This window comes from Notamacropus eugenii, chromosome 1 (genome assembly GCF_028372415.1).
Source record: "Notamacropus eugenii isolate mMacEug1 chromosome 1, mMacEug1.pri_v2, whole genome shotgun sequence".
Lineage (NCBI taxonomy): Eukaryota > Metazoa > Chordata > Mammalia > Diprotodontia > Macropodidae > Notamacropus > Notamacropus eugenii.
Window position 1 is genome coordinate 48839254 of NC_092872.1, and position 120370 is coordinate 48959623.

The following is a 120370-nucleotide window of genomic DNA, read 5'->3' on the forward strand; positions in this document are numbered from 1 at the left end:
AAGAGAAGAGGAGTTCATCTTTAGTTAAGGTTTTTTTTTGAAGATGGGAAAGATGTGAGCACGTTTGTAGGAGACAGGAGAGACTGAACATTAGAGAGAAAGCTTCTGGCAGCAATCTGCTGGAGAAAACAGGAAGGAATGAAATGAATGTTAAATGAAGAGGGGATGGCCTTGGTGTGGGAAAGGTCATATTATCAGAGACTGGAATAATGTAAGTTAGAATGGTTACATCTGCACAAAAAGATTACTTTGCCACAGACTGGAGTGGTGAGAGATTTGAGGCTAGAAAAGCAATTAAGAAGCTCAACAATATAGGTTAGAGGTGATGAGGGCTTGAACTAAACTGGTCACTGTGAATGGAGAGAAGGGATTAGATGCAGGAGATGTAATGAAAGTTGAGATGTTAAGCTGTGACAACTGATTGGATATGTGGGGTGAGGGTGAAGAGTCCAGGATAATGAACCAGGAAAACTGAATGGATGGTGGTAGTTTTGACTGAAATAGAGACGTTTGGAAGAGGGAGATAATGAAAGATAATGAATTCTATTTTGATTGTGATGATTTAAAGATATCTTCAGGGTATCTAGTTTGAAATATCAAATGGGCAATTACTGTTGTTTTAGGACTGACGTACAGAAGGAATGACTGGAAGTGAAGATATAGAAATGAAAATATATATTATGTGTATAACATATATATACATATATACATTTTCTTGCTCCTCTCTGTACAGAGATGATAGTTAAATCCAAGAAAGCTGATGAGGTTACCAAGAGAGTGAGGGAGAAAAAAAAAAGGGCCTTGGATAGAACCTTGGGAATAGAGGATATCATGTACATGTGTATAATGAGCCAGTTGAAGAACCATAAGAAACTGGTGTTATGAAAATCCAGAGAGGACCAAAAATCTAGGAGGAAAGGGTAGTTAACAGTGTCAAATGCTGCTAGCAGATAGGTCAAGAAGGATAAGAATTGGGGTGGGGAGGGGTGTCCTTTCCCCTCCCCCTCCAGACCATTAGATTAGACAATTAAGAGATTGCTGGACAAATTAAGAGATCCTTTGGAGAGAGACATTTCAGTTGAGTGAGATGAAGTCAGAAGCCAGAGTGTAAAGAGTTGAATGAGTGAGAAGGCAGTGGGTGTAGACAGCTTTTTCAATGATTTTGACTGGGAAAGGGAGGAGATATTCCTTGAAGAGATGATGGGATATAGTAAAAGGTGGATTTTGGGGGAGATACCTGGAGATGTTTGAAAGAAGAAAGGAAAAACAGGAAGATGATAAACGCTGAAGATGTGGAAGAGTTGGAACACTAATTCATTGTTGGTGGAGCTATGAGCTGATCCAACCCTTCTGGAGAATAATTTGGAACTATGCCCTTTGATCCAGCAATATTGCTTCTGGAACTCGATCCCAAAGAGATCATAGAAATGGGAAAGGGTCCCACATGTACAAAAATATTTATAGCAGCTCCCTTTGTGGTGGCCAAAAACTGGAAATCAAGGGAATGTCCACCAATTGGGGAATGGCTGTGGTATATGAATGTAATGGAATACTATTGTGGTATGATAAATCATGAACAGGAAGACTTCAGAGAAGCCTGGATAGATTTATATGAACTGATGCTGAGTGGAAGGAGCAGAACCAGAAGAACTTTGTACACAACAACAACCAATGTGTGCAAGGAATTTTTCTGGTAGACTTAGTACTTCATTGAAATGCATGGACTTAAAAAATTTCCAGTGGACTCGAGGCAAAACGTCTTCCACATCCGGAGAAAGAACTATGGAATTGAATTGCAGATAGAAACGGACCATTTTCTTTTGTATTATGTTCTGTGTTATGGTTTCTCCCATTCATTTTAATTCTTCTATGCAACATGCATTTAATAGGAATGTACATATAAGATTGTATGCTGTGAAGGGGTAAAGAGGGAGGTGGTAATGAAGAGAGGAGGAAGTGGAAAAAAAATCTAAGATATATGGAAGTTATTGTCAAACACTAAAAACAAATAAAATAATTCAATTTTTAAAAAAGTAAAAAAAAAAAGGAACTATTTGATAGGGTGAGGTTGAATTTGAGAGAGGATGATTTCAGATGCAGTCTTCTGGAGAAGAGCGATCAAATGCAAAAGAAGAGGGTTTGTCCTTGTAATGTCCTCAGCTGAGCCTGGGGGAATAGGAAGGGAAGCTGTAGAAGGCTTAAAGACAGAAAGTTTGGAATAGCTGTTGTGGGACAGAAAGTCAACTAGGGAGAATTAAGTATGGCCATAGTAAAGGCCCAGTTGAGAATAGATAACAAATTTGTATTGGTTCCAGTTAGCTTGATTTTGTGACTTCTTCAGTTCTATTCACCAGAATGTAAGAGTGGAAAAGAGAGATGGTGAGTATTTAGGGTTGGTGGCTGGCAAGGCAGGAGAGGCAGGCAGTAGGTGTAATGGTAATTTAAATGGGAAGATCTTTCCCATTCATTAATAGGCCCATGTGACCTGCCTGGGACACAAGGAAGCCTGAGTCACATGGAGCTTGTGGTGGGAGGAGTTTGCTGAAGGAGTGGAACAGGAAGAGGTGGAGCTAGAGCAAAACTGAGAGGAAATTTGATCATGAGGCTAAGCCAGAGTTAGGAAGGAGGCAGGCAAGCAGACAGCTGGCCAGCATTAATGAAAGAGCTTGTTTGTGATTTTGTTTAAGGGGACCTGCTTGTGATTTGTTTAATGGAGCTGGTTTGTGGGAAGCCTAGCAGAGGGAAGCCTTGGGGATGGTGTTGTTCCCTGCATTGTTATTGTGTACAGATTTTGGTTACTATGATGGATTTGACTTCCTGGTGTCTGAATAAATGTTTTGTGTCAGGCCTAGAGGCCGAAGGGCTACCCGAGTCTTTCCTTACCTGTCGCAGGTCTCCGGCTGGCCAAACCGGATAAACGTATGAGAGAAGAGACTTTCCAGAGTCGAACAAGGGTTAGGCTTTATTCAGGGTCTTGGTCACTTGTGCAGGGTGAATTCTTCTTCAGGAGAGAGGAATCCTCCTCCCAAGGAGGCAAGGATCTTACAGCAAGAGAGTGGGAGTGGGAAGGGACCCTCTGCCCTCTAAAGGCCCTTCAGGCTTTCCTGACCTTACTTAAGCTCTCCCGCCCCATAGTTTGCACGTGAATACCGGGCGTGCTCTCAGCCTTTAGTTAGTCAACAACAGGTGTGCTCAGACCCCGGGCCAATCCCACGGAGAAGAGGCGGAGATGCACGAGATAGCCCGTGTCTCATGCCTCAATTCCCAGCTATTCCCTGGGGGGCCTCATGAGAACTCTGAAGTTTAGAAGTCCTCACCTTTACCTGCCCGAGACTGTCCAGGTGAAACTGAGCTTACACCCCCAACAGTTTTGGTTCTTCCCTGTTACATTTTGTGACTCAGAATTGCTCTGGGATATTCATGGTTGCTGTAGGTGCTTGAATATTGCATTGGCACTTCAGCAGAACAAGAAAGCAAGGATTTTTAGATACAGTTGAGATGGAAAAAGGAAAGTTAAATCAGAGCAAGGATGATGGCCTGAGAATATATTGAGGAAAATGGGGATCAGATGATATTTACTACGTACCAGGTCTTTTAAAATTATCTCATTTGATCCTCTTGACAATCCTTGGAAGTAGTTGCTTTTTTATCCCCATTTTACAGCCAGCTAGGAGCTGAGGCTGCATTTAAACTCAGGTCTTCCCGACTCCAGCCCCTGTGCTCTGTCTACCCCATCGATTAGCTGCCTCAGTATCCTAATGAAGGATCAAGAATAGTTTTAGGCTACAAAGTATGATCCACTACAAGAATTTCAGAACTTTTGAACATGGAAGTATCATACGTGAGTTATGGGGAGATCAGATGTGTAGTCTTCTCATGACTGAGGTGTTCTGGAGGAACACATCATACATGGCATTTGAGGCTGAGGAACTGGGAAGTTATGGAATTTGAAGGAACATCACTACGTATTTTAAGATCCTCGAAAAGTACGAAGGCTTGAGTTGAAGGTGGAGAAGAGGAATATAAGCCAGCTTCTGAACTGCTTGGGAAAGCAGAATGATCTGGTGGGTGGGTGTTAGGATTCCAAAGGATCTGAATTCAGCGAGAAGCTTGGATCGATGAACCTCAAAGTAGGAGAGGCTGCTGAGTGATGGCAGCAGAGAGAGAGGGCAAAAACTACTCTGGGGGGGTAACAAAGTGTGGAGGCTTGCCAGGGAAGCTAGGTCTGTGAGGGAGGCGGAAGAAGTCCACAATGAAGGGAGGTTTTGATACTGCAGCGGTAGGGGTGAACAGAACCGCAGTGAGACACGGACAGGGTAGGACTGAGGATTAGGGTGAGGAATGGGGTAAAAGAGAATGGGGCCTTGAAAAGAGCCTTGGGAAACGGGCACACTTGGGGGATACGAGGCACGTGGTACGCTGGCAAAGAAGACGGGCAGCCAGGTGGCTAGGAGGGTAGAGTCAGAAGGGCTCGTCCTCCTGAGCTCCAGCCTGGGCACTTGGGACACTCGCCAGCTGTGTGACCCTGGACAAGTCACCCAACCCTGGCCGTTTCCTCATCTGTAAGTAAGCTGGAGAAGGGAACGGCAAAGCCCTCCAGGATCTTTGCCAAGAAGACCCCAAGTGGGGCCGCGGAGGAGGCGGAGGAGCGGGCAGGAAACCAGAGGAGGAGTCCGAAGCCGGGACGTCTTTGAGAGGAGGGCGAACCCGCTCAAGTTCTGGGGGCAGCGGCCCCTTCCCCACCACCAACTCCCAGGGGAGGGGGAGGGGCATTTATCAATGGACTCAGAGCCGTCTGGAACCACAGAAACAATCTTGTCCAAATCCCTGGTTCAGGGGGAGAAAAGTCCCCCGGGGCCGGAGCTCGGCCGACCCGGCACTGGGCCCTGGCCTCGGGAGAGGCTCGTGGAGGAACCTGGCCCATGAAAGTGATTCACCCGGTCGACAGGCATTTATTAATCGCCTACCGCATGCCAGGCACCGTGCGGGGAAGGAGACAAGACGAGGGGCGCAGTTAGGGATAGGAGGGCTGTCGGGCAGGGGACCCCCAGAGGGCCCGGCGGGCGGCTCGGGCCTGGAAGGGCTGTTCTCGGGTGCGGACGCCGGGCAGGAGGCGAGTCCGACGCCCCCACGAAGACAGGGGGCGCCCTAGTGCTCTCCGCACCGAGCCGAGCCGCAGCCAGAAGCCGCGGGCGCCACGTGACGCAGGGCGCGGTCTCTTTCAGGGGGGCCCCTCCCCCCGCGTGCTCGCGCCCGCGCCCGCGGCTCCCGCCACCGCAGCCGGTGCCGCCGCCGCCACCGCCGCCACCATGATCTGCCTGGTGCTGACCATCTTCGCCAACATCTTCCCCTCAGGCAAGCGGCGGCAGGGCGGGGCGGAGGGCGCGGGCGGGGCGGAGGGCGCGGCGGGGCGGCCGCGGGGTCCCTGACGCCGCTTCTCCCGTCTCCCCCCTCCTCTCCGCAGCCTGGACCGGCCTGAACGAGCGGACCTTCCTGGCCATCAAGCCCGACGGCTTCCAGCGGCGCCTGGTGGGCGAGATCATCCGGCGCTTCGAGAAGAAGGGCTTCAAGCTGGTGGGGCTGAAGCTGGTGCAGGTGAGGCGGGCGGGGCCTCGGAGGGCGGGGGGGGGGGGGGGGTGCGGGGGGCGGGCCGGGCCTCGGACGGGAGGGGGGGGTGCGGGGTGCGGGCCGGGCCTCGGACGGGAGGGGGGGGTGCGGGGTGCGGGCCGGGCCTCGGAGGGCGGGGGGGAGGGGGGGGTGCGGGGTGCGGGCCGGGCCTCGGAGGGCGGGGGGGAGGGGGGGGTGCGGGGTGCGGGCCGGGCCTCGGAGGGCGGGGGGGGAGGGGGGCGGGGGGCGGGCCGGGCCTCGGAGGGCGGGGGGGGAGGGGGGGGCGGGGGGGGGCGGGCGGGGCCTCGGAGGGCGGGGGCCGGGCCGGGCCTCGGACGGGCTGAGCCGCCTGGGTCCGCAGGCCTCCGAGGACCTCCTGAGGGAGCACTACTCCGCGCTTCGGGACCGGCCCTTCTACAGCCGCCTGGTCAAGTACATGAGCTCGGGCCCCGTGGTCGCCATGGTGAGGACGGCCGGGCGGGGGGCGGGGGGCGAGCACACGGCGGCCGCGGTCCAGTCGGCGCGCTTCTGGACGGCGGCCCCGGGGCTCCCTGTAACCTCCCCTCCCCCCGCCGTTGTGTCCGGAAGGTGTGGCAGGGCCTGGACGTGGTGCGCTCCTCCCGAGCCCTCATCGGAGCCACCGACCCCGCGGACTCTTCCCCCGGCACCATCCGCGGAGATTTCTGTATCGAAGTCGGCAAGTAAGAGCCTGCTGCGGCTGCGCGCGTGGCGGCGCCCCTCCCGGCCGCAGCGCGCCTGCGCGGATCTCTCAGCCCCTTCTCCTGCTTTGACAGGAACGTCATTCACGGCAGCGACTCGGTGGAGAGCGCGCGGCGCGAGATCGCCCTGTGGTTCCGAGCGGACGAGCTGCTGTGCTGGGAGGACGGCGCCGAGCGCTGGCTGTACGAGTAGGCGGCCCTGCCCGGGCTTCCTCGGGCCCTGGGCCTAGGCCGGCCCCTGCCTCGCCCCTCACAAGGGATGCCCTCTGGGAGCTGGGCATGGGGAGATGCCCACGTGGGAGCGGAGGCCCGACGAGGGCTGGTGGGGTTTCTGGCAGCGCCCAGCGGGTCTGCCCGTCTGCAGGCCGGGCCGGTTGTTCTGGTCTGAGTCTTTCCGCCACCCCGCATCGCCATGCCCTAAGGCCGGCCTGCCCGCTGCCTTTGGGCCGCGGCTCCTTTTCTCCCTTCCCTTGGGCAGGATGTTTACAGCACAAAAGAAGTGCAACAGCTTTTTAAATAAAAAAATCGTGTAAAATCTCTTTTCTCTTATTTTGGGGCCCAGCTGCGATGAGGGGGCCGCACAAGTAACCAGTCAGGTGGCCATGGTTAGAGAAGGCTTCAGGGATGATTTAACACGTTTATTACATACAGAACAGGTACATGGTTCAGTTGCAGGGCCAAAGCCTGGGGAGAGTATTCCTACTGCCCTCTCTTGACAAGGACACCAGTCTCAGTGCTAACTGTGCAGCCTTCGGGCCTTCAAAGACACGTGGAAACCCTTTTGTAACACAGAATGAACTTTACATACATCACAGTGGAAAGACGGCAGGGAAAAGTGGAGAAGCCAGTTAGCTTTCACCTTTTGCCACGTAACTGAGGGAGAGGGGATGGGCTCTAGACCTTGGACTGCCCTCCCAAGTGTGCTTCTTTTAGAGGATGGTGGAGCCAGATGGGGGATGTGTAGGCTGCCCTGTGCAGCTTTAGGAAGGATGAGATCGGCAGCGGGGAGTCTTGTCAAAACTCGATCCTTTATCCCCAGGGGCCTAAACAGCAACTCGGACCTGGGGTGGGGGCGGGGGAGACATAGGTAAGGCCAATACAACTCTGATCATCCCCCAGGGCTGGTGGCCATGGAAGCACAGTCTGTGGAACTACTCTTTAATTCCGCAGGCCCTAGGGCTATGGGCCAATGGCACCAATTTCTTTCTGAAGAAGCCATTGGGAGCCAAACCTCATCCCAGCTGAGCTGCTTCCTTGTAACCATCTTCCTTCCCTCACCACTGGGGCCTGGCCCAAGATGGCTCCTTTTCCTAGCTCCCAGCAGCAGTTATCTGCTCCAGGACAGCAAACCTCCCAGGCCAACCCTAGGCACTTAATAATGTGGCCAGGGAGCTTGGACTCTCTAGGCATTCCTACTCTGGGAGGACATCTTTACGCAGCACCTGGGCACACTAGCTTTTATTGCCTTCAGAGATTCAAGGCAAGAGGCTGACCCCTGAGAGAGACCGTCCAGGACTGGCATCTACATCTTCTGAAACCCTAGGAGTGAGGAACCTGAAAGGAGGAGGGTGGCAGGGACAGTTTAAGCACTAAGCCTGGGCTAGAGTGCAGTAAAGCTGAAGTGTAGCCGGTCAGGGCAGGAGGGGGAAGGGGCTTGTACAACTTGTGGCCCCAGTGCAGGTCACCTCATGCTCAGTGGCCTGTGGGAGGGCAGGAGAGACCTGGGCTCACTGTCAGCTTCCCAACTGAGCATGTGTGGTGGGTCAAAGTCCAGAGAAGACATCTCCTCTTTATGTTGAGGAGGATGGCTCCTAAGCCCCAGGATTTATAGGTCAGTATGACCACTAATGCCCCTTAAGGCAGTGCTGACCCTCTCCTAGGTTATTTTTCTTAGCAGGGGCCAGAACCCTAACATGCACAAAAATTATAAATGGAATAGGGGTGGGGCAGGAGAGGAGGAGAGGAAGGCTCAAAGTGGAGGCGCTCACTGGCATAACCTCCCCCACCGCCTGCAAGTGTGACCTGGTAGACAAAAGCCCAGATAAAAATGTGCTCCAGTTAAATCCCCTGGGTTGTCTGCTTTTCAGCCAAGAACCCGGTGCCCCATTCATGCAACACAGTCAGCCACAGACTTCTAGCTCCTTCTCTGGCTCAGGTTGGCCCCTAGGATCCTACTGCCCCTGTAAATTGTCTACACTCCCCCACCTTGCTCGGGCATTTTCCATTCCCCTTTCTTTTTGCCAAGTCTGCCACATCCTCCCCACCTGCTTGAGAAGCCTCCAGTCCTATGGTGAAAGCTGCAAATTGAGAGGTTAGAAAAAGGGCAGGCAGGTGCTTCGGCCACTTGGAGGGGCTGGCTGCATCCCTGGCAGTGGGAGGAGGGCAGGAGTTCTGTATGTACATCTTGGCGTTCAGGCAGGAGGGATGGGGTGGCCAGCAAGCAACAGGTTCTCACTCAGGAATGTAGGAGACCTGCCACACAATGATGTGGCTCCTCTCAGCCTTGGACAACATAGGTTTCACCTGATTCACATCCCCTGCATTCTCTTCTGATTCATCATCTTCTCCATCACCTGCAGAAAGGGCAGGAAGGCCTTTAAAAAGTGCACGTGGTGCCCAGAACAGACTGGTTCTGTCCCTGAGGAAGGGGCCCTAGCTGGGGCAAAGGCAGAGAAGGAAACCAGCTTAATTAAGGAGAGCACCCTGTGCAGCAGGGCCACCTACTCACCGATCCGGAAATCAATGTAGCCTTCACCACCACTTAACACGAGCACATTCTTCAACTTCTGGCCCTCAGGGTCCGAGGCTGCAGGGCCAGGGTTCTCTGAGGGGCTATCCAGCACACTACCATTGAGGGTTGCTAGTACGTTCCCTGTGAAAGCAGTGGGCATCAGTGAAACATTCAGAGTTCTATTTCTAAGTCTAGGTGGCAGAGGTAGTAAAGTGATTCAGGTAAGAAGGCTCTTAGAATAGGTAAAGGGAGAGAAATCTGGGTTGTGGCTGCACACCCATAAGAGAGGGATGTGGCATTCTTACCTGGCACAGAGACAAAAAACTTGACCGCATCCCGGTGGCCATGAAAGCAGAGTTGGGCCTGTGCCATGGAACAATAAGGGATGAAGCTGCTGGCTGACCTGTCACTACTGTCATCTCCATACACATGGATGATGCCACCAGGTCGAGGTCCCTCTCCTGATGTGGGAGATGTCTTGTTGGCTGGAGAAAGAGACAGAAGATGGGATAAGTCTCCTTCCTCCAGTGGACACAAGGCTCCCCGGGGGTTTAAGAGGAGAGGTTCGGTGTGACCCAGTGACCCAGGGTAGAAGAGTCCACAGCAGCCGCAAGCATGGACACTTGGTGCCATGCCCCACACCATGATCAGGCCCATGGCCCAGGTTGAGCCATTCCCAGCACCAGACAACTAAAAAAGAAAAGGTTACTTGGGAAAGGCTACTCTGTGCACATCCATCCCATTCCATGATGAAAACTGCTCTTCACCCTGCTTTCTGGACAGAAGCCTTTGACTCTCAGGACCCTCTTTGGGGCCAGACTTACCACGGAGCCCGAGGAGCTGACCACGATGCAGGACGACCGCTGCATAAACAGGAGAAAGAGAGAAGCTGTTATAGGAAGCAAGAGAGGATCAATCCACCCAGGCAGAGACTATGGGCTGTTACTCTGCACTGTGGGAAGGTGAGATCAGGAATGGGGACCTGGGGGACCATTTCTGCCTTCCCATTAGAGCACCAGAAAGACCACAGGTTTAGCACGACTTTGATGGCCAGACAGTAAGGAAAGTCCCAGGGCCACTGGACAGTGGCAGCTGTGCATATAGTACAGCATAGGAACATGGGAGTTATCAACTTTCTGCAGAGAAAGCTGTGTCCATCCCTGACCCCTGGAATCAACCATGCCTCAGGCCCAGGTCCCAAGACCACTTACTCTCAGTCAGTGGGATGGAGATGACCACACCATTGCCAGTGCCCACCCAGAGACGGTTGCCTGCGATAAGCAGAGCCGTGATGCGCACAAAGGAGAAGCCTAATTTGCCGGTGCCTGAGGGTCAGGGAGAAGGACAAAGTCAGGGAGATGAGGCACCAGGTTTGAAATTACAGCAGCCCATCCCTCAGCCCAGCCTGGGATTCTCACCCAGCATCTTGCTGACGTAAGGTTCAATGTCAACATCCTGCAGGTGTTGATGGGTGTGGGCATGGTAGAGCCGCAATGTAGAATCCAAGCGGATGGACACCCACACACCATCACCAATCCATGCCAACTGCCGCACCTGACTCTCCCGTCTCGGATGGGCATCAAATGACTTCTGTAGTAAAAATACAGCCATAGGTTGGTCTCCTGGGACACAGCACTGAAGCTATCAGGGCTAGGCTTAGCACACCTTATGGCAGGCTAAGGCTGAGGGGAGAGGTCCTCTAAGAACTAAGCATCCCCAACCCTTCTCCTTCTACTTCTTCACTGTTTCTATCTGGTAAGTAGGTCTCTTTGAGCAATCCACCTCTACTGTGTTCAATCTGATTTTCAACAGTGTGAATCAAGGAGAATAAGGAGTCCTTAAGAATTCCCAATTTGACTCCCCTAAAGTTCAGTTACAGAGAAAGCTGCTACCAGATTTCCTGCCAGCCCAGTGCTGGCTGCTCACCTCTATCTGCATTGTTTTTGGCTGGATGACATGGACCTTGTTCTTATAGCCACACCAGACCCGATCATAGACGACAGCCATGCAGCGGATGGAATGGTGTGGGTGGCCCAGGTCCATTAGATGGTAGTTGCTGAGGTCCCACTGGCCATCTAGAGAGAAATCCCAGAGCTCAGAGCCTGGTAAGGCCAAAAGCCTGGCATCTGCTCCAATTACATATGGTCTGAGAGGAGGGATGGATCAGCTCATAATGCATTGGACAAAGTTTCCACCAACCTCCAAAGACCACCATACTTAAAACAAGCACTAATTGAAGGTGGGGAAGACATTTCATGGTAGTCATTTTGTGACTTCCCCAGGGCCTTGGACTCATGGCCTCCCAGGGAGGCAGGGAGAGGGCCTGGGCACCTTTGTCCCTGTTAAGTCCAGGACCAATAACCCTATTCCCACCCCTGAACTCACCTTCGCCACGGTGAAAGATGGCCAACGTTCCATCTGCTAACGCTACCAGCACCCGGCCTTTTACATGCCTGGAAGAGAAATCCTAATTAATCAAGAACCAGGACCCAACCAAATCTCAGGGATAGTGGTGTCAATTTTGACCCAGTGTAGGATGTGGAGTGAAGCCTTGCTTCTCCCTGCTTTCCACTGTTCCTTAAGCAGGGTACAGTCAGGCTCAGGCCAGAGTGAAGAGTGGTTTTGGATACGCTGGCTCCAACAAGAGTTCTCTGCCACCCCCAGCCAACTTGTTTACTCTGCTTCCCTGGAATGTACTTACACCAGGCTCAGAACAGAGTCCTTCAGCTTGATAGAATGCAGACACTTTTTCCAGTTGGCTACTGCTGAGTGTACATAGAGCCTGGGAAGGGGAAAAGGTGGACAGGAGAATGAATGACTTCGGTCTCCAAGACTGCCCCTAGCTCCAATCTACCTCCATGGCAGCTTTTGCTCCTGGCATGTCACTGGCTGTGTTCCACGTCATCCCCAACAATAGGACATACCAACCGTTCTGTGCTCCCAGCCACATGGTGGGAGCAGCACTGGTGCCTGCTACACTGGAGTCCCCAGCTGCTTCCTGTTCTTGCTGTGTGGTATTGGGGTCTACCTTCGGCCCATTCTCACTGAAAAGACAATGGAGAGTTTGAAGAGGAGACTTGTAATTCTGAGAAAAACATAAGAGTTCCTCTAGAAAAAGGGGCCAGGCCCTTGAAGCTGAGCTGGGTTAGTAATGTACCAGGTAGAACTTCATCATGACATGCTGATCCTCCACTGATGCTACATCACAGAGCCCCTCACTTTAACTTGGTTCCCCTCAAGTAAGTCCCCCACTCCCTGTTATTACCCTGGACAGTCAGAGCCCTACTCAATGTGCCATTCCCTAGGAGATAAGCCTACTGCTGCTTCACCAGGGCAGAGCTCAACTTTCCAATCTCTCAGCAGAGAAGGGAACCCAGAGCTGCTGCCCGTCTTTGGCAAACCTGCAAAACCCCCACCTGCTTGGCTGGCTATTGACAGTCGGAGTTGGGGCTGGATCAGTGAAGACATGCTCAGTGAGGGTTCCAGGCCGAACTGAGGCAACCTCTACTTCGCTGGGTCCTGGTTCCGGCACCTCAGTGGCTTCTGTTGCCTCCTCTGTGGACTGAGACTGATTGATCTTACCATTGCTGACAGTGGCTACTTCACCTGAAGCAGACAATCAGAAGTGCTAGTGTCAGGGAAGATGGAGGAACAGTCACTAGAGGGAAACAACTAAATAAAGACTGTAGGTCAGGGTGCTGCAGGGAAGAGAAGCGGGAAAGGACCACAACACAGACATCATAGTTTTAGCCTGTGAAGTCTAGAGAATCCCAGTCGATCCCTTAGAGCTACAAGAGAAGCTGAAGAGGAGACTGCTGCTTTGGTGGGTCTCCACCCCTGGGACCCAAAAGCTCCAACATGCAAAACTGAGAGTTTGCTCATGCACAATATATCCAGACCCTGTGACTCACCCTGCCCTTTGTCCAGCACAGGGGTATCTCCACGAGAGGAGCAGTTGCTTCGTGGCACGTTACATCGGGTGGCACAACCCACCAATGTGATCCCAGCCAGGACCCCATCGGCTCCTGAATCCTCGGGGTTCATATCACCCTCCAGGAAGATCTCACCAGGGGGATAATCAGTGTCACTGGCCGCTGAAGGGGGGAAATTGCCAACAGCAACTTAGCCACCTGTCCAATTCTGTGGGCAAATCTTATAGCCTACCACATATGCACTCCCCACCTTCAACCCCCACCCCCACTGACTCCTGTTGCCCAAGCAGACACCCCTCCCGCTCTGCTAGAGATTCAGCTTCCTATGTTAATGAGCTGACAAATCCTTTGAATCATATTTCCAAGGCCCCAGGCTGAAAGGCACATGTTCTTTCAGAACATTAAGTTGAAGCCTGGCCCTTTGCCAACTTGAACTACCTTCGTCCTCCTAGATACTTAAGGTATGACCAATGAAACTGCCCCCATTCAGCTCATAAGGAAGTTATGAGATCTACTAAGTTTCTCAATAGGAGGGAGAATTGTTGGGAGGCCTAAGGCTTCTTCAAGGGGCTGACTTGGCTTGTGGACTTTAACTCAAGGTCTTACTAAGTCTCTGGTTTCTTATTCTCAGGAACAGAGGATAAAGGTTAAATGGTCTGAGGAAAGGAAGGAAAGTGCTGATTGGCTGAGCTTGGAAATGTGAGGGAATAATTCCCCAGCCAGGTTTTATTCAGAGGAACTTCTATACCTACCAGGAATACTGGAAATGCAGAGAACATGGGCATTGCAAACAGTAAACTGGTCCACCACTGTGCCTGGCTGGTTGGCATCAATGATTACCACTTTACTTGTGGTCAGGGTGCTGGTGAGAATCCAGACTCGACTTGAGGTGGCATCCATCTCATGCAGCTCCTTCCCCTGGAGAGCACCAAATGACATTCCAGGCAAAACAGGAAGTAGCAGAAGCAAGATGAAGTTATTAGACAAAAGCTAGACATGGATGACCCAAGGAAGACGACTCAGAGCTCAAAGACTCTGGGAAATTCATCAGCTATCACAAGATCCACCTGAACCATATACTTGACCACAGGCCTTCAGGCTCCATCTTCCTATTGCCACCTATCCCACCCCTTCACACATGAGACATTTCCCGAGAAGCAGGATGAACGAACTAGCTTTGATGGCAGGAAACGTGGAGGTCCCCCAAATCAAGAATTAAAAGCCCTTCCAAAGCAGACTTTTAGCTCTGTGACACCCAGAAATCAGAGATCAACTGACTACATCACAGGTGGTTAATCTGAGGCATGTGGACTAATTCTGGTTCATATATGTCCAGAAGGGGGAAGGGAACCAGTTCTGTTGTCCTGACCTTTTTCTTTTCTGGAGAAGTGTGATTACTCTTGTTCTCTCCTTCCACCTCACGGTCACAGGTCAGAGGGTCACGACCCAAAGATGGCTTGGCTCCATTCCCAGAATCTTCTTCATTTGGCTTCCAACCACTCAGGTTGACTCCAGCTGCACACCATAGCTGAAGGGAAAGTAGATAGAAAGGGTGAAAATGCTAAGGCTTGGCCACTGAAAAGGAGAAGATATATAAAACATGTTGATTCAATCCTTGCTTCCAGACCTCTAGTAAAAGGAAACGCATCAGCTCCCAAGGCAGTGGAGAGTTCTAGTCATTAGAAAGCTCTTTCTGACATCAAGCCCTAATGTTCCCCTTTGCCCTTTAGATATGCTGCTCCTGGCCCTGTCCCCCGGGGCCTTCCACAAGAAATCTAATCCCTCTTCCACATGACAGTTCTTCAGATACTTGATGAGGGTTATCATGTCCCCGCTGTGTCCTTTTCCAAGCTCTCTTCCGTCCTCTCTTCTTAAACTCAAAGTCCTTGACCAGTTTCACTGTCCTCTGCTGGACACTTCTTCCTAAAATGTGTCACTCAAAACGAACACGATGTTCCAGATGTAGTTTTGCAGGGAAGGAGGTAATGGTACTATCATGCCCCCATTCAAGGGCATGACACCAGTTTTAATGGCCTAGAATGAATCTGTCATGTTACACCGTTACCTCCTTCAGAGTTTGACATTCATCCTTTCCCATCTTGCACTTAGAGAGCTGATTCTTTTGAACCTAACTTTATATAAATCTGCTAAATTTCATCTTCCTAGCTGAAAGTTCTAGCCTGTCAAGATATTTTCTATTCATCAACTATTTCCTTAACATGTTCTAGAATTCTGGGGTAGAGACAAGATGGCAGACTAGTGGGGAGTACAGCAATATCCTCATCTCTCCTGAACTCCTCCAAACAGATGTAGAAAATGCATCGGAACAAGTTCTGATTGGGATATCCAAGAAATAAAAGGGATTTTTCCAGCCCAGGTCAGAATAGGGAGACACACAAAGAAAAGTCTCAGAAGTGTGCCAAAGAAGCCTAGGACGACCTGGCCAAGGTGATGAAGAGAAAAGCGAGCAGGACCTGGAGAACCACATCCACAAGACGACGAAGACAAACAATTTATGACTATACATGTCTGTAACAGGTGTTGTGTTTTTCTTTCACAATTGGGGGAGGGGGTGGAAGGGAGAAGGTGAATTTTTGCTGATTGAAAAAAAAAAACCTTCAAAAAATTTTCTAGAATTTTGCCAGCCAAGTCCAGCCATCTGACCTATACTTTTTATACTGTATTTATTCTCTTCCCTTTTTGGGGGGAAAATTATTGGCCTCCATTTCCTCATCAATAAAATTAGGATAACAATAGGATAATAATTGAATGATATTTCCCAGGGTTGTTGTGGGAATCAAATGAGATCACTGCCAAGTGCTGAGCACAGCGCCTGGAAACATGAGTGTTTCATAAATTCTTGTTTCCTCCCCCTTCCCTCTAGTTCAGACTGTGACTTCCACCAATCATGATTTTTGACAAATAACCACCAGTAGCTCAGCAGTCACACCTTTAGTCCCTGCCCCTAAGAAGTTTTCATCTTCCTAGATTATGTACATAGTTAAGGTGACATAAGATAACTTAAGGTGGGAGACAGCACTAATACTTCAGGGACAAGAAAAGTTTCAGATAGGAAGTGGGAGCTATGTTGGACACCAAGGGAGTTCACAGAGAGACAGGACACAGGGCCCAGGACACAGCTCTGGGGGGACACTTAAGGGATGGATAACAGATGATGGTCCAGGCAAAGGAAATTTAGAAGTGGCCATTGAGGGATGAAAAACACAATCATGAAATAGGAAAAGGGAAGTAAAAGGGAGAAAAAGAATATCTAGAAGGAAGACTGACAGTGTCAAAAGCTGCAGAAACAAGTGGGATCAAGCTGAGAAAATGTTATTAGATTTCACAGTTAAAAGACAGTGGGTAACCTTGGAAAGTACAGTACCAGTGCTAGGGTCACAGACCTAGCTGCAAGGGATTGTAGGTGAGAGACGAGGAAACGGAGATGATGAGAATAAACAGTTAACTCTTCCTGATATAATACAGATATGAGGTGGAGGGGTGGGGACAGGAAGGAAGGAAGGGAAATGGTTAAGGGGGGAGCTCCTGGAAGAGATGGTAGGGATGGGGTCAATGACATAAGCTGATGGGTTGTTCTTGGCAAGGAGAAGGAACTGTATATTCTCCTTAAAAATCAGAATAAAAGTGAGGACAAAGGACCACACAGAGGGGTTATGGGTTAGGTGGGGGAGAGCTCATGTTATTTGGACTCTATTTTTCTCAGGAAAGTAAGAGGTGAGGTCTTCTGATAAGGGGGGGTTGGGGAAGGTGATAAAGCTTCTTTAGAATCACTGCCTTGGAGAGTTAGTCAAATCTAGGAAGAGTAAAAGCAGTGAGAGCCCAACAGAGATGACAGAACATGAATCTGTCTGTCACTATGGTATGAGAACAGCCACCAGAGAAGGTATTTGGTGGGGATGGCAAGGTTAGATTGTGGCAAAGTGTGAACAACAAAGGGAGGAGGAGGAAAGGCAGAGTAAAGGCCAGGGTGTAGCTGAAGGGCTGACTTATGAAGAAAGGAAAGCGAGGCCAGAACAGGGCTGTCAGACTGGGAACACAGGGACTGGACATCCTAGTGAAGCATAAAAGGATAATATTATAAGTAATGATGAAATCGGAGATAAAGGACAAAGGACTGAGGATCTTGCTTCAAAAAAGTGTGAAGAACAGGGAGGACTTTTTGTAGCCATCTGCAGGGAGCACGTGATGTTTGCCTTTCTACCCAGATGAAGTAACAGACATTTTCAAAGTGCAGTAATACCCATGGTCTCAGCTGTCTATACACAACTATATAAAGTATAGGCAACAAGCAGGGTAAATTGGAGAGTCTAAGGTAAGGGGGCAAAATCTGATACCACATGGATCTCCAAGACTTGGTGGAATAGGTCTGTAAGTAGAATATGGTTCTGGAAGAGTATGTCTTATTAAAAAAAAAATAATAGGATAGGTAAAAAAAAATAGGTAAAAAGTGGTGATTATGAATAAATGAATGAAAAGGCATGTGTCAAGCACTCTGCTAAACGCTGGGATACAAATGGATTGGAAGTGTGGCTATCTGAAGAGGTCCTTGGAGGTTTTGTGACTTTCTTATTTTTTTATTTTTTTACCCCCAGTATCTACAAAATGGCATAGTAACATAGCAGGCACTTAATAACTGAAGTGACCAGTCTCTACATGTTTGGGTTAATAGTGATGACAGCTAAACTATATGTCATACTTGAAGATGTATAAAGTGCTTCATGTGTACTATCTAATTTGATTCTTACAATTACTATAAGAATTAAATGTTATTATTATTCCCATTTTATAGATGAGGGAACTGAGGCTGAAGAAGGATTAAGTGGCTTGCCCAGACTCCCAAAGCTTCTAAAGAGCATGAGGCAGGATGTGATCTCAGGTTTTACTGACTCCAAAAACCAGGTTTCCTTAACTAGGATCACAGTCTGATGTGGCAGAGAGCTCATAACTTCTCTTGCAGCAGTATTTGACTACTTCACCAGACTAAATTAGGCCCATCCTCCGCCTCTGAATGTTCCATTAATATCAGATTTTTCACCTAAAATCAGATCTCCAAAGATTCCAATATGGATTTCCATTCACAGAAACTGACTTGGAAAAATAAAATGGGGTAAGGTATTTCACAGCAAAGACAACTGACCCACAAAACAGAACAGAGAGGAAAAAACTTAAGAATCATTGAACAATCTTCACGAACACCATGACCAAAAAAAGAACCCAGACATGCTGATTCAAAAAAATCTTGAAAGAAAACCGCCTGGATCTTTTAGAAGCAGAGGGCAAGGTGGAAATACGAAAATCACCTCCTAAAAGAAATCCCCAAATGAAAATTCCCAGGAACATTACATCCACAATTCAGAGGTTCTAGGGAAGAAAACAATTCTGCAAGCAGCCAGAGAGAAAGAAAAGTACTGAGGAGTCATGGTTAGGATCCCAGATGATTTAGCAGCTACCACTATGAAGGCACCAAGGGCTTGGGATACAACTCCAGAAAGCAAAGGATATGGGCTTACAGCCAAAAATAACTTATCCAGAAAAACTGAGCATAATATGACAGGATTTAAAAAACGGCCATTTAGGGAAATAGAGGACTTCCAAGCATTTATGATGAAAAGACTAGTGGTTCATAGAAGTTCAAACACAAGAGTGATGAGAAACATAAAATTAGGTAAACATGAATGAGCAATGACAAAGGACTAAACATCCCCCCATTCAAATATGGGGGGATGGTATGGATTCCTTCTGAACTTTATCATCAGAGTCTACTGAGAAAGTCCAAGAAGACAAAGCCTGGGAGTGGTTTTGTTACGTCTCAATGGCCTCAAGCAAAGAATGGAAAGGCAGGGAAGAGGAATACCCTGGTAGGGGTAGGAAGGAAAGAAAGCTTAAGGAAAATTATCTTCCATGATGAGGGCACATAAGTAGACATCTATGTAAACAAAGAGAGGGTGGAGGAAGTGACTAACACTTAGTTGGGTCCAGAAATACACTTTACACAAGGAAACAGGAAGGAAAGGGTAAAAGATGGGGAGATGGGAGAAAAAGCAGGTAGATTAAGAAAGGATTACTCATAAGTAAAACAAATTCTACAGATGTGCAAAGATATCTACGGGTCTTTTAGAAGTGGCAAAGAATGGGAATCTGAGGGAATGTCCATAAACTGGGGCATGAATAAACAAGTTATTGTATATGAATGCGACGGAATACCGTGCTGAACTCTTCTTATCAGTATAATGACCGACTGCAGAGGACTAATGAGGAAACATACCACCCACCTTCTGAGACAAATATTTTTAAAGAAATAACCAATATTGGGAATGTGTTATGATTATACGTTTGCCATGGCTTTTTGTTTTTTTGCGTTCTCAACGAGAAGGAGTTCTAGTGAGAAGATGAGAAGGCAGATTTTGGCTGATTAAAACAAATACATACATGCACATATAAATAATATCTATATATTTATACTTAAAAAAGACCACTTGGGAACTATGATCAACACAATGGCCAACCACAATCCCTGAGGATTCATGATGAAACACGATGCCCATCTTCTGACAGAGAGGTGAATGGTCTTAAAGTGCGGACTGGGACATTTTTTTTAAGACATGACCAAGAAGAAATTTTGTTTTACTTTACTATACACACATGTAACAAGAATTTTGTTTTTAACATTTTCTCAGTGGAGGCTGGGGGAAAAGAAGTGAGAGGGAAAGAAGGTTGATCTTTAAAAATAAAATTTAATTTAAAAAATGGAAAAAGAAAATAGAGATCTATCTTAAAGGGTTGTTGTGAGGATCAAATGTGATAACATATGTGGAGTACTTCGAATGGGCACATTTTGGTTTGAATAAAGAAATCCCCCAAATAACACTTCATACAATACAGTATATTCTTTCCCTCAAATTACAAAAAACTGCCAGGTGAGTACAAGTGATGTTATATTTCATTTTCCAGTTCTGCCACTTATTATTTGTTAACAGGAAGGATGTATGCTTTAATGGAACCATGATTCATTTTATTTACCTGAATTTTACTGCCTTTTACTATAGTCATTGTGTATATTGTTCTTTTAGTTCTATTTTCTTTACTCAGCATTACTGCACTTAGACCTCCTCCATGGAGCTCTCAATTTTTTATAACTGTTATTCTTTGTATATACCACTATCTGTCTACTCATTTCCATATCACTGAACATGTATTTTGTTTTTAGCTTTTAACTAATACAGAGAGTAATGCTATACATTTTTTGCATGTATTTTTTTTTTTTTTTGAGGCAATTGGGGTTAAGTGACTTGCCCAGGGGTCCCACAGCTAGTGAATATCTGAGGCCAGATATGAACTCAGGTCCTCCTAACTGCAGGGTTGGTACTCTATCCATGGTACTACCTAACTTCCCCTTTTGCATGTATTTTTGACAGTGTTCAAAAGATGAAGGAATTAATTAAGGGGAATTACTTTTCTGGACCAGATATCTGGCCAACCAAAAGAATCAGAAACTCACAGAGAACTGGCCATTCTATTCTAGAATTTGTGCCAGGGTAGGAAAATCCAGAAACACCCTGAGGTTAACTCAATTTCTAGAATATTGATTTTAGAGACTTCCATACAAGATGGCTACCTGAACACAGAAGGCAGGTCAGCCCCCTCTTTAGCAAAAGCCTAAAAATCTGCACCATTAAGATCAAGAAATCATTAAAAAAAAATCCAATGAGTAACCACAGTGATTCCTCATACCAGAGAACTCCACACAAGGTCAGCCTGAAGCCCATAGGCAATAAGAAAGAAGGTTGCCAGCAAAGCCAGCGGCAATTAAAGCAGACCAGCAGACTCCCAGAACACCTAGAGATGATCAGGGACACCTGGAGTCTTTATGGAAGTAGCAAAAACAGAGGGATTCATGAGAAAACCCCAGGATTGATGGAATCCTATGGGAAGGACCTAGGAAGTGAGTGAGGACTAGTGCAGGCTTGATAACTCTCAAACCATGACATCTCATGACAAGCACTTGGTTTTGGGATGTTTGAGAGAACTCTGAAGATTCAGGGCAGCCTAATCCCAGTAGGTATAGGTCAATGCAGGTTGACTCAGATCTGACCATGCAAGAATTACCTTAAATATATAGCAGGAGATAAGGCATGGCTCTGGCACAAAGACCCCAACTCACGAATTAAAGCTGGAGAAGATGGAAAAACCCAATAAAGCTCAATAAAAGAATTTTAGTAAACCCAAATATGCCCCCAAAACCCAACTTAGGAGAGAATAACTGCAAACACAGACTTATAGGAAAAATGGATTTTCCACAAGTACTACATGGATATTCAAAAGAAATGAAGCAACACATAACAAATGAAATAGAAACATTGGAGGAAAGAATTGGAAAGAGAATAAACGGCTTAGATTACAAGCTGGTAAGCCTGGTCAAAGTAATGGAATCCTCGAAAATTAGAAAAGGCCTAACAGAAATCAATATCTCAATAAGACAAGAACTATTAGAACAAAATAAGAACACTAAGAAACCACAGGATATGTTATCAAAAACAATTAAGCTGAAACATAGGGCAAGGATGAACAACTGAAGAATCAACCCTGAAAATCATGACTAAATTACAAGGAGTCATAAATCAAATTGTTCAGACTGATTAGAACCAGAGGGAAAAGTGAAGAAAGAAAGACTTCCCCATCAGAAGACTCTCCCCTTCTGGACCTTGACCTGAATATTCTCAAGGTAGCTAGGTCTGCTCTTACTATCTCCCTACTTATCTTGGATTATCAATTCCTTATTACTCATTTTCTTTGCCCTTTTCAATATAAAGATCATTCTTTTAGAGGAAAATACAAGCAAAATAAGAACTGAGCACCGGTCATCCTTTATCATACCACATCTCCCCAAACACAGGTCCTATCCCTCTCCTTTGATCCTCTCTTTTTCCTCAGCATGCCAATCTGCCACCTCCCTAAACCCTCTGAGCTGTTCTTAGCTTTCCTCACCAGTCTCAGTTCATCTTGAGCTCTAGCTTTCTTGACAGTATTCCTAAAAGACTGTGTCACGTATCTGCATTTAGTCTCTATTACTTAAGTGGTGTAGTGGAGACAATGTCAAGTCTGGAGTCAGGAAGTTCAACTGTGGCCTCAGACCCTTGACCCTAGGAAAGTCACTTAACCTCAGTCTGCCTCAGTTTTCTCATCTGTAAAATGCAGGTAATAGCAGCATCTACCTCCAGGATGGTTGTGAGGATTGTGTAAAATCTGATAACTGAGGAAGGAATAATTGTAAGCAAAACAAATTTTCTTGATCATGAAGTGTGGACTAAAAGAAAATGAAAAGAAATGTAATAGAAGGGGGTGCCCATCAATTGGCAGGCTGAACAAATTGTATCACATAAATCTAATAGATTATTTTGTTATAAGAATGATTTAAGAGACTCCTATAATGTTAATGGAATATAAGATCTTGCCCAGTAATAGGCTTCATGTGGACCCCATTAAGGGAAGGTTGCTTAGGGAAGGTTTGCTTGTAGGAAGGCTTGCACACCTTTTGGTCCTAAGTTGATTAGGCACTGAGTCACGAGGTTTGTGATGCCTTCTATACTCTGCGTTGGTATTTTGCTTTGGGGGCTTGCTCATGAGAAGGACCTTGTAATTCTCTGGTGGAGACTCTGAGTAGCTATATGTTCAGACCCCCTGACTGCTCAGATGTAAAGGCTCTCTTGATCCAGTGACATATGTAAAGTGTACAGCAATACTGCTTTAATGTCAGGCAGTCAGAGACCTGTCTTTGGTCTTTATGCTAATTTTCTGTTTGTACTTTCTTCAAGTTCAGGGTGCTGATCCTTCCCCTGAACTGGTGAACTTTTGACCCCTTTAAAAGTTGTCTTTCCTTTAAGAAAAACTGATCAAAGAACCAGTGCTAGCAGTCATCCTGGGTGTGCTAGGATGCTTGCTTTTACAACTCCTGAAAAATTGGAACCAATGAAGAGTCAAATAAGCAGGACCAGAACAATTTATACAAGGACAACCACAATATGAAGAAAAACAACTTTGAAAAACTAAGAACTCTGATCAAAGCAATGACCAGTCATGTCTCCATGTTACCTGTCGCCTGACATATAGGTGACATACTCAAGGTGCAGAAAGAGATAAAAGTTTCTGGACATGGACAATATGAGATTTTGTTTTGGTTAAGTATGCTTATTTGTTACAAGGATTTTTTACCTTCTCTGTTTTTAATTGGGGGGGCACCAAGAGGGAGAGATTAAGTAACAGTGAGACAAAAACAAACAAACAAAAAAGAGGGCCACTGAAACATTTTTTAAAATGCATAGTGGAAAAGGAAGGAAGCACAAACAGGAGTTTGGAAGTAATGGCTGGAATTTATTATATTTTTTTAAAAAAGCAAGTGGCATGAAATGGCCACTAACACTTTCATATGTAATTTTGTGTTCTTTTGTGTATGTTATGTATGTACGATGTACATATATATGTATGTGTGTGTATACACACACACGAATGAATGAAAAAGCAAAAAAATCCAGATCGTAAGGCTTCTCAATTCCAAAGTAATATGCCAATAAAGTCCAAAATGGCCAGCTATAGAAAGACTTTGTACCTCCAGATTGGTGGTATATGTTTACCTTCAGAATTAAAAAAATGAAATAAAGGAGATATTAGAGGATTCAGAGAAAGGATGGCAGGATCCCAAGGACTAAAATGCTACAGCAAGTCATCTGAAGAGTGACAGGAAGCTCTGATGAAGTTCTGAATACACAAAGAGAAAAAAATTACAATAAGGAGGAAAAGAGAAATACATCTGAGGAGATGACTGGCTATACAACCAAGTTAAAGATACAATGACAAAAAGGGGAATGAGAAAAAGGCAGCTATGGAAACAGATTACTGACATTTTCTAATTAATGAATGTGTATCAACTGTTAGAAGATTAAAAGAACCTAAAAACTGCCTCAGCCAATGAATCCTGACCTACTTGCCAAGTGGAAAGCTTCGCCAGGGGCAATACTGGTTTAAAACATAAATTCATTCATAAAATCTTCCAGAAGAGAATGGTGGAAGGTTGTCCAAAACTGTCAAAAAGAACCCTAACAACCAGTAGGGGGGAAAACAGGATTACAAAAAACATGATAAGAGACTCATCTAAACAAAATCATTCCAAAACCATGTAAGGATGAAAATGGGTGGACAAAAACACACTGGAAAATGAAAAAGATCTGTAAAGGATTTAATGGCAATTTTCTTTCCATTAATGACTCTTCGTGGAGAAGCAAAAATGGCACCAAAGAAAACCAGGATGGGAAAAGAGCAGCTAGACTAGACTAAAGACGTGATCTAGGACAGAGGTTAAAAAATTTGGGGGATGCTGAGCAATTAATTCTCAAGGAAGGATGCCTGTCAACACCTCAGAAGAAATGTCAGTCTTTGCCTATTTTCTTATCTCTACAAAATTTTAGTGAGGAAAAATCTGTGTTTGTGCTTTGTTCTTGATGAGGACCATGGCATCAAGATGAAGACATGACTTGCAGTTGACTTTGATCAGAGTGAGGGAGGGCTGTGCAAGATCTCCAACCTCACTCTCTTCTCCTGAGCCACCTGGGTCCAGTGACCAGATACTCATTAGGATGACTGGAGATGGCCCAGGATGCAATGGGAGACCCTTGCCCTTTTAGGCTAAGGTCTCATCACATTCTCACTTTGAGTGAGATACAGCCATTCAATGAATAGGTTTCTTTAAGTTACTCATGGGATGGCCCTTTTAATAAAAAAAAAAAATATCAAGCTAGGAGGGGAAGACCCTCAAAGAGAGTAAAAGAGAAACAGTTAGTATTTAGTGTTTACTAAATTTAGTAAACACTAAATAGTGAGAATAATCTACACATGCATTGAGGGCATACTTCATAAAGGTATAAGAAGGGAACAAGTAGATTTTTGCAAATGATATTCCACAGAAGACCACATACTTACAATCACCTAGTTGACCAAAAGGTGTGATGATGCAATATTCCATTGTGTTCATTGTTTGATTATAAAAGAGCACTTAATTTGGTAGGGCAAAATATCACATTAAAGGCTCTCCTTCAACAAAGTACAAAATAATTCCTTTAAAGATGTCACAACTGAGATAATTTTCTTTGATGATCTAATGATAAGGTGTGGCAAAGCATAAAACAGAAAACATTTCCTGACGGTATTCGTTACTGCCAAGGAGGATGTCCAGTGCAGAATCCAAATGTAAAAGGGAATCCTTATAAATGGAGAAGTAACTGAAATGCTCCTGTTTTTGAATGGTAATCTGCTTACTGCATTAAGTCTAGGAATATCTGAATAATAAAGCTGTAGGTTACCCACAGGGCAATGGAAAGGTGCACAGTGTGAGTAAGTAGCACACACTGCTAACAAAGAATTGGACCCAAGCATGTGTAGCCTTTTTCAGATTGCATGCAATGTTGGAGAGGGGAGAAGGGAGGGAGGAGGGAAAACTTGGAACTCAAAGATCTTATGAAAGTAAATGTTGAAAACAAAAAATACAAAAATTAGTAAGTAAATAATTTGAAAATTTATGCCCAAGAAGCAGAGTTGATAAGATATCAAAGAGATATGTGACTAGAAGAGTAAGCAGCCCAATCCTGACACTTCAAGGTCCACCTACTGCCATGGCAGGTATCTACATAGTGGAAGAGCCCTACAGGGAAGTTCTCAGGCACACTGGGTGGACCAATCGTGAAGAAATTTAAAGGGACTGTGGAGAAGAGTCACAAAGACCAAAAGGGAGCCAAGAGACTGAGGCTGGCATCAATAGATAGAGCACCCACATTTGTGTAGTCAAAGATCCAGTGAATGGCTGAAGATGACTGGTGACTGAGGGTACTATCTGTATTGTTTATTTTGATTTGTACAAAGCATTTGTCAAAGTATCTCATGCCACTTCTCTGGAATATATGGAGCTGTGGGCTGGCTGGAATAGTCTCAGGTGAATTTAGAGCTGATTTGATAACTAGTGGGCTACCAGGTTTCTGTATCTGGTCCTGTGACATTTAATGATTGTATCTATGACATGGCCAGAGGCACAGGTGGGATTCTCATCAAATTTGCAGATAACATAGCACTGGGAAGGAGAACTTATACTTTGGGTGAAAGGGTAAGGATCCCCAAAGATCTAAATAGGTTATAATGCTAGGACTAATCTATTACAATGAAATTTAATAGGGAGAAACATCATCTTCCAAAAGGCACCCTCTCATGAGTACAAGATGAGGAGGCAGGGTCTGCCACATTTCAGGAATGATAAGCTGGGGAACATCCAGAGAGGGGCACTCTGAATGGCAAATGCGTTCATGATCATATCCTGTTATGATGACTGGTAGAACAATTTAGGGATGTTAATTGTGTAGAGAAGAATCAGGGTTCAAAATAATAACTTATTATCAAGTATTTGATAAGCTTTAATACTGAAGGAGAGTTAAACTTATTCTACTAGACCCCAGAGTGCACAGCTAGGACCAAAGAGAAGAAAATTAAAGCTGGAAGAAGGCTGGACTTCCTCACAGAGCTATCTAGCCAGGAAATGCACTACCTTTTAAGAAGACAGTGTATTCCTTATTATAGAAAGTCTTTAAGCAAAGGCTAGATGACTATTTTTCAGGTATGTTGCAAAACAGATTCTTGTACAGGTCCAATGTAGACTAGATAGCCTCTGAAGTACTGATGCTTTCCAACTGTCAGATTTTGCTAATTTGATTTTGGTGCTAAGGACCTTAGGGAAGAGAAAAAGTGGTTCCAAGTTGAACTGGGCTACTTACTTTCATGGTAGGGTCTTTTTCTACTAGTGGGCGACAGTACACAGGCACAGGAACGTTCTTCATTCTGGTGTCTTCTTGGCCTCCATTGGGACTCAACTGTTAAAAAAAATAAAAGACGGAGAGAATTAAGAAAGTGTGAATCCCTTTACCCTGGGGTTGGGCTAAACTTTGAGTCCTAACTTTGAGTTAGGACATTGTCTTAGGACAATGTAGCTGTTCTTTTTCTCTAAGATGTTCAAAAATATCCAAGCAACTGAGAAGGTGAAAGCGACTCAATTTGGGAGCAGACACAAATGGACATGGTCAACAGGCCTGCTGAGGGAGCTTCCCCATTGGTTCCCCTTCATTGTTCTCTTCCACTTTGTATTCCCTCTACTTTTTTGATTTTCAGCCCCAGGCAACTCCCTTCTCTCTAGCTTTATCTATTTCCTGGGAGCCTCAGACTCTAAGCTGATGTAAGCATTTAGGATAATCTAACTGTAAAGTAAATACAAACTATCATTATCATGACCATCCAAGAGAAGGTGTAGGGTGAAATGATCACATTCCAAGAGATGATAGGAAATGGGAGTTACACAGGGCTGAAGGTCTAAACAGTGGAAAGAAAGGGAGGAAGGAGTGCTGAGCATCCAGATCAGGACAGAGGCCAGGGTCAATTCAGGCTTCTTTTGTATATTTCAGGCTAAAGCCAGCCAAATAAGGAAGTATCTGCGGACCTGAAGAGAGCTCTGCCCCTGACATTCTCTCTCCTAAGCCAGGGTTGCTGGTTTCTAGAGAGGGTTGTGGCTAGGTAGGTGTCATTCTCCGTGGTGAATATAGTCTGGTATTTGTGCAAAGGTACGTGAAATGTGTGAAGAGGGGTAAGCAGGATTACCTGCTTATACTTGGCAGGAAGGCTCCAGCCACAGGCCTGCAGCCGCCCATCATCATTGCGTACATGTTCTCGAACTTGGCGATACTGTTCACGCTTCTGTTCCCTCCGGGCTGAAGATGTGCAGTCACTGAGAAGAGAAGTGACAGTTGTACTTCTCAATCTATAGTTAGAAATGCAGGCAAAGGGTTGAGAAGTAGGTCTGAAGGAAAGGGATGAATTGGTTAGATACCAGTAACCAGAGTGGAAACAAAATACTCAGATTACTGAATTGGGAGTAATCTGAGGGTGGAGAATAGGAGAAGCTTGATGCTTTGGTCCTAAACATGGCACAGTCTTGTATAAAGGTCTGGCCTAAAAACCCTCACTACTGCTCTGGAAGAATAAATTGAAAGGGCTCACTCTTCTGAAAGGGGGAGGATGGACTATGAGGTTTACTGAGGTAAGAGTTTGCAGAAGCTTCATGTCAAATATGGGTTTGAAACCTTGTCCCGAAATTCAGTCGTGGACAAAATCCAACAGCCCAGAACGGGGAACTGGCTTCTAATCAAATACTGAGATTCAAGCGCTCTGCTTTCTAACAGCCTTCTGATGCCTGGCTCTATGCAACATATAAAAGGTCATTCAAGCCACAAGGTAGGTACTTACATGCTTGTCAAAGAAAATGAATAAATGAATGAAAGAGTACCATAGAATCCTAACCTTCGATAGCTCACCCTGTATTTCACTCAGTTGTTAAGATTACTAAATTTGAAACGGTACCTCCTAAGGGTTGGGCCCTATGTGAGGGTGTGGTGGTAAATGTTTAACAACTGGCTCTCTAGGAGGAAAATGTATGCTTAATATACTTTTCAGCATAATCTGCATTATTAACATTTTCTCCATCACTTTCTTAAGTCTAGACAATCAATAAAACAATAAATCTGTTCTGCTTTAGCTGCTAACAACTTCTCTTACTCAATTACCTTGTACTTTTGTAGAGACTTTATAAATACTCATATATGTACTTGTCTTCCCCAAGGGCAGGGACTAATTCACTTCTGTCTTTGTATTTCTTGGCTCCTAACAGTGCCTGGCATACAGTAGGTACTTAATGCTGACTGGTCCATTGTTAGCATATCCAAGACTAGAACTCAGGTCTCCAGACTTCAGGTTAGTGTTCCTAGGCAGCTCCATAAAGAGGTAGACAAATAATTAAGACATCAATGCTCAACATTCTTGGCATCAGAGAAAGAAAGGGCTATGGGAACACTCCTGCCTCTTTTCTTAACTGTCTAAAACAGAATATTGGAGGTGAAGTTGTCAAGAAATAAACTCACTCATCAGGGAAAAATTCCAAGGTGCGGCTGCCAGCTGAGATCTGGCACATGGTATGGCTGCGGCGCTGGCTGAATCCAGCTGTGGTAGGTGACTTGTAGTGGATGTTTACTGATGGATAGGACCTCTTTGCAGGAGGTGGGCTGGAGGAAGAGCTGAAGAGGCGGCTGAAGCTATAAACAGATATATGGGGCAAGTAAGACAGGCATGGAGGAAAATGTTAGTATCAGAATCCATCAGATTACCTATTCCCCATTCTGTAGCCCTTTTTCCATAGTCACAGAATTTCAGAGCCAGAAGAACCTTAAAAGGTGAACCCCCTTTTACAAATAAAACTAAAGTCTGGTGAAGGGAAGCAACTTGCCCAAAGTGGTAATGCAGGATTAGAACCTGGCTTTCCTGACTGCCATGAAGACTCATTCCATTTACACTGCCCTGCTTTGTGCCCCAAGGACTCACAATTGCCAGATGGTTGATTTCTTCTTCTCCTGGACAGATGGGTGTTCCCGGGATGCCCTGTAGAGAGAAGCCAGAGAACCAGTCACCTTGGGCACTCACCAAAACTAAAAGAAGATAATTCTACTCTTTCTATTAGCTTCACCTTTGGCTACAAAAAAGTCAATGCAAGATGAGGCATAAGTAGACTTCAGGGAAGACTACAAACTTCTGGAGCATAGCAGCTATTCCTTTACCCTTTATTTTCTACCCCCGCTGGCTCCTAGGAAAAAGGCAGTGCAGACAGAAGAGCTTCTGTGGACTGTGAGGCAGGCTGCTTTCCAATCAATGGCACAATGGCTCTAGGCATTGAAAAGAAAACTTTGGAAAAGTCAGAGCAGCTACAGGAAACTAAGTAATCGTTAAGGCATGAGTGTTTATTGATTGATGACAGCAGATCAAAGACCACATCTCAGGTTTCCTGACTTCAGACTAGTGTTCTTCTCATTACTCGCACTGCTCTTGCTGAGGCAGCTCTGCGGAGCAGTAGTCAAATAAGTGGGACATCAATGCTCAACATTCTTAGCATCGAAGAGAACCCCAGGAAGATTTATAGGAACTGATGCAAAGCAAAGGGAGCAAAGTGATGAGAAGACCGTACACAGTAACAGTAATACTGTCCAATAATCAAACATGAAAGACTTAGCTACTTTGATCAATACAATTATCCACAACACCAAAGGGACCATGATGAAAAATACTATCCACCTCTAGAGACAGAGGACAATAGCCAGGTGGCACAGTGGATAGAGTGTCATCTTCCTCAGTTCAAATCTGGCCTCAGATGCTTACTAGCTATGTGACCCTGGGTAAGCGACATAACCTTGACTTCCTCAGTCTTCTCATCTGTAAAATGAGCTGGAGAAGGAAATGGCAAATACCTCCATATCTTTGCCAAGAAAATCCCCAATGGGATCATGGAGAATTGGACAATACTGAAATGACTGAATGCCACCAGTAACAACAACTAGAGAGAGAACTGATAGACTCTGAGTGCAGACTGAAGCACTTTTTTCTTTTTCCCACATTATGGCTAATGTGGAAATATGTTTTGTATGATTTCATTTATATTATGGGTATTGTTATTTCTTGCCTTCTCAATGGCTGAAGGAGGGGGTGGAGGGAAGGAGAGATTTTGGAACAGAAAATACAAATTTAAAAATTTTTTTAAAAGAGAGAGAGAAGCCACGTAAGAAAGGACTCTGGGAATGTACCTTTTTTTCTGGGAACCCTTTTTCCTTAGTTGTCTAGAAGGAAATAATTGCGATGAAGCTGCTGAGAAGCAAATTCACTCATAAGGGAAAAATTCCACCTGGTTTCCAGGTGAGATCTGGGATCTTCCTCTGCCTGTGTAAATGAGGTCTTGACACTAAATTTATTTCATGCAAAGATAACGCCTTCCCTAAACTGCCTCTGGGACAAGCACTGACTCAGTCAGTGTTTTACTTCTTTTGTCTACTGCTACAGTGATTTAGCCCTTGAGCCAAGTAAGGAAACTACATTAAAGGTCTTGTGTTAGCACATTAGAGCTTATGGATCAACCAGTCTCAAGGAAAGGAACTTCCCCTTTTTCTGGAGGACTAAAGCTAAGGAAGATTCCTCATTCAGATCCAGTCCAAGCTCAAAATTAAGAGAGAAATAAAGACACAGAAGTCAATTTCCATTGGCCCTAGGTACAGCACCAAGACACATTCAAAATCTTTCTAGGTTCCCAATCAGTTTAATTTATCTTCAACTACAGGATGCAAGGGGAGGAAAGACAGAAGGCAAGAATCAAGTTTACTTTATGATCCAATTCTCTTACTAATTAGTAAGGGCTTCCTGAGGCCAAAGCATTTCACTAGATATTAAGTGACAGTAGTAATAAAACATGATGCAATCTCTCTCTTCCCAGTGCTGAAGAATCCATATGATATGAAGATAATAAACCAACTCGGACTACTCAAGATCCATAATTATAGGTACCTTAAGATAAAACTGAACAAAGAAACATGGATGGGAAGGAGGGAGGAATATGGGGAGCTACAGAAGGATAGATGGAGATCCAATAGTTTTTGTGCATTTCTGGATAGCACATCCTACTCTTAGCACTCTGTCAGGTTCATTAGTGTTACCTGATCATCTCTGTCCACCTCACAGCTTCCTGGAGCTCCATCAGCCTCTCCTTATACTGGTTACGTTCCATAAGGACACGGGCCATCTCTACACGGGTGAAACGGCGACGCTGGGCAATGGGAATGTTGTCCTGCAGAGGGGAGGAGCACTGCTGTTCAGCCAATGAGAGAGTGAAGGGGTTGAAGTTAGTACAGAAATAAGTAGGAGTTTATAAACACATTGTTAGTTTCTTCCTGATTTGTGCTATCCCTTTGTTAGCTCTAAAGCTACTCGAGCCACTCTACTGTTAACCATGGTGCAGAGGGCAAGGAGTTAGATTGTCAGGGAATAGCTTGGACCCAATGCAGATCTCCCATGGATCTTCAGCAAGTGCAATTCATGGGAGGGAGGAGGGAATTAAAAATGAGAGTACCTGGAAATGCAAAGGGATAGGAATTCTGACACTAGGCTATAGGAATTCCAAGAGCCAAGTTTATCTTTTCATTATCAAATTCTGGACCTTCCCCTTGGGAAGTGGCAGAGGGAGACAAATGTAGTCTTTGAACAGAGGTTAGATGATGACTACTTATCGGAGATACCATTGGAAATATTCAATTATGAGTCAGACTAGATGGCCTTCGAGGGCTCTTCCAATTTAAATTCTACGACAAAATGGGTATCTTTTCCTCCAAACCACTGCCTCACATTGGGTCCAAAAAGTTCCAAGCAAGAAATCAGTAGCTAAACAGGGATTAGAAAATAAGAAGGCATTTTAGGGAAAGTTATATTTAGGTCCTGTGGGGTTCACATAAGGTCTAAAGAGGGGTTCATGCAGGATCCAGATAAGATCAAGGCAGAATGGGACTATATATCTTGCAATATAACCCAGGCTTCTAAAATTCTAAGGGACTGGTGAGGAAGGAAATAGATAGGCAACAGACCCAGCGGGGATCCTAGCCATGCTTCCCACTGCACAAGGGGTATGCTGGCACTCAACAATATTTTATTTTGTTGCTGCATAGAGTTTCTTCAGTAACTGTGCTGCCAAATGAGTGAAGGGGACCTAAAATGCCTCCGTCTACCTAGGACGACTGCTGCAACTAGAGGAGTTACAACTACTGGTTTGATTTCTCTGGGAGGAAACCTTTACCCAATATGTAACCAGGATTGTTCCTTCTCATATACATCTTTTCACAGAATTAGGAAAGGAAAATGAAGCACACATGAAGATCAATAAAGCCCCCAAATTCCTAGGCCAATAAGATTCCCCTTAATCCAAAAAAAAAAAAAAATTGTCCAAATTGGAATGAGCTTTAGTGAACCTCAATCTCCCACCCTCATTTTTAACTATTAGACTGTGGCAAAAATAAGTGATGCAGGTAACAAGAAGAGAGGCTAGTCCCTCTTCCTATCCCTAAGTCCATCTAGGCTGTACTTACCTCCGAGCTTTGTTCTAGATGGTTACTATTTTAGCCAGTTTACCATTTTCACTTTGTAGAAGGGAAGGTCTCTGGTGAGGTCAATTAATGAGGCTAAAATGAGGCTACTGCTTTTTAGGGCATAGCTCTTAAAGCCTAAACCATCTACTGATACATCTGCTTGATTGTCAGAAAATGAAGACCTCAAGACCTAGTGAAATAAAGTTGCTCTAATATCAAGAACAAATTCCTTCGCTAGGAATGAAAGAAACATGGCGCTTCTAGGGTAGAGGAGGAGAACATTGCTGGAATTTCAGCAAACACACTACTGGGTAAAGGGCCCTCACATAATTAGGTCCAAAGCCTGTGAAGTTACTAAAAGTGTGTCCACATCAACATTCTTGCTTACTTAATAGTGCTATATAAAATTACATTGAAAACTATAACACCTGTCAGTCTGAATACCATTTGGCACAGCAGCTAAATGGGGAAAGCCATAGTTCCTTGAATTTGCCTAGCTGTTGCAGGGCAGGAAAAAAATATTTTGAGATATAACCAAAAACTAAGTTTTGGCTCTCGTCAGAAAGTCGCTGCAGCATTTGGCAGGAGACACTATAGACTGAAGGGTTGATGCAGACATTACAAGAGGAAGCAGGTGAGGAGATGGGAGGGAACTAATGGAAAGATGAATGTATGGAGAAAACAAACATGCCCATTACCACCCATTCCCAGGCATTTTAATAATGAAATATACCAATTCTGTACAGAGATAGCTGCTTACATCCTCCACCTCTTCTTTGGGTTCACGTCGTGCAGTGATGGCCTCAGACTTCACTCTACAGGGAGAAGAAGTCAAACGTAGGTGGGAGAGAAGTTTGGAACACTGACTTTGAAGGTCTGGCAGAGAAAGGGGATCCATGAAATACATTTGGTCCCATTTCTCACCATTCATTGTATAAGGTCTTCCATGGGAAATGTTCAGGGAAGTGAAAGAGAATGGAACTCAATTTAGAAAAGAGAGGCACAAAGAGATGCCGCTTCTGTGGAAACGCATGGGAGCGCGTCACAACCAAGACCTAGCACATCCCCCAAAATGCCACGTGGGGTTCTTAAATCCTAGCAGAGAGAAGAAGGCGTAGCAGTTCAAGGCCATAGTGTGTTCCTGGGATCCCTTTTTATCCTCTCTTAACTAAAAAAGGGGAGCACAGAGAAGAACTGAAAAATAGGTTTATTTATATATCTATATTTATTTATATTTTAAAAAAGAAAAAAACACCCAGGAGCTAGGAATCACGAGCCTAGAAAGAGAACGCTTCAGCAAGCTCTGACTCAACCCATGCCAATGTCTCCAGGTGGGATTCAGCTTTAGGAATGTAGGCCTTTCCTTAGACTTGACGAAAAGTGATCTCAGCAGAATGTAGATGAATGAATACAAGTTACAAGGAAGTTTATGAGGAAATACAAGAGTAGTAGCAGAGGTAACTAACTCATTATCTGAGGAAATAAAATAAAAGTTGGAAGGGTCTTACTTTCACATGATGAAATTAAGAGATACTAAGGTATACTGGAGGAGGCATGAAAGAAGACTGTCCAAGTCAACAACAAGAACTCACTGAGCACCTGCTGCATGTTCAGCACTGGGTTCAATGCTGCTTAAGAGGGGACAATGAAACAGTAAGGACTTTCGGTATGAGGAAGAATGAGAGCAGTAAAAGGCCCTGTGAAGCTGAGAGAAAGGAAGACCAAGTGGCAAGTATTCATTTTCTCTTCAAACTAAAGAGGATCATCTGATTTCCAGTCCAGCTGGGACTTCCTGTATCTTGGTAACATTGCCTCCCTCACCGTTTGAGCTCCTCTTCCAGCTCCTTGACTCTGGTCTCCATTTTGGCTTTGGCCTGCTTTGTGGCTTCCAATTCTCCCTTTAGCACCTCCTGTTCCCCAGACAACTGGTCCACCTTGGCAATCAGATCATTCTTCACCACATTCAAAGCATTTCTTTAAAAAAGCAACAATATAAGAAAATTATGTGCGATTACTTCTAGAGTACATAAAAAGCTTCAAAGAGAGGCCAATCAGTTTTGCAGCTAAGTACCTCAGCAGCCTCAGACATCAAGAATATGAGTTACAGTCAGTGGCCAAACTAAAGAAACAACTTATGAAGCTTATATCTAAGTTCCTTCTTAAACAAAAACAACAAGGAACATTAGTGAATCCAGGAGCCGTAGGGATCTGGAAGGTTGGTTGAGTCTCAAAGTTTAAAATGGGCAACTATCTAGCTAGGAACAGAACACATTAATTACATTAATACATTAATTAATACTCTCAACCATTCCCAGGTGTTGGCAGCTGGCTGCTGCTTGTGAGATGGGACAGGATTGGGAAGATATCCCTCAAACCAGGGATCCAAGGTCCTGGTGAGAGAATTACTGAAACAGTCTAGAACACCACAGTGAGATTTAAAAAGGTGCACTGGTCTCTTACTTGGTCTCCAGGAGCTGTGAGTTCTCTAGCAATAGATTTCCCACTTCTTTGCCCATTCCTGAAACAAAAAGTAAGGAAATTTCAATCAAGCCTAATCATGACTATCTCAGCAGAAAAAGAGTATTTACTTGTTAGTCCCATTCCTAGTGGTCAGCCACTCCTTGGCTGTATTTAGAATGTCCTTCGAGGAAAGATTCAAAGTCATCACCCACTGGTGAGGAAGGATACTTAGAGCAAACTTCAGTCAAAACAGAAAATAGGATTCCCTCCTCCTGGGTGTCCTTCTGAAGCCTCCCCCAGTTCATTACTTTAGGGAACAGACACATGGCTCTGCAGAGCTAGCCACCCGCTTTTTGGATGCCACTTCCAGGGATTTTCCTAGGGACTCATAGTTTGAATCTCTGCTAAGGGCTACAGAACTCCTGAGGAATGAGTAATCCCTCTTGGCCATCGTCAGCTTTAGCTGTTCCACAGGTCCTCTGATCAGATAGCTCAAACTGTTGACAAGGGGTTCCAACTTCAAAGGATGTGACAACACTTTTGGAATGAGAACTGAGAGAATCCAAATAAAATACTGGGGACTGAGGAAAGAGACCCTGAAGGGGAGGAAGCCAAAGGGCACTGGGAAGTAGGGAAAAATTCCTCTGGAGATAGAATCCTAGCAAAAGCAGGGTAGGATCCATCAGTCTGGATTTAAAGAAATTATTTTATATTGTAACACAGACTATTGGATGGGATCAGGCACCAAACTTGAATTTAAACCTATGCCTCTGCCCCAATCCCATGCTTCATAGGCATTATCCCTCACAGGAGCTTTTTAAAAATTTAAATTTTTAATAAACAAGCACAATTTAAAAGTCCCCAGTTCCCCAAGAGAATGGAAGTTGGTGCTATGGTGACAAGAAGATAGAGAGGACAACACAGCACTTAACAAAGAACCCTTCCCCAGGAGATGGGATGGACACGGGATGGCAAATGCAGCTCTCCAGACTGGTTAGAAGCAGACCAAGCTATGTGGGAAAAAATTAAGAAAAAGTGCCACTGAATTTCAACAGACTGCTTTGACACTGTAGAGTGTGTGTTCACCCCCAGACAAAAGGAGAAGGGGAAGACACAATCTTCCAACAGTGCAGGGACCACAGCCTTTAAGATAGTCTAATAAAAGTAGATGGCAGGAAGGGAGAAGGGAGAGATCTCTTCCTCTGCACAGTCCCCAGAAAAATGAGGGGACTAGGGGTGGGGCTGCTTGTGATCTTCTCCACCAGGTGGTATAAAAGACTCTTGAGCTCTTTAGGATCAGAGACTAAAACAAGACTGCTCCTAATCCTGGAGGTATTTGACAACAGCACAAAATAAATGTACTAAAACCAATTCTCTAGGAAAGGACAATGGAATAACCAAATCCAGACTAAATAGGGGAAAAAAACACAACACCTTGTTTCAGCCTCAGTCCTTCTAGTCACTTCCCCCCACTTCTCCAACCCCATTCAAAAAGAAAAAAGAAAAAAATACGAATTAAAAAAGTAATGCTTTGTATTTGAGAGTCCCTGGTATCTCCATTCTGACCTCCTCTGCCATGGAAGTAATGGCATTGCCTCTGTCTGGGGCCACAGCATTCAACAGGATTTAGAGAGTGCTTACAAGAACAGGGCATTTTCCTGAGTTGTTGAAGGAACAGAGGTCTTCAGAGGTGGTCTCCTCTTAGCAAGAGACTTGAAATGCCCTGTCCCATCTAGCCTCAGGCAAAGATGAAAGGACAGTAGAGTACAGAGTCCCCAGGAGATGTGAAGGAGAGTCAGGGTGGGGAGCCTACAGAGACTGCCTCAGCCATTATGAAAATAAGGCAAAGGGGAGAGATAGTCTGGAGAAGAGGCTCCTCTGAAGTGCCCACTACAAGTCTGGCAGGAGAAAAACAGGGCACTCCAAGCAGCAGAGGAGACACGCACATGGGGAAAGAACCCCAGACCAAAGATGTGGAGCCCAGGCTGCAGACTATCTCCCCAAAGGCCCCCCCACCACCACCACTTCTACACCATTACCATGCAAAACCCAAACCACAAAACCCCATGGAGCATGACAAGATGTTGGGTGAAGAGGAAAAGCCAGAAACTGGAAAAAACATACACTTAAATATGGCCTTTGCCTTACCAAAAAAATCATCCCGCACTATGAGAGCCGTCCCAATCCCATAGGAAGGAGTTGGGGAAACGGGGAGGAAGAAAGGGAAAGAAAGGAAGGAAGAAAAAACAAGCAGCCATTAAACATCCATCATAAATAGAAAACCAAGCAGTGAGTCACAGTGCTCATGGGTTACTTCATTTTGGAAAAGAATCGGAGGAGGGGACAGGAAGGAGAGGATGAAAACCAGGCTGGGGTGGGGTGGGGTTTTGGAGCCTCAGCCCTGATGTGTTGAGGTGCTGATTTTTGAGATTTAGGAAGAATTCAATTGATTTGTTCCCTTCTTCACGACAACAACAACTACCAGTCACATGTGAAGCAGGAAAAAAGTCGGAGGGAGAGTTAGAAGTGGAATTAGTGGGTTACAGTATATGAAAATTTCTGAGCTGCTTACGCCATTTTTAGACAGACAGAGAAACAATTCTGAACCAGGGAGAGATGTACATGCTAGCTGTTAGTATTCTTTGGCTACAGAGTTTGGAAGCCCAGGATTTTGTTTATAGGAAGGCAAGGCAATGGCATCTTCCTGCCAACAAAGCAGAGAATGATCTGGACTACAGCAACAAAAGTAGACAATTAGAGCACCTTCTGTTTTATTTGGGAAGAAGGCCTCCTAACAAAGTCCAGGTAGTAAACATGTCACAGGATACCACAGGCTGGGCCCATGACAGCTTTTATCACAGGGTGCTTGCGTTCTGAGGGAAATGCTGAATCTAAGCTAAGAGAGGAATCCAGGAAATTAGGTGATCTTTGAAAAATCTTTTGGTAAGTTTAATGCACCTAAAGAAAGGCATATCCTATTATTCCATTACCTCAACACATTAGTTGTCTAAATGGGGAACTTCTACCTTAATAGGAAAAGGATAATTAGCACAGCAGATCTGGTTAAACTGAAGGAATAACATCAATGGAACTGGGAGAGCAAACCAAGGAAGCTTACTAAGCTATAGGAGGGTGAGCAAAAAGCCAGGAGGTGGGACCACGGCCCCAAAGTCAATGGGAACTTGGAGACAGCAGGGGAGGATCACATGTGTATACCATATCATTCTATCTGAATTCAACAAGTAGGGAAAAGGAACCCAAAATAAACAAGGACACTGAACAGGAGAGATACACACCTGAGAACTCCCCTATGGGCCATGTCCAGCGAAGCACAGAGAGACAAGGGGAAAAGGAAGTGACAAAAAGGTCAATCGGTGACTGAAACCAACAAAATAAAAAGTTTTCGTTAAAGAAAAATTAACAATGATTCAGCCATTTCAATGCTAAAGGGTATGAAGAGTAAGGAAAAAGACTGTCTAGTCTATCTTGGTGTCATAAAGCTAACCAGGGGCAGAGATACAAAGGTAAAGGTCTCACAGGGAAATCGAGAGCTAAATGGTTTCAATAATTCAGAGGCTAGGTTTTCAAATACCACCAGAAGAACTGAGTTGTTCAATTTCCTATTCTATTTTATTCTGCCTTTGAAGGCCTGCTCCTACTTCCCTCTGATTTCTTTTGACCATGGTCCAAAGGGGCCTACAAACTGGTTTTGTGGGACAATAAACCTGTCCTCCCAATGACCTGTGAAAAGCTTCAGGAGGCAGTTGTGTTTTTTTTTTTTTCACACAGTCCTGCCAAGGTTTAGGGCCTTCTGAAAGGTTAAGAAGCAGCATAATGCAGTGGAAAGAGCACTGTTCCTACAGTCAGCACACCTGAGGGCCCAAACGTTGCCTCTGTCACCTGTCTGACCTTGATCAAGTCACTGCACCTCTCTGGACCTCAGTTTCCTTATTTGTAAAACGAGGTTCGATTGGGTGGTTGCTAATGTTCCTTTAAACCCTAGATTTCTTATCTTTATTAGGATGAGAAATCAGTAACTTACCAATATTTGTTAATCCACTTCTTCATTTTGAAGTACAAAGAATCCAAAAAATACAGGAATTTGAAGTAATGGAAGAGAGATGCCTATCTCACTCTTGCTAACTCTAAGCAAAGAAACATAGGTAAGGCAATAGTTGAGGGATATTTATGTGGGAGTATTTATGTGGGAGGGAGAACAAGAAGAATACTAGAATTTTAGGACTAGAAGGAACCTTAGAGATCATCTGTCCCGATCTTCAGAGAAGTGCTGAAAAAAGGCTATAGGAAATGAAGGGTTTGGAGTTACTGCTTATACTTTTTCTCTGCAGAATTAGGCTCAAAAAAAAAAAAAGGAAAAATGTAGTTAAAGATCTCTTTGTATGGTCCCACATCGGAAAGAACAAGGTTGTTTGTAGGAGGGCTTGATTAATACAGGCCCTCCTGCAAAACTGTTACTCTCCTTCCTAGGAGGCATGGATTTGACAAATGTCTTTGCTTGTTGTCTCATAACTGCATGGACATCTAAAAGACAAACAAAAAAGAGGTGGAAGAGCTACCTGACTTTAAAGCTCAAAGTAGGTGCAAACTAAGCAACTTTCCTTATTTCCTGTATGAAGGATGCAGCAGAGAAGGGAAAATAATGAAGGAAACTCAAGCCTGGAGAACCATCATGTCAGTTATTGACTAATTAGCAAATATGTACTGAGCACCTACAGAACTTAGCAGTAGGCATTATAAAGGAAGACAAGAAACAGAGAAGCCAAGGCCCTTAACCTCAAGAAGTTTATTAGATTAATAACATGAAGTAACAGGATAGCACATATTTAACTGGTAAATTGTACCGTGTGGTTTGTCCTTCTTGGTTTGTCTTGAAGAGGACCATGCATGACATCAGGAAGATAACATTATGACTTGCAAATGAATTGGATTATAGTGAGGAAGTGCTGTGCAAAGTCACCAGCCTCACTTTCTATTCCAGAGCCATCTGGGTCCAGTGGCTAGATATAGAACAGGACAATTGGAGACGGCATATAGTAAGTGTCTGAGGCCACATTTGAACTCAGGTCCTCCTGAATCCATTGCCAGCACTCTATCCACTATGCCATCTAGTTGCTCAGGAGAAGAAAGTGAGGTTGGTGACCTTGCACAGCCCTCTCTCACTCAAATCAAAGTCAACTGCAAGTCATGTCATCATCTTGATGTCATGGTCCTCTTCTAGAATGAAGGACAAACTCAACCTGTACTATGTGGACAATAATTGGCAAAGTATTTGGGAGATGGAAGAAATCAATTTCAGCTATAGAAGTCCATAAAGATTTAATGGAGAGGACTTAAAATGAGAGTCCATTTCTCCTTTCGACGTGGGTTTTCCCCATGAAGGCAACAAGACTGTCTCTGGGACCTGGAGGAGGCACAGGAGTCACCATACCCTGCCCTACTGACTAGACTTGTTTCCATAAGGAGGCAAGAGAGTACTGAATCAACCAGAGCTAAGTGCTACTTGCTCTTTGTGGATCCTCTAAGTTATAGCTACATAAACTTTTCTTTGTTAACTGTTAATGACCTGTCAGTGTGTCTTTGTTTCATTTCATCAATGAACCTAAACTGTACTCTTCATTGTAATTTTACAGAAACCCTCTCCTGTCCCTTCCCCTCTTTCTTCCTCTACTCACACAGGGTATAATATCCTTACCCGTGGGGGCTCTGCCCAAAGGAATGTAAATATTGATTGCTGAAAACTCAAAATGATATCTTGGGATTTATTTATTTCTTAAGGACAATGCCTTAAACACAAATCACTCTCCCTCTCACAGACTGGCCAAAAATAGGTCCCAGACCAAGCTCCACTAGGTCATTGTTTGAGCCCAGATGGCTCAGAATGAATGTAAATAGCAAACTGTTTCAATTTTGGTCAGAAACCCTGAGGATCTTTCCCTCCCAGATTGATTTTTTTTTTTTGACTAGGTAAAAGAGGCCATTCTCTACCTTGTTTCTTACCTAGCCTTAATCACTAAGTGGGTGTTGCCTCAGGCAAACTGACACCAGAAAGACCTTAGCTTAGTCAATGTTTCCCATGCATCTCCAGTACTCTGGATCCATATCTTGCCACTGGGCCCAGATGACTCCAGAGGAGAAAGTGAAGCTGGTGACTTTGCACAGATCTCTCTCACTTAAATCCAATTCCCTTGCAAGTCATGACATCACCTTCCTGATGTCAAGGTCCTTTTCAAGAATGAAAGACAAACAACAACCATTACCTTCTACCTCAGAGTGCCTCTTTTACCTTTAAGATGTAGTTCAGGTACCATCTTCTATATATAGCCTTTCTTACTCCTCCCAGCAACTAACTAGTGTCCTCTCTCATACTACTCTACATTCAACCTTTATACACACACACACACACACACACACACACAAATATATATATATCTATATATATCGTATATATATGTATATATGTTTGTATTTTGTTTTCTATTTAAGCTGCATTTGTTTATTTTTATGTGTACTTGCTGTCTTCCCCATTAGAATGTAAGCTCATTGTAGGAAAGGATTGTTTCATTCTTTGTACTTGACTATAGTAGGTACTTAGTAATTACTTGTTGATTGACTGATTACACGTGTTAAAAAATCTATAGGGTTACTCATTCAAAGACTGATGGCCTAAAGTCCCATGTTAAAGGATTAGTTCAATCTAGAGAGGTGTACTTCGATTATTAAGAACCTATTTTGTGCCAGGCACTGTGCTAAGCAATGGAAATACAAAGAAAAGCAAAAAACTAACCAAACTAACACACACCACCACCACCAAAAAAAAAAAAAATCCCTGCTCTCAAGGAGTTCCATTTTATAAAAATGAAAGCATGGTTCAAAAAGGTGAGATAAACTATGCAATTTCAAATGACATGAGCAGGAAGATCATGGATCTAGAATATTTCCAAGAAAAAGAGATTCCAAGGTCATGTAGTGACAGACACAAAGAAGGAGACCAAGGCAGCCAGGTCCATCCACCCACTTGCCAACAGATGTTCCCTGATCCTTAGCTGAAACAATCTGGTTACCAAGTCCCAGGATGGACAATGAAGAGGGAAGAAGGAACTCCATTCAGGAGTAATATTCTACAACTATTCCACTGTGCTACCAGCCTAAGACAAAACCAAGTTGAAAGCTGCAGTAGCTAGAGAACAGGGTCTACTCAACTTATCACTAGCTTAGGTTTTTTAGCCAGTTGGAGAGGTTTCAGTTTCTGATGATCAGAGAGCACAATGATGGGATGCCATGTTAAGGTGTTAAGTCTTGAATACAGATTTTTATTGTCAACAATCCTGTTGCAGATGGTGTAAATCAGTGTGGTTGAGCTTTGCTCCATAGAGTATACAGAAAAAGGTGGAAAAGGGATAAAATCTTTGATGCTGTCATAATCATAATGTGTAAGCAAGTCAAACTCCCGAAGGCAAACTATTTTGATAAAGTTTTGGTACAGGCTTGGTAGCTCTAGGCTGGTACTGGGCAAGGGAGTTTCCAAGGACAGTCACAGGGCAGTGTGCCAGCAGGGCTAGAAGTGTTAACCTGAGCTAAAGGTCATTTGCTTGAAATATCAGGTAATGTAGAATATAGCATAATATAAGCTCTTTGAGGGCAGGAACCGTTTCATTGTTATCTTTGTATTCAACCATATAGATAGAAGATGCTTAATAAATGTCTGTTGAACATGTAGCTCATGCAGTCCTAACCAACGGATTTTATGTACCACCAGGAACAGGAAAGACACTAGCAAAGTTCAGAGATTAAAGTTTCTTAATATCCCATTCAAACCTGTAGCAAGTGGAACTTTTGAGCTACTAAGCCAAAATGAAGCACACATGTCTGTGGATCAGTGGAGTGGCTGCCTCACCCTGGAATAGTATAAGGTCTATGAAGTTGCTTAAGGTTGCATTAATGTGGGGTCAATATCTGGTAAATGGTTGGGGACTAGTTGGATCAGATAGCTCATGGAGTTGTGTCTGGGGGATGGGGTCCAATGGGTCGATCAGAGTCACACTTCATCTAACCTGTATTGGCTTTCCTAGATCTTGTGAAGTAGGCAGCTTGTAGCTTAGGTACCCAACATACTTGTCCTTGGGCAGAACCAGAGAGAGATTAGTCTCATTGTCAAAGCTCTGTTAGATACCCTGGAAGGCCAGGACCACTGAAACCCTGAATAGAGTTCATAAATTCTTCCCTCCATTGGTTCATGAGGACATCCTGAAGGAGCTAACATATTCTACTGATGAGCCATTCATCTCCTGCATTTGACCAATTTGCTGGTGGAAGTCCTATGCTATAGTGGGGCTTCAAAATCTGCTAAAGCTCTGACATTTACTAGCACGAACTGTGTGTAGAAACAAATATTACCTTCCAGATAACCTTTGGTATCAAGAACCTCACCTCTTTTTCTCAATGGTAGAACTTCATTTATAATAGTATTTTGGGATAGAAGTTGGTCAAGACTGCTGATGAGCACTGACAATTCCTTAGAGGAGCTCATTCATGTGGGGTAAGGGAAGGTGCCAACTCATCTGTTGTTGTAGGCAGTTGTTGAGGACGCTTCTTCCCTGGCACAACCTGCCTCCACAAGTCAGCCTTTTCTAGTTATGATTCACTTCTGCTATAAACAAGTTCTTGGGACCTGAGAGATCAGGGACTGGGAAGTTTACTGGAATGGAGCAAACCAGGTGTCACAGTTAGGGGCAAAATAAGCTTGTTAAAGTCTTTATAGTTCAGAACCTTAACACAGAAGTGTACCGAGATTAATCTTGAGGCCTTCTGAGGATAGACTAGGGGCAGGAACAGAGAAAGAGTCAAAGGTAAGCCATGCAAAGCTCAAGAGAGATGCAGAAAAGAGTTTTTGGAAACTATTTTTAAATATATCTGCCTACAAACTACTAGTGACAAACCACTATTGGCCCCTGCTCTTGGTACATCCACTATTTAGACATAGCCCAATATTTCCAAGTGCCTTGGGCTACCTTCCCAGATTCTGGGCCAACCAAGTTTCAATGCCAAGTTTAAGTTTACCTGTGAAATTAGTCACTGAGAGGTCACAGGTTTTCCCAGGACCCCATCAGCAGGGCATTTCATTAATCTAAAAAGCTAATGTTACCTGCTGATTTGAAAGTTTCCTGAGCACTTTCCCTTCCAGTACATTTATGAAAATTAAAAGTTCTAAGTAAGACTGACACCAGTACTGATCCCTTGGGTAATCTCACATTATTTCAGGTATACACCTGCTTTCCCCTCCTTTTACTTCCTGTCTCTGTAATAAAGGCAGCATGATTTGGCAGAGAGAGCTAGCCTCACAGCCAGGAACGTCTGGACTCAGATCTCATCTCTGATACATCCTAGTGTGTGTATCTGATATATGCTGCCCATGTGGCCCTGTACAAGTCACATAACTGCTCAGTACTCTTGATAACTAAGACTACACAGAGAAAGTATTAACCTGCATTGGTAGAGTGAATTTCCTCACTGGGTAACTCCTCATCCCTCTTATCTTTCCCTATCTGTAAGAAAATTCCCTACAATCCTAGGGTGACTCAATTATTTTAAGAGTCTGAATTAACCTTATGAAAGGTCATTTGAAAAGCAATGGAAATCATATCCACAAGTTATCCTCATCTATGTCTTTCCTTCAGTAGTGAATAATCAGACATGATTTTCCCTCATAGAAACAGGACTGCTTTTCTCACAAAAGTTGTTTGCTGAAGTATTCAGTAACACCATTCCTTGTTTTAGATTTTGACAGGTAACTTCAAAGAAAATGCCACTCACTGTGTATGGTTCCCAAGGTTTCTTTGTCTTCATTATTGTCCTTTATGATTTATAGATACGGAAGTTAAGATAAATAAAAGTAGATTGTAATCTCATTTCAGAGAATTTGCCAAAAGAAATCCTTTTCCTGCACCAAAGTACTAATCAGGTCATAGTTTTAGGGGAAAGAAGGTTTGGGATAAAACAAAGTAATGCAACAACCAGTACCTTAGAGAAAATACTCTCTACACTGTGGATGACTCTGGTAACGAGAGGAAAGAGGACACAGAGAAGAACAGAAGGGCTGAAGAATAGTACAGTACTGTACAGTACTACAGGATCATGGCCCCAAACCATGAGTCAAAACAAGTCAGAGAGATACACTGCAGTTAGGTTTAGTGGTTCTGTTAACCTAGTCATTGAAAAGAGCAGGAGGACAAAAGTTAAGGTAAGGTGTTTAATAATAAAATCCAAGAAATTAACTTAGTTGTAACTCAATACTCCAAGAATTTGTCATTTTGTCAGTATGAGTACTCCCTCCACTGACAAGGTCATTATTATGCTTTAGTGGAAGTCTTTGTGAGTTGTTGCAGCCAAATAATCACCTGAAAACAAACATGATGATAAATCTTCTCCCACCTTGACCAGGTAGATCCTCTTACAATAGACAGTCTGTTATTGTGCCTAAACTCAAAGCCTTTCTGGCAGTGTACACAGCTAGAGGTCACAGCCTGCTAAGATACCTGTGTCACCATAATGATGCACTGAAGGAATAGCTCAATGCAAGTCCAGGGAATACCTTAATAAAATATCTTTACTGAAATAAGTTTAAAATATCATTATTATATTGTCTAGAGTTGCTAAATCTCTTTCTCTGTCTACTTTGAGAGGTAATTTTTCATAAAGTCTCATGACCACTCTCTCAGATGACAAACTTTCCTCACAAAAAAAAGTTCAGTAATTTGCTATGTTTGATCAATGAAACCAAACGGATGAACAGTGATTAAAAAAGTACTGGAAGGGAAATTTGAAATGACACATACACAGCTTAATATTAAGTAGGTTCTTTCCACAACAAATTTTTTTAATAAAAAAATTTTTTTAAAGAATAAATGTTCAAACATTTGAAGTAAAAAGAAGTTCCACTTTTCCTTGGTGTCAATTAATGGAAAAAATGATCATTTCAGGCCTAAATAGTTCCTTCAGGTAGGCTAGAGTTCTGGTAATGAACAATACAGAAATCTATCTATATACATTCCCCACCAGTCACCAAGTACAGATATATTCACTTTTAAGCAGGCTGTGAGGTAGACACATAGGCTAAAAAAAACTGGAACAAATTGAGGAGGTCAACTGACCTTCAGTTTATGGCAATATCTATGAAGACCAGTAACACACTACAGTCAACTATACGATCAGCCTCTCTGAATTCCGATCAGAAAATATGCACTTCACTGTACAACTACAAACGTCTAAGAACAAACCAACGATAGCAAAAAGGGGTTAAATATGAAGACATGACAAAGTTGAGGGCCACCCTCAACAACCACAAGGAAGGATGGCATCAAGTACACCAGATGAGAACTGCCCAGAGGGAGACTCTGCCTTGAAACCATAAGAAGTCAGGGCAACTTGCTTCATGCCTTAGGAAGAAAAATAGGCTAATGATGAGCTGATGAGGCAGAACAAAGATATCACAGCTAGCAGACAGCAAACTAAAAACTACATTTACAAATTAATTAGCTGATCTCATCACAGAATGGTTGCTTCAGGTACATGTACATGGGAAACCAGCAGCTACAGCTTTCTTGAGCCATAAACCACATGAATTAGATAATGTATAAGGAAAAAGGCAATCTCTTTAATCCTCCTGGCCAGCAGAAAGAGACCAAACTACATTATTACTTAAGAGAATATCAACATGTATACCTGAAGGTCAACAAAACAGGATTTGCTAAGGGAAGACAGGAAGACATTCTGGATCTCACCCATCTTATTGACCAGAAGAATCAGAGAGAGAAGTCAATTCAAAGACAATATGGACTGAAAACACACAAGCCTATATGGACTAAATTCAATGATTCATTGAAATGAGACACTCATAATTATGATCAGAGAATATAAACCTTCTGCTCTAGTGGTTCTCAATAACATTTATGGTCAATGCTGGTGTATCTGCCTCAAATAGTAGATGACTCCAGAAAGTATGTCAGTAAAATTCTATACTTATTTTGAAGATATGTTTTTTAGCACAGAAGGAAGGAAAGATAAGTACTGAACAAGAAACTTTAAAAAAGAAACTTTCTAAAGAGATGCTCTCAGTCCATTTTAGAAACTATAGTGACACGGAAATTCTAATAAAAGTCTTACAATATTTAGGGGATATCTTTTTCTAAAACCTTTCTTCTGAGAAGCATAACATGCTGAGTATACCCAAGGTTTCTTATCCAGGCATTTCACTGGTATAAAGGGGAACTGTGGAGTGGACAAAAGGGGATCTGTTTTAGGTTGCTGGGCAAAACCTTTACTCCAAGTCTGCTCCTCCAAAAATGTCCTTACCATAGGGCTGCTGAAAGATCTATTTTACATGAAAAGCTGCATCATATAATCACGAAGGACAACTTTTACCTAGTAGGTCTGCACCTTCATCCACATCCCCAATGACTTCAGAACCTGCAGTAGATAGCTCATGATATAGGGAATCAGTGTTGATGCCAAAGGCCTTGTTGACAATTCCTTGAGTTGGACTGCAAGGAGAAAAAAATGCACGTGCACGCACACACACACACACACACACACACACACACACACACACACACACACACACACACACACACACACACACACACACACCACAGCATAGTTAGTTTGCAATATTGGTATGGAACACTATTATAGGTTTACTAAGTGCTCGTATAACTCTCAGTAAGTGACCAACATTGCTCTTTTAGGTTATAAATATAAAATGGGAGATGAAATGGGAGATGTCTCCCACTCAGAGACAGTGAGATACACTGGTCTGAAAACTAATTATCTCATTAAGGCAAAGAAAAGCTAAGACATAGGAGGGAACAGTTTTGACTGAGTTCGCCAAGGCAGTTAGGAGTATATAATTCCCAGTCTATTTATCTAATTCATTAGGACATGTAGTTTTTTATGAAAGTACAAGTAAAAAGTCATCCCACTTAAGATTAGAAAAAGGGGGAATTCTAGGAGGGAGTTATTGTACCTATTTCCAGTACGTTCCAGTCGAGGTTCCTGGCACATGTCTAGCTCTGGTGTGGAATCTATGATGTCTTGAACATCAGACCATTCATCACTACTGCCCATGCCTATAAGAGACAAGAGGGAAATTTGTGATTCATATTTAATTACTGAGATAAAGGACCCTTACCACAAGATTACTCTGAAATTTCAAGAGACAAGGTCCTAGATCACTTGCTGGGGCAGGGGATTATCAGGAAAGAATTTTTCCAAGTTAGCCCATAGCACAGAAAGACCTAACAAATATATATGTATATGGAAGAGACAGGAATGAGAGACATGTTATTTGCCTTTCTGGAAGTCAGAGAGTAGGAGAAAATGTGCACTACTTGCCCTGTTTGCACTTATGATGCATGCAAAGATATTCAAAGGTATATTGTTAGGTATTGCTGGATAACCAATAAAGATTTGATCAAGTGACTCGAGTAAGTTGTGTCATTATTTTTATAGTTAAATTTTAGTGGAAAATGCCCCATTTTCCTTTTGGCTTATTAATTAGATTACAGACTTGTATGAGATTAAAACATGCCTTCTAAATAAGAATAGTCCACACAAGCCAAAACATACAAAGACTCTAGTTATCCTTCAGTGTTGGATTTCTAAAGAAAACAGACTAGAAGGTGCCTGTTACTTGTGTGCTTCCCCAGGATGCACATGGCTGAGGCAGGAGACTACAGTACCTATGCTGACATTCCTCATTTCCTGGGTGACCTGGACTTCCATGTTGCGACTGTTGCGTTTCTCTCTTGCACGTTTGCTGTTCTTTGCTCCAAGACCATAGTCCCCTAAGGGCTGGAGACTGTCATTCAGGGGGGTGACAGCAGCAGAGGGCACGGAGGATGTCGGTGTATTGGACTTGGTGCCAGTGGTGCTGGGTGTGGCAGCAGCAGAAGACTGGCCTGACTCAGACATCTCATCCTGTGGACACTAGGACAGAGAACAGAGGAGGGAGAAAGGAAGTCCTTCTATGTGTTTCTACTACTCTCCAGCTCCATGATCTGGTCACTGCCTTTGGGTACCACAGTCAGCATCAGACCGCTCAGTCACCAATCAAAATAACAGGAGCTGCAGTGGCCATAGGACCTGAAATTTGGTTGAACTATCAACTTCTATTCATGTGGAGGCCCAATCCCCCATGTTTCTCTTCGACTATCAGGAGAATGGTTAAAGATTTTGAGTTCTAAAATGATATAAAAAAAGCTTTATTTGATCTAGGAAGAGACATTCCTTGGGAAGAAACACAAGGATATCTTCAGTCCTACATCACCATGGACCGTAAGAGAAGAAGACACTTTTATATAAACTATTTTATGTCTTATTTAAGATATTACATATCTTTATTTCTCTGGGTTAACCATACTTAGGTAGTTCAAAAGGAGTAGTGCCTGCTTTCGCTTGGCTAATGCCTCTCAGAAATGAGAAGATGCAAATATTAGAAAAGAGCTTTTCTCAGTTATGTATGCTATCTGCATTTCAGTGGTTTGGGACTTGGCTTTCAATGTCACTGTTACACAATACAATCAAACAATTCAGAATGTGATGAAGATGAACACTGGATGAAAAATGGCAATGCAACCCTTTGCAGCCAGGTATCCGAATCAAACTGTAGTCCAGTATGGGAGAAGAGTAACCAAACCGAAGGGTTAGGGGAGAAGGTTGACCTGAGTGGATACATGGGTTTTTCTGGAAACCAAATTACCCCAGCACTGTGACCACTGAAGCAGGAAGAATATTACTAGGTCGTTACATAAATATTAGCTACGTTTCACCTCCTTAACTAGAGTAACTATGAACACTTGAGAGACATCGGCAATTTCCCGATAGGAAAAGAATCTTTCTTCATTTTCAGTCAGAATCTTGGGATATGACATAACTTCACAACCTCAAAATGTGCACCTCAGTCTTCTGGACATGATTTGCTATATCCTACAGACAAAAACAGTATTCCATAAAGTCAAAGAGCTAATAAATATCTAAGTCCTAACATCCTACTCCTATTTAAACACCAGACCTCAGAATCACTGCTGATTTAAATACAGTACACAATTCTACTTTTATGGAATGAGACATGACTAAAATGGTTATGAAAAAACTGATTTTCAAAAAACCCAAATGTTCTTAGCAGTTTATCCTAAGAATTTTATTTTTTAAATGTCATTTTATTTGAATACTTATGAGATATAAAACATGTCAATTTCTCTTCTTAATGAATTTAAGATAGAGGACAACTTCAATACTATATACAGGCTCATAAGCCAAATTTTTGCTCATCATTGTAATTTTTAAAATCACACATCTGTTAACTAGTATTATATACAATCTCTTTATTCTTACAGTAAATAACTTCGTTCTCTCAATAGAAACTTCTCAGGACCCTGCACACCTTTGTTCTTCCTTGTCAGTATCTATAAAGTATCCTCCAATTTAAGTTTACAAAGAAAGCAGATGCTTGCCTTGTGGGCAGGATAATAAAATATGTAACCGACCTAAGCACATGGACTCAGGTTACTGGCATTTCTAGGGGACAGGGGAGATGTTATTTATGAGATAAAACATTAAGGAGAATTTCCTAAAAGTGAAAGTTTTTGTAAACTGGGAGAAGTAAAAAGATGGTAGTCTCCTTTAGAGGTTTTAAAAAACAGTAAATGCTCTTGTCTAGGAATTTCTTGGATAAAAATTCTGAATAGACTAGAAATCAGTTTAGAGATAAGTGGTAGAGTTGTTTCTTTAAAAGTGAACAACCCAGCATTTTTCTCCAGCTTTCTGAAAGCTATCAGAGATTAAGTAGGTAGCAAATAAAAGGCAGGCCAAATGTTCCTCCTAAGATCTCACTTGGTGGCTTTGTCTAACAGGTATCTCTGATCTGCATTTAGGAGACCTCAAGTAAATTTTGAACTTTGCCCACTCCCTTTGAAGTAATTCTGTGTTAATATCTCACATTTGCTTTCTGTGGTTTTAGCACCATATGAAAAAAATGCTCTTTCTGCAAAATAGAAAGAAAAATAAATCACCAGTACCAAAACAATTACTGGATGACTAAATTTTCACATCAACCTCATCTACTCCCATACTTCGTGGCCAGCCCATGTTTTGTGGCTATGATGGGATAGGAACATCTCTCCTCCCACTCCTTCTGCCATTCTTGCTGCAGTTGCTGACATACGGGGGAGCTAAGAATGTAGGAGGAACTCCACTGAACAGGGTGAGAGGAGTGATGCACATGATGGAAAATACACATATTCAGTCAAGTTCCTCTTTGCTGATCCTTATCATCTTTGGCTCCAAAGGCGACATTTTCACAGACTCTTCATAACCCACCAATTTACACCGTAGACAATCAAGGGACTCCTGGCAAACATGGCTTACTTTTTAGTAAAATTTGGGGACTCTTGTTTAAAAAGAAACCTCCCAGATGCCATTAAAACTCACTATTATCCTAAAGCCACCACTTACCCAAAGGACACTCTCCTTGGCCACCACTTACCTAAAGTCAAACCTCTCAACCTCCTAAACATCAATGTGTGTAGCAGTGGCCTCCAAAATGCATTGCAAAGGACCAAAATTCTTAGCAGTCATTTCTCACCATGAGTAGTCACAACTGTTTGGTTAAAACACTGAAAATACAGTACATAAAGAACAACAAAACACATTAAGGAGTTAAAAAAACAAAAAAAAACATTAAAACCTAATGCATGAAATAAAAAGAACAAATAAAACTTAAACATAATAACGCTGAAAAAAATCAAAATTAAATAAAACAAATCTGTGGAGCCAAACTTCAACACTACTTAAATAATGGACTATTTCAGTGAAAATTCAGGACAAAGAAAGGATGCCAGAGGACAAAAAAGCAATGAGAAGTGTCTAAGAGACATGATGTGGATCCTTGTTGCCACTGCAGGGGAAAGCATGCAGACCACAAAGCTTTCTAGCTACTTTGCTGACCACTATGCCAGTGTACTTTCAATTCAATTCACTTCACCACATATCTATCTATTAGGTGAGTCACCTCCATGAAGCCCATTCTAACAATGAGGTACACAAAGAAAAAAACAATAAGCCTGAAATGACTAATCAAGTCCACGACACAACCAACATTGAACCTAGTATACTAAAATTCTGTTTCCTTCCCTTATTTTGCTGCTCTCTCTGCCTGAATGCCAGTGTCACATTAGTGTTATGTATATATACTGTGTGTGTGTATATATATATGTACCCTAAGTGTGTGTGTTATCAAACCCACGATAATCTCAGAGCCATGCTCACTAGCTAACACGAAGCAGAAACAGAAGAAGATAATGTAATAGCTTTTCTAAAGAATTTGCAGGGTACACAAACACTTAACAGCCAAACTGGAAACCAAGAGGATAAAAGGTCGGAAAGGAGATTGGCATAAGCTCCTCTCACCTCAAGCTCATCAGCTATAAGCCTTGCCCTAACTCATTCAAAGGCAGGATGCCCCAGACATAACTTCTAAGAACTGTGCTTCACCAGGGTTTCTATAACCTTGTCTCAGTGCTATCTACTACAAGTCAGCATCTGCTACAAAATAACACTGTTCCCTACCTGATGAAGATGGCATAAAGCATGCTTTGCAACTGAACTCTCAAAGGTGAAATCACCTTATAGATCAAAGCTAGCAATTACTGAATGACTAGTGTTATTCAGTGATACCACTTAGTCATTTCTGAAGTAAAAAGTTAAAAGGTTTGGTTTTATTGGGGTATGGATTGTTATCTACATTCAGAAATAGGTTCAATAGGTACCTGTCTAGGGGGATTCTAGTCTCCCAATTCCAGGTTATAGCATGGGAAGCTAGCATAGGGAGGACAGACTAAGAAAGAAAAGATACCATCTTTCCAATTCCCTAATTTGAGCTCAACTGCCAGCCCCAGATGCAAGCAGCATATCTGATTAGAAAATGAACTCCTGAAATCTGCTAGGAAGAAGGTAAAATGCTTTTCAAACTGTAGCTCCAAGTAGAATACACAGTGGCCTACTCAGTAAGAGCCAATAGCCTGACATGGAACATTAGTATGGGGTGTGGGAAGTGGAGGCAGTTGAACTTACTGTTAGACTAGTCCTATTCTAAACATCAAACACATGCTGGGTGCCAAAAATTCATACTACAATACCAGCTGCAATAAGGCCAACCTCAGGAAAGAAGCTCCAAATACAAGCCACTCAAAGGAAAGAATCAGAGGAAAGCAGGGAATGAGGCAACAATATCCTCCCTCCTTTTTTTATCTTCGCACTCTGGTCCTTCCCCTCCCCTGTTTGCTATGGTTCAGTTCAGGAGTGTAATCCAAACTGAAAAAGGGAGAAGCTGCAAAGGGTTATGGACACAAGTTGGTCTCCGTCTTTATGAACATGTGGATGCCACTGACAGTGGGAAAGAGGAGACCCTTATTCCACGACATGTGTATAAAACCTTGTAGCTGGAGTTGGACTGCAGCTGGCCGAGGTCACTCAGGTGCCAGTGGTCCACTGTGGGGATGATCTTGCCCCCTATCTGTCCACGTACCATTCCATCTGCAAGGGGGAAGACATTCAGAGAGGTGGGGCGCTCCTTCCTGCTGAAACAGGGAAAAAGACAAAAAAACAAATGGGCTGGTGGTTAGACTGCAGTTTATAAAGTACATAATAATAATTAAAAATGTAAATTTTCTTTTCCAGAGATGTATACAGTGTTGCCACAAAAAATGAATGGTAATAGTGGCTGACATTTTTACAAAGTTGTAGATTTCATAAAATATCATATAAATTAACAAAGCGTTTCTCCTATTCCCAGCAATAAGAAGCACCTCTGCTAACTCAGGAAGTAGAAATCGGCTACAAAGACTTGCAAAATCTTTTATGTCTACCCTCTTCTAACTTCACCCAATTTTAAGAATTACTCATTGCTGCTGAACTCATCTTCTGAGAAAGTTACTTCTTACTATTTACAAACTCTTTTAAGCAGAGTGAATTCATTTAAAAATGATGAATGAAGAACTGCTAATATATTAATAGCTATCATTTATTTCATACTTCAAGGGTGACAAAATATTTTATATACTTCATCCAATTTAAACCTCACTTACAATAAAGCTCTGAAGTAGGTACTACAGATATTGCTATCCTCATTTTGCAGATGAAGACACAGAGGCAGGAAGAGACTGAGCAACTTGCCACAGTCACACAGGTAGTATGGAAAGTGGTATGTGAACCCAGGTCTTCTTGACTCTAAATCCAGCTATACCACGTTAGCCCTCCCTGGCATATCAATGCCACTGCTCATTCTTTTTACTGTCACATTCCTACCTTTCAAATTCCATCACAGGCATTGTTTCCTTGCTCATACATCTACTCACTGCTTCCTCTATTATCACAAAGTATTAACACTGAAAACTGGCTAACTTTATTCTAACTATACCTTCAGGGGGATAGGAAGGTTCAGAAGTACAGTTTGCAGAAACTGTTATAGGAAAAAAAAAAATCTGTTCTGTGGGGTATGATGCCGAGTATACACAAAACTCCTCAATCCTTTTCATCCCTATCCACCAAGTCTTCCTGTGAATTACAGCAGAGCCGACAGGGGCAGCAGCTAGAGGTATGGATGAGGTCACCTCAGTTTGAACCCTAGCTCTAGCACCATCTTAGGATGAACATAAGCCGTTTCATCTCTCCAGCTTGCTTTTCCTCCCTGGAAAATGGAGCTTCCCAAAAAATAATGATAGTTCTTAAATATGTTCAAGACAATAACACTTTAGATGTTACTTAGGTAATGAATTAAAAACAACCTTGTATGCTAGACTCAACAACACTGAAGTCAAGTCTACTCCTTCAGAAACACAGTGTGTGCGATCTAAAGGAGCTTCCTTCTAAGCCTCTGATGTTTACTGAAAGGTTCCGACTAGAGGTCAAAAGCATAAAAGAAAAAGCACTTTCTACATGTGCTAAATAAATGTTTTTAAATTTAATTGGAAAGAGACTTGTGAATGAAGGCATGGATGGTCAAGTTCCATTCTGGTAATATAATAAAGGAAAGAGTTTGGGAGTCCTAAGGAATAGGGTGGGTCAACTAGATCCTGGAAGGAGATGGAGGAAAAGATTGTCATAGAAGCTAGGAGAAGGGTGAACTAAGGGAGGGAAAGTAAACTTAGTGGGTTTGCTGTAAGGAGTTCATGATTCAGGGGCCTGATAGATTGGAATAGGCAGAATGTGTACATGTGAATGTAAGAAAGAGTGAGATGTTAGGCTAATATAACTATTGAAAGTTGGTAGAAAGAAAACATGATAATTCAGGACCATAAGATTAAAATGTAAAACTTTATTCATAATACATCTAATCTGGTGGGGCTATACTAGCCTTCCTTCACAAGGAAGAAGTGTTCCCTTGAAACAGTTTGTCCTGTGATGGCTGGGATCATCCCAATTGTCACTGCATGGCAAGAATGGAACTCTAAATATAGTCCGTTCGAATTTTTCTATGCCATCACAATTCTTTGTCCTTCTGCCTTTCCCCATGTATCACTCCTAAAGACCCTATGGTCCCTTAATCCCTTTCTGTTCTCCAAGTACATCACAACTCTTATAGCTTCACCTCCCCTTCACCCTCCCCTTAACAACTGTGACATGATGATGAACAATTTCAATGACTGTCTCTTCACATATGATTAGCTCATTCCTTTGACCTTCCCACTCTTAACATTCTATGCTTTCTGTAGATATTTCAAAGGTATCAAGTGTTGCTGGATGGAGTTATGAAATCATAGTAGGTCTACTACAAATGTGTGTAACCTAATCTCAAGTAGAACCCAATAGGTACATAGCAATCCTTTTACTCATTCCCTACTAATAATTCCCTCAGAGGCTGTTCCAAACTTTCCCCTCCTCTTTCCTTTCTCCCTTCTGTTTTCCAACTCTAGACCCATCTCCAGAAGGTGACCTCTTCTCCTGTCCTCCACATATCAAAGTCCCACTGTATTAACCCATTTTCTCCTTCTGTTTGATCTCAGAGGATGAGGTGGCTTTTCTCTTTGACAAGACTATTTCTTCCAACAGTGTCCTTAATCCTATCTCTCCTAATGTCCTTTGGGATTGCCCCATCAATCCTCATTCTCTTTCATCTTCTTTGGATCTAGTGGCTGTTTTCCTATAGCTTACAAACATGTCTGTCATGTTTTGCATGACTGCATATGTATAACCTCTATCAAACTGCTTACTGTTTCAGGGAGGGTGGAAGAGGGAGTGGGAGGGAGAGAATTTGGAACTCAAACTTTTAAAAACTGAATGCTAAAAATAGGATAATAAATTTAGAGCTACAAAAGATCTCAGAGGCCACCATGTCCAACCCTCTTGTTCTCTAGATGAGGTCCTGAGAAGTTGAGTTCTCAGTCCAGGGGCACAAAGAAAGTGTCAGAAGCAGATCTTCCGGCCTCCAAGTCCAATGTGCTATATGAGTCTAAGTCCTCATTACTTCTTAGTACTTTCTTAGTTCACTGTAATAGACTCTCATTGGCCTCTCTGCTTTTGGTTTTCCTCCTTTCCAATTCACCTTTCATTGTGCTTTTAAAACAATTTGAATGAAATTGAAATGAAAGCTAAACTTTTCAGTAGCTTGCTTATTTTAGTAGCAGCACTTCCATAGGATTAAATACAGATCCACTGCACTATCACTCTTGCTAGCCCTATTTCAGACTACTTTTCTCTACATCAGGAGCCAGTCCTCAAACCAGTTCTAGGCTACTGTCTACTTACCTTTGCTTGTGCTTCCCTCATTTCTGAAAAGGACTCACTCACTGAAGACATTCCTTTACTTTCTGGTCTAATTCAGGTTCTCCTTTTCCCCTAAGGTCTTCCCTGATAAGCTCGTTAAAAGATAACCTTCCCTTCTGGATCTCTCATGCTTTTGTTAAACCTTTCTTCTTTTAAAAATCTTATCAGCTATTAAACTTCTATTATTTTTAAATTGTATTCTAGCTATTTGGGTTGATTTTTAATTCTCTGAATTGGACTGTAAATTCCTCATAGGTAGGATGTAAGTCATTTTTTCACTTTTGTATCTTGAGCTCCGAACACAGTACCTTGCAACTGGTAAGAATCTAATAAATGTCGAAAGAATGGACGTTTTCTTAGCAAGAAGACTTTGCAAGTGTATTCTTCTATTCAGGTTGTAACATTTTCTGTGGACAATTTCATGGGGTTTCTTAGTAAAGAATGTACTGGATTTGGGATCAGGAAGAAGTGGGTTCACATGTCACCTCAGATGTTGACTGAGTGACACGTGGGAGATCATTTAAACTTTCTATGCCTCAGTTTCCTTTTATGTAACAAGGAAAAAGAATAGGACCTACTAATATGGGTAATGTGAGAATCAGATGAGACAATGTATGTAAAGCACTTAACAACCTTAAAGAATAATATGTATATATATATATATATATATATATATGTATAACGTTAAAGAACAACATATAGAAGTAATTAATACTCTATTCTACATACTTGTTCATTCTCAAATCTCTCCCTTGTCAAGATTAAGGAAATAGACAAGATGGGGAAAGTTCCAAAGCAGTGTAACTGCAGAATCATAGAAAGGTCAGGAGGGTCTGAGCTTCTCACTTTACAAATAAACGATTCTTGACAAAAGTCAGGCACACCTACTCAACTATCACTGAGGCAGCTGGACCTCACTGCAAATCAGCAAAATTTTGAGACACTTGGTAGAGACAGTACAAAAATACAAATAGCAGCAACTTATTTTGGAAGATAAATAAAAACAACCATCAGCATGTTAGGAGCATTACCCAAGAAGCAGAAGAGATGGGTCTGACTTTTCCTGTCTGTTCCTTCTGGGATTCCCTTACACAACTCTCCATTTACATACAATCCTTCCTCCAGTAAGCTCCAAGTAAAATGCATAAAACCCAGTTCCTGTACATGGAATACCTCTCCAGGGACTCTTATCAGAGACATTACAAATATTTCCTTCAGTAATCTTGTGTAAAATTAATATAATGGAACCTCAAGTCTTAGGGATAAAAGCAAATGTAACCCAGGGGCTGTTAGAGGTGGTGATGGAAAGCCAGGGACTAGTGGTAGAAGTTCATTTCCACAAATAGCAGAAAGAACCAAATCATTTTCATTTGAGTGCAATCAATTTGAGAGTAGGGATTGTCTTTTTCTTTCTTTGGATTTCTCTATACAACCGCAGCCAGGGCTCCAAGGTGTGTATTTCATAAATATCACTTGTTGACAGGATCACTAAGAGTCAGGCAACAAACACTAGGAGAAATCAATCAAGACTGGAGTACAATCAGCAGTGAGTGGATAATTCTATAACCTGTTTAGGGTCTAGTACCACAGTTGGCAAAATGTTTTATGACCAACAATAACCATCAATGGTTTCTTCCTCTAAGAAAAGGACAAACTCTTGGCTTATTTCTTAGGTAAATGAAGAATCAGAATTTCATGTCCTGTCTCTACTTTGCAAACAGTGCACCTGGTGAAAAAGCAGGAATTCTGTCTTTGTGTAAAGCAACAAAGAGTTCAATATAATTTGGGGCTGCTTAATCACCCTGCTACTTCACATACTTTTCAGAAGGTGCAAATTACTGTGTTCCAGCTCCACAAAGATCAAGAAACTGCTATCATGATCTGGTCCATTCAAAGAGTAATGGTCCATCTGTATTCAAGAAGGATTATCCAGAAGAACTTCATGCCATAGTTAATATGAAAGACAATCCCTCATCTCCATTCCCCAGAACTATAGTAAATAAACACTGTTATGGGCTTTACCTTTTCCTCCATGACTGGCGAGGACTGCAGCGAAGTGACAAAAACAACAGCCAACATATAGCAGCAAGGCACAGAAAGCAAGACAAGAAAACAATCATTAGAGAGCTAAAGGCACATGTGCTCACACTGACAAACAATTGTTCAGCAATGTTTCTAAGACCAGGTAGCCTACTCTGCGCAGCCACCCTTCTACACAATGGACACATGCTAAGACAAGACATATTCAGGAAGACAAATGTAGACACTGTACACACTCTCTTAATATATGCAGTAAGCTTTCAAATATGTTTCTGTCATGCACTCAAAGCAGGTGAAAATACATAAAAGTGCTCATGTTAGCGAATACTTAGACAAAACACACATTCACACTAATATGTAGTAATAGTTGTATGTATAGATCATACACATACACACACACACACACACACACACACACACACACACACACCCACCCAGGAAAAGGAAGCCCATATTCTTCAAATACAAATATTCTGACAAAACACAGTTACAGTTCACATGAACTTTTATTTCGTAGCTCCATCAAGTCAGACAGCAAATTATGGAGTAAAAAAAAATCCAAACCATTGTCCTATTAAACATCCAATTTCAGCAGTGGAGCACTACAAAGGATGAGGGCTCCCACTGTGGTTATAGAAGAGTCAAAAGCAAGAATACAGTAGAGGACCATACATTTAATTTCCAATGTATGAATTGTCAGCGAAGAAAATAATAATAAATACTAATGTAGGAAAGATCACTGAGGATTTTCAGGGGAAAAGTCTCTTCTTTGTTAGCCACAATCTCAATTCCCAGCAGTAAACTAACCCCAACACATGTTTACCTTCCATGAATTTTAAAAACTAATCTGCCAACAAAGTGATAAAAGTTGATGTTTTCTGATTCTCAATCCCTGTATTCCAGGGAGCTCATATGCAGGTCTGTTCTTGTTGTTCAGTCATTTCAGTTATGTCCAACTCTTTGTAACCCACTGGGGGTTTTCTTGGCAAATATACTAGAATGGTCTGCCATTGTTTTCTCCAGATGATTTTACAGATGAGGAAACTGAGCCAAACAGGGTTAAGTGACTTGGCCAGAGTCATACAGCTAGGTAGTGTCTGAGGCCAGATTTGAACTCAGAAGATGAGTACTCATAATTCCAGGCCCAGCATTCTATCCACTCCGTCACCTAACTGCCCATCAGGTCTGTTCTTACACTGGTTGTAATTCTAGCTCCTTTGTCCTATACAATATCATATTCCAAGCCCTCCACTCCTTTAATGTGGAAGCTGCTAAATCTTGTGTGATCCAGACTGTGGGTCCGTGGCATCTGAATTATCCTTTTCTGGTTGCATGCAATATTTTCACCTTGATCTGGGAGCCCTGGAATTTGCCTATAATATTTCTGGGAGTTTTCATTTTGGGATCTCTTTCAGGAAATGATTGTGGATTCTTTAAATTTCTATTTTACCCTGTGGATCTAAGGTGTCAGGGTAGTTTCCCGCGATCATTTCCTGAAATATGATGTCTAGGCTCCTTTTTTGCTCGTGGCTTTCAGGTAGTCCAATAATTCTTAAATGATATTTTCAAAGTCAATTGCTTTTACAACGAGTATTTCAATTTTCTTCTATTTTTTCATTCTTTTGACTTTGTTTCTTGGAGTCTTGTGGAGACTTCCACTTGCCCAATTCTAATTTTTAAGGTGAGTCTTCTTTTTGTAAACCTCTTTTTCCACTTGGTAAATTCTGCTTTTTAAGGAGTTTTCTTCAGCAAACATACCTCCTTTTCCAATTAGCCAATTCTGCTTTTTAAGGAGTTTTTTTCTCCAGTGGATTTTTGTGGCTTTTTTGCCATTAGGTCAACTTTGTTTTTTAAGGTGATATTTTCTTCAGCAATTTTTTGTGCCTCTTTTACCAAGCCATTAATTCTTCTTGCATCACTCTCATTTTTTCCCTCATCTCCCTCTCTCTCTCTTTTTTTTTTATCACTCATCTCTTTCCTTAACTCTTCTAGGAATTCTTACTGGTCCAATTAGCATTTTTCTTTGAGGTTTTGCTTGTAGCTGATTTCACATTGTTTTCTCCTTAGTTTATGTCTTGGTCTTTCCTGCCACTGTAATAGCTTTTTATGATTAAGTTTTTTTTTGTTGTTTGTTCATTTTCTCAGTCTATTTCTTGACTTTGAATTTAATGTTAAAATTGGGATCTGCTCACCTGGGGTTGAGGAGGAACTGTACCAAGCTTCAGGCTTTTTCATGCTGCCATTTTCAAAGATAGTTCTGGGGATCTGCAAGTTTTTGGTGCTTCCAAGGCAGTGTGATGCTGGGAGAAGTATGGCCACTGTCATGGTCTGTGCTCTGGTTTTTACCCAAGAATGGCCCTTGAAGCCTGCAGCCACAAGTACTAGAGCTCTTTTCTGCCTTGGAACTGTCACCAGGGCCCCTGCTCCCTTGTAACTGACCTTCTTCTGCATACTGGAACTGTGACCCAGAACTGGGTACAGACAATAAGAGTTGCCAATCAGTGGTGGCTGTGCTCAGTGCCAGCAAAAGGTCCCTTGTAATCTCTTTCTAACTGGTTGTCAGGCCCCCTTACTGTCTCTGGGCTGTGGAAGCCACTTCTGTTTAGCTTTTAAAGCACCACACCATCTGGTCCTATCCTCTCTGCAGCTTCCTTTGACATTACTTCCCCTCATGATTCAGCCAAACTATATACGTCACTCATATACAATATCCATCTTCTATCTTTCATCTCTGTGATTTTGCACTGGATGTCCATCATCTCTGAAGCCATCTTTTCTCACCTCCGCTTCAGAGAATCTCACTTTTCCTTCAATGACAGCCCCAGCACTGCCTTTTTCAAGAAGCCTTTCTTGGTCCCCACCCCACCCCCCCCCCTGCCAGTACTCTTTAGGCACATTCTTTAGCCTCCTGAAACTCCATAGCAGTTGCTTTGCTTCCACCTGTGCAGGAAGGAAAAGAGCTTTCCAGCCTCCCTAAGCATCCATTCCATCATGCCACAGGCACCTGCTTGGGACTCCTACAACTCCACAACAGCTGCCTTACCCCACTCAGCTTGCTTTCCAGCTACACTCAACTGTTTGATATCCTAGCACAACTTCATCTCAGGCTGAATCCCTATGGACAATGATAACCTACCTCATTCCCCAATGATTAACATACTCTTATCCTGTCATACCCTTCTCATAGCAGTAAATCTAAACCCCTAGGTGCCAATGTTTAAACACCATTCTCCTCCCACTGATGGACCCCTAATTTCAATCACCCTGAATTCAACCTCCCCAGTATCTCACTCAGTAGCTAACCATTCCTTCCACTGTGTCCTGTGAATTGCCCGTTTCATAGATAACATACTAGCATTTGTCTAAAATCAAGGGAACAGAAAGAGTGCAGTTTAGATTAAGAGAACTGACGCTGCTTAGGTTTCTAATAGCTTGACTTTATACTAGTCTATATTAAATGTATCATGCAGTGGGCCCCTAGACTAGAACCTGATTTCAAATTCTATATACTCCTATAGCAGTGAGGCTCAAGAACAACCTCTCAACAAGGGAAGTCTTATCCTGCAGTAAATAATACCATTTTGGACCACAAAGGAATGACATGAGAGACTGAAGCTTCCCAGAAATTGATGAATGACATTTCAAAGACTAGGCCTTGGTCCAAGACAATTCTGATAGAGAGGCAGCATGGCAAATTGGAAAAATCAATGGATTTAGAATCACAGTACCAGCATCTAAACCCACTTTTGCTACTTGTCATCTATGTGACTTTTATCTACGTGACCTTGGGCAAGCCATTTCACCTCTGGAAGGCTCAGTTTCCTCAAATGTAAAAAGAGGAGTTTGAATTTCATGCCATGGGTGGCCCTTTCTAGCTCTAAATCTATGATCTTATGATTTGGATGTTTCTCATTATAAACAGTTGTCTGATATTTTGAGGGGAGCAGTGACTAACTCAGAACACCTCAATACCATACAGCCGTGCCTGCAGTACCTAAGACTGTAGATCAACCCTGCCTGACTACTGAGCTATATTAGGAAAAATCTGCTTCAGGCAACACTTGGCTCTCTTTTTTAAGTCTCCAAGGTCTTTTTACCTCCTGGGAACACTGGCAGGGAAAGAACATGTTTGATGGAGATGGAATGTCACAGCTCCCAGGAAACTGGCCAAAAGCCCAGCACACGCTCAGAAGATGTCATTTTGGACTGTCCCTATTCAGCTTTTCTACACAAAATTTACATGAAGACCTCTGCTTCTGTTTAGAACTGAAATGCGGTTAACTGGATATTAGTTGTGTAATTTATTAAAAACAAAACCCAATCAATGGGCTAACAAGAAGCACCTATCTTCTCTCATTCTCTCTGTTTAGATAGACCTAATATAACCAGGTAACCAAAAGTCCTCTGCTCTATTATACTAATTAAAAGCATCAATAATAGCTGCAGTTCTCCATTCTCTGCAATAAAGAGTAAACTTACTCTAAACATAAATATCAATCCTGAATTTTTCTACAGATATTTTTTAAACAATGGTTATTCATTTATACCAGCTCTGCTACATGTTGTTATCTGTGTGACCTTGGGCAAATCATTTACCTTTTCTGAGCCTCATTTTCCTCCTTTGTAAAATTAGAGTGGGACTAGATGACCTCTTTTCCCTTTTAACTCTTATTCCTATGATCTGGACAGATTTTTCTTACTTGTACTTATTCTTTGTTATCAGAGTTTTATTGGGTTGAAGGGGAGTTACTGGGAAGTGACAATGATGTAAAAAAAATGTTAATAAAACATCTAAATAGAAAAATAATATTAAGTAAAAAAATAAATCAGAGGATCCTAATTTCACTTATACAAAATGAAGCACAGGCATCTAAGCACTCGTTTCCAACTTTTCAGGGTGACGCAAAGATTACATCTGTAAAAAATATAGAACTACAATTTAAATTGATTTTAAGGGGCCTGTGTATAAAGTTTAGGATAGGTCTTCCATGTGTAGTCAAACCAAGGAAATTTGTGGAGGAGGGAACTCTTAAAAGTCCTTTGGTTGTCCAAAGGGCCACTCCCTAGCTTTGGCAATTACTTAGATGAAGCCTATGAACTATATTTTATTTTGGGGGTCAATTTTCTAGTTTCACAAAGACTGGTAAAGCAAATAAGACGAAGCCAAATCTCAGACTGGTTTCTACTTCCCAAGTAACATCAACATCTATAGGCTAAGGCAGGAGTGGGGAACCTGCAGCCTTGAGGCCACATGTGGTCCTCCAGGTCCTCAAGTGTGCCCCTTTGACTGAATTCAATCTTTAGTAAGGAGTATTAAACTGATCAAAACGCAGGATTCAGAAGTATGAAACTACTGAAATCAGTGTCATAGTTGACCATTTCTGGCCTTACAAACATTTCAACTTAATATTCATAATGGTAGCGTAAGTCTTTTTCCTTCATGTTGACTTTTCCCTGGTCTTTCACACCCAAATGGAAAACCTTTCTAACATGTAAAAGCAAAGAAAAATAATCAGATCTGAACACAATATTTCTTAGAATCTCAGGAAAACTTTGCATCCACGTCTATTTTCCATCCATGACCACATCATCCAAGGAGATTCTATTCTCCTTGATTTGGAAGAACATAAAACTTTTAAAATAGGTTTCTTGTTTTTATAATTCTCTATATGGTACCTACTGTGATAAAAAATGAGATTATACCAATATTCAATCTTCTCATCATACCTTCTCCCAGGTAGACTGCCCTCTGTTTGGCTATTTCCCCCAACCTGTTGCATCTTGGATCGTTCAATATGTTCTACATAGGTCTGGATCATCTGTGGAAAAGTAAATACTCATAAGTACAAATATTAGCTCAGTAAATTAATCAGTTTCTCTATCTTTCCTACCTCTAACTAACTGAATTTCTGGACTCTGGGTGGTCTGTGGTGCTTCCAGTAAGAATGCGGTGAGAATGGAATACAAGTGTAATTCAAAAGTGGTGTGAACAAACTTTTAAGGATAATAATATAATGCCCATTGTAAACCCTGGTAAGGACACTGAAAAAATTCAATTACATGAAGATCACAGCAGATTGGAAGGGACAGGAGGAGTTCATTCTACTTAGAAATTTTACCCTCTTTTGCCTTTTATTCATCACTAATTTTAAAATATCTATGTCATAGGTTGGGAGCTATTAGAACAGAGCAAAACAGGGCACATACCTCTGTGTGTCTCTGGTGCAGGGCATTATATTCCTTCTTCATCTCTGACTCACGCTCCTCCAGTCGAGAAACTAGACAACATAACCATTGTTGGTCAGTTACATAATCTATTTATTACTTGCTCCATTCTCCCCTTTTAATAAACCCCCAAAGCTGAGACCTAAAGCCAGGGGTTACTGATGCCAGGCATAAGTGTTCAAGGTTAGCAGGAAGTAGAAAAGTCTATGTAAGGCCCTTTCAGTGACTGGTAGTATCATAAGCAATTCCTAAGCATATAAGTGGTCTCATAAGAAATTCTCGAGAAAGTCCTCTTTACTTAGCAGGGGGTTCTGATAAAAAATAATCTGAAGAAGGCAGTTAACTTTCTCCAAGAGGATGATCCTACTGAAAGGACTTTGGCTACAGGCACCTCAGTCTTAGTTTTAATTCAATAACTAGCAGAGAGTTGTTACACCAATCTAAGCTACTTAACAGACCCCTTCCCATAAACAAGAAAAAGAGATGGACAGGGAATGTACAGGAACAATCCAGGACAGTGATATGAAACTTAACAGGATACACATTGACCTAAAAAAACCACAAATTAACATTATTCTATGTTGTATTGTATATATATATATATATATATATATTTTTAGATATTTCCCAATTACATTTTAATCTGGTTTGGCAGTGTGAGTTTGACAGCTCTGATTCAGGGAAGAGAGACTTTTATTGCATCTGAGTTTAGTTACTTAAAAAACAAAAACAAAAAACTATGAATACAGTAATAATTTGGCCTTTTCCTTAAGCAATTCAAAATGGTTACTATAATGACAACTGCTCATCTTGATGTATTCTTTACAATTTACAAAGTGTTTCCCTCAAATGAAATAATGCTTCATGATTTAGGAAGCTCTTTCTCATAATAACCCTGTAAGACAAGTAGTACTAACATTATTTTCATAGTCTGAAATAGCTACTAGAACAACTATAAAAATCTGTGGTCACTTCCATTTCGTACTACAATTCCAGAATCCAAAGGCTTAGGACTTTGGTGAAGGAGTATTAACTCTATGTAAAGGAAGAGCTAAAAAAGTGAAATGATCTGCACTAGGTCACAAAGCTGGCAAGTGGCAGAACCAGGTCTTCTGATTCCAAGTCCTGGTCTAAGTCCATTATATCATGTTGCAATCAATGATCTTTTTATCCCCAAGTGGCACTAGCTCTGAGAAATGCCCATGAATGATCATAACCAACTGGCAGAAGAGGAAGAAAAAGGAATACAGATGAGAAAGAGAAAGAGTAGGGCGATGGTCAAGAAGAAGGTTCAGCAGAACAGGGAGTGGGGCAAACTCTTCTCTCAACCTACCTGAAAATGTCCCCTTCCCCATCCTGGCTAAACCAGGACTCTTCCTTCTTAACCTTGACCTTTGGGTCTACTCTCAATTCCCCCCTCCCACTCACCATTCCCAACAGTTATAGGTTGGGCTTCTATTGTAAGGAAGACATGACCACACACACCACCTGAATGAGTGAGAACAGTCATTTCTGGTAAGACAGAAGATCCTGGAACTTTACCACTTGTACTACAACCATGCCTCTGCCCTACAGATCACCACTCTGTCCCCCCCATGGACAGGGAGCTTTGCCATCCATCCTGCCCCTTGTGCCCTAAAGACAGATGGGTCTTTTTGTCTACACTGAGGCTGTGCCCCACCTACCCCCCTTATGTGTTGTTTTTTGTAATAGAAAGAAATAACGACACTACACAAGGGCAAGAGTTATGTTGTCTTAGAATATCACTGCCTGTTTATGAATATGTCTATTTCTCAACAGCATTCTGAGTGAGATACATAGGAGGAATGGTGAATAAAGCATTAAAAAAATTCTAGAGATCAGGGACCATATAATATAGAGACAAAATAAGCAAGCCTTTACAGATATAGAAACAGGTACCCCCCCCCACCCCAAAAAAAAAAGAATAGAAGGATACTCCTGTAGATGAAAAGAACATCTAAATAGTGAATCAGTACGACATGGACTTAAGATTCTATATAATTGTGGAAAAGGGTGGTATGTACATAGGTAAAATGGGTCTTATTTTAAATGCTGTGTACTTAGGCTTTAGAAATAGTCATTCTTTCTGTGGGAATACCCAGGTTGTCCCTACATTATGATTTCATTTCCACTAGCACCACCAATCTCTATTACCCTATTAATCAAGACCCCATTTAGTTGTCTGAGCTACTAGAATTTGCAAACTAGCTCATAACCTTGTTGTGGGGAACCATGAGGGAGCTGTCAAGACCAAAAAATTCTCCAAATGACTGTACCACCAATCTGATTTCAACTTTTCAAAGAAATAAATCTCTATTGCTGTTTTCCAAAATTATGACAAAGTTACAAAAAATGTCCCGATTACAGCAATATTTATCTACCTCCCCCTGTTCTTTAAAATATTTAGTTTTATACACAGTAAGAATAATTAGATAAGAAAGAATAACTTTTAACATTAGTCACTTTTAACAGAAATTTTTAAAACAAAGGAAAATCATTTTTCTTACTATACTGCTGAAACATCTTTTCTAACTTCCTTTACTAAGTGAGTTGTATTCTCTTTGACAAGGGATTAACTTTTTTTATGTCATAGATTCTTTTGGCAGTCTGGGGATGCTTATAACATACTCTCAGAATAACATATATTTTTAAAAATTTATAATTGAATGAAATAAAATACTAAATAGCAGTTAGAAGCTACAGAAAATAAAGATGAAATTTTTTTCCCATCTAAATTCACAAACCTCCTGAAATCCATCAAATCTATCTTCAGGTACTACCCTTAATCAGGTAGGACTGCCTTCTCTGATAGCAGTAAAATCTAATAGCCAGTTACAATGTTTGAAACAAGAAAGAGTAAACATTATTTAATCTCATTACTGGAGAGGCGAGTTAATCTACTGAAAAGAACATAAAACAAGATGTTGTTCAGTTGTTTTTCAATCATATCTGACTCTTCATGACCTCATTTGGAATTTTCTTGGCAAAGCTACTTGGAGTGGTTTGCCTCGTCCTTCTCCAGCTCATTTTAAAGAGGCGGCAAACTTTACTGAGGCAAACAGTATTAAGTGACTTTCCCAGGGTCACACAGCTAATAAGTGTCTGAGGCCTTTGATTTGAACTCAGGAAGAAGAATCTTCCTGATGCCAAGCCTAGCACTCTATCCACTAAGCCACCTAGCTGTTCTCATTAAACAAGGTATCAAGGGCTTAAGTAGGTCAGACAGTTTGTAAGCAAAGAAACTAATCTAAACCAGACAACTATAATAGTATCTAAATTAAAAGATGCTATCTAAATTAAGAACATAATTTATTCTTCTCTAATTTTTCCCCCAAAGATCTCAACACATTATCTACTTCAAGCAATTTTAGCGCAAAGATCAAACAGCAACCCAACTGGGCTACACACACTGGGTTACTCACTTTGATCTGCATAGTTTTTGGCTTTTAGCTCTAGCTGTCGAGTCTGGAACTCGTAGTGTTCAACCTGGATTTGTAGATCTTTCTTTTCCTGTTCCAAGGCATCTTCAAACTCAATGAACTTCTACAAGTAAAAGGAACAGAAAACCATGTAAGCAGGCATAGGTAACATAATACACAGATAACAGAATCATGGACACTCACAACCAGAAGGGATCTAGGTTCCATAGGATTTAGAACTATAAGGGATATTACAAATAATGTGATCCAACCTCTTCATGCTAGTTAGGTAAAATGTTTCATAGAGAATAAATAAACAGGTTGGCTTCTACACTGAAGCAGAGGAAGGATTAGAATATGCTGTTTGCTCTTCATTCTTGATGAGGACCATGGCATCAAGATGAGGACATGACTTGCAGTTGACTCTGATCTGAGTGGGGGAGGGTTGTGCAGGTCACCAGTCTCACTTCTCCTCCTAAGCTATCTGGGTCCAGTGGCCTGATATTCATCAGGATAACTGGAGATGGCCCAGGAGACAATGTGAGACTGTGGCCTTTTCAGGCTAAGGTCTTATCACGTTCTCACTTCGAGCGAGATATTCTGGAGGGCAATGGAGCTAGGATTACAACCAAGAATAACCTACACAGCAAAACTTCAGGGGGAAAAATTGTTATTTAATGAAATAGAGGACTTTCAAGCATGAAAATGCCAGAACTACATAGGAATTCTGACTTTTAAACACAAGACTCAAGAGAAGTATAAAACAGTAAACAGGAAAGAGTAATTGTAAAGGTCTCAATAAAATTAACCAGTTTACGTTCCTATACTGGAAAATGACAAACTCTGAAGAACTTTATTATGAATAGGCCAATTAAAAGGACTTACATAGACAGAGGGCATGGATATAAACTGATGGTACAATAATCTCTTTTAAAAAATGAAGGAATAAGAAAGAGGGATGCACTGGGAGAAGGGAGAAGAAATAGAACAGGGAAAATTTTGTCATTTAGAAGAGTCACACAATGAAGAGCTTTTATAATGGAGGGGAAAATGACAGTAGTGATGGTGAGCAATGCTTGAACCTCACTTACCAGAACTGGTTCCAAGAGTGAAGACTACATATACATACTTAGTTGTGTACAGAAATATAACTTACCCAAAAAAGGAAAGAGGAGGGGAATTGAATAAGAGGAAAAGGGTAATGGGGAGGGAAGATGATAAAAGAGAAGGCAGATTAAGGGAGGCAGTGGTTATGAGTAAAACAGACCTGAGGAGGGACAGGATCAAAAGAGAGAAAAGAAACAGAAGAAAATGAGATAGGGGGAATTACACAGTAACGATAACTGTGAATGGGAAACGAGATGAGCTCATCCACAAACTAGGAACATAGAGCAGAATGCATTAGAAACCAGAATCCAACAATATGTTGTTTACAAGAAATGCAGAGAGACACACACAGAGTTAAAATAAAGGGCTGGAGTAGAATCTAATATTTCAGCTGAACTAAAAAAAAGAGGGGTAGCAATCATGATCTCAAAGGAAAAACAAAAATAGACCTAATTAAAACAGATAATCAAGGAAACTACAGTTTGCTGAAAGGTATTACAGAAAATGAAGCAACATAAAAAAAATCCTCAGCAAGTTTCCCTGATAAAAGACTCATTTCTCAATTATATACTAAGTAAAGACCTGAGTCAAATTTATAAAAATATGAGCCATTCCCCAATTGATCAATGGTCAAAAGGAGATGAACAGGCAGTTTTCAGAAGAATAGTTATATGAAAAAATGCTCTAAATCACTATCGATTAGGGAAATGTAAATTAAAACAACTCTGAGTTACTACCTCACACCTATCAGTAATGACAAATGCTAGAGAGGATGAAGGAAAACAGGTACACTAATAGAATGCTGATGGAGCAGTGAACTGGTTCAACCATTCTGGAGAACAATTTGGAACTTGGATCAAAGGGCTATAAAACTATACATACCCTTGACCAAGCAATCCCACTACTAGGCCTGTATCCCAAAGAGATCAGAAAAAAAGTTAAAGGATCTATATGTACAAAAATATTTACAGCTCCTCTTTCTGTGGTGGCAAAGAATTGAAAATTGGGGAATGGCTGAACATGCTGTGGCATATGCTTGTGATGGAGTACTCTTGAGCTGGGAAATGAGGAGGGGGATAATTTAAAAAAAAAAAACATGGCAAGATCTTCAAGAACTGAGAAGAAGTGGGAGATCATTGTGCACAGTAATAGCAATGTTGTAATAATGATTGATTATGAAAAACTTGGCTACTATGACCAATACAGTGATCCAAAACAGTTCCAAAGTACTCAGTATGGAAAAATGCTATCCATCTCTAGAGAGAAGACTGATGAACTCTGAGTGCAAACTGAAGTATAATCTTCTCACTTTATTTTTTTCTTGCCTTTTTTTCTGCAACATGGCTAACATAGAAATGTTTTACATGATTTTAAATGTATAATTGATATATTGCTTGTCATCTCAGTGGATGAAGGAGGAGGGGACAGAATTTGGAATTCAAAATTTAAAAAGAAAAGAATATTAAAATAAATAATAAATTTAAATAAATAAGCAGGTTGCAAAACTTCAGATTCTGGGCTTTATTACAACAACTTGAACAACTTAAGAAATCATATATTACAACATAAACATTTTACAGATCAGGAAATTAAGCTAGGAAAGCCTGACTGGCTTAATGTCACAGTGAGGAAGTTAATATCAGAGCTGGGACTAGAACTTAAGCATTACAATCTAGGAATTATTAACAGCTGAATACTTTTCTCACTCTACTGTGCTATCTCACTCTCAATAATAAAATTTTCATGTGAATAATATGAGTACGTGACAACTATCCACAAAAGGAGAAAAATGATTTTACACACAGCACATTAGGATGGAATACACTTAATATTTTTTAATCAGGCAATACAATGTCTTAAGAGACTTTGAGAACGTATTGCGTTCTGCCTATCCAGTGAAATGAGGAGTCTCTAATTTTCACAAAATACTGATGTTATGTCACTGTACTGAGCATCTGAATTAGGAACTACCTATTTTCCTCCTTATCAAAATTTCAAGTAATACCCAATTCAGAATTAATGGAAAAAGCAAAAATACAAAGAACACAACTTCTATAGTACTATGAAATGTATCACTTCCATTCTTTAGACACCAAAGTAAGAGGGATATTGTTGTTGCTTTGGAGTTTAAATTTATAAAATGCATTTCTGAATAAAAACAAAGCAACATAAAACTGGGATGAAAATAAAATACTTTCAGAATTGAAAATGTACTAATGAATAGTCCTAAATTAAAACTTAAAGAAAACAACGATACAGTCAAAAAGAAAGTTAGAGTCTTTAGAAAAGAGGCAGAAGGATTTTCTGGGACAATGAAGGGTCAAATAAATGGTTCCCTTTTTCATATAGCAGATTTCCTGACTACTTAGTTACATAAATGCTTGCCATGACTTCATATTATTTATAAAAACCTCAATCACTCGCTCTTATGCATACACACATACATATATACATGTAATATGTATTGTCATATATTACATGTAATATGAATTAGGATAAAAGTGTGTGTACTTGTGAGTCTGTCTCTCTCTCCCCCTCACCCCCTCCCTAAAGATATTTCCTGAAATAGCCTCTAAAATATCCTTGTGATGAAAAGATTTCTGAAGCTCTCACCTAATGAATCATTCAGGGTAAGATATGGGAGGCAAAAAAATCCCAAAGGGGGCAAGAGGAGAAATAAAAAGGGCTGGGGAATAGACAAGGAAACAAAGGGATATTCAGAAAGAAAATAATAAATCCTATACTCATTACACCAGATACAACTGAAGTCAGGAAGACTGATGGGGAAATCTCTCCATAACCAAGGAAGATCACACAAACAGAAATGACATAAAGAAGAAGTTTTGGGGGCGGAGCCAAGATGGCGGAGTAGAAAGACACATAGCTCCGAACCCACAACCCACAGAACAGCTAGAGGGGACCAACTCATGGTGAATTCTGCACCCAGAGGCCACGGAATATTGGAGCGAGGGAGATTTCTGTTCCGGAGAGACCTGCAAACCTCTCGCAAAAGGTCCTTCACGCTGCGGACTGGGCGCTGGGACTGGGAGCTGAGTGCAGCCCTGCAGCGGCCGCAACACCGTGAGGAAAAGATCCGAGCGGGCTACGGAGACGGGCTCTCCAGCGGCGGCACAAGCCCCCCCACCCACAGGTGACGAGGGTCAGTGAGAGAGTCTCTTTGGCGGGTCGAGGGGGGAGTGGGGTGCCCCCATGGCTCGGGCCCCCCCGGGAGATAGAAGCTGAGAGGCGGCTGCAGACAGGGGCTCCCCAAGCTGGCAGGAGCCTGGATCCATTGTGGAAGGTCTGTACATAAACCCCCTGAGGGAACAGTGCCTGAGACGCGGCCCTGCCCCGACCTGACCATCTGAACTTAATTCTCACACTGAATAGCAGCCCTGCCCCCGCCAAAAGCCCTAAGGCGGGAAGCAGCATTTGAATCTCAGTCCCCAAACGCTGGCTGGGAGGACCAGGAGGTGAGGTGGGTGTGAGGAGAATATTCTGAGGTCAAGTCACTGGCTGGGGAGAATGCCCAGAAAAGGGAAAAGAAATAAAACTATTGAAGGCTACTTTCTTGGAGAACAGACATTTCCTCCCTTCCTTTCTGATGAGGAAGAACAATGCTTACCATCAGGCAAAGGCACAGAAATCAAGGATTCTGTGTCCCAGCCCACCCAATGGGCTCAGGCCATGGAAGAGCTCAAAAAGAATTTTGAAAATCAAGTTAGAGAGGTGGAGGAAAAACTGGGAAGAGAAATGAGAGGGATGAAAGAGAAGCATGAAAAGCAGATCAGCTCCCTGCTAAAGGAGAACCAAAAAAATGTTGAAGAAATTAACACCTTGAAAACTAGCCTAACTCAATTGGCAAAAGAGGTTCAAAAGGCCAATGAGGAGAAGAATGCTTTCAAAAGCAGAATTAGCCAAATGGAAAAGGAGATTCAAAAGCTCACTGAAGAAAATAGTTCTTTCAAAACTAGAATGGCACAGATGGACGCTAAGAACTTTGTGAGAAAGACAGATATCACAGAACATAGCGAGAAGATTGGAAAAATGGAAGACAATGTGAAATATCTTATTGGAAAAACAACTGACCTGGAAAATAGATTCAGGAGAGACAATGTAAAAATTCTGGGACTACCTGAAAACCATGATCAAAAGAAGAGCCTAGACATCATCTTCCATGAAATTATCAAGGAAAACTGCCCTGAGATTCTAGAACCAGAGGGCAAAATAAATATTCAAGGAATCCACAGAACACCGCATGAAAGAGATCCAAAAAGAGAAACTCCTAGGAACATTGTGGCCAAATTCCAGAATTCCCAGGTGAAAGAGAAAATATTGCAAGCAGCTAGAAAGAAACAATTCAAATATTGTGGAAATACAATCAGGATAACACAAGATCTAGCACCCTCTACATTAAGGGATTGAAGGGAATGGAATAGGATATTCCAGAAGTCAAAGGAACTAGGACTAAAACCAAGAATCACCTACCCAGCAAAACTGAGTATAATACTTCAGGAGAAAAAATGGTCTTTCAATGAAATAGAGGATTTTCAAATTTTCTTGATGAAAAGACCAGAGCTGAAAAGAAAATCTGACTTTCAAACACAAGAATGAAGAGAACCATGAAAAGGTGAACAGCAAAGAGAAGTCATAAGGGACTTACTAAAGTTGAACTGTTTACATTCCTACATGGAAAGACAATATTTGTAACTCTTGAAACATTTCAGTATCTGGGTACTGGGTGGGAGTACACACACACACATGCACACACACACATGCACACACGCACACATACATAGAGACAGAGTGCACAGAGTGAATTGAAGAGGATGGGATCATATCTTAAAAAAAAAAAATGAAATCAAGCAGTGAGAGAGAAATACTGGGAGGAGAAAGGGAGAAATTGAATGGGGCAAATTATCTCTCATAAAAGAGGCAAGCAAAAGACTTATTAGTGGAGGGATAAAGAGGGGAGGCGAGAGAAAAACATGAGGTCTACTCTCATCACATTCCACTAAAGGAAAGAATAAAATGCACACTCATTTTGATAGGAAAACCTATCTCACAATACAGGAGAGTAGGGGACAGGGGCACAAGCAGGGTGGGGGGGAGGATAGAGGGGAGGGCATGGGGAGGAGAATGCAATCCGAGGTCGACACTCATGGGGAGGGAAAGGATCATAAGAGAATAGAAGTAATGGGGGACAGGATAGGATGGAGGGAAATATAGTTAGTCCTATACAACACAACTAGTATGGAAATCATTTGCAAAACTACACAAATTTGGCCTATATTGAATTGCTTGTCTTCCAAAGGGAAGGGGTGGAGAGGGAGGGAGCTAAAGAAGTTGGAACTCAAAGTGTTAGGATCAACTGTAATGTTCTTACCACTAGGAAATAAGAAATACAGGTTAAGGGGTAAAGAAAGCTATCTGGCCCTACAGGACAAAAGAGAAGATGGAGACAAGGGCAGAGAGGGAGGATAGAAGAGAGAGCAGATTGGTCACAGGGGCAATTAGAATGCTTGGGTTTGGGGGGGGTGGGGAGGATAAAAGGGGAGAAAATTTGTAACCCAAAATTTTGTGAAAATAAATGTTAAAAGAAAAAAAAAAAAAGAAGAAGTTTTAAGAAACAAAGCTTCCTTCAAGAGTCAGCCTTCTGCAGGAGGCCTCTCGGGCACTCGCCAGCGGTCAGCGCCCTCCCAATAAAGTAACCTGGCGTCTTTTGTCTATGCCATGTTGTCTACCTAGTTGAAAGCCAGCATTCCCTGAGGGCAGGATCTGTTTCATTTTTTTGTCTTTGTATCCTGGGTACTCAGCACAAAAAATGCTTACTAATGCAAGTTGAATGGGGACATTAAGATGAACATATGTAATCTGCTCCAAATCCTCCGTCTGAGCTCTGCCCTAATCATGTGCTATCTTAGACCTAGGTTCATACTCCATCACCAGAAATTTTATTTTCCCTTTTCCTTTTGCAAGTATATTTGATATCAAAATATGACATTTGATACTAGGAATCAATTGAGAGTCTAAAAGTCCAAGAAGTCAAAAACAACATATGACAATGCTGGAAAACTCGAATCCAAGTGTGCAGAGAATCGGAGAATCCCAGGATCTGTTAGAAAGAATGTCAAAAGTCATCATAGTTTGTTCCATACCTGAACAAGAATTCCCTCTACAACATACTTGATAAGTGGTCACCAAAACTACTTGAAAAGCTCTAGAAAAGCCTGTATTTGCCAAGGTTGCCCGTTTCAACTTGAGATAACTCTAATGGTTAGAAATTTTCCCTTACACCTAGAACTCAGCATTGTGCCTGGTACATAGCTTAAATTTACTCTGCTGCAACTCCACACATCATTTCTAATCCAGTCTTCTGGGATCAAGGAGAACAAGTCCAATGCCTGTTTGGTATAACAGTGCTTCAAAGACCTGAAGACAGCTATTAAATTTCCCTGTAGTCTTCTCCAGGCTAACATCTCCATTTTCATCAACCAAACCTCATATGGGATAACGATGAGAACCTTCACCAATCTGGTCACTGCCTCTAGTCATTTTCCAGATTTTCCACTGCCTTCCTAAAATGGGTCCTGGAACAGACAAATACAGAACAAAAGGCTCTGTTGTTGTTTGTCCTTTAATCTCAAAGAGGACCATGAATGATATCAGGGAGGTGATGCCATGACATGCAAGTGAATTGGATTTAAATGAGGGAGGGCTGTGTAGTCACCAGCTTCATTTTCTCCTCCAGAGTCATCTGGGTGCAGTGGCCAGAACCTTTTCAAGCAAAGTTCCTTAATAGGTCTCAGTTTGACTGAGGCAATGTCCATTCAGTGATTAAGGCTCAATAAGAACTGAGGCAGAAAATGGCCTCTTTACCTAGTGGAAAATTTAAAACAAACGATACAGGAATAAATATATAAATAAATAGGTGATAGATTGGGGGGGGGGGGCAAGAGGAGACCCTCAGGGTTTCTGGACAAAGCAGAAACAATGGCTTTTTACATTCATTCTAAACTAATCAGGGCCCAAACAAAGACCAAGTAGGGTCTGGTATGGGAGAAGGAGAAGATCACTTCACCAACTGAGACAGGGATGGAGGAGAAGATAGTGGCAGAAGGCATTTAAGTAATAGAAGATGAGAAAGAGGGGAGGAGAGGGAGCTCTTAGAGAATGGTCTCAATTTTTTCTATGAAATATGAATCAAGTTTTGCAGCTAAGAGGGTGGGGGGAGGAGAAACCATGAGAGGTTCAAGAAGGAAGGAAAAGGTTTAGAAAAGCTGCTGTGGAGAGAGGGATAATGAATACATAAAGGATCCATATTAGGATTGCCTAGCAGCAGGGAAGGCCCAGTTAAGTTTGTGTAACATAAATCTGCAGTGTACCCAATCAGAATAGGTACATGATTTTCTCCACCTTTGTTCAGTAGCACATATGTAGGAGTAAAGACAGAGATGATGATGGGAATTATCCAAGGCTGAACTTGGCAGGCAGCAACTGACAAAATTGTAAGAGGGCTAGAAATTCAAGAGAGGAGGCCATTGTAGAACTGAATTGGTTCAACAAGAGGTTGAGTTGGGGAAAAGAGAAGATAGTATCCAGAGCAAGCGAGACAGCTGACTAAAGAATTGAGGGGTTAAGAGATTAGAAGCTGCCAATGATCACCAAAAAAGAGGATTAAAAATTGAAAAATAAAGGGCCCAACTTAGAAAATTCCAACCTGACATATATAAAGTTGTTGGTGCTAAAAAATGGGGAATGAGTTAAGCATCAACAAAGACTATTACCACTTCTTAAGAAGTTTAATTTGAAATTCAATTGCCACTACAAGATTGAAAAAGCTTAGAAAAAGCCTTGACCAGGAAACACTTCATCTATCTAATGGATGGAAGTGGCAGCCAACACCAACAACTGATTTAGTATACAAACTCTAAGCTCTCTGTAAACTCTCATAGAAGAGTTTGGTGAAAAATTATAAATCTCATAAAACTCCAAGAAGCAAGAGGGAAACATAAATTTATTTAAAGGTTGGGGAGAGACCGTATACTACATCATCTTGAGGGATTTAAGTACAAAATGGAAGGACAAACCAAAAAACCCCCACTAATATATGTCAACATTTCTTTTCTTAAAAAATCCTAAGACTTCATTATTTATTTTTTTGCATTCTTCTCTTTTTAAATTCTAAGTTCCAAATTCTCTCCCTCCCTTCTACCCCTTCCACCACTCAGCTAGGAGGCAGGCAATAAGATCAATTATACATGTGAAATCATGCAAAATATATTTCCATATAAGTCATATTACAAAAAAAAGTGAGAAAATTATACTTCAATTTGCGCTCAGAGTTCATTAGTTCTCTCTCTAAAGGCAGATAACATTTCTTTTCATTGGGATTGTCTTGGATCACTGTATTGGTCTGAGCAGTTAAGTCTTTCACAGTCGATCATTACCATATCATTGCTGTTACTGTGCAGAATGACTCCCATTTCTCACTTCACTTTGCATCACTTCATACAATTCTTACCATGTTTTTCTGATACCATCCCTCTCCTATTTTCCATAGCTCAGTAGTAGTCCATGACAATCATATGCCAGAACAAGTTAAGCCATTCCCCAATTGATGGGCATCTTCTCAAGTTCCAATTCTTTGCCACCACAAAAAAGAGCTACTAAAATGTTTTTGTAAATATAGGTCCTTTTCCTTTTTCTCTGAACTCTCTGGGATACAAACCTAGTAATGATATTGCCAGGTCAAAGGATGATTACTCTCATGGAATCATTAGCTTCCACTTGCCCAATTCTAATTCCTAAGGAATTATTTTCTATAGTGAGATTTTGTACCTCATTTTCCAGTGAGCCAATTTTATTTTTTAATGAGTTTGTTTCTTTAGTGAATTTTTGTATCTCTTTTACCAACCTGCTAATTCTTTTTTCATAATTTTCTTCTATCACTCTTACTTCTTTTCCCAATTTTCTGTCTACCACTCTTAGCACTTTCTTTAATTCTTCCAGGAATTCTTGTTGGGCTTGGGTTCAATTATCATTTTTCTTTGAGAGTTTGTCTGTAACTGTTTTCACATTGTTGTTGTCTTCTGAATTTACATCTTGGTCTTCCCTGCCACTGCCACTTCCCTGCCACAGCTTTTTACAGTCAAATATTTTTGTTGTTGTTTGCTTATTTTTCTAGCCTATTTCTTGACACAACTCTATATTAAAGTTGGCCTCTGCTCACTTGGGAGTGGAGAGAAACTGTGCCAAACTTTAGGCTTTTTCATGCTGCTGTTTTCAAAGCTAGTTCTGGAGGTCTGTAAACTTTTGTTACTTCCAAGGTGGTGTGATCCTGGGATCAGTATGGTCACTCTTCTCCTAGTCTGTACTCTGATCTTCATTCAGGAAAGGCCCCTCCCTACTTCCCTGCAGCTACAAGTGCTAGAGATTTCTTTGCCTTGGAACTGTGAACCAAACTCCTGCTCCCTTGTGACTGACTACAAGCACACCTCCCTTCCTCGGAACTGCAACCCAAAACTTTATATGGCCAATATTGTCAATCAATGCCAATTGTACTCAGTGCCAACCAAGGGTGCCCTGTAATCTCTTTCTGACCCCCTACCATCTCTAGGCTAAGAGCTCCTGCTACTGCCACCATGTATGGTATGCAACAGGCTTCCACCTGGGTATGACTCACTTTTGTTGACCTTCTAAGTTTTCTTGGGCAGAAAAGTGTCTCACCCTGATGTTTTGTTGGCTCTGCTGCTTCAAAATCTGACTTGAAATGTTGAGAGTTTAGTTAAGCTTCCTCTAATTTGCCACCTTCCTGTCAACATTTCTGTAACAAAATTCTCTTATGTTGCTGTTTTCTGTGGAAAAAAAAATTCTTCTGTCCATTAATGACAGTAGTGAACTCCAACAACATCCACAATGTGCCACATGAGGAGATTAAAATGACTAAAGAAAAGAAAAATGAGCAGAACAACTAGATAAGAAAAAGTATATACAGAAGAGGTCTACGCTGAAAGTGATACACTTTTGAGGCATAAGGAGAAATCTTATCTCAAGGTATCTGAGAGAGGAAAGGATAGGAAACACTAGGGGAAAGTTATTTACAAAAACTATAATCAACCAACAGAAACATATTAATTGCCTAAGTCCAAAGTGTTAGGGATAGAAAAACAAAAATCCAATAGTTTCTTCACTTGAGGAGTTCACATACTATTAGGTGAGACAGGAAGTATAAAAAAGTTATATACAAAATGAACACATGGTAATTTCTGGACAGAGAGCAATAGTATCTAAGGGTATCAAGAAACATCTCAAGTAGTCACCAGCACTTGAGCACAACTTTGAAGGAAACTAAGAATTCTGAGAGGCAAAGGTGAGGAGAGAGAGTTTTCCTAAAATAAAAAGCGGGAGTGTCATATGTGGGGAACAACAAGCAGGCCAGTTTGGCTAGACCACTGTGTTTGTGAATAATGAGTCTAAAAATGTAGAATCTTGAGTCTAGAAAGGCTATGAAAGGCTTTAAATGGCAAAGAGAGAAGTTTGCATTTTATCCTACATGTAAAAGGGAGCCATTGGAGTAAGTCAAGTACGTAATGTCAAGTAAGAACATGACATCATCAGATCTATATTTTAGGAATGTCACTTTGGAAGCTATATGAGCAATGAATATGAGAGGGTAGAGATTTGAAACAGGAAATCCAATGGAGGACTGCAACAGTCAAGGTGAGAGGTGATAAGAGTTTAAACTAGGGTCATAGCTGTCTAAATGGAGAAAAGGGGATTATAGCAAGATGTCATGGAAGCAAAACCAGCAAGGCTTGGCAAGTAAATGGTTATGTGGGGTGACAGACAATGAGGATTTAAAGATGACTCTATGCTTGAAAATCCAGGTGACTGGGAGGATGGCAGTGCCCTTGACAGAAACAGAAATGACAGGATAAGAGGTGGGGTTTAGGGAGAAAGATAGTGAATACTGTTTTGGAGATAAATGAAATGACTACAGATTGGTTAGAGCTCAGGAGAGAGACAATGGCTAGATATATAGATCGAGGAGTAACTTTTGAGATGATAATTAAGCCCAGGGGAAGTGATGTGGTAACTGAGAGAGTACAGAGAGAGAAGAGAAAAAGGTCCAGGACAGAATCTTTAGGTACAGCCACAGTCATGGAGATTGCAACAGTGAACCAAGATAAAGCAGAGTGACAAAAATCCAGAAGAGACTCACTAAAAACAGTAACTATAAAAATATCCATAAATGCCAGTGCATATGCTACTTTGTCATCTCTACAAAATCTTTTATTTATCATGTATCTAAACCATAGATGCAACAAAGGCATCCTTGGTGAAGGTATGAAAAGGAAGCAGGCAGGTTTTTGCAAATGATATTCTGTAGCTGAATACATCTTCACAGTCGTACAAACTGACTGAAAGGTGCTAAGAACACAACTGTGCTTACTATTGTTTTATTATTAAAAATCTGAATTACCAAAGCAAATTGCTACCTTAAAGATTCTCCTCCAATAAGGTGTCTCTCATGCATATGTCAAAATCACACAAGATTCTATGAAAGATAAAACAACAGAGCACCCACGATGGCTGTGGCTCCTCCTCCCTCTTCTGCCCCTCACCATTGTTGCCATGCCTGGAGGTCTGCTGCTCAGAGAGGAGGCCTCCAATTTCAAGGTGGACACCACAATCAGCCGCATCCATTTCCACAACTTCCTCGGAGACTCATGGGGCATTCTCTTCTTCCACCCTTGGGATTTTACTCGTGTGTACAACAGAGCTGAGCCGTGCTGCAAAGCTGGCCTCAGAATTTGAGAAGCAGAATGTTAAGATGACTGACCTTTCTATTGACTCTGTCCAAGACCATCTTTCCTGGAGTGAGGATATCAATGCATACAATGGAGACAAGCCCACAGAGAAGCTGCCTTTCCCCATCATTGATGATCACAAATGGGACCTTGCCATCAAGTTGGGCATGTTAGACCCATGCCTCTGACAGCTCGTGTGGTATTTATCTTTGGCCCCAGTAAGAAGTTGAAGTTGTCTGTCCTCTACCCAGCAACTACCAGCAGGAACTTTGATGAGATCCTCCGAGTGGTCAATTCCCTTCAATTGACAGCATACAAGAAAGTTTCTACTCCTGTTGACTGGAAATGTGGGGATAGTGTTATGGTTGTTCTAGCTATCCCTGAAGAGGAGGCTAAAAACTGTTTCCTAAAGGCATCTTCACCAAAGAGCTTCCTTCAGGCAAGAAATACCTATGGTACACCTCTCAGCCATAGGTTACTCCAGCAAGACAATGTTGGAATCTGGCTGGGTCTCCCTTGAAAAACTCTACCAGAAAGGATACCAGCCTGCCAATTATGTCTTCCTATAGCAATGGATTTAAACGTCTTGGGGGTGATGAAAGTCAGGAGTCTTTGGGCTACTCTACTAATGGCTTGTTAAATGAAAGTGGCACAAAAAGTCACCCATGATTTCTCTCCTTGTGCCTTTACCAGCATTTCATTTGGGTCATTGAACTCCTTTGTTGCTCTGCTGGCTATCTTTGGGATGGCACTGTTTGGGACTTTAAATCCTTATGAGATCTGTTGCAATCTCTGTCATCAGCCAACTAGTAGGAAAGGGAACACTGCAGGATTAGGATTTCTTTAACTGACCTAATAAGACAAATCATCTCTTTTTCTAATTATCCATTTGAGGTAGGAGTCAATTTAACATGCCTAGTTTTGAACTTCACCTCCCTAAGTTTATGATCAACAACTTGTAATAATTTGGGGGTTTCAGATAGTGTTGGGGTTTTTTTTCCTCAAAGGCTGAGTGTTCTAACTATAGTTATGAAAGATTTGGAGATTCTTCTCTTTCTAGCAGAGAAAGGGAAGCAGAAGACAACCTTAAAATATTTTGTTAGATTGAGCAGAAGAGCTTTCTAGTTATGTTACAAGTATGTGGCTGAGACTACAGAGAAGCTGCACAACGCCTGCTAGAGATGTACAGAATGGTGGAGGGCTATAATTACGAGTGCCTTTTTAAACAAGTCATGTATCTAGACATGGAGAACTGCTCTTAAATGTTCATAATAAGATGAAAGCTTGTATACTTGAGGGAAACGAAGGGATAAAGATACTATTTCTTTACCATAAAACTAGCTCTGCAGTGGATTGTTTTCTGATATTTTGCCTATAGGGGAGCTATAAATAATAGCTTTTTGAAACTAAAAAAACAAACAAACAATAGAGGTGACTTTGTATAACTACCCTCTGATGAGTGATCACAATATTTGTCAGAAGTGTTTGCCATTGTTGTAGAGTTCACAAGGAAGAAGTATTCCTCATAGATAGTGAAGCCCTCTAGATTTTCTGTTTGAGATGATTCATAAAGCCCTGAAACACTGCTGTGCTTCCTAAGTGAGATCCATTATCATTTAAGAGTTCAGCCAAACTATCCACAGAGGAGAGACCAAGTGGATGAAGAATGCCTATTGTAGACTTTGATAAGCAGTTGAATGGACAATCCATAAAGCTGATTCAATAGCATATATATATCTTGAAAAAGCACTGCAAAAGGACAATAAATTGGGCCTAGACCTGAAGAGAATAGACTGAATTATCCTTGGGAAATTATCCAATGGTTTAATGATTAAAAGTACTTTGTAAATCTTAAAGTATTCTTCAAATTGCATTTATTATTAACAATACCTAGCTTTTCCTTGAAACAAGACACAAGTGGTCTTCAGTAATCAGTTATAGTAGCATGTCATGGAAGAAAGTTTCTGAAGCCTTAATACACTGGCGAAGAACTGGCCAGGAGAAGCAGTGCAAAGGATAGCATCACTGAACTAACAGAGTCATACACTGAAACTATCAGTGGTTTGTCCCATTGATATTTATGGGATTTCAAGAGATCTAGAGCAAAGACTCCCTTGATGAGGATTTATGGGAGGACATAGATAAGCACTGAGGATAAGTTTAAATCAGTAGGGTTTGTTTTTTTTGACTAGGTGAAAAAGGTCATTCTCTGCATTTCTTACTTAGCCTTAATCACTGAATTCGCCTGCTTCAGTCAAACTGAGACCTGTTAAAGACCTTCCTTAAAAAGGCCAAGGTCTCCCAGTGCATCCAGGGCCATCTCCAGTCACCCTGATCTATATCTTGCCACTGGACCCCGATGGTTCTGGAGGAGAAAGTGAGGCTGGTAACTTTGCACAGCCCTGCCTCACTTAAATTCAACTCACTTGCATGTCATGGCATCACCTCCCTAATGTCGTGGTCCTCTTTGAGAATGAAGGACAGACAACAACAACAAATCTGTAAGTTTAAACCAGTAAAAGGAGTATCCACAGTAATAAAATCACATATATATTTGAGTAGAAGTCAGAAGTAGAAAACGATTAACTTGAATAGATTGGTTTTTTTCCCAGTATAGATTCAGGTTGAAATGCGCCAAGAAACAGAACTTACATTGATTTTCATGAAAAATTATTCTCAAAATAAATGAAATAAACTAAACAATCTATATTGGCCTATCTCAGTATTCCTTAACTGAATGATACTATAGTATGGTCTATATAGAAAGAAATGTAAGAAATATGGTCTTGGCCCTATAGAATTCATGTTCTTAAAATAGAAAGCCAGGCTGATGTAAATAGACACATAGAAAAGCAAGCTTTATGAGCCCACCCACAGGAGCACAGATGGAATCTCATCTTTAGGGAAGCACAGTCAGGAAGAAAAAGAAAGCTGCTTGTTGCTAGAAATAGGATAATAAGGGATTCTATATCTTCCATTCAGTAAGGGAAGACATCACTGAATAAGACTGAAGTAGAACAAGGTAGTCTACCTCTGAAAGTAAAAGAAAATGTGGGAGAAGGCTTAGAATTTTCAGAGGTTTGTTTAGCTCAAGTATAATGGCCAAAAAACTAAAGTGATCTGCATCCTAAAAGTAAGTTTTGGTGTAATTAATGAAGTCTCATCTTGTGACACAACTGCTAATGTAGGTCTTCAACTATTATTTAGGTATTAAAATGTCATGTTCATCCCCAGAAGGTTGGCCACTAGATGGTATATCTTTTCCTTTACACAAAAAGATGGTCTAATAGAGAAGTGGGTATAATCTTTGATTGTGAAAGTACCTGCCTCAATTAAATCAGAGATGCTTCAGTAGAAATAATTGTTCGTAAAATCTTCTCTATCAGACTATAAGCTGCTTGAGAAAGTGGAGCATGTCTTGTTCATCTTTATATTCCCCCAGTGTCCATGAGGGGCCCATGTTCGTATCACTTGACTCAAGAAATATGTATTTGTTGATTAGAAGTTACACAATATTCAACAGTTTGCTACTTCCATTCTAATTTCTAATGGATAGGGACCTAAGGACTTCTCTCAACTTAGTAACAGTAGCAATGGCCAATAACACTTTTAAACCTTTCTGGACTCAAGAGTAATCTTGTCTGATAACCTTATTGGAAAAAAAATACTAATAAGAGAAATGCAAATCAAAACAACTCTTGAGATTTCATTTCATACCTAGGAAACTGGCGAAGATGATAAAAGACAGAAATCAATGATACAGGAACTGTAGAATTATGTAAGAAAAATCACCAAAATTCTCAGGTTGACCCAAAGATTCCACACCTAAGCATCTACCCCAAAGAAAGTCAATAGTTGAAAGAAAGGTCTCATAAATACCCAAATATTCACAGTAATAATTTTTGTAATAGCAAAAAACAATAATCAAAGTAGGGGTCTATCAATGGTGGAATGGTTAAACAAACTGTTATATGAATATAATGAATAATATTGAACTACAAGAAATGACTACACAGAATTCAGAGAAACATGAGAGGACTTTTATGACCTGATGTAGGGCAAAGAAAGAACCATATTCTAGAATGACAATCAAAGTGCATATGTATGTGTGTATACCACACACACACACACACAAACACACACAGAGTTTAGGTTTTTCAAAGGATACAACCAATACAACTTTTAACAGCAAAATTAATATGTATATATCTATGCATGTATGTATGTATGCTGTATGAATGAAAACATAATTCTGAAAAAATACAATGACCAAAGCAGGTTTCAAATGACTGATTCTAAAATATACAGGTTTCAGACATCTTAGGTCTTCGCCTCTTGTTAGAGATGGAGCAGATTATGTATATCAATATTATATACACTGATAATAGTGGCTGCTGCACGAAAAAATGTTCAAATAATCTGCAATATGTATAATCTAAGCTTTGAAAGGGCGGTATAGGCTCTATGAAAATGTTATCATTGTTTGTATCATTTTTTTAGTGTGTATAAATTGAATCGTTCATATGGAGACTCTAATCATCAACTACTCAGTGAACTGAAATTTAACCAGGAAGGATTCCATATGATAGGCAAGCTTCCTTAGTATAAGAGTAGTAAAATACTTGAATGAGTGAGTACAAGAATTCATGTGACTACCTTAATAAAAAAAGGCTATATTTTCAGAAAAAAAAGGTCTTGTCTATGCGCTAATGATTTAGGGCCTTTTCTGTTTTAGTTTTCTAAAGAAATTCACTTTTCTGTACCCTTGATGATTGTGGCAAAACTACAGTGTGCTAATTTGAAGAGACAAATGGCAAAAACTCTAGTCCCTTCATCCCAATGTTTTCATCCCAAAACAGCCAATTTTAAAATGCTTAATTTAAGGATGTGCTCAAAAAGTTGTGAAATTATTGTTTTTACCATAGAAGCACTGAATGTCTTTCAAAGCTCATACAAAGTCAATTTAAACTTGTAAGCCTTTGTTCAGTTATCATTTCTCAGTTTAGAGGAATAAAAACAAACAATACAAACGATTCCACCTAAATGCCACATATTTCCTACTGACCTGTCCCTTAGATGGCAGATCTCCGAATTCCTTTGGCTATACTTACTAAAGGTGGAAGGTAGAAAATAGCGCTATTTGCTTGTATTGTCCAAGGCTTAGCTCTGAAAAACTGAAAGATCTTCCCAGCTCAGGAACACCCAGGCAGCTCAAGTTACCCACCTCTGACTAAGCCTTCTTGAGTACTGTAGCTGGGGGAAGGTACCTACAGCACTGGTTTAGAGATTCTATGAGTTGGAAGAGGTAGCAATAAAATTCCCCCTTCAAATCTTTCTCCACAAGAAGCTGGTTGATAATCTTTAGCCAAGAAGATAGTCGGTCCCTACTAGAATTTTCCCAGAGACCACATTTACACATGTACAACAATCTGGGAATGATCATAAGAACAAAGAATTGAGTTTGTTTGCATGTAACTTGCAAGAAAAGTAACTAGGTATAGTGGTTTCAAGGCTGGGCTCTGATTTATAAATCTGCACTCTGACACATCATCATCATTTTTCAGTACACACACACGCATATATATATGCATATATATATACACATGCATATATATACACACACACACACATACATACACATATGTGCGCATGCGCGCACACCCCCCATATATTACTTTAAGGTTTGTAAAATTTTTTATAAATATGGCCACAACTACCCTTGGGGACTAGGTGCTATTATTATCCTCCTTTTTTTTTTTTTTTTACAAATGAAGAAATAGAGAAGGAAAGAGACTAAATGACACTTACTTAACTGTGTGTCTGAGGCTACATTTGAACTCAGATCTCTCTGACTCCAAGCCAAGATGTTCTATTAAGTGGCTCTTCAACCTCAGGCAAGTCACTTGACCTTTTAGGGTCCCAACCCTCCTTAGGTTGTAAAAGAGTTAAAGATTTAGAGAAAAGAGTTTTTAAGTTCTTGACTCCACCCCTTACTCCCCCCAAAATTACATATATTGTGGAAGATTGCCCAGTCTATTTATTGGAAAGTTTGACAATAAAATGTTAATTCATGAGGTAGGTCCATGGTAATTAAGCACTGGGCCTGGAGTCAGGAAGACCTAAATTCAAATCCAGCCTCATATACTTGTGATCTGTGTGACCCTGGGCAAATGACTTAACCTATATCTGCCTCAGTTTTCTCAATTATAAAATGAAGATATTAGCTCTTACTTCACAGAATTATTGTGAGGATCAAATGAGATAAAATATAAAGTACTGAGCATAGTATGCTATATAACATAGCATAGTAAGATTACTTATTCTCCTCTTAAGTCAGGAAATTTCTTGAATTTTATCTTAAAGGAATAATTTCTTCTCTTCTCTAAGATGGGGTGGGGGTGAAATACTGAGGGTACCAGATTTAAAAATCATGGAGGTAAGAGAAACAAACATAAGATTTTGGTACAACAGTGAGTTACTCTAACACAGGACCAGAAGTTTGTTGTGTTCAAAGACAACTCTTATTTTGACTAGAGGTAGTGTGATATAAGAGAAGCAGCCTGGATCTGGAGTCAGAAGGCTATGGTTCTAGTTCTGGCTTAGCCACTATCTAGTGACAACCTTGGGTGGGTTATATAAACTTTTCAGGTCTTCCATTCCCCCTCTGTAAAATGAAGGCAATGGATCAAACGATCTGAGGTCCCTTTCAGTTCTAACATTTTATGATGTATGTATAATCTTTAGTATTCTACCTGTAAAGAATGAGTTTGATGCTTTATCAGATATTGTCATTAGGTCTGAGTATTAGTATCAATTTTAGAGAAATATGGTGGATATCACCATCAACTAAAGAACACTTGCTTGACAGAAGGATGAAAAAACCTATCACTATCACTATGGTAAACATTAAGTTCATTCAGAGGGTTGTTTTATGGTTTTAGTGTGTCAAAACATTCCTTGAATCTCACTAAGAATACATCCTAGCTATGGTTTAAAAAATTTGTAAGTTCTTTCTCTTATTTCTGCTTTAAATCAGGATCACCATGTGGACAAATAAGAACATGGATAACAAAATTTATCATAAAGGAGTTTAGAAGCTTCCTATTTTGATAAAGAACCTTACTTTTGTCTGTAACACCTATGTATTTATGTACATACAAGCTGGGTTATGTGTATATATATATATACACTATGTATCTATGCAGGGCAAGAGTAGTGGCATTCTAATAATACATCGCTTTCTTCCAAATGCCTAGATGTCTGTTTAAATTGGTTCACATGCAGTTTTCCAGGTTATAGAGCAAAAATATTTCCTGATCAGAAAAATCCTATTTCTGCCCCCTCCAAAACCACACAGGAATTTTCCAGGATTTTCTATAAATGCACCCAATCTGACCAATGTAGTGACTTAAAGGGCAAAAGAGTTACCAACAAGGCATGATGAACTCAGCAGTAACCTCAATCACACAGAAACCAAGAGCAGTTTTACCTAACAGATGAGACAGAAGCTTTGGAGCTTTTGGCTCTCATTACGTGTTAGAAGCAATTTAACTGATTCTTCTGCCCAAAACCATAAAAGTCTTGGACAGGAGGGCACAAGGGAAAAAGCCCTTCCCAACGACGGCTTCCTACTGCAAAGAGGGTCTGTTTAGGCTGACTGCAGCGGGTAGAGGCTGGTCTAGGGAAGTAATCAGGCTTGGGCAACACAGTCTCAACAAACAAAACCCGATGTGAAGTCAGGATTGACGGCTGAGAAAAGACGCCGGGCCTTCAAGGATGGGGGCTCTATTTAGGGATCGCGGCCCAACCGGCAGCTGCCACCAAGACGTGTGTGACCTTGGGCATTCCTCGTGGGGCTGGGCTAAGTGCTGGGGACAGCAGGGTGACCTCGGGCTTCTCACAGGGAGCTTTCGGCCAGGGACACCCAAAGAAGGGATGCCTCTCCCTTTCCCTCCGTGGGTGTGGCCGCAGGGGAGAAGGGAAAGGCTGCAGAAGCTCCCTGAGGCCGAGTTTGGGGGCTCGGGGGGGAGGAGGCGGGGGTGAGCCGAGTTCCTGGAAATGAAATAGGGTGGAGGGAAGGAGGGGGAGCAGGCCCCTCCCGCTCCGCTCGGCCCCGGGCTCGCCCGCGGCTCGCTGCCTACCTCCTCGGCCTGCTTGCGCAGCGCCTTCTCCCGCTCGTACTGGGTGAGCAGCTGCTCGTTGTCCTCGCGCAGCAGCTCGAGCTCCACCTCGTGCTCCTGGTTCTCGCTGAGCACCGAGTCCAGGTTCTCCAGCACGTTCACCACCAGCGGCATCAGCTCCTTCACCACCTCCTCGTCGTAGCAGCTGATGAGCCGCTCGAACTCGCGGTAGATGGAGCCCGCCAGGCCCGACACCCGCTCCGACATCACCGAGCCCGAGCAGTAGTCGTCCTGGTACACCACCACCCCGCCGCCCTCGTCCATCTGGATCTCCATCATCGTGGCTACCGCTGCCGCCGCCAGCGCGGCCTGCTGCCTTCCCGGCCGGGCCTGGCTCCGCTGCTTCTCGGCTAGGTGCGCCCAGCTCCCCCGCTTCCCCGAGGCCGCCGCAGCCGCTCTGCTCTGCCAGTCATTCACCGGCCGGAAGTCCCGCCCCACCTCCCGGAAGCCCCTGCTCCCCCTCTGGAGAAAGGGGAAACGAACGTCTCCCAGGCAACCGCCTGCGGGTGCGCTGACACGTCCTCGCTAGGGGGAGCCGAAGTCGTGAAGGAGAGGAAGGGGAGCATGCGCACTGCTGCTTCAAGAAGCCGCTTGGCCTGAGGTCTTTTCGGAGCACTTCCGGCGAAGTGCGACTCTCTCCCGGTCACCTTAGAAACGTTCTCCCCAATCTCTGCCTCTGGATCAGACTCCCCAGAGAACAGAATCCATGACGGGCAGAGGGAGGGGGCGGGGCTGGCCGGAATGAGGAGCGGCCGCGGTACTTGGGGTTACGGTCCAGCCATGTTAGGTGCAGAGGGGTGCACACAGTCGGGGTGGCCTAGGAGGGAATGATGGAGAGCGCATCTGATCCCGGAGGCAGTCCGCAGCTCCTCGAGGTTACTGGGGAGGTCCGGGATGGTGTGACACGGGAGACACGGCACGGACCGCCCCGCATGGCGTGCCCACATCGGGGAAGGGGCTGGGCTCTGCGGGCAAAGCGGAGCGGACCTAGCCCAGAGAAGGGGCAGAGAGTCACGTTCAGAGAATCCACCCCAGATGTTCGCGCCCACCCAAGCTCTCATGGTCCCATCAGCCAGCCTCTAACTGGACTCCAGCGGTGACGTCATTCAGCCAAGGACTTGGTCAGACTCATGTCTTAGAAAAGCTGTTTGGAAGATTGATTTAAAAAATGGAGGGAAGAAATCAGACAAAGGAGGGTCCAATGCTAAGGCCACTGTAAGAGGTGACAAATGCTTGAACTGGGAGAGTGGTCATGTGAGTCAAGAGATAGGGCAGATTTAAGAGAGATTTTGGAGATTTAATCATAAAATTCCTAAGAGCTGGAAACTCTTAGATCAATGGGCTGAAGAAGAAAGAGTGCAGGATGACTCCAAAGTTTCAAACCAAGATGAAGGCATCCATCCAGGAAGGCTACAAGTGTAGATTTTTCTAGAACATAAATTCTGGCTTGGGTAAATTGAGTTTGAAATACCTATAGGGCATCTAGTTAAAATGTTGTGTTTGTCCTTCCTTCTTGATGAGGACCATGACATCAAGATGAGGACCATGACATCAAGATGAGGACCATGACATCAAGATGAGGGCATGACTTGCAGCTGACTTTGCTTTGAGTGAGGGAGGGCTGTGCAAGGTCACCAACCTCACTTTCTTCTCCTGAGCCATCTAGGTCCAGTGGCCTGATACTCATCAGGATGACCTGCCAGGGTAAGGAGGGATTAAAGAGGCTAAGGTCTGCTAAAATGGGGACCTATACTAGACTGGTAGAAGTGAGAATGAATTTGAGAAAGGTTGAATGAGAAATCATAGGACTTGGTAACAACTGGTTACCAAGGCAAAAGAAGATAAATTATGCAAATAAAGTGATTAAAATGTCCATAGACTTTGACCAAGAGACTCCTCTACTAGGCTTGTATACCCAGTGAGGTTATAGGATAAGAACATCCCCCTACACACCAAAATATTATCAGCAGCCCTTTTTGTGTTAGCAAAGAATGAGAAACAAAACAGATTTCCACTGACTGGAGATTGGCTAAACAAAATGTGATATATGAATGGAACAGAATATTATACTGTGCTTGTAAGAAATGATGAATGTAATGAATACAGAAAACCATGGAAAAGATTTACAAGATTTGATGCAAAGTGATGTAAGCAGTCAAGAAAACATATTCAATGACTACAACAGGGGTGGGGAACCTACAGCCTTAAGGCCACATGCGACCTTCAAAATCCTTAAGTGTAGTCTTTTGATCGAATCCAAATTTTATAGAAAAAACCCTTTTATTTTGTGGCCCTAAGGCCACAGGTTCGCCACCCCTGGACTACACAAAGTAAATTAAAAGAAATATAGATTTGATAGGCAGTTAGCAATGCAAGATTGGAGTTCAGGAAACTAGGGTTGGATGTGTAGATTTAGGAGTCATCTGAATTGAGGTCATAATTAAACCTATGGAAGCTGATGAGGTCACCAAGAGAAAATGAGAGACTGGCAGGAGGCACCTTTCAAATCTATAATTAGCGTGAGATTTTATAATCAAATGAGGCTAGGAGAACACAACGTACAAAATAAGTTTTCAAAATAATTACAAACTAACCACTTAAGGAAAAAATATTCCAAGTCTAATAAAAGAAATGCAAATAAAAAGGCTGAGGCTTCACCTCATACTCATCAAGTTTGCAAAGACAAATATCAGCTTTGTAAAGGCAGTGAGAAACCAGGCACAATAATGTACAGATGGTAGAACTGTAAATTACTCTTCTTGAAAACTCTTTGTTGTGGTTGTGGTTTGTCCTTCATTCCTGAAAAGGAACATGACATCAGGAAAATGATGCCATGACTTGCAAGTAAATTGGATTTAAGTAAGGGAAGGCTGTGCAAAGTCACCAGCCTCACTTTTTCCTCCAGTCATCTGGGTCCAGTGGCCTGATAAAGATCAGGATGACTGGAGATGGCCCCTAAAACTCTTTTGTAATTACTCAAGTTACTAAACTATTCATGTCCTTTGATTCATACACAGATCATAACACTGGGGATATAACCCAAGGAGGTCAGCAGCAAAAACAAAAGCCCATGAGAATATTCATAGCAGTAACTTTTTGTAGTAGCAAAAAACCTGGAAACCAGTAGAGGCCTATCAAATGGAGAATGGCCAAACAATCAGTGTGTCACAGGAATATAACAGCGTACTACTGAATCATAAGAAATGATTCATAGGAATTTAGAGATACATGTGAAGACTTGCATAGACTGATACTGAGTGGAGAAAGCAAAACCAGGAAAATATACACAATAACCATCCAGCAACCATGAAGATAACGTGAAAACAATTTGGTAGCAATGCAATGACTAATGTGGAGTCCAAATTACATGATTCTTCATAGAGAGGTGGATTATTGTCACCTGCTTGGGGACTATTGCTGCTCTCTGATTGGGCCTGTGGCCTATTCTGCCATGCTGCTACCACCAGTCCACTACCTGGGGCTTACTTGAAAAAAAGGAAATTTCCCTTTTATCCATCTTCTTTCAACAGTTATCTGTCTGGGCCTGGGTACTTTTTCCCACCCACCCCCATGCCCTCTTTCTAGCTACACATGCTGCATAATGTCTTGAAGTCTCCATCCTAAAGTTAACTCCTAAGGAGATGTTGCTAATTTATCTAAACCCATTCCTCCATGATCCACAAAACTCCCAGTCACCCAGGATTGAGGTGTCAACCTCAACCCCATTTTCTTACTCCTCACATGCAATCAAATCATCTTGATTATGTTGTCAGTATCTTATACACACCATTCTCTCTTCTGTCACTGCCACCATTCCCAGTACAGGCACTCATCACCTCATCTATGGAAGTGATAGCAATAGCCTCCACCTTGGTCTTCCTGCCTCAAATTTCTCCACTCCAGTTTAATCTCCATTTGGCTCTCAACTGATCTTCCTAAAGCCTAGGTCTGCCCGTGTCACCCCCTATTCAATAAACTCCAGTGATTACAATCAACTCTAGGATCAAACATAAAATTCTGGCAAAGATTCCTCTATAATATGGCCTCTTCCTACAATTCCAATATTATTATGCCTCATTCCCCCTGCCCCCTATAATACTTTGTGATCCAGTGATACTGGGCTCCATAGCATTCCTTAAACAAGACCTCCTGACGCCAGACATTTCTTGTTTCCATGCCTGGAACATTCTCCCTCCTCTTTATCATTTGCCCTTCTTGACTTTTTCCAAGTGCCAGTTAAAATCTCATCTTCTACAGGAAGATTTTCCTATTCTCCTTTAAAATTATTAGCACCTCCTGTTTATCTCCAATTTACTTCATATATATGTAAGTGTACATGTGTAAGTACATGTATATACACACACATCTTATTTGTACAGTTGTTTGTATGTTGTCTCTTTCCCTTAGATTATGAGTTCTTTTTGAGCTGGGACTGTTTTTTTTTCTTTTTGCCTTAGCACGGTGCAGGGCCACAGTAAGCACTTAAACACTGCCTGTACCACATCAGCCATCTTACTCAAACTCTAGTATCGGTTGCCTTTGGCAAAAACGATATTTTTCTTTGGTTTTTAAAGCCCTTCACAATCACCTCCAGTCTATCCGCATTACTTCCCTTCCTGCATTTTAGAGTCCAACCAAACTGGCATTCTATTTCTCACATATGGTACTCCAACTTCTCTGTCTTGCATTACCTGTCCCCCATACCTGAAGTGCATTCCTTTCTCACCTGACTCAGAACCCCTCTTATTCAAGTAACTGAAACACCACCTAGCAGCAACCTTTCCTGACCCTCCCACTGGTGCCCTCTTGCCCTAACAAGACTCTATTTATTCTTTTTATGTTTTATATGTACATATTTTTTCCCCAATTAATGTTAATGCCATGGGATTTGTTTCATTCTTTTTTCAGCACTGAGCAAAGTGCCTGGCACATAGTAAGCCATTGTTCAGACACTGGGAGTAAATGAAATTGTCAAGGGAGATTATTTAATTCTAACATGCCGCTTTACACTTTTTAAGAAAACTTTCATATATGTTACTACCTTAGCTCACCCTGCCCCCCTCCTAAAAAGGAATGGAAATTGGGCTTTTACTTATACTCAGTGACTAGCACCATGTCTGACTCACAGAATGCATTTAACATATTTCATTCATGTAGAGAATGAAAGAAAAATTGGACCAAGGATGGAACTTTTGGCAACACATTTTGAAAAACATACTTGCTGATGAATAAATATGGACAAATATTTCCTAAACTTTTCTATGCTACATGGAGGACCAAAGTAAGAGATAAAAGAATGGAACAGAGATTAGTTTTAGTATTGCCACCTTTAGTGTGTTGGAAATGGGAAAGGGGGGGAAGGTGTAAGGTAATGGCATCAAACTCAGAAAGGGGGTGGGGGGGCCCACTAATCAGAACCTGGCTTACTTTCAAAATGTCATATTTTTATTTATTTTGTGAATTCTTTCCCAATTACATTTTATTCTGGTTGGGCTTCACTGGGAGCATCATGGATCTTATGTTTGTGACACCTCTGGAATGAGAAAAAGTAAACTGTACTAAGATGCCACTTTACACTATTTTAAATAAATACCGTACCTTAGCTCAACTCCTGCTCCACACCCTCCCCCCCCCCCCCCCCACTTCCCTCCAACTTTTCTAAGTGGGAATTCAGCTCCTTTTGAGTAGGGATTGTTTCTTTCTTTGCACCTGTATCCCCAGTCCCTAGCAGCACACTTGTTAAAAAGTAGGCAAAATACTTGTTGATTGATAATAGCACCTAAGGAGGATGCAAAGGCATTGAGTATGACCATTTCAAACTTCAGTTGTCAATGTTGTTACCCAAACGTGAGTATGTTTATCATGTAAGTTTTAAACACAACATTAGCAAGATCATAGCACATACATACAATTCACATGAGCTGATCAACAGAAGAAATAGTAACATCTCCATGAGATTTTGAGGAGGAAAATTAGAGGGCAATTCTCAACAGCCAGTTATACTGCAAGGAATTCAATTGTGAAATATAATCTAACAATTCAGGAAACAAAATTCAGAAAGCTCATTCCTGAGGGGAAACTTAAATGCTCCATTGGACACGTGACTCTTGTTAAAACATTCTAAGACACTTAAATGACAAGGAGGGTGGGGATCAACATTAAACAGCCACCTTTAATGCTGTATGCCTTTTCTCAACACACAAATTTACTTCAGCTCCAATAAATGCCTTTTCATTTTCTTGCAGAATTGAATTTGATATAGTAACATCCTGATGTTACACATAAAACAGGAGTCATACTTCATTAAGAGTCTACTGGAAAGAACGATACTTGGGCTCAAAAAGAAGCATGAAGTAGATATAAAAAGTACAGGATTAAACAGGAAGAAGTGTGCTTCATTTAAATTTTGCCTAATTCAGCATTACAAAAATAATAGGACTGGATACAAGTCACACCCTATGAATCACTGTATACTTTCAATGAATCACACTATCCTTGAACAAAGCACAATAATTACAGCAAATAATTATCCTTTGATTTTTGTTATACAGTACCTAATTAAGTAATATTTAACACCTCAGTGAATTCCTCTGAACCTACATAGTGCTAGTTTTGTGTAGGAGAGGGCTGGACTTGAGTCATTCAAGACCTATGTTCAAAACCTACTTCTGGCACATAGTAGACTATATGACCGTGGGCAAGTCTCTTAAGTTCTCTATGACTATTCCTCACCTGTAAAAGGGGATCAATACCAGTAGCTCTTATCCTCAGGGATGTTCGAAGGACCAAACAAAAAGGAACAGAAAGCACTCTGCAAACCTTAAAGAGTATTATAAATGCCAGCTAGTACTAAAGAAGGATTTGTACAAATTTTATGTGTGCAAAAACTATTTAATCAGCACAGTGACACTAGACAGATACAAAAAAATTAATCTATGAAATTGGATACCTCTTTCAGATAACCCATTATACTTAAATTCTTTTCCTGCCAAGAAGAAAGCAGTGTACCACCCCCGTTCTCTAAGTTCTCAAGTGGTCGAAGACCATAAATATGCTTAGTAGCACCATATCTAATTCCATAAATGTCATTCCAACTAAATACTTCCAAAGTAAGCATATAGGCAAATTCAATAGTTTCTGTTACCAAGACATGAAACAGCATAATAAACAGATTACACTCTTAAAGTAAGGATGAATATGGGAAATCATTTGCGACTTTACTAAAAATACCAGTTGAAATAACACTGGCACGCTCATCCTATCAAAAGTTAAGGTGTTTAATAAATGTACAATTTGTAGGAAAAAGTGAAAATGACCAATTCACTTTGAGAGAGAATATCCACCTGCTAGTGAGTTGAAAATGTCAACCCCCATTTTATCAGAAAAAAAGTTAATTTCAGGAATTCTGAAGGAGGGTCTGTCAAGAAAAACACAAAAACAGATTTTGACTACATGATTGCCAAGTTTAATGTAACTGTTATTCCCATTTCTGCCCTGCAAAAGTAAGAAAATGCCCCCATCAAAATTACACTGTAAAATAAAAGCACAAAGTTTCTTGACATAGTTCTAGAGAAAATGTTGGCACCAACTGCATTTAAAAAACAAGTTTTAAGGCATAATAAAAAAAAAATACAAGGACAATTAATTTCTTAATGCATTTTAGAAGAGATTGAGAGTAGGATGCTAAATCTTTGGATCTTCCAAATACAGACAGTTCAATAAATGCAAGACATGTACCTCCTTTACATACAAATGAGCACAGATGCATTAACACTTCTTCCTGCTGGCCAATCTCATTTTTGTGGGCTATTTTCATTCCCCACCCTTCCAGAGCCCCTCCACACCCAGTTTCAGAGTCCACAGCAGCAAGATACATCAGGAAACAAGGAAAAAGTTACAAGGGAAGGGAAAACATTATCCTATGGCTGCTATTTAGAACAACACTTCTGCTCATCTTCCTCACTGGGTATTTTATCCCTTTCACTCACCACCCCGTTCTACTTGAACTCTTGTTCTAGGAATCACCACTAGTCGCTTAGAGCCAGAATTCAGGTAGAAAAAAGGGAAGTATATTGCCAGAGATGTGGCTAATGAGGTATGTTTTTGCCACTGTAATGCGTACTCCCATAGACATACTGTTATAAATAGTGATTAGGTTCCAGAGTTTAGTGACATTCTGAGTTAAGTAGACTTCTGTTATCTAGCCTAAGAATTCACCATTTACAACATTGTTTCTACATAAAAATGATTTTCTAGTTTCAAACAAGTGACTTCCAAAATCTTAGAACACAGCCCATTAGTTAAACTGGGTATTGTCTGTACTTCACAAGCTCATAGGAAAACAGCAGGTTTATCGTGGCTATAAAGCAATTTTCAAAATGATCAGGGAACCCTCAAGAGGTAAAATCTTTGGCTAACAAATCCCATATGCCAGTTCCCCTTAATTTGCCAAATAAGAAGTGTTTAATAGCAATTTCCTACAGGCACTTAAATACTGAGGACAAAGGGTGCTTATTATTACAAGGTATCAGTTTGCTAAATATTCTAAGTAGAACAGTATTTCCAGAATTTGCTGCTCACCTCGTAGATATCCATCATGAAACTTCATCTGCTCTACTTGCACAGTAATAACAGATGTTCCAAAATGCAAGAGGTATGGAATTGTAAAATATAGTGTTATTTAGTGTGACTGAGGTACATTTCCCTAAATGGATTGAAGGGACACGATTCTATAGTTAATGTGATTAGAACAGCCTCAAGAAAATTGTAATCTATTATCTTCACTTGAAAATCTCCTATTTTATCCACTGGTAATAGATCTAGTTAATTTCTATATCTAATGTTTGTAGTTTCACTGGGCAGAAGATGGCACAGATTCCCAAAGTGAGTAATCACTCACACAAGGGAATTTTCTGTTTACTCTTTAGTGTACCTATGTAATTAAGGTGTCATATATGGTTCAAAGTTATCAGCAGTGTGTGAAGCTGGTATTTGAACAGCATTAAAAATGGCTCTTTAAATACTGTCCAAAATGTTTATTTTGAAGAACTAAAGATTTGCTCTCCTCCCCCATCAACTGATTACAGTAAAAAAAGTCTTAGAAAAATATGAACAACCAAAATATCAGAAAGAAATCAAACAGGTTAATAAGGCCTTTACAAAAGACTGGAAGGCCTCATTCCCCCCTTTAGAAAATAAGTGTGGTTTGTGAAAGTAGTATGTTCACACCACTGGTGAACTGCGGAGGCAGTCAAAGGCATTTAAGGCTTATGCGAGTGGCAGGGAGAAATTACTCCTTTTAAAAATCGGTTAATAAGAGAACCAACTTACTGTCTTATGTAAGGCAGGCATTTTGATCTAAGATCAGGCCAAGGGCTTCTAGATGACAAAGGTACAGATGCCCCTGGTAGATCTGGGTGCAAAAATCTGCCATTAAGAACAGATCTACAAACAAGGGAAAAGGAAAATTGGCTAACACTTGCAGGAGGTCAAATCAAGTCCAATATCCCCTTTCAAGTTGCAGCCTAGTGAGTCTTTCCCTGGCTTTTGTGGGAAAGAGGTCAAAAAGCCTCACAGGATGTCTGCAGAACAATGCATCATGGAGGCAAACTTAAAAGGACACCAACAGATTTAACACCCGTTTTCTCAAATATTAGTAGTGCCCCCAGAAAAGGTAAAGGTCCTGTATCATCACTCTATAATTTAAGGGCTCTCTGAGCAAAATGATCTATTATCCTTCTAAAACACAAGTTGTATCCCTTTACCAGATAAGGGAGGGGGAGCATTCCTTGGGCAGCTGTCCAACAATCATTCACATGGGTTTTTAATCCCCTAGTGATCCTATCAATGGCTACTGCCACAGGACCATCCCTAGATGTACATTTGCCCACCAAAGTTCCTAGTACCCATTAAGATCCTACTCTTTTCCCCATTTTCTTTCACTCGATCAAAGACTCATATTTGGAACTAAATCTTGGATGTAAACCTGGGGAATTCCTTATTGCTCCCACAAAATTTGTTTTCTCTATTCCCTGAAAGGCTGCGTGTCCCCTGGTCTTGTGTAGAAGTCAAGTTTGAGCAGCAAGCTACATGAAAATCTTCACATAAATCATCAATCCCTCCCCTCCCCACCCTATCCCAACTTGTACTAATTAGAAACTATAAACCTTGACACCCTAACAGAAGACATTCTAGTCTGAAGATGCTGGTATTAGTTTCCTTTAGTAGAAAGAGATGCTGGATTTGCCACCTGGTGGATTGAGGACTTTGTTGTGGGAGCGAGGCCTGGGGCCCAACCTGGGCTCATGGTTGTCAATCTTGAGTTTAGACTCAGTTTCCTTGGCTTGTTCCTCCTTTCCTTTGTCACATTTCTCATCGTGTCCTTCTCTTGAAGACTGTGTATTCTCTGTAGCTGTGTAATAAGGTCAAAATGTCATTAACACAGTGAGTTAAATATTTACATACAGAATTCAAGAATTCAGACTTGACTCGGGTGAGGATAAGAATTATTTCTAAGAGGTCTGGCATAGGGAAGATAGCAACAGATTTTTCCCAATACTATCTTAGGCTACAACATTTCCCTTTTTGGAGCTGCTCCAAGTATTTTCCTGAGATCTTATTCATCTCTAAGGAATAGATGAATTAGAATAACCAGGAAATTTATTTAAGGAACTTAGTTTAAAAAGATGTTTCCCCAGGAACTACTACAAACATTTACCTATCCAGTGATTTTTGACTTGAAGGTACTTGATAAAATCTTGCCTGTAACAACTTCCTACTTTAAACAGACCAGTTCTTTGAGTCTACTAACTTGGTAGAAACAGAGGAACAGTTTTTTTAATGTTCAAGGCACATACCCAGAGTCCTCTATAGCACAGTAAGAGTACTTTTAAGTACAACAGTAAGACCAGCTCATCAGCCTAGATGGCATCCTCATGTTGGTTCTAACTAACTAACCTTTACACCTCTGGCTAGGGTCATCCATCCCCTGGAATAAAGGCATTACAATTACCACAACAACATAATAATACAAAAACACTAAAGCACCAGAAAATACAGTATAAACGTGCACTGAATGCATCTTTTATGGGACAGAGAAGGAATGGAAATTATCTTCTCACCTTTGAGGTGCAATTTTGTGTCCTCACCTTCACATAAGACAATATGATCCTGTAATAAGGCAAGCAGAGTCATGTCAAGACTTCATCCTAGGACCTATAGAGTGTCTTCTTCAAAGTCAAACAGGAACTATTATGCTTCTGCTTATTCCACACACATTCATACCAATCTGCTTTACCCTTCACACAGCTTTTAAGAGTAGAAGAACTAGTGAAGGACATCAGCAGGGATCTTTCCATCAGGGCTAAGCTAACTCCAATTTTCTCTCCCATTACAATTTGCTATTTGGAATGTTGACCTGGCTCCTTCTTGCAAGTTCCATTCTATTCTGTTACAAGTCATCTTTGGGCTGTCAAGTCACAAAGATATAAAAACTGCCCAGATCACAATAAACTTTGGCAATGGCAGTGAGCTTGTTGCTCTAGGCTCTCAGATTACAGAATACACCTTGTTGGCTGGATAAGGTATGTAGGAGTATCCTAAGGAAAATAATTTGTTAATATCAAAGATTTTCTCTAGGTTTCTACAGGATTGTCTCAGAGTTCCAGTTGCCTTATCAAACACAGACAAATTGGAACAAAGAACCAAAAGAAAGTCAAATTTATCACAGGCTATGGGACATCTTCATAAAGCTATCAATGACTTCAATGACTTGATCTCTCACTAAATAAAGGCCATATACATGGATTCAATCAGCATCTTCAAAAGCAAAAAAGTCATTTTCAAAGTCTAGATTTTCAAGATGATTTCTCAAAATACTGTAAAATACTGAGGCAGAAGGACACATTGCTACAAGCAATTTAATAGAGAAGAGACTTAGTTTAGGATACTATAGTAAAAAATATATGGCTCATATTATTTCCTACTTTAGACAGCTAGTACTCAAACTGACCTTTCTTTCAGAAATAGATATAACAAAGAGCAGAAAGAAGGAATTTTTAGGCTATACACTTAGTGGAAAGAAAAAGGTGCTTCAATTTTATGTTTCTGGAACTGACTTTCTTCTGTACATTCACTTTTTATATATTAATTTTATGAACATTCTGACTACATTTAGAATTAAAAGACTGACTGTATTTTGAGGCTCTCTGTGGTCAAAGTTAAGATTCTTCTAAGACTTCTTTTCAGAGATTCATTGTTTTCAAGATTCTTTCTTGATATCAAAAGATAGATGACTAATGATGGAAGATGCACAACTTTATATAACTGACAGCTACATGTAGGAAAATAATAAACTTGTTGCTTTCCAATAGCTCAGTCCTCCATGTCTGAGAATTCTTTAATGAATCTGTTGGGAGAAACTTTTATTGTTTTGGCTCCAGCCCCAGCTATCTGAATGCCAGAAGTCCATACCTTGGGCTTGTTTGGGTGTGCTAAGGGTGCAGTAATGGTGACTGGAGACCCAAAGATGTCACTGGTCTTCCCACCAGGGGGATTCAAACGATATCGAGCCTGCACAGGAGTAGGCTCTTCAAAGATACCACTTCCTTTGCCTCCTGTAGAATTAATCACATCAGAACAGCTCATGTTTAAATGGTGTTTTATAGTTACAAAGCACTTTACTCAAAACCAGTTTCTGAGGTAGAAAGTAAAAGAGCTATTATCCCCATTCCAAAGATCACAAGATGATGGGGGGGTTTATAGTTTGAAGCAGAAACTGGGGCTCAAAGAGATAAGCTCACAGTTAGCAGCACTGGAAGCTGAGACACATCTAAAACTTCTGACTCAGTCTGGTGCTCTTTCCATTACCACCTCTACCTTTCCAAACTATCAATGTAATTTATCTGGCTATGTCCTATAACAGAACATTTCAGAAAACAGTATCAAACAGGTGTTATAACTTCTGAACTGGAGTGAGGATGGTTCTAAGGGACCTAATACAAAACTACCACTCTAGAGGTGAAGATGAAAAGGGAATGAGTTCCAGGAAAGAAGAGCCTATGCCAAAGGATATAGATGGAGAATGAAGTCTTAGATACAAGGAACAGCAAAAAGTCCTGTTAGCCCAGATCACAGAGGACACAAAAGGAAGCGATATATAATAAAAGTGAACAAATAAGTGAAATCCAGGCTTTACATGTTAAACAGAGTAGTTTGTACTTTATTCCAGAAATAATTGAAACCTTGTGGTCTTCTGAGAAATTACTTTTTTGTGCCAAAGGATGCTTCTGAGAAGTAACTGTGACAGCAAATAGAAAGCAGCAACTGGAGAAGAATGAATAATGAGGCTTGAGACTTCTCCTTAACTGTATGCCTATTAGTCATCTATAGCCAAAAGGTACATGATCACTTTCATATGAATATAGTTTTATAAATGTAAATTTATGCTAGTTAGGGTTATCATCCTGATCTCATTGGGAAAGAAACAAAGTGAAAATAGAATTCAACAGGTTGGGAGGAAGGAAAGGGCAGAAATACAGAAAAGACTAAAAGAAATTACTGGGTACAGAATTCAGGGAAGATATAGAACTAGTTAAGGAAAACTAAGAAATGTCTGGTTGTGGATTTTAGTCTAAACCGCAGGGAGCTATGCTTTCCATTAGTCAGAGATTAATGTTTCTTCAAAGACCAAGAGAATAAGAGAACAAATACACCTGGTCTGGAAATGAAGGGTAAAAAAGAACAAAAACAAGAAATATATTGTTTCTCCAAACTAGGCTCTGTACCTACAATGTGCCTCCCTTCATACTCCTAAGTGTAAGTGTCCTAAGATTCCTTGCACTGTGGTAAAACATAAAGCACATTGTGTGTGTGTGTGTGTGTGTGTGTGAGTATCTAGATGATGCGTTACAGAGGAGGGGTACTGAACAGCAATAAGAGTTGTAAACCCAAGATCAAAGTTAGAGAAGAGACCCCACTTTAATGCCTTGAAGGAATGGTGGCTAAGTTCCGGTCAGTTTTTTTTTTTTTTTGAGGTAGGTTTGGCATTTTGCCAGGAATTACTGTCAAAGGAAAATCTATAGGAAAAAATTCAAATGGGGATTTTAAAAAGTAACAAATTTGCAGACATGATCCCCGGACACAACTAAATCTTCCATATATGAATAAAACAAAGTTTTCCAATCCCTATCCACAATGATTCCTACGTTCATTTCTCCCATGCTGTGAAGTTGAAGCTCCACTGTTGAGATACAGAACCCTACCACAACTAAGATCTTTCTTTTATCACAAGTTTTGTTTTTTATTGAATCCTGTGCCACAAATGACTGTTAACTGTTATGCCTTGCAAAGCAACTCAGAACAGTCTCCAGGGAGTGCACCTAACAATAATCCTGTTAAACTGGTGTTAAATTAGTTGGGTACATTCACCTTGAAGTAGCTTAAATTTTGTTACAGTCTTTAAAGAACTGTACTATTCCGTGATCTTTTCATATAAATAGTCTATAAGGCCAGTCCTGATACTGTTAAATCTCTACATTCATGAGTGTTTTAGAGCTGGATAGTAACAAAAACATGAACTGTATTCAAGAATTCTAGGTAGGGCACATAAACAACACTTCCTTCTCAAAATTTTTCTATTTTCCAAAATGACCTTCGGCCCACTGCATCTTTAATTTCATGTTCTTAAACAAAGAACTAGGCTCAGTTTTAGAGGGGCTTCTAGAATTGCTTCTACTTGATGTGCTTATTATCTAATTCATTCCCAGGCCCCACCTCTCAAATGTGCAACAGTGGGATAATTCTAATTTCTGGATATTGAGAAATACTTTGGGGTGACTAATACTCTAAGTATCTAGGCACTGGGACAAGAATACAACTAAGATAAAGATTTCTCCTGGTCCTTTTCTTCACCTGTAGGTATTCAAGATCAGACTTTCAAGCTCCCAGGTCAAAGAAGAAAAAAGAAACAAGGTAAGACCTTTCTTCCTGAGTAATCTGAAAAATAAGACCTGTCCTATATCAGAAGACCTAATTTTAAAAGGGGAAAAAAAAGAAAATGTTGGCAAGGGAGTCAGTGAAAAGGGTAATAGCTGGGGGAAGGAGAAGGGGAGGAAAGGGGGAAAATGAGAGCCGAAAAGAGAATCCCACCTGGAGGATTTGACCTTTTGGGTGTATTCTGAGGTTCCTCGGAGGCTCCAAAGATATTAGATGCCATTCTATTTGGTCTACTTGAAGGAATAACTTCTTCTGGAGTTCCAAAGACATTGCTTGAGTCTCCTCCAGGGGGTTTTATTACCCTGTGTAAAGAGAAGAAACATGAGTTACAGTAAAGCTTCTAACCTTATTCGAAAGGCCAGTATCATATCATTTTGGATCTTAAATTAATCTAGAAGACAGAATTCATCACCTTCTCCCACCCCCCCAACCTCCATTCTTCATCCCAAATTCCCTATTCCTGTTTAGGGCCACCATCATATTCCCAATCACCCAGGTCTACAAAATCAGTGTTAATATCCTTTAGTCTCTTCTCTCCCTGACTCCACATATCCAAATCGATGGCCAGGTTTTGCCTTTTCTACTTTCGCAGCATTTCTGATATGTGTCCCAATCTTTCTACTCATAATAGGCCTTCATCACCTCTCCTGGTTTACAGTGATAGTTTCCTACCTCCTCAATCAATGCCAAAACAATTTTTGGAAAACATAGTTTTGATCATGCCACTCAGTCTCTGCTCAATGAATTCCAATGGCTCCTTTTGACCTCCAGGATCAAACATAAACTGTTTGCCATTTAAAGCTCTTCTTAACTTGGTCCCTTCCTACCTTTTTTAGCCTTCTTAAACATGAGCCCTCTAAAAACTCACTCTGGCCCACTTACAATTTCTGAAACACAACATTCCATTTCTCATCTTCCTGGCCGTGTTTCAATCGCAGTGTCCCATAGTTGGAATGGTCTGCATCCTCACCTTCATCCCTTCATTTCCCTGGATTCCCTCAAGACTCACTCCAAATACCAACTCCCCTTCCCCTCTATGCTTTCTTCTATTCCGTATCCATCCTGAATGTTCCTCTTTACTTAGTTATTTACATGTTGCCTCCCCCATTAGAGTGTACAGTTGAGAGCAGAGATTGAGCTTTGCTTTTCTATATGCTTGTTGACTACGCACTGAAGGTCACCCAGTTATAAGCAGAGTTGGAATTGGAACCTAGTTCCTATGACTCCCAGATCTAGTGCTCTTTCCACGACATCTCTGCCAATTCTGGTTTTAAACCTCTCGCATGACATTTAGAATAACTCAATATATTTTTATAAGGGTAAAATCTAGATCTTGTTTCACATTTATTATAACTTGAAGGAACTAGGTCACTGCAAGTTTTTTTTCTCATGCAGCCTAGGAGTTGACAACAAAGTGAATGAGAAATCCCACACTTTTTTCCTCTAATATCCTTACTATTTGTGTTTACAAAACAGCAGAAAGGAAGCTAATTTACTTAAAGAAATAGGAAGCTCTCAGATCATCTGTAGAACAAGGATACATAGTATGACAGATTCATTTCTTTGCAAAGAGGAGATAAGGTTGCCAGACACCACAACTTGACAATACACATGGGTCAGGCAGTAAACACTATAGAAGCCAAGTACAACAGCTGGTAGTGCCAGGGTTTTTGATATGATGCCAATGTAGCCCTGACTGCTTGAGTGAAAGAACAGGCAAGAGCATAAGCTGAAGTTTACAATTCAGCAGTTATCACTTCCTGGAGAAGGATTTGTTAGGGACATTATTAGGGTATGGGGAAAGGGTAAGAAGGTGGGAAAACTTTTGGTTTGATTTAATTTCCTGTTATAAACAAGGCATGCAAGGTACAAAGTACTTCGGTGGATATGTTATTTTGAATCCAACAAACATAAGTCACTACGGTTCTAGTTTTAACTAGAGTTTATGCATTTTCCTTCCTAACAAAAATGTTAGACAGTAAGTCTAACATTCCTAGACCTAGAAAGTTCTCTTCTAAAGGGAAGGGATTTAAACTCTCCAAGCTGAACCAAATTTGACACTATTTCACTATATGTAGAGCATCAGGTTTGGGTTTAGTGCATTTGAAATTAATTGTGGCCATTTGTAAAATAAACAATTAAGTTTACACTAGTTTTTGAACCTAACCCTTCTTTTTCATCTCTATAACCAAGTAACTATTCAGGTACTTTCATCTCATGCCAGAATCACTGTAATCTTTTTATAGCTCTCTTTACTTTCATTTTCTTTTTCAACCAATACTCAAAATCAGGGATTAAATTCACATTATATTTACCCACTACGTAGACCATCTGACTTGTTCAACAATTCTAGTGGTTCACCATTGTCTTTCACGTTAAATGCAGTTTATATGACACTTGGCTTAAAAGTAATGGTGATGTTCACTGACTTACACACACACAATGTATATTAAAATACAGATTTTTGAATATATATATATATACATATTATGTACACATATACACATAGCGTATGTGTATTTTCCTCTAGTCCAATCCTCTAAGGCTTCCTTTAGCTCTTCAAAATTCTTCTTGACTGCAGAAATAACCCACCACTTCCTATGAAATCATTCCTCTCCCTTAATTACTGAAAACCGTTAAAATTCCAGTAATTCAAGAAATGCTTCCCTTAAGATGGCTGGGAAAGGGCAAGTTTCCACTCATATATTATGATATCTTACTTTCCCTTACTTCCTATTTATACTGTGTATAGTTTGTTTGTACATAGTTGCATTTGTATGTTTTCTCTCCCCCATTAGATTATGAGGGCAGGGATTGTCTTTTTGGCCTATCTTTGTATCTCTAGTGTTTAGCATAGTGTCTGGCACACAGAAGGCACTTAATAAATGCTTACTGACTGAATGACCGGACAAGTTACTTAACGTGCATGAATCTCAGTTTCTGACTATACAATATTACCCCCTGCCTCTATTACAATTATGCTGAGAAGCAAATGAGGTAAAGTATGCAAAAGCTAAGTACTACATAAAGTTATGACATTCACTTCTCCCAAGGATAAAAGAGTAACAGTAGCATACTTTCCTTCCTCTAGTATTTCAAAAATAATGTAAAGCCACCATTCAAAGAAATGTTTGCTTACTTCATGAAAAGAGATAAGAAATTTTAAAGGAGAGGAAACATCAATTTATATGTCACTTACTTGGTAATGTGACTGATTTAAAGAATAGGGATGTTTATAAAGACTCTACTGTCATATACTAAAAACTCGGGCATATAAAATAACATCATAGAAAAAATAATTGAGAAAAAAAGAATGCTGAAAGACAAAAATATCTTAGCTACAGATTATTATTCTAAATATCCTGAGCTTCAAAAATACTTGGTCAATTCCTAATGCCTAGAAAGTAATAGAAGCCAGCTCACTCAAAGAGACAAAAGTAGTACCAATAATTTAAGTTCTACACATGTTATGTAATTGCAGGATTCCTGCAACCTAGTACAAGCAGATAATTCTGGTTTTCAGATCAGCCTGTAGAACTAACAGAAACTTAGATAAAAACATAAGATCCATAGTAATTGTTCTTTTAACTTCTCAGCTTTCTAATCCTATCTGATTTACCATCAGATGACCAATCTGATAGTATGCATGAAAGGCGATAGAGGGTTTTTCATGGGTTATGCTCTCTGGATTTCTATTAAAGGGTAAAACACTGCTACTTTGTTTTCACTCACACATTACTTTAAAAATTAAATTTAGCAGAATTTGTTCTTTTAAAAATAAAATATTTAAATTTTATTTTAAAATAAAATAAAAAACAAAAATGCAATTCAAATTATGGAGCAAAAACAGATGAGTAAAAAAAATTCAAAAGTCAATCATAATGAGAAATTTTTCTTTTTAAAAAACCAATACCTGTAATTCCACAAGTCTCTTCCAACATTTGGGGAGAAAACTAAGCTGGAGTATGGACTGCAAATAGTGTTTCTTTCTCTACTGGTAGCAGCAAAGGAAGTCAGGCCCAAACCAAATTCTTTAAAATGTAGATTTTAAAGCTTTCAGAAAGATTCGACTAATAATTAATGACAGATATATCATTATGCCACATAAAAATCTTTTTAGAATCCCTTTAAGCAACCTAATCCTTTAGAAAAAACAAAAGGATGACAAGTAATGTTAATGAATATTAAGAAGTGCCTATAAAGGAAGAATACAATTCTGTGACTCACTTCAAAGGAAGAAGGTAGAAACAACTCAAATCTCAAGTTATCTACAAAAATGCATTAAAGTTGAGACATCACCATTTACCTAGAACAATTACAATTTGGGAGGGACACTTCTCCGCTCCTAAATATAAATCTGCAAAGAAATTCTGGTTTGTTTTCTCCTGCAACTATGAACTGAAGGCATTTTCCTTTTGCAAAACAAAACGAAGAAAAGCCACCAGAAGTGTGAAATGTATGCTACAGGGCAAAGATCTCAGTACGCTAGACACACAGAATCAAGAATATTTCCATATTTGAGCTGAATAATTGCAAATTTATGACACAAGCTCAGCCATTAAGTAGCTGCAGATGACTCCTTGAGGCAATACCAACACAAACTTATCTCCAAAATGTATGTAGAGATTTTTATTTTTTGAATCAAAAATCAAAGAGCCAGGATACATCTGATAAGGGTATCTCCTATATATTCAGGAAAAGGGCAAAATGTGCAAAATAAAGTTTCACAAATCAGATTTAAGCACTCAATAGCATCTTGAAAAGTGCGACAAACTAAATGGATGATTATACAGATGTGCCCACACCACATACACAAAGAGAGAAACTACAAAAGAGAAATAAGAGCTTAGTCACAAGCCACCTAAGCTCTGCTAGTACACAAACATTGTCATTGTTTCCAAGACTCCTGGCACCACAACTCTTCCCTAAAATTCCACAACCCTGCATATTCAACTGAATGTTCAGCTTGAGGAAATTTTCTGGTCTCCACAAAGATTCTTTTACTTCATGTGTACCTTGGGCTTTTCATTTCTATAGTTACAAGAAGAAAAATTTTAAATATCATTTTGCTAGAGCACAATAAAAGTGATCTTAGGGTTATTATATTTATGGCGCTATGCTAGGCAGATCAATTCAACATCCTATTTGTTAGGTCACATTGTGCCTGTATACCTAATTTCAGCAAGAAATTCAATGAAGTACCAGGAAACCCAGGTCCAACAGTTAAAAAATTCCCTATTTTCTAAGGTGCTCTAAAAGGAATGGCCCCAAGTTGACCCGTTCACTCTATCCAAGGAGGGTTTCCACAGTTCTGAAGCTAAGGGGTAAAGCAGTTGTTCTTAACCTGGACTTAGTGATTTAAAAAAAAATTCATAACAGTATTTCAATCTAACCAGGTTTCTTTGTAAACTTAGGCATTTTACTGTAACATTCCGAAGGGGGTCTGTCTCTGGGCTTCACCACCCTGGTACTGACACCGAAGGGGTTAAGAATCCTTGGGGTAAGGGTTCTTTAAACCGAGGGCAATTTCCTTACCAAGCCAGCTTCGCAAACAAAGCGAGGAAACGGTGGAAACGGGGACTCCCCCAAGTGTGGAAGGCTCACCAGCCTGTGCCCCGAGCGGGGCATCATTTCATAGAGCACTACCCCACCCCCCACCTCCACCTGGAGCAAATTACATCCTCCGAGGGGGCAGAGAGTGGGCACCCACCGCTCAGGAACCCCTCCAAGACCGCAGGCATCGGGGGCTCTCCCCCAGACTCAGGCTTCTCAGAACGCCTCCTCCCCCTCCCCGTCGCTCACACCTCTGACGCCACGCCCCCCGGGACCCACCTGGTCTCCGGTTCCGTACCCAGCCCAGCCCCGAACTCGGCCCCCTCCCCTCGTCCTGCTCTCCCCTCCCCCACTGCCCCCGCGCTCACTCCAATTGTTCCCCTCTCCCCCCGCCCCTAATTGTTCCCTTCTCCGGTCCCCAAGGATCCTTCCCCAGGGCCCCCTCCCCGCCCCGGCCTCAGCCCACCGGAGCCCTCCCTCCGCCCGAGCACCCCGTCCTCGGCCCCCTACACCCCGGGCCAGCCTGCCCCGCCCCCCTCGCTTCCTTCCTCAACGTGGCCCGGGCCGGGCGGGCGGCGCCTCGGCTCAGCCTGTCCCGCGGCCCGTCCCGCGTCCGGCCGCACCTGGAGCTTGGCTTGCCGCCCTCGTTCTCCCGCCCCTGGAACATGTCGGCAGCGGCTGAGGCGGCGGCGGCGGTTGTAGCGGGCGGAGAGACAGCGGCAGCGGCGGCGGCAGCGGAGCTCCTCTCGCACTGCAGACCAGCGCGGTTCCCGCTCCCACCCCCCTCCGCAGGGAGAGGGGGGCGGCCGCCGCCCGCCCATTGGACGCCGCGGCCGCCAATCAGGGCCTCCGAGCCTGTGGGCGCTCAGCGCCCCGCCCCTCGGCCCGCAGCCGCCTCCCTCCGCGGGGAGGGAATCTTGAACCTCCTCTCGGCTCCCGCCCACCCCGGCCCAGGGCAGGAAGGACTGGGGAGGTGAGCGCCGCCCTCCCGGGCCTGGCTCCTCCGAGGCCAGCGCAGGCTGCTCCACGCCGTGTCTGGGAAGTCTTGGCTGCCGGCTTCCCGCTCCGTTGGAGGGCCACCGTAGCCACTGCCCTGCCACGCCTCCTGTGGGTCCGTGGGTTGGGGGTCCAAACAAGCGCGATAAATGTCAGACTGCCTCCGCCTCCCCTTCCTTCTCCTCTCCGAAGGGAGGCCCAGAGGTGCCCAGGTGACTCGGGCTCTGCCGGCCCCTTCCCTTCCCTCGCCTCTCCCCTGCCTGTCCTGTCCCGTCCCGTCCCGTCCTATCCCGTCCTATCCTGCCCTCCCCTGCCCTCCCCTGTCCTGCCCTGTCCTGTCCTGTCCTGTCCCGTCCCGTCCTGTCCTATCCCGTCCTATCCTGCCCTGTCCTGTCCTGCCTTGCCCTGTCCTGCCCTGTCCTATCCTGCCCTGCCCTGTCCTGCCCTGTCCTGCCCTGTCCTATCCCGCCCTGTCCTGTCCTGTCCTGTCCTTCCCTGCCCTGTCCTGTCCTGTCCCGTCCCGTCCCGTCCTATCCCGTCCTATCCTGCCCTCCCCTGTCCTGTCCTGTCCTTCCCTGCCCTGTCCTGTCCTGTCCCGTCCCGTCCTATCCCGTCCTATCCTACCCTGTCCTGTCCTGTCCTGTCCTTCCCTGCCCTGTCCTGTCCTGTCCCGTCCTATCCCGTCCTATCCTACCCTGTCCTGTCCTGTCCTGTCCTGTCCTTCCCTTCCCTGTCCCGCCCTGTCCTCTCCCGATACCTTACACTTCCTGCGCTCTGAAGCCGGGATGTCAGTGGACCCCTGCCCAAGGGCCCCTCGGGACCTTCCTGGCTTTAGTAACTGTGGCTGTTTCCCTCCCAGCCTGTCTTTCTGATTCTGTACCTCACTGAAGGGGCCATGCCCCGGCTGCTCCTTAAACCGGCCTATTCAATGAGTGGGCGTGGCCTCACCCTAAGTGAGCTCCTGCAAAGACCTTGGCCTAAAGGGCCCAAGGCCTCCCGCTGCATCCTGGCCATCTCCGGTCATCCTGATGAACGTCTGGTCACCGGACTCAGATGGCTCTGGGGGAGAAGTGAGGCTGGTGACCTGCACAACCCTGCCTCGCTCAACACAAAGTCAAGTGCAAGCCATGTCATCATGTCTCTGATGGCATGGTCTTCTTTGGCAACAACAAGGAGCGCAAATAATAGGTGATCAAAACCCAACTTGGTCGAAGGACATTAATATTTTCCAAAAAAAAAAAAAAATCACCTAGTAAGATGACAAAGCACAGAGTTGTGCACCTGGAATCAGGGAAATGTCAGTTCAAATCCTGCCTCAAACAGTTGCTTACTGAGTGACCTCTGGTAAGTCACTTAATTTTGTTTCCCTCAGTTTCCCCACCAGTAAAATGGGGCTAATAGTACCTGCCTCTCAGGGCTGTGAGGATGAGAACACATGTGATGTGCTTGTGGCAAACTTTAAAGCGCTAAGCACTATTATTAAAAATTATACCATCACCTTATATTTGTCTTTTCTCTTGAGAACTACAAATACTTGTTTATATTTTAAAATGTCTTAGAAGCAGATATGAGGTGGCAGGACTGAGAGCAAACAGCATGAAAGAAACCATCTTCTACCTCCTCTTAACACTTGTGATTCACCTACAGGCTGTGACACCTGCTATTTTTCTTTTCTCCTATTAAAAAAAAAAAAGCCCAACTAGATCTTTGCTTTCACCTCCCAGTAGAACCTAAACTCCCTGGAAAGATGGCATTATTACCAGGCATTTAGTAAACGATTGTTGTATTAAATTATTGGACAAAGTTTAAATGGAGACCTGGTCTTAACCTAATTCTTATCTCCTCTCTTCCCAACACAAGCATTGAATAGATCTCTGTAGCAGCACCTGGTGTTTTCAATTAAGAACTGCTAGGTAGGGAAATGGAGAATGGGAAGGTAGGAAAACTTAGTCAGCTTTTCCTAGATAATATCTATTCAGTTCCCCAGTTGATAAATGGTCAAAGGATATGAATAGGCATTTTTCAGAGGAAGAAATTAAAGCTATCTGTAGTCATGAAAAAAATGCTCTAAATCACTACTGATTAGAGAAATGCAAATCAAAACAACTCTGAGGTACCCCATCACACCTATCAGAGTGGCTAACATGACAAAACAGGAAGATGATAAATGTTGGAGATGTGGGAAAGTTGGAACACTAATTCATTGTTGGTGGAGCTCTGAGCTGATCCAACCATTCTGGAGAGCAGTTTGGAAGTATGTCCAAAGGACTACAAAAATGTGCATACCCTTTGACCCAGCAATATCATTTCTCAGACTGTATCCCAAAGAGATCATAAAAATGAGAAAGGGTCCCACATGTACAAAAATATTTATAGGCCAAGAACTGGAAATCGAGGGAATGCCCATCAGTTGGGGAATGACTGAGCAAGTTGTGGTATATGAATGTAATGGAATACTATTATGCTATAAGAAATGATGAACAGGAAGACTTCAGAGAGGCCTGGAAGGACACATGTGAACAGATGCTGAGTGAAAGGAGCAGAACCAGGAGAATATTGTACACAGTAACAACCACATTGTGTGAGGAATTTTTCTGGTAGGCTTAGCCCTTTACAGCAATGCAAGGACCTAAAACATTCCCAATGGACACTTGAGGCAAAATGCCTTCCACATCCAAAGAACTATGGAACTGGGTTGCAGAATGAAGCAGACCATTTTCTCTTGTATTATGTTTTGTTTTGTTTTATGGTTTCTCTCATTCATGTTAATTCTTCCATGCAACATGACCAATGTGAAAATGTATTTATGTATAGAACCCATATAAGATTGCACACCATGTCAGGGAGGGAGGGGTGATGAAGGGGAAAGGGAGAGTGAGAAAATCTAAGACTTACAGAAGTGATTGTAGAAAACTGAAAACAAATTAATTATAAAAAAAATGTAAAAAAAAATTTATTCAGCTACAATCGTAGAATTTCACTTCACTACAGCCTCACAGCACTGTTTGTTCCCTTTGTTTTTTATCTACAGAGCAACTGGTGACAAATACTATTCACCACTCAGCTTTTCTTTGAAAGGGAGACAGATTTTCAGTGTAAGTAAACATTTTTGGGTCAATTCTAGATCAAAAAGCATTCATACTATTATTTACAAAATGAAAACGGTAACTGACATTAGAAGCAACCTCCAATTCCATACTTCTGTTTCAGATCTTCATTTTAAACTGTATTAAAACTGTTTGAATAAGGGTACAAAATGAGGATGTTGGGGGCAGATAGGTGGTGCAGTGAATAGAAAACCAGCCATGGAATCAAGAAGACTTTAACTCAAATCTCGCCTCAGACACTTGACACTTGACACTTATATGACCCTGGGGAAGTCACCTAACTCCAATTGCCTCTCAACCCCTCCCCCACAAATGAAGATGTTAAGACTGGGACACAAAGAAAGGAGAAATGAAAAGATCTTTTAGTTTTAAAATAAATCTCTCTCTCTAGTCACCATATAACCCTTTAACATACTTTTGAGGAGGAAAGGAAGAAGGGAAGAAAAGCAAGGAAGACAGACTGACTTCTGGAAGAGGACCAATGACAACAGAAGGGCAACGTCTTGACTTAACAAGTGATTGGATTTAAATGAGGCAGGGATGTGCAAAGTCATCAGCCTTACTCTTCTGTTCAGTCATCCAAGTTCAGCTACAAGACATAGGTCAGGACGACTGGCAATGGCCCCAGATGCAGTGGGAGACCTTGGCCTTTTTAAACTAAGGTCTTTCTCAGGTCTGTTTGTCTGAGGCAACAACCATTCAGTGATTCAAGGCTTGTTGTGTTTGCCTTCGTTCTTGATGAAGACCATGACATCAAGATGATGACATGACTTGCTGTTGACTGATTTGAGGGATGGAGGGTTGCACAAGGTCACCAACCTCACTTTTTTCTCCTGAGCCATCTGGATCCAGTGGCCTGATATTCATCAGAAGAACTAGAGATGGCCCAGGATACAATGAGAGATCCTGGGTCTTTCAGGCTAAAGTCTTATCACATTTTCACTTCGAGTGAAATACACCTATTCAACAAATAGACCTCTTTAAATAGTTACTCAAGGGATAGCCCCTTTAATTAAAAAAAAAAAACTGGGAAGGGAAGACCCTCAGGGTTCCTGAGTAAAAGAGAAACCTTAGTATTTAGTAATTACATTCACTCTGTGCTGGGTGGGTGGGGACTTGTCCAGTCTATCAGCTTCAGAGTGAATTGGGTTTAAGGCTTGATCTTTGAGCAAGAAATGCAGCCAGTAAACCCAAAGGAAAAAAGGCAGCTTTTAGCCATGGAGTGTACCTTCCCCTGGGTAGAACACCAGATGACAGGAACGGAGAAGGGAGGGGAGGAGCTGCTACTCACTCACAGGTTGTGTTTGTCCTGGACCCAGATGGCTCAGAAGAAGAAAGTGAGGCTGGTGACCTTGCACAACCCTCCCTCACTGAAAGTCAACTGCAAGTCATGTCATCATCTTGAGTTATGATCCTCTTCAATTCAAGGCTAGTAAGAACTAAGGCAAAAGATGGCTTAGTTTGCCTTCTCAAAAGAAATCAGTCTGAGAAAGAAGACCCTTAGGGTTTCTGACCAGAACCAAAACAACTGCTATTTACACACACAGACACACATAGACACACACAGACACACACTGTGAGCCCATCAAAACCCAAACAATGAGCTACTGAGGTTTGGCCTGGATGTGGGTTTAAAGGCATACAGTCAAGTAGCATCATTTGAATCCCAACGACTTTATCAAAGCCTAATTTTCCAAAGCTATACTTCAAGAAATCATAAATAAAAACTACATGAGGTGGAAGAGTTAACTGTCCCAGTTTGGGGAGTAAATAAAAAAAACCACGACAGAATAGGTAGAGAAGAAAAGAAAAATCTAGCCCCCACACCTCAAGGTATAACTGATCAAAATTTATATTCCTTTAGACAGAGCACCCATGTGCAAGGGTATGGTTCCCCATGTGGACAGAGAGAGAGAGAAAAAGGGGGGAGGAGGGAGAATGGAAGAAAGGCACCTTGCACAGTGCAAAGTCATCAGCCTATGTGGCAAAACGTAGGTCAGGACAACTGGAAATATCATAAGGGTATGACTCCCCATGTGGACAGAGGAAGAGAAGGAAAGAAGGAAGGGAAGGAAGGAGGATTTATTAAATGCCTATGTGTCAGGTGCTGTGCCAAGTACTTCACAAATATTATCTCATTTGATCCTCACAACCTCCTTAGGCTTAATTTTGCTTTAGCAGCTGACTATCCCTTTCAGAATCTAAATTTTAAGTAATAATTTATATCCACTGCAAGTGAAAAACACAAAACAGAAAAAAACAAGCAGAAATGGACACTTATTAGATCAAGTATTAGTATGTATTTATGCACAATAATAAAAACAGATTTACAAGTTGAACTGGAAATTTAAACATAGGAAGTTTAACAGCTTTTGTTTATTATATTAAATAGCCAAAACACCTTTTTTTTTTCCAAAATTGGTAAAGAATAAATAATATAATTTACAATATGGTACAAAAAATAATCAGGAAGGACAGGCAATCTGCTTTATACATACACTGCATATGTATATTTATAATCTATAAAACAAATTCACATCTCAAACAAGCCAAAAACCTTAGATGATATGGCTTAACTATTTTTCAAAGAAACAGCAATAAATTCTGCTGCCAAACCATAAGCTCTAAAGCCAGTTATCCTGTTCCAGTAATGTATGATAACAGGTTGCTGTAGTGCTTCCAAGGTTTAATTTACTTAACATTACTTACAAATTACTGTGGAATTAGGAGAGCTATAAAGGTTTGGGAAGCTGTTTGAAAAAAAAAGAAAGAAAACCCACCAAAGTGCAGTATTCCCTTAGAAATGCATCCGAGTATTTAAGTTTCTTCCTCAGGGGTTTCCAGCATCAGCATACAAGACATCTCTTTGCAAAACAAGTTTGAGCTCAATGATGTGATTTGGTTTTAAGATGTAGCTTTTAAAAAGGTCATCCATCTAGAAGTTATATCGTGGGGTAGCCTCATAAACAATGGTAATTCTTATACTTAGGACCAGGAGACTTAGGGGTGCAGAGGAAATGCTGGTAAGCTCATTGTTTTCAATTAACTCTTCTTGAACAATTCTACACCTAGCAGACTCATATTACAGCATATTTCATCGTAAGAACTATATTAAAGGATGAGCATTCAGTTGCCTCTGCATTCTCTGAAACATAAAACAGGAGATATCCATCACTGTATACTTCACAAAAAGGATAAGGGGCCAAGAATATCAACATTCTTACTCAGTCCTGAATTTTTTTAAAGAACTTTCTGCTTTCAGCTCAAATGCTCATAGTAAGCCATAAGTTCATATTGAAAGGCTAAGAGACATCCAGTTGAATGGAAACAAAAGAATTCTCCTAATTTCTGACATATGCTGGTCTACTTATAATTCTCTGAAAGATTTCTATTTTTATACATATATTTATAAGGCTAGGAGAAATAGATAAATTTTCTGCTACCAACTATGAAATTTCCCTTAATCATGTTAAGTAAAAGCATCCATGCAACCTGTTGCCTAAGGGAAAAACAAAGGTCTTCATAGTAATTCATGTTTGTCACTGGTAAGGAGACTTGTAGGTAGCTGACAAATCACTTTCTCCTTCCATCATGTTCCAGCTACCCTAATCCAACTACCTAAGACATTACTTGCAGCAACAAGGTATTTACTTCAGTTCCATATATGGCAAATAGAGTCTATTCTAGAGACTCAAAACAGGAACTTCTAAGTTTTAAAGTCTTTGAATAAGGTTATTGCATTTTTCTTCCTCTTTGCCTTTAATTTAAAACCAACTAGTTAGTTTCCACTTGCTTGCCCTAACATTATCAGAGCTCCTGTTGGGTAACTAGGTCATAAGTATTATCAGTGGGCCACATGGTCATGACACAATTGGTCACTGATCCCAGCAATATTCCTGAAAGACTCCTTGGTTTCTAGGGCATTAGAGTACAGAGTTCAGGAAGACTAATATTGCTGCAAATTCAGTTTTAACCCATGGCTAAGTTAGATATCAAGAGTAGGAGATACTCCTCAGCTCTGTTGAATTTGGAGGACTGACAAATCCACCCAGAAAATAGTCAGGTTGGTTTAAAGACTATACAACCACAGTTGCTGACATCACTTGATCTAACCATGCCATGTTCCTCTTCTCCTTTATTTTTAATTATGTGCTGCTACCTTCTTAAGATCCAGGAAAAGCTTTATTCAGAAGCTACCTCCTCAGTGAAGTATCACATAAGAGCTCTGGGAAAGTGTTTCAGGGAAAAGGGAGTGAAACTACAACATCAAAACCAGATGTTCTCCATCCAGCAGCCCTGAATAACTCCCTTGTTTTAGGTATTAGAACGTTTGCCCTTTATGATTGAAATGAAATAATCTCAATTTGTGGGATTCCACAATTCTCTATATGGAGTAGAACAGACATTTTATTTTTCCTGAAGAAGCCATAAGTCCTCCCTTATCAGGCACTGGTCTAGGCCAAATTACCTATATATGTCCAAAGACTAGGGAGAGAAGCCAGACCTAACAAGTAACTAACAAGAGACCCTGTCTAAGAATGTTACTGAAAGGAAAAAATGCTGCTCTCACTTTCAACAAAGGTGAGAGTTAATGGCACAGCAGATAGAAACACTGGACAGTAGGCTAAGTAAGTAATAACCTAAAGTTAAATAAAACCACAGATGACATGTAGCCAAGGTGAGCTTCCTCACGTGGATGCCTAAATAGATTGTGTAAGCAGAGTTGGCTGTTAAGACGTAGTTGTAGATAGATTTAATGAGTTTACTTGCTATGTAAAGAATTGGCTGTAGGAGTTTATAAGACCTCTTTCTACAGAGGACATGGCTTTTGTATCCTAAGCAGCTACCTTATATAAATATAAGCCCTTGTTCTTGAATTCTCTGAAGAGACACTGGGCAAGAGAGGTACTCAATCCCAGAAAAGTAAGGACCAAGAGTATATATAAGGGAACAACATATGCTGAAGCCCAACCAAAAGCAGAGAAAAATTTGATACAGAGAAAAATCACTTCATCTAAACTACCCAATTATTAAGGATCACTGATTTCTTTTTAGATGTCAAACAAAATTCCACCAAATGTGTAAGAATTTTTAGGCAGAGGTCTTCATCTATAACTGAGCAAATGATGCCTTGGACTACCCTTAAAGGAACTAGGTAAGTGGGAAGGGGAAGGAAATCTAACTTAATTAGGTTTTCTTCTTTAATGGTTCCTAATTCACAAAATAAAAGATCTTTTTCTCCCTCAAAAGTTTAAAAAAATCAATGTTATTTGCATAAGACATGATTCTTTACCTGTCCTGTTAAACTGGCCAAAACCTACAATTAAGGGATTGGGGAGATTTGGTATTTCAATAGAGTTGGTGATAGGAAAAATCTATGCAACAAACTGACATCTATTAAGATCAACATTTCTCCCTCTGCTACCCCAGGTACTGTAAGGCCTTTATCTGCACTATCATCTGCCCCGAAATGCAATTATAATTACAGAGAGCCCAAGAGATGCTGTGCTGTCTTCCCCAGAGAAGAAGGAATGCATCATGGATTATCGAACTCCCATCACTTTACACAGACATAGTAACAGAATGTCAA

General features: G+C 41.5%; 3 protein-coding genes and 1 pseudogene across 25 annotated transcripts; 2 read left to right on the forward strand and 2 right to left on the reverse strand.

Moving 5' to 3' along the window:
- Nucleotides 1–5214: 5214 nt before the first annotated feature.
- Nucleotides 5215–6861, forward strand: NME3 (NME/NM23 nucleoside diphosphate kinase 3). Of its 2 annotated transcripts, XM_072599958.1 has the most exons (5): nt 5215–5355; nt 5465–5595; nt 5969–6070; nt 6196–6308; nt 6402–6861. In XM_072599958.1, exons 1-5 carry the CDS (start codon nt 5310–5312, stop codon nt 6517–6519), a joined length of 510 nt encoding a protein of 169 aa, XP_072456059.1. In that variant the 5' UTR covers nt 5215–5309; the 3' UTR covers nt 6520–6861. The 2 variants fall into 2 exon arrangements, with proteins under 2 accessions (XP_072456059.1, XP_072456053.1); XM_072599952.1 differs by lacking the exons at nt 5969–6070; nt 6196–6308.
- Nucleotides 6862–6949: 88 nt separating this feature from the next.
- On the reverse strand, nt 6950–90560 carry MAPK8IP3 (mitogen-activated protein kinase 8 interacting protein 3). Of its 22 annotated transcripts, none has more exons than XM_072599710.1 (32): nt 90092–90560; nt 69034–69154; nt 65573–65643; nt 65093–65184; nt 59348–59371; nt 54090–54138; nt 49246–49492; nt 48531–48633; nt 47930–48048; nt 38788–38799; nt 35492–35549; nt 34853–35005; nt 33765–33846; nt 31613–31764; nt 29463–29519; nt 29006–29176; nt 27690–27816; nt 26816–26911; nt 14359–14517; nt 13742–13907; nt 12969–13151; nt 12474–12663; nt 11982–12101; nt 11759–11839; nt 11443–11510; nt 10984–11132; nt 10476–10647; nt 10269–10382; nt 9882–9920; nt 9363–9542; nt 9055–9198; nt 6950–8899 (listed from the first exon to the last, which is right to left on the reverse strand). In XM_072599710.1, the coding sequence occupies exons 1-32, from the start codon at nt 90407–90409 to the stop codon at nt 8778–8780; spliced, it is 3939 nt and encodes a 1312-aa protein (XP_072455811.1). In that variant the 5' UTR covers nt 90410–90560; the 3' UTR covers nt 6950–8777. The 22 variants fall into 22 exon arrangements, with proteins under 22 accessions (XP_072455811.1, XP_072455747.1, XP_072455867.1 ...); XM_072599646.1 differs by having other exon boundaries at nt 53997–54138; XM_072599766.1 differs by having other exon boundaries at nt 31613–31743; nt 54090–54141.
- On the forward strand, nt 81765–82424 carry LOC140499019 (peroxiredoxin-6 pseudogene; annotated as a pseudogene).
- Nucleotides 90561–97572: 7012 nt separating the features above from the next.
- Nucleotides 97573–111472, reverse strand: JPT2 (Jupiter microtubule associated homolog 2). The gene is made up of 5 exons (XM_072599971.1): nt 111301–111472; nt 105278–105426; nt 102602–102744; nt 101251–101299; nt 97573–100541 (listed from the first exon to the last, which is right to left on the reverse strand). The coding sequence occupies exons 1-5, from the start codon at nt 111342–111344 to the stop codon at nt 100351–100353; spliced, it is 576 nt and encodes a 191-aa protein (XP_072456072.1). The 5' UTR covers nt 111345–111472; the 3' UTR covers nt 97573–100350.
- Nucleotides 111473–120370: the final 8898 nt, after the last annotated feature.

Excerpts from the sequence above, each read along its gene's own strand:
- NME3 (XM_072599952.1), top strand. The coding sequence starts at position 5,310 with ATGATCTGCCTGGTGCTGACCATCTTCGCCAACATCTTCCCCTCAG. Across the intron at positions 5,356-5,464 it reads CGCCAACATCTTCCCCTCAG|CCTGGACCGGCCTGAACGAG; the intron begins GCAAGCGGCGGC and ends TCCTCTCCGCAG. Across the intron at positions 5,596-6,401 it reads TGGGGCTGAAGCTGGTGCAG|GAACGTCATTCACGGCAGCG; the intron begins GTGAGGCGGGCG and ends CTGCTTTGACAG.
- MAPK8IP3 (XM_072599644.1), bottom strand. The coding sequence starts at position 90,409 with ATGATGGAGATCCAGATGGACGAGGGCGGCGGGGTGGTGGTGTACCAG. Across the intron at positions 31,765-33,764 it reads GCTATCTCTGTACAGAATTG|CAGTGCTCCTCCCCTCTGCA; the intron begins GTATATTTCATT and ends TTGGCTGAACAG. Across the intron at positions 27,817-29,005 it reads TTGGAATTTTTCCCTGATGA|TGACTGCACATCTTCAGCCC; the intron begins GTGAGTTTATTT and ends TTCTCTTCTCAG.
- JPT2 (XM_072599971.1), bottom strand. The coding sequence starts at position 111,344 with ATGTTCCAGGGGCGGGAGAACGAGGGCGGCAAGCCAAGCTCCAG. Across the intron at positions 105,427-111,300 it reads GGCGGCAAGCCAAGCTCCAG|GGTAATAAAACCCCCTGGAG; the intron begins GTGCGGCCGGAC and ends CTCTTTACACAG. Across the intron at positions 101,300-102,601 it reads CACACCCAAACAAGCCCAAG|GATCATATTGTCTTATGTGA; the intron begins GTATGGACTTCT and ends GCCTTATTACAG.